Genomic DNA, 144,179 nt, shown 5'->3' with positions numbered 1-144,179 from the left:
CAAAGAAATTGAGTCAATTACAATTTTTGCCACCTTTAAAGTGCGATAAAGGTCGCGTTGAGATATTCTTCAGAGTAAAAAATAAAAATGGGAACAGAATCAAGCAGGATTAAGTTATAATTGTCAATTATTCCTCAGACATCCCAGAATATTTATCTTAAAGTTTTCTTTTCTTACCACTTGACTCTTCAGTCTTTATTTGCTCATATGATGTTGGTGGATGCTTGAGAAGGCTCCCAACCTCTACTGGAAGCAGTGACTGTAATCCATTTTGCTCCCGAATGTTCTGTAGTGATTCAGTTGTCGCCCCTCTGTAAATCTCTGGTGCGTCTGCCGCACTTGAATAAGGGGCTTCTGGTGCAATGCTAGGTAACTGGATGCCACAATCTGATTTTAAAAGTTAGAACATTTAAACCAACACAAAAGAAACAGGCATCAACTTACTTCTCCTTACCAAAAATACGAGGTAACCAATACAATTTTATATTATCAGATATAATAACGAATGTTCAAAAGAGTTGTACTGAAGGCTTTTATCTTTTGTGCATAACATACACTAATGTATGCCACTAATATTCAATCACTTACCAGATGGTGGTCTGGATAGTGGAACCTGAGCAACATACGATTCCTTTAATGAGGGAATTTGGTTTGATGGTGGAGACAAAGGGAATTTTTGAGAGGTTGATGGCAGCCCAATACCTTGTTGTGGCTGCATTAGGTCATCTGGTGGAGGAACTGGAAATACAACAGGCTTCGAGCACTTGGACTCTTTATTAATGAGAAGAACATGAATAGGTCCTGATTGACTCTTCAAATTAATCTGGTATTTTTTTTGTCCATTTGGTCCCTTTATTAGGAAGAGAAAATAAATTAAAATCCATTGTCAATAAACATATATAAATATTGCTCAATTTTATATGCCAAGTATATAGTTTAAAAGATGCCAGTTAATCTGTTGTGCATCTGAACATATAATTAAAGCTGGTTTTAGTGCTTACATCTTGTTTTTTTCCCACTCATGGTCTTTGAATATGGGCATTACTTGAATAACCTTAACACTATTGTTATTTAACACTATAACCGTAATACTATTTATGCACATCCAGTAACAGTGAGTAGTACCCCTCTGTTTGGAATTTGACAGAATTTGAATTCTTGAGATTACTTCAGGTTTTTATCATCATTCATCTAAGAACAATAACCACAAAGCTATTTACAACATTATATTTTGTTCATATATTGTTTATATTTTTCCCTCTTTCTCTTTTGTGTCTCTTTCCTGTTTTCACCTTTCATTCATTTTTTTGTTAAGCAAATAATTAATATTTAACAAATATAACCATATAACAATTACAGCACGGAAACAGGCCATCTCGACCCTTCTAGTTCGTGCCGAACACGTATTCTCCCCTAGTCCCATATACCTGCGCTCAGACCATAACCCTCCATTCCTTTCCCGTCCATATAACTATCCAATTTATTCTTAAATGATAAAAACGAACCTGCCTCCACCACCTTCACTGGAAGCTCATTCCACACAGCCACCACTCTCTGAGTAAAGAAGTTCCCCCTCATGTTACCCCTAAACTTCTGTCCCTTAATTCTCAAGTCATGTCCCCTTGTTTGAATCTTCCCTACTCTCAGTGGGAAAAGCTTATCCACGTCAACTCTGTCTATCCCTCTCATCATTTTAAAGACCTCTATCAAGTCCCCCCTTAACCTTCTGCGCTCCAAAGAATAAAGCCCTAACTTGTTCAACCTTTCTCTGTAACTTAGTTGCTGAAACCCAGGCAACATTCTAGTAAATCTCCTCTGTGCTCTCTCTATTTTGTTGACATCCTTCCTATAATTAGGCGACCAAAATTGTACACCATACTCCAGAATTGGCCTCACCAATGCCTTGTACTATTTGGCCTCACCAATGCCAAATACTGCTAAAGATTCTTTCAAATTTGCCCCCTACCAATAATTCTTAAGTCCTATTTGACTATTGAGAGCACATTCTAAAATGAAAAGTTAAATTGAAATGCTTAAATATTACAGAAATAAAATTTGAATGTTGTATTAAAATGTTCAAAAGATTCCAGATTTGGATCGAATGTTCAATTCTTAACATTAAAGAACAACGTTTAAATGTATTTATTAATATTAGCACATGGGTAGAATTATTCATGTAAATGACACGTAAATGACTACAGTGCAACCAGAAGATTGAGCTAATCATTAACTCCATTCACATTTTGTTAACAGTTTCAATAATGTAAACATTATTTATCGTTCAGTCCTAGTTAACTGTAGATTTGCTTTCTGCTATTTACATGCACACTTTACGGAACCAACCAACCTCAGTATAAATACTGTGATCAGGTTCCAGACTATTGTGTTATACAGTAGGCTCCCTACTGTGAACTGTTGGAATAGAGCAACCCGTTTACACAGATGGGTATTGTGGTTTCACAACTGATCTGTGCTCCAAAGTATCCAAACATTCAATTCAAGCGTTCAAGATTCTATCATTTGCAGTTCTTTGTATCTCCATTTGCTTCAGCTAATGTAATTTATTTGTATTATTTAAGCATTTTAATATATTTATTAGAAAACTGTTGAATTAATTTTTTTGGGGGGGGCGGGGGGGTGTTGGGTACAAAGTAGAAGAGCTCAGAGCATACAGTTAATATAGATTTAAAGTACCTAACAGACACAAAATGCTGCAGTAAGTCAGCGGGACAGGCAGCATCCCTGGATAGAGGAATCTCTCCAGAGATGCTGCCTGTCCCGAGTTACTCCAGCATTTTGTGTCTATCTTCAGTGTAAGCCAGCATCTGCAGTTCCTTCCTATACATTTAATGTACCCAACGTTCTTCGTTTCAGCTATTGAAAGCTAGTTGAAGTCAACAGCCCACTTGAAGAATTATACCCCTAAGATTGCAGCAATCCCTCAATAACACACTGGACTGTTGGCCTACGATGACTTTCAACATTTGAATTTACAATCATCGACCCAGAGCCAAGAAATACAAACTGAACCTGTAATAATATTTTAAAAGAAAGCAGACAACTTTACTGTTAAGAGTTATACAAAATAATATATTTTGGCTTTTATAGGGGACAGGCAGTTATGGAGGGAATGGAAAGTTTGGATCAATCATGACCTGGGAATTTAACTTTACTGATTGTTTATTACAATGCGTGTTGTAATATCTACCTCGTCTGGAGGACACATTCCTGCCACTCCTTATTAAAATGTTAATTCAAATGTCCTGCAATTAACAGAGGAGTATTTGACCACAGTAAAACATACCAGTTGAGGAGTTGGAACTTCAAGTTGTGTACCAGAAGGGGCCTGGATGGCAAGAAGTGTATCACCTGTTATAAAACCACCAACAGATTAGAACTTTGTTTCTGATCAACTCGGTATCTGAATCAAGTTCCTACTATCATTACATAAATGGATTTTAAAAGGTATATTCAATAGTTACTTGAAATTACTGATTCTCCACATAAGATTGAGAACTTCCACATTATGAACTTGTAACACAAAGTTTTAAACATTTGAAGCAAACAGCTTGAGAAATTGCAGACAAATTGACATTTGTCAATTTAAATTAACAGATTTTTTTATTTCCCAAAAGCAGAGTCATCTTCAGAATTCTAAGTACCATACAATAAGCACCAATGACTGCAAGTACGAGAAAATAGAGTTAAGCACTGGATTTTTCTATTCTTTCAGCATAAGCAATTTCCTCAAACTTCTGAACTATGTGCAGAAAATTCATTTTAAACCCACTTTCATATTTCATGGTGGGACACATTAAATTAGCATAGGGCTTTTAAAACTGCAGTTTAAATTGCATGGGGTGACACAGCGGCGCAGCGGTAGAGTTGCTGCCTTACAGCGCTGAAGACCCGGGTTCGATACTGACTACAAATGGTGTCTGTATGATCTCCCTGTGACCGCGTGGGTTTTTTCCCCAACTGCTCCAGTTTCCTCCCACACTCCAAAGATGTTCAGGTTTGTAGATTAATTGGCTTTGCTAAAAAAATAGTCAATTGTCCCTAGTGTGTAGGAGAGCGCTACTGTACACTGGATGGCATGAACTCGCGGTGGGCTGTAGGGCCTGTTTCTACGCTGTATCTTTAAAGTTTAAAGCTGTGAAATGTAGCTCTAAACGCGTTCTATTTGCTCGCAAACTTCTTTGTTGCCAATGTATTATTTTGTATTTTGTGGGAATGAAACGTTGGACAGATTTATTCTTTCCGAGTGCTTCATTGTCGCTAAAACCTTAAAAGCAAAAGGTATCTACAAGATTTAGACAAATTAATTGTTAAAAATAAGAATATAATTTTCATATGGATCCCATTCATTAAACTTATTGTGGCCCACGAGGACAAAAGTCTTGGAGATCACTTGTTAACATTTTAAGAAGCCTAGTTCAAGGGATAAAAATGATGAAAATAAACAGCATAGTATGTTGCCAATTCATGTTGTTAACCATCACTCTGGTTCTGTTCCTGGACAGTGCCAAAGAACTACTCCGTACACATACAATACTATAGGGAGACAATCACGGGAGGATCATGTCTCTCATCACAAGGCGATGCAAGGAAGAGTGCTTGGGAGAGTGTTAAACCAACACGCTTCAGAGAGTGTTAAACCAATACTGTTTGGTGATGATGGGGCAAGTGGAAATTGAACATAGCATCTTCTTAGAATAGACAAGCAGAAAATTGTAACTAAAAAGGTATTAACAAACCTTGAAAGCAATTGCAGACGTCTTCATGAGTTGTATATGCCAATGTAAAACAGTTAAGGAGAATGACAAATGATAATAGTCACAGACAGATATAGCAAGGAAATGCTCCCCCCTCCCCGATTCTGTTTGCAATAATTCTAATTGACTCTCCCAACATTCCTGACAACTTCCCCATAAATAATAAAAAATAATGTAACTTGACAAGAAAGGATATCTATTATTGTGTGTATTGTCAGTTATGTTTTCAATACTCTGCTGTAGCCATATTTTCTGTTGATCTAGCTCTTTTTCCTTTGTTTCCAGTTCTTCAATCTCTGCCTTTAGGTATCTCAGTCGATCAATGATTTCCTTTGTATTGCAACCAGGACCAACACCCCTATTAAAAGAAAACAAATTATATAGCCAGAGCAAAACAGATAATCAATTTTGCTACATCTGTAAAATCATGTCTTCAATCAACAAATCATTTTATAATCATTAGAAAAACAATGTATGAAATTAGCATTATTGACAATCTAAAGACAGACAAATGCTAGTTGCATATAATACTAATGTACTGAAACCTGCTCAATAGCTAATGGAGAAATATAACGACACAGTGCTCATTAATAAGTATTGTTTAACAAATAAAGGAGTAATAAAAATAGAATCGCCTATTAACCTGAACAAATCAAATGTATAAGTTTATACATAGATCCAGATTATATATGTATTTTGAATAGATAGACAATAGACAAAAGATGCAGGAGGAGGCCATTCGGCCCTCCGAGCCAGCACTGCCATTCAATGTGATCATGGCTGATCATCCACAATCAGTACCCTGTTCCTGCCTTCTACCCATATCCACTGATCCGCCGCTATTTTTAAGTGTTCTATCTAACTCTCTCTTGAAAGCATCCAGAGAATTGGCCTCCACTGCCTTCTTTGGCAGAGAATTCCATAGATTCAATAGACAATAGGTGCAGGAGTAGACCATTCGGCCCTTCGAGCCAGCACCACCATTCAATGTAATCATGGCAGATCATTCAAATTCAGTACCCCGTTCCTGCCTTCTCCCCATATCCCTTGACTCCGCTATCTTTAAGAGCTCTTTCTTAACTCACTATAGAAAGCATCCAGAGAATCAGCTTCCACCAGTCCTCTGAGGTAGAGAATTCCAGACTCACGCCCCTCTGTGTGAAAAGGTTTTTCCTCATCTCTGTTCTAAATGACTTACCCCTTATTCTTAAACTGTGGCCCCTGGTTCTGGACTCCCCCAACATCGGGAACATGTTTCCTGCCTCTAGCAGGTCCAAACCCTTAATAATCTTATATGTTTCAATAAGATCCCCTTTCATCCTTCTAAATTCCAGAGTATACAAGCCCAGCCGCTCCAAGAGTAGGAGTAAACGGGTCCTTTTCAGAATGGCAGGCAGTGACTAGTGGGGTACGGCAAGGCTCAGTGCTGGGACCCCAGCTATTTACAACATCACTGGATGTTTTCAAGAGAGAGTTAGACTTAGCTCTTAGGGCTAAGGGAATCAAGGGATATGGGGAAAAAGCCGGAACGGGGTACTGATTTTGGATGATCAGCCATGATCATATTGAAATGCGGTGCTGGCTCGAAGGGCCGAATGGCCTACTCCTGCACCAATTTTCTATGTTTCCTATAAATTTGCATGTTGAAATACTGTGGTTACACTGGCTACCATCCAATCCAATCCAATTAAACTGTTCCCGTGTTTAAAAAAATGTCAGAAAATGGCCACCACCGAATCCACTATTTCTTGAGCTACTTCGGAATATTTCAGTACTCTGGAATGCCGACCATTGTGTCATTGTGATTTATCTGTTCCTAATCCATTCAGTTTACTCAAGGCCATTTCTCTCTTAATACTGATTGTATTTAGTTTCTCCCTCTCACTAGACACTGCGTTCCCCAACATTCCAGGGAAGTTATTTGCATCCAACATTGTGAAGACAGAACAAAAGTCTCTGCAATCTTACTCTCTCTTTCTACTTTGCCCTTCCTAATCAATCCCTCCTTTGTTGAATTCTAAACTGATCCCAATCTTCAGATTGTTTAAGAAGGAACCGCAGATGCTGAAGAAAGGTCTCGACCCGAAACATCGCCTATTTCCTTCGCTCCATAGATGCTGCCTCACCCGCTGAGTTTCTCCAAAATTTTAGTCTACCCAATCTTCAGATTTGCTATTTTTCTGGCCTTTTTCATATTTCTTTTCCTTAGATCTAATACTATCCCTAATTTCTTTTGAAATCCACCTTTCCTGTTTTATGTTTGCACCCAACATGCATATGATTATTATAACACATCCATGCACTCTTTGATTACCAACTGCAGCCTATCCCCAATTTATCAGTTATCTTCTCATAGACTAAAGCAAAAATACTGCAGATGCTGGAAATCTGAAATGAACAGGAAATAGTGGAAACACTCAGTAGATCAGGCAACATAATTTCCAGTGTGTAGGAAGGAACTTCAGATGTTGGTTTACACTGAAGTTGGGCACAAAATGTTGTAGTATTGCTTCAGTAAAGAAGGGTCTAGACTTGAAATGCCACCTATTCCTTTTTTCCAGAGATGCTGTCAGACCCGCTGAGATACTTCAGCATTTTGTGTCGAACATAATTTCCAGATTTGCTATGTTGTGTCATTCTTGTAAATCTTCTCTGTACTTTGTCCTCTCCCTTGAGATTCTGCCAAAAACCCTCCTAGGCAGGTTATCAGCGACAATGGCCCAATTGATATGATAACCCGCCTAACATCCTTCCTTCTATTCTTCATTACTAGATTATAAGCCTTAAATACAATATTCCTTTCCTTGTTAAAAACCTTCTTATCCTGCTATCTTAAGACAATGTCCACCCGTAGATCCTATTGTTCATGCACTCCCTTTAAAACTGCAGTTAGTATTGGCCCCCAAATTTATTTTTGACATGCATCAAAGTACATTTCTACTTTAAAATTAATCTGCAAAGTCCAGTTCCTACCCTTGTCACAATTTAGATTTCAAATGTTTTCACAATTTTCAAACGGTACGCACTGAATCAAAATCTGGAACATTTGGGGGTGGCACAATAAATCAACTAGTAGAGCCGCTGCTTCACAGTATTGGTGATCTTTGGGTGTTGTTTGTGTGAAGTTTTCAAATTCTCCCTGTGACCAAGTGGGTTTGCTCTGGGAGTTTTGGTTTCCTCCCAAAGGTGTGCAAGCGTAATTGGCACTATGAAATGAGTGAAGGAATCTCGGGCAGATGGGATGTTCAGGGAGGCACAGTGGTGCAGCGGTAGAGTTGCTGCCTTACAGCATCATAGATCCTGACTGTGGATGCTGTCTGTACGGAGATTGTACCCTGTGACCACGTGGGTTTGCTCTGTGCTTTCCTCCCAAAGATATGTGAGCTAGCAGGTTAATTGGCACTGTGAAATGCCCATAATGTCAGTGAGTGGTGGAATCTATGGTAATTCAGGTGAATGTGGGGAAATAATGGGTTTAATGTAAGATTTCTGTAGATAGGTGGTTCAGTGACTTGAGAGTTATACGGCATGGAAACAGCTCTTCGGTTCAGTTCGCTCGTGCCAACTAAGTTGTCTTCGTGAGCTAGTCCTATTGGCCTGTATTTGGCCCATATACCTCTAAACCTTTCTATTCATGTACCCGTCCAAATGTCTTAAATGTTGTAATCGTACCCGCCTCTACAATTCCTCTGGCAGCTTGTTCCATATACCCGTAACCCTCCGTGGAAAAATGTTCCTCAGGTCCCCTTTAAATTTTTCCCCTCACCTAAAATCTTTAACCTCCAGTTTTGGTCCCCTTCCCTTGGGAAAAACAATGTGATCTTATCTATGCCTCTCATGATTTTATAAGCCTCTATGTTCACCCCTCAGCCTCCTTTGCTCGAAGGAAAGCAATCTCACTGCATCCAGTCTCTCTTTATAACTCGAGTCCTCCTGTCCCAATGTGGAGTGAGGACTATTAAAATCACTGCATTCAAACTTTGTCGTCCGTCAATATGAACGTAAACTTTGATGGTTGATGATCAGAACAAATTTGGTGTTGAATGTTCTGTTTCCATGCCGTATCTCTCTATATTATAACATATATTTTGTGACTTTAACTTACTTCCACTGAATGCTGTTTTTTGATTTCTTCTCAATCAAGCCAATTCCTTCTAATACATTGGTGATATCATAGATTCTTCTTTTCTGTCTCACTGCAAGTATATCAGCAGCCTGTAAATAAATATTAAAGGTTTGGTTATTAAAAAGTACTTAAAAGTCTCTGAAAGCATTTCAACAAGAAAATATATTTCAGAAAATGACATATTATACAACGGAGATAGACATAAAATGCTGGAGTAACTCAGCGGGTCAGGCAGCATCACTGTAGAAAATGGATAGGCGACTTTAGAGATACAGCGTGGAAACAGGCCTTTCAGCCCACTGAGTCTACGCCGACCAACAATCACCCCGCACTATCCAACACACTGGGGACAATTTACAAAAGCCAATTAACCTACAAACCTATACTTCTTTGGAGAGTGGCAGGAACAGGAGCACCCAGAGAAAACCTATGCAGTCATGGGGAGAACGTACAAACTCCATACAGACAGCACCTGCAGTCAGGATCGAACCCGGGTGTCTGGCGCCATAAGGCAGAAACTTTACCACTGCGCCACCCTACCGGGTCTGGCCTGAATTTTCTCCAGAAATGCTGCCTGACCTGCTGAGCTACTTCAACATTTTGTGTCTATCTTTGGTATAAACCAGCATCTGCAGTTCCTTTTTATTACATTTTATATACTGACATTTTAGAAACACCTAATACAAATCAAAGTTAAAAATAAGAACATAAAAGATAAACAAATTTTGGGCTTAATATGGTAAAATCCAAATGCACTCATGCTCTTACATATATTCCAAAATGACATGGTGTACACTGTAGAAAATCCAAATAATAAAAACATTATTATTGGAAGATTTGGTATTTTTGGAAAATATTTATGGAAGACCAGGAATGGGTGACGTTTCGGGTAGCGACCCTTCTTCAGACTGATCACACCCGAAACGTCACCCATTCCTTCGCTCCACAGATACTGCCTGTTACTCCAGCATTTTGTGTCCATTTTCGGTTTAAGCAATCTGCAGTTCCTACCAACAAAAATGTCTCCCAATTTAACCATATAACAATTACAGCACGGAAACAGGCCATCTCGACCCTTCTAGTCCGTGCTGAACACGTATTCTCCCCTAGTCCCATATACCTGCGCTCAGACCATAGCCCTCCATTCCTTTCCCGTCCATATAACTATCCAATTTATTTTTAAATGATAAAAACGAACCTGCCTCCACCACCTTCACTGGAAGCTCATTCCACACAGCCACCACTCTCTGAGTAAAGAAGTTCCCCCTCATGTTACCCCTAAACCTCTGTCCCTTAATTCTCAAGTCATGTCCCCTTGTTTGAACCTTCCCTACTCTCAGTGGGAAAAGCTTATCCACGTCAACTCTGTCTATCTCTCTCATCATTTTAAAGACCTCTATCAAGTCCCCCCTTAACCTTCTAGCGCTCCAAAGAATAAAGCCCTAACTTGTTCAACCTTTCTCTGTAACTTAGTTGCTGAAACCCAGGCAACATTCTAGTAAATCTCCTCTGTACTCTCTCTATTTTGTTGACATCCTTCCTATAATTAGGCGACCAAAATTGTACACCATACTCCAGAATTGGCCTCACCAATGCCTTGTACAATTTTAACATTACATCCCAACTTATATACTCAATGCTCTGATTTATAAAGGCCCTAATTCTGCCAGCTCGATGGCCAACATGAACATGGTATGTGGCAAGACTCTATGATTCAGTAGCAATAGGGTAATTAGAGGAAAAGGCCTTTCAGTAACAAGAGAGAGTTAGATATAGCTCTTAGGGCGAAAGGAATCAAGGGCTATGGGCAGAAAGCAGGACCCCTTCAGCCTCCTTTGCTCCAAGGAACACAAACTCAAGTATGTTGTTATTACAGCAATGCCCCAGCACAGGCAAAGTCACGGTGAATCTTCTCTGCACTGTCACTTTGGAAAGTAATTAAAGTAATAAACAAAACACCAACCTAATTAAAAACATTAATAATTATTTAAGGAAAATCAAACTAACTTAACTTTGGGAACCTTTTTAAATAAATGTTAGTAACCCTACTCATACAAAAGGGGCTGCAGGAGATACACAGTTGTTGGTCAAATTTGAAGGATCGGATATGTGTCCATAACTCCGCAGTTGAGGATAGAAAAATGCAGCATAGCACAGGCCCATCTGCTGACAAAATGCACCAAACATGATGTCATGTTAAACTAATCTCCTTGTCCTGAAGGCAGCATGTGATCGAGTCCGACAGAGGCCCTGGTAAAACTGGGCAATCATGTCTCGGGGAAAAAAAGCTCCATCCCGTCAGCCCAGAATCTGTGCAGATTGCAAAATCAGATGAAACAGTACCCTTTCCACAAACCACTGGTCACCCATGATATCTAAGGTATATCATACAGAGGGTTTAATGCACTTCATCTGACACCTGTCAAATACTGGAGTAACTCAACATACTGGAGTGTTTTAGCGCATCAGGCAACAACTCTGGAAGACACAAATAGGCAACATTTCAGTTTGGGAACCTTCTTCAGACCCAACCTGGAACATCAGCTATTTTCCCGCTGAGTTTCTCCAGCATTTTTGTGTACCTTCGATCTTCCAGCATCTGCAGTTCCTTCTTGAACACATCAGCTATTTATGTGTTTTAGGGATGATACTTGACCCACTGAGGTACTCCAACTCATTGAGGTTTTGTAAAACAGCATCTGCAGTTTCTTGTGTCCATCTTTCAAGTATTTTCTTTGACAATAAAACAAGTTCACATCTGTGGAATTCTCTACCACAGAAGGTAGTGGTGGCCAATTCACAGGATATATTTAGCAAGCTAGATAAAACTGTTAGGGCTATTGGAATCAAGGGATATGGGGAGAAAGCAGGAACAGGGTACAGATTTTGGATGATCAGCCATGATCATATTGAATGGTGGTGCTGGCTCAAAGGGCCGAATGGCCTATTCCTGCACCTATTTTCTATGTTTCTATTCTTCAGTACAAGGATAAGTACTTACAGTAATGAATCAGTTTAGCATCTCCTTGTAAAAGGCAACAATTTTCAGAAGCCTGAAAACAAAGGCTTGCAGCCCTCTGCCATCTTTCAGTTATTAATATTATTTTTATTTGCCATTCAATAATACCAATCTTTCTCTAGTTATTTTCCAATAAAGTGACATGACTCTCACATTCACCATAAAGTCAACTGATTATAGACTTTAGCCAAAGGTAGACACAAATTGCTAGAGTAACTCAGCGGGACAGGCAGCATCTCTGGAGAGAAGGATTGGGTAACGTTTCGGGTCGAGACCTTTCTTCAGATTGATGTTAGGGGAGTGGGCGGTACAGAGATAGAATGTAGTCGCAGACAGTAAGACAGGTGGGAGAACTGGGAAGGAGGAGGGGATGGAGAAAAAGGGAAAGCAAGGGATACTTGAAGTTTGAGAAGTCAATGTTCATACCGCTGGGGTGTAAGCTGCCCAAGCGAAATATGAGGAGCTGCTCCTCCAATTTGCGCTGGGCCTCACTCTGACAATGGAGGAGGCCCAGGACAGAAAGGTCAGACTGGGAATGGGAGGAGGAGTTAAAGTGCTGAGCAACCGGGAGATCAGGTAGGTTAATGCAGACTGAGCATAGGTGTTCAGCGAAACGATCGCCGAGCTGGCGCTTGGTCTCGCCAATATACAGTTGACACCTGGAACAGCAGATACAGTAGGTGAGGTTGGATGAAGTGCAAGTGAACCTCTGCCTCACCTGTAAAGTCTGTTGGGGTCCTTGGATGCCATTGAGGGGGGAGGTAAAGGGACAGGTGTTGCATCTCCAGCGGTTGCAGGGGAAAGTAGCTCATCCATCACAGGTACTTACCTCCCCACCATCAAAGGGATCGACAAGAGTCACTGCTTTGAAAAGGCAGTCAGCAACATCAGAGACCCACAGCCTAGCTGCACTCTCATTTCCATCTTACCATTGGGAAGAAGGTATTAGATCCTGAAAACTGTAACATCCAGTTTCAGGAGCAGTGTTATCCCTACAACCATCAGGTTATTTCACGACTTCCAAATAGCTCAGAACTACATAGACTTGGAGGAGTGGTTTTTGTCTTTGCACAATTATTGCTTCTTTGTTTTGAAATTTTTTGTTGTTTAATATGGTGTTTACAGAATACAATGTTTACATATCTGTTATGCTGCTGCAAACAAGAATTTCATTGTTCAGTTTCACGACATATGACTATAAAACAATCTTGAAGTTTAATCCTGCGCAACACAGTCTGAAGAGTGGTTCTGACCCGAAACATCACCTAATCCTTTTCTCCAAATACGCTGCGTGACCTGTTGAGTTACTCCAGCAATTTGTGCCCATCTTCGGCATAAAACAACATCTGCAGTTCCTTCCTATATAGAGGATGCAGATCCCACAAGTGTGGGGCTGGAGATAGACACAAAAAGCTGGAGTAACTCAGCGGGTCAGGCAGCATTTCTGGAGAAAAGGAATTGGTGATTTTTGGGTTGAGACCCTTCTTCAGGCTGAGAGTTGGAGAAAAGGGAAACGAGAGATATAGATGGTACTTAGGAGAAATGAATGAAAAAAACTATAATCAAGGAAAGGAACGATAATCAAGGAGTCCGCTATGGTCGATTGTTGGTTAGGTGATGGCCAATGAATAACATCCTTTCTCCCCCCTCCCCCCAGCAGATATAAAGCAGCCGATTTAACAGAGCGGGTGTAAACAAACACAAATTTAGATGCAGGTGGGAAGCTGGGCTGCAGTGTAAAGGTGACAGCATAATGAGGGGTTTGCAGGTAAGGGGCATACCTGGCTGCTGGCAGCGCTCTTGCTCATGCCCCTCCCCATCCTTGTCCGAGCCCCTGCCCTGCCCGGGGGCTGGTCCTGGGGACCGGATCCCCGGCCTGGCCTGCTTCCAGGTCTATCACCCCACCCTGGCCCAGGGTCTGAGCCCCAGAGTCCCGAACCCTGTACACTGAGCCTGACCTGCTTCACGCCCATGCCCATTGCCCTCCCCTCCCCAGGAACTGGTCCCAGTCCCCCGAGCCCCGGCCAGGTCCAACACCCTGCCCTTGACCCGGTCTCTGAACCCCGCCCACCACCCTCTCCCTCCCCCCTGTCCCCGGTCTGACCTGATCTGACCCGTTTCAGATCCAACACGCCCACCTCCCCCAGGGTCTGAGCCCCGGCCCCTGTCCCGGTCCCACCTGCTTCAAGTCCAACACGCCGTCCTCGGCCTCCTGCAGCAGCGACACGAAGCGCGTGGTGAGCAGCCCGAGGCTCTTCTCGTGCCGGCTCGCGCCGCGCCCGTTGCCGTTGGCACCGTTGGCGCCGTTGGAGCCCAGGCTCGCGCCGCCCTCGGCGAACTCGGCCATGGTCGAGACGTCAGCGGCCGCCGCCGCCGCCAACTCCAGGAAGTGACGTCCATGGCAACGGAACCGAGGGACACGCCCACCCCCCCAACTCTCACTCTGAAGCAAAGATACTTCTTCTTCTATGTAGTTTTTTTTTGGCGGTAAGCAAACAACTTTTTAGTGCATTACCGCACTAAAGTGTGGATCAAATAACATTATAACTTATATACTAATAACCTATATCTTTCCGAACAAATTGGTTACCCTGAGAAAAAGCAATAGGATTTGATAGCACTTATATGAATTCTTTTGTAAAATATCTATTAAATCAAATTGTACTTTTTCTTTTCTGAATCGTTCACTCATTTGTCTTCTTTCTTCCTCATACCTCTCACAATGTACAATGACATGCTCTATTGTCTCTTCTTGCCCACAGTATTCACATCTGCCTGTATTATGCTTGCCTATTATAAAAAGTGTACTGTTCAGACCAGTGTGTCCAAATCTGATTCTTGAAATTACTGTCTCCTCTTTTCTGTTTTTCCTGCACATCTCATTTCTCCCACTTTCCTCTGGACTCAGTAGAACCACCGTCCTTTCCGCTCTTCCTCCCATTGCTTTTGCCATCTTTCCTTCAGTCTTTGCTTAATAATGTATTTGATTACAGTTTTACCTATATTAATACTTAAATCAATCTTACTTCTTTTTTTACTACTTTTGCTACCTTATCTGCCATTTCGTTTCCTCTAATGCCAATATGTGCTGGTACCCATAAAAATATGACTGTAAGCCCCATCATTTGAATTCTGAATAGTGTCTGTTGTATTTCAATCAAAATGTCTGGTCTACTCTCTGAATGGCTGTGCTGTAAACTCTTTATTGCTAAACTTGAATCTGAATAAATAACTGTCCTTAAAGGCCTGGTATCCTCGACCCACTGTACCGCTAACAATATTGCAATCATTTCACCTGTGTATACTGAGACCTCATTATTGATCCTCTTCCCTACTGAAGCATAGATCATCTCTTTCTCTCGTTACCTTGGGTCTGAAGAAGGGTCTCGACCCGAAACGTCACCCATTCCACCTCTCCACAGATGCTGCCTGTCCCGCTGTTTCTCCAGCATTTTGTGTCTATCCAAATTGCCGAAATATGCACAATGAAACTGTCTTTACATTCTATTTATTCAGTATTTCGTGCCAACACCTTAGAATAGCAATGTTACAAAATTTTGAGATTTAAAAAATCAAGTCTGCAATTTATCCCATCAGATAAAGCACACAAAGAAGTTTAATTTGATACCTAATTCACTTTCATATCTTCAGTATTAAAAAGGTTATGGCCATTTTCATACTCGGAAATTAGCATCTTCCCTATAGGGGGGTTGCACGAAAGGTCACTGGGTCATAGGGCTCGACGCACGGAGCCGCTAAATCCAACTGGAAGACATCTGTCACTTCCGGTATATGTTATTAATGCTAGAAACGCGTACTTTCCTACCTGTTAAAAACCGCCAAAATGTTGAATTTTTGCGCTGAAAAAAATTGTGGGAGTCGGGGTAAGTGTGAGACACATGTACCCAACTTCAGAATTCCAAAAGTGAAGCGAAATGAAGGTATAGAGAAGCGAGAACTGAAGGGACAACAGCAGCTAAAGTGCTTGGTAAACATTGAAAATATTGGGAATTATCGCGTTTGCTCAATGCATTTCATCAAGTAAGGCATTATTTGTGTTTTTTCTTGATTCCTTTGGTATCTCAAAATTGTGATAAATCTGGCTGTAAATTTTTCTTCAGATGCGTTTTCATTTTGTATGTAAAAACCCACTTGGGAACCATGGGCGATTTAAAAAAATTACAGCCAGATTTATCACTTCTGAAACTTTTTAGATGCCAAAGGAATCAAGAAAAAACACAAATAATGCCTTAGTTATACAATTACAATTCAATTTATACAGTTGATGAAATGCAGTGAGCAAACGGCCAATGTTCGCTAAGCACTCTGGCTGTTGTTGTCCCTTGAGCTCTCGTTTCTATCTACCGTCATTTCTCCTCACTTTTGGAATTCTGAAGTAGGCTAAATGTCTCACACGATTATCCCGATTTCCATAATTATTTACAGCGCAAAAATTGACAATTTCAGCGGGTTTTAACGGGCCCGCTATGCTGAAAACAATGGTAAGTGCCTACCTGCAGTACATCGCGTGTAATCCATTTGGAGTAGCGTAGCAACAGTATGGGTCATGGGTCGTGACCCGACTGCCGTGAAACCTCCCTATTGCTTTTCCATTGACTTAACACAAAAGCTGTGATCGATGGCAGTCTAAAGCCCATAACGTTCTTAAAAATTAAGAGAACTGAATGAAATTTTCAGTTATTATAGATTGCAGCATTCTGAAACAAATATAAAACATCTTACTTGGATGACCTGAAATTAAAGCATATAATTATTTAATTACCTAATTGTAGCTAATTACAAAATTTACCGTTGTGACGGAAATAGTAATAAACACCCAGACTGCCTTGAAAATTCAAAAATGTGATATTCTCAAGATCAGAACTTTAATATTATTGTATAATATGCTGTAAGTCCGTAACAGATAGGTAAATAAATTACAATTTCTAGCAATAGACCAAATCTTTATGGAGAAGATCAGTTGCTAGCTGGTACATTGGCATATCATAATCAGTAGCATCATCATACTCCTCAGATTGTAACCAATAAGCAACCGTACACCTTGTTTTTCCTCAACTTTTCAATTTTGGCATTGTAAACTACAAGTTTTTGCTCTTCAAACCACACATGACATGCCTTTCTGCCCACTACTTTCCCATTAAGAATGTCCTGTAGATTCCATTTCTTAAGAAAATGATAATTTTTTTTAAATAGCCTAAGTATCCAAATAACAAACTAATCCCATTCACACAGGAATTCACAATATAACATGATTTTAAAATCTCACTGTCATGAATTTATATGCCAGATGGAAGGTATTTAATGTTTAATTCCCATAAATTAATCCAGAAACATCCTCTCAAAATATATTGAAATCAAAATTATTGTTTTTGCACAATACATGTGACTCAAACTGTTGTGAATATTTCGTTTAAAAATAATGATCATGGAGAGAGAACAACACACAATATAGACGGCTTATGACATGATTGTCCAGAAAAAAAGGGATTTTAATCATCTTATTTCTGGAACGCGATCGATTGGAACGTTGCGGTTGCGGTGAATTTGAACTCCATATCGGCAGGAAAAACACTGCCGGTTCGTATGGGGCCCAAATAACATTTTCGCAACGTAAAATTAGATTAAAGCCATCCTAAGAAGCAAGATTATATGTAAAATATGCGACTTACATTTTGTTTCGTCCCGTTCTTGCGATCCGTCGCGTTGAGGGCGTTCGAAGTTGCTTTTTATTTTAATCCAAATATTAAATTGTCCAGCGAATTTTTTTTAAAAAATAGCGCGAACGGGAGTCGGATCGATTATTATTCAGCAGCTAGCAGCCCGAGGAAGTCCGCCTCCGATAGGCAATACAAAACGGCATTTAAATCCCGCCCCCTCAACTAGGTCGCGCACACGGCCAGTGGCAGAAATGCAGCGCCGCTGAAGGTAAGTATTGGAACATCTGGATTTCCTCACCAACAGACCACAGTCTGTTAGGGTCAACAATCTCACCTCCTCCACTATAACACTGAACACCGGTGTGCCACAGGGCTGTGTGCTCGGCCCTCTCCTCTACTCCTTCTTCACCCATGACTGCACCCCTAAGAATGGCTCCAACGCCATCATTAAATTTGCCGACGACACCACGGTGGTAGGACTGATCAGTGACAACGACGAGTCAGCCTACAGGGAGGAGGTCCAGCACCTGACAACCTGATGTGCCAACAATAACCTCGTCCTCAACTCCAAGAAGACGAAGGAAATTATTGTTGACTTCAGGAAGAACAGAGGGGGCAGACATACCCCCATCCATATAAACGGGACTGAGGTGGAGCGCGTCTCCAACTACAAATTCCTCGCAGTTGCACCGTAGCGGACAGGAAGGCACTACAACGGGTGGTGAAAACCGCTCAGTACATCATCAGTGCCCCGCTCCCTGCCATGGATGCCCTCCACCGAAAACGGTGTCTGAGACGGGCCGGGAAGATCATCAAAGACCCTCCCACCCTAACCATGGACTGTTTGCCCTCCTCCCATCAGGGAGGCGGTACAGGAGCCTCAGGTCTCGTACTAGTAGGATGAGGAACAGCTTCTACAACAACACTATCACATTGCTGAACTCGGAGTCCCGCCGATAGATTTCTCCAGTCTCTCCGTCCACATTGTTTGCTTATTCTGTATTTTTATTTCTATATTGCACTATTACTACGGACTGACGCTAAACTGCATTTCGTTGTACCCATACTTGTATCTGCGCAATGACAATAAAGTTTGAATTGAATTGAATTGAGTTGAATCACTACGTGGAATGTTTAGGCTATTCATTAGGGCAAGTTAATTCGGCTATTAAATATTACAACCTCAAATAAGTTCAGAACTACATAATGTTATTGCATTATTATTGTTTGTTTTTGTTTGTGTGTGCATATTAGGGTAGTCAACTTTCTCACCCAAATAAGGGACAAAAGGTCAAAATAAGGGAAAAATTCCCGATGGCAATTCGTTGACCGACTCGGCCGTGGCTGGGTGAATGATGAGTTGGCCCCGGTGCTGGACTACACACAAAGCCCAGCTGGTGGGCCAGCTGAGGAGTCCGGCACCCCATTCAACTCATGAACCGATGATCGGCCATGAGAAGGGGGGGTGGTGGTGTCGGCTGTAAGTGAAGGTCCGAAGGTCGGACAGCTGGTCGGACTGCCAACCGACGGGGCCATGGGCGAGGCGCTGCTGCTGCACTCTATTGGCTGTACCATGTTGGGACGGGTGAGCCGGAGCTGGACGCGGCGCTCCGACCCGACAGTCCCCTCGACCCGAGTAGTAGCAGTCAAATATGGGACAAGGGCGGTCCCGTATGTGACAAACCAATTTAGCCCAATATACGGGATGTCCCGGCTAATACGAGACAGTTGGCAATCCGTGTGTGTGTGTGTGTGTGTGTGTGCGCGTGTATAATACACAGACATACAGATCATATATATACAAGGAATTTGTCTTGGTGCTTCGCCTGCAAGTGACATGACATACAGTAACAGTTAAGAATGATACATAAAACATTAATAATAAAACATTATTGATTAAACATGTGAATTAAATAAAATACCAGAGCAAAAGGAGGTTACAGATTTTTGGTTATTGAGTGGAGCTACTCCTGAAAAAAAGCTGTTTTTATGTCTGGCTGTGATAGATTTGACAGCCTTCCAGAGGGAAGTGATTCAAAGAGTCTGGCCAGGGTGAGAGGGGTCAGAGATGATCTTACCCGCTCGCTTCCTGGCCCTTGCAGTGTGCAGTTCGTCAATGGAGGGAAGGTTGTAGCCAATATCCTTCTCAGCTGATCGGACAATTCGCTGCAGCCTCCAGGTGTCGTGCTTGGTGGCTGAGCATGATGGAGAAGGTCCCTGATGGAGAAGGTGAGGGCAGACACTACGATGGCCATATAGAATTGGACCATCATTGTCTGTGGTAAATTGTGCTTCCTCAGCTGCCGCAGGAAGTACCTCCTCTGTTATGCCTTTTTGACTGTGGAGTCGATGGTGCCCCCCATTTAAGGTCCTTGCAGATGATGGTTCCCAGGAACTTAAAAGACTCCACAGATGTGACAGTGGTGTTGTTGATGGTGAGTGGAGTGAGGAGATGGGGAGCTCTCCTAAAATCTACAATCAATTCCACTGTCTTAAGAGCATTGAGCTCCAGGTTGTTGCAATGGCACCAGGACGCCAGCTGTGACACTTCCTGTCTGTAGGCTGATTCCTCCCCATCCTGGATCAGTCTAATCAGGGTTGTATCATCCACAAACTTGAGAAGCTTGACAGAGGTGCTGTCATTGGTGTAGAGAGAGGAGAGGGGAGAGTACTCAGCCTTGTGGTGCTCCTATGCTGAGGGTTTGCGGGTCCGAGATGTGCTTTCCCAGCCTCACATGCTGCTTCCTGTCTGTCAGGAAGCTGGTGATCCACCGACAGAGGGGTTCAGGTCAGGCTGTGAGTGGGTGTGAAGTGTTGGTTGGGGTAGGAAAGGGTCCAGTCTTTTCAGCCTGGAGTCTTGCTTTAAGTAGGTGTGAAGTGGTGAATGGGGAGAAGTTGGTGCAGAAGGGTCCATTCTTTGCAGACTGGGGTCTGGCTGTGTTTGTTGGGGAGTGGGGGGAGGGGGTACCAGGGTTACGTTTCTGCTTGTCAAACCTGCAGTAGAACTCATTCGGGTCGTTGGTCAGCTGACGATTGTCCAAATATATATATAATATATATATATGTGAGTGTATACACACACACAACGTTTTTTCCTTGTTTATTATATTGTTTACAGTGTACATATTCTGTGGTGCTGCTGCAAGAAAGCATTTTATTGTAATATTGGACATATCACAATAAAACACTTGACTCATACATTTCTGTGAAAAAAATCTAATCAAGAGTGTTTTATTGCCATATGCCCCAGATAGAACAACAAAATTCTTACTAGCAGCAACACAACAGACTATGTAAACATAGTACTCGGTAAACAATATAATAAATGAGAAAGAGAAGTTAAGTGTGTGTATACATACACATGCATAGACATATATGTACACACACATACGTACACAAAAAAACAATAATAGTGCAATAACAATAATAATGTACGTAGTTCAGAGCTACTTATATACATATTTAACTTGACAGATCTCCACAAATTTATTTTTTCACTATCACCTTTTCCACAGCCAACAATGGACCATTGTGGGCTCCACCTTTCCTGGATCATCGGTGCTGGCTCTGATTTGTTCTATACCTTTTCATTACCTCTAGTTTCCCTCTTCCCCGACTCTCAGTCTGAAGAAGGGTCTCGACCCTAAATTTCACCCATTCCTTCTCTCCACAGATACTGCCTGTCCTGCTGAGTTACTCCAGCATTTTGTAGGTGCAGGAGTAGGCCATTCGGCCCTTCGAGCCAGCACTGCCATTCAATGTGATCATGGCTGATCATCCCCAATCAGTACCCCGTTCCTGCCTTCTCCCCATGTCTCCTGACTCCACTATTTTTAAGAGCCTTATCTAGCTCTCTCTTGAAAGCATCCAGAGAACCTGCCTCTGCTGCCCTCTGAAGCAGAGAATTCCAGACTCACCACTCTCTGTGAGAAAAAGTGTTTCCTCGTCTCCGTTCTAAATGGCTTACTCCTTATTCTTAAATTGTGGCCCCTGGTTCTGGACTCCCCCAACATCGGGAACATGTTTCCTGCCTCTAGCGTGTCCAAGCCCTTAACAATCTTATATGTTTCAATGAGATCCCCTCTCAACCTTCAAAACTCCAGAGCAAAGATCTTAGAGCAGAGCTCTGCTATAAGATCTTTGCTCCAGAGTGTACAAGCCCAGCTGCTCCATTCTCTCAGCATATGACAGTCCCACCATCCCGGGTATTAACCTTGTAAACTGTGGTAAATCAAGAGTTAAGATTAATTGTAACATGTTCCAGCAATAAAATATTACACAAATATGCAATAAACAATTTAACCAATTTGGGAATCTTCCAGGTGGACAGGAGGTGGCTGACAGAACAGATGGATGGTGTTCTCAGTTCTTCAGAAAATAACTCTATTAGTAATAACTCTATTAGCCAACATCCCTGGATAGAAGGATTCCTTCTATTTCCATTCCTTCTATCCAGAGATGCTGTCTGACCCGCTGAGTTACTCTAGCATTTTGTGTCTATCTTCGGTGTAAACAAGCTGTTCCTTCCACACAAACTCTATTAGTAGTCCCATACTTGGGAAGATGGTATTGTGAGGTTCACCATAAGCTCTGAATAAATGCTAACACAAAAGATGTGGAAGCTGAATTAGTTCATCGCAGAAATTGTGTGCAACTTTCCATTCTTTTAATTTTGGGATTCAAGTAGTCTGGAAATACTCTGGTAGCAAATGAAAACTATTTAATTTGATATTTTTTTCTATGTGTGTGAAAGAGGATACTGTTATGCAGTTGTACACAAAGCACATACTATAAAGTTATATTAAATGTGCCAGCATCTTTCTTCCATTGAAACAGAAGTCTGAAGATGTAAAAAAAAACATTTTGAGATCTATAGAGCAACAAGAAGATTCTGGTGTTGCCCAGATTAAGAGAAGTAATTAGGAGAAGTTCATGTACAAAATAGAACAAGAACATTTTCGGTAAAATTATTTAGAATGTGATAATTTTCAGGACTGATTTTTACTAAATTCAAATTTAAACGCCTTAAGATATCCAATTATACAAGAAAATATAAAAATGGTATATATTTCATATTGCTTCATGCACATCTGTTAAGGGAAAATAATATACAGTAAATGCTATACAAATGCAGATATAAGGCAGACTGCAATGGTGGAACTGCAATTAGAGAAATATCATTTAAAAGCAAACTACTTGCCCTTATGAAGATGGCAAAATATTACTTTTACAATAAAAGGTTTAATCATCTGAGAAGCATTCACGAAGTTCTTCATTTCACAATCAATTGAAGAGAAAGTAATGAATAGATGTAACATAGTTACAATTTTCGAATATTTTATTGAAAAACATACAAAATATTTTTGTAATTCGATAAATTTACATGTTTATAAACATTAAGTCAACCTTTTGTAAATAAACCACATTAGTACATTATTCCCTATAGTGATGTTAATACAATGTAGCAACATAGCCTAATGCACTCATTTGCATTTGTTTTTTTCCCTCCTCTGTACACTTTCTTCCAAGTAGTGGAAACAATTTAATCAGATTTATCTTGGCCAGGAATGTAACCCGAAGTCTTTCAGTTCTTTATAGATTAACATCTTATTGTAGACAACATTCATTATTTAAGTTGCCAAGTGAATGGTTAGTCTATTACACCAAATGTTTAAATTTATTACACCAAAATTGAATAAAAAATTGTGTGAATGGAAAAGTTTGAACTAGATGGTAATTTTTTTGTTACCAAGTTAAGCTGTGGAGGTTAAGAGAAAGCTCATCTGGCAAAAGAGCATTGGTTAAATTAAAAATACATAAAACAAAAATTGGTATCGTGGAGCAATCAAGTTAATAATATTTTCCTGTTAATTTATCAATTTTTCTCAATTTCCCATTGACGTTCTCAGTATTAAATAGTTCCACATATACACATTCATCAACACTTCATCTAAATAGTTCTGAATGTTGTTTGTTTATTAAAAAAGGGAAATGCCAGAAAAGTAATTGTGTCCAATAGCATACGAGGACACACAGAATGAACATTCCAGGCTGAAAGCTACCTATCTCATGGTTAATGGTATTTGTCTTTTTGGAGACACTCCCCTGTTGCAGTATTCACAATATTTTGCTTTTGGTCAACTGAGTATGATAAAACCAATATCCTACACAACAGAAAACGTTGAGTGTAATGACTAGGAAATGGGAAGGCTTGACAGGCGATGACTCCTGCTCTTGAAGTAATGTAGAGATATTGAGAGTGAGGACCATCGTAAATTGGAGGAGCAGCATCTCACATTTCGCTTGGGCAGTTTACACCCCAGCGGTATGAATGTTGACTTTTCTAATTTCAGGTAGTCCCTGCTTTCTCCTCCACTTCTCAGCTCTCCCTCAGCCCACTGTATCCACCTCTTCCTTTCTTCTTCCTGACCCCCCCCCCCCCATCACATCAGTCTGAAGAAGGATCTCGACCCGAAACGTTGCCTATTTCCTTCACTCCCTAGATGCTGCCTCACCCGCTGAGTTTCTCCAGCATTTTTGTCTACCTATGAAAGTAATATTTCTCTCTTCAAATTACATTGGCTGAAAATAGCTATTTCATTACAACAAGTTTAGATTTCCACTAACCTGTACCAATTGCATGTAATCAGTCCAACAATCAGGCATTAAAGGGATGAATATTTTACAGTTGATAGGATTTAATAATTTCTGATGAATTATTCAACCAAATAATTTACATTTTCAGACTTAATAAAGAGCATGGATTTTCTAATTACTGGGAATATGGCTGTGGCAACCTTACAGTTCTTGTTTGATATCATTAAGAGCACTAGTGAGCTTGCGTATTTTCCCCTCCATATTTTTTTTGCTATTTACTGTCTCTCTGAGGAGTTGACGCATTTCTTCCTCGACCTGACAGACCTGCAATAATTAAAATATTGCATTTTATATTGCAAGAGGCTACAAAATATCGGGCATCTTTTGATTTTGCAGTACAAAGTACTAATACAATAAAAATAATGCACATCTTAAATCTATAAATTATTGGGTTTCAACCCATATAATTTAAATCTCAATCATAGTCTAGCAATGTGAATCAGCAGTTTATTTAGCAAGCTAAAGCATATTTTATTTCTTATAGTTTAAAAAAAGACACTGTGACATTCTAAGTGTAGAAACAAGGAATGCAGATGCTGGTTTACACAAAAGGACACAAAGTACTGGAGTAACTCAGCGGGTCAGGCAGCATTTCTAGAGAACATGAATACGTGACATTTTAAGTCTGAAACGTCACCTATCCACGTTCTCCAGAGATGCTGCCTAACCTGCTGAATTAATCCAGCGCTTTGTGTCCTTTTTTTAAACATGTACAGTACTTTCTAATCTGATTTACATTGTTCTTTATATTGTCAGTTTAGATTTTTGATATTGTTTCACTTTGTACATCGGCAATGTGATGCTGCCTCACACTTCCCGCCTCAGTTGTTGACTGAGTAGACTAGGCACGTTCTCTCAATAAAGTTTTCTAGAGTGCTCCATTATGAGAAATAGTAAATTGCAGAGGTACATGGATATGAGAAAGGAAATTGAACTGTTACCATGGGAGCCAGCATGGAACTATGGGCTTTATACGTTCCATCTTTCTTGTAATAAGAACTACCGGAAAATGTTATCAGTTTTTGTCCCCAAAGTGCTAGTTAATTTATATACATATTTCTAATGCCAAACTATTTTATTGAGATATGTCGAACAGAAGGGTAAATATAAACCCAAGTTTTTGGTTAGACTAGCTAATTAAATACCAGTTAACGTAGTCCACAAGTAAAAGCAAAAAATGTTTGAAACATTCAGCAGGTCAGACAGCACCTGTTGGTCTCTAATCTGAAATATTATTTCAATTTCTCTTTCCACAGATGTTGCCTGAGTATTTCCAGCATTTTCTGTTTTTAATTTCAGATTCCCAGCATTTGCAGTGGTTTTTATCAACATGGATTTATTGCTTACTCAACCTGACAGGGACAAAAACAACAAATTTTCAATTTGATGCAGGTCCCAAGTGACAAAATTCTTACTGGATGTGGCTCCATAACATAGAAATGCCCACCAAGTATAAAAGTGATTATATATTTTGGTCCAAAGTAAAGTATGACTTGAATGCAGATATGTTGGTTTGAAGAAAGAAAAGTGTTTACTATTGTATGTTTACTCTACAACAGTGCGGTCAATAATACTTTATTTGTAAAGTGTCTTACAAATAAGGCATTATTGCCCGAACTGTTATAATATCTGCTTTATTAGCAATTTATTTACTCGTGTTATCTTGGCTTAGATGGTCACAAACTTTTCACTAAGCTCGGAAGGGTGGTCCTGAAACAATATGAACAAGTTCTGTTAAGTTCTGTTCTGTTAATTAATTAATTAATTAATCAGAGATAATGGATGGAGAGTGCATTTGAGTAGTGATGATAAATACCTGTCTAAGGATTAATCATGTTTTCAGTCAATTATCTCAATGGACAAAATGGCAAATTTTCCTTGACCAGTATCTGCCCACTTGATTCTATTCCCCATTATGCCCAAAGTGTTTAAGTGAATGCTGCATTGTCAGAGATATTAAACCACAGCCTTGTTTGGCTGAATGCAAAGAATCCACATTAGTCACAGTTGAGCAGGCAGTCCTGGTTAATATTTTACTTCAACATACATTTTTGGTCATTCATGCAGTTACATGTGCAAGAGATTATTGTGGATGAATTGGCTCCTATGTTTGCTAAAATAAGGAGAAATAACAATGCTTTGTTTGCAGGAATGAACTGCAGATGCTGGTTTAAATTGAAGATAGACACAAACTGCTGGAGTAACACAGTGGGACAGGCAGCATTTCTGAAGAGAAGGAATGGGTGACGTTTCGGGTTGAGACCCTTCTTCAGACTGATGTTAGGGGAGTGGGCAGGAGTGAGATTGCAAATGCTTAGTTTGCATTAGTTTAGTTTAGTTCAGAGATACAGCTTGGAAACAGGCCTTTTGGCTCATCAAGTCCATGCTGACCAGCGATCACCTGTAGAGTAGTTCAATCCTACAAACTAGGGACAATTTACAGAAGCCTGGAGTGTGGGAAGAAATTGGAGCCGGAGAAAACTCACAGGGAGAATGTGCAAACTCCTTACAGGCAGCACCTTCAGTTAGGATCGAAATCGGGTCTCTGGCGCTGTGAGGCAACAAATCTACCGCTGTGTGACACCGTGCAGCCCCAAATTATATGTAATATATATTATGCGATGACATATTACGTGTATTGTTTTGTGTGCCAGGTAGAAAAAGTGTTACCTTTTCTTTTGCTGCTTCAATCTCTATTTGCTTTTCGTTGGCTAACTGCAAAAGTTGGGTCTGTTGAGATACCTGGATAGCCTCAAGCTGGTGCCTGAATGCATCATCCATGGAGTGAAGTTTTCCTGCTGCAGCCCTTGGTGATTTTGAACAAACACAAATCAAAGTGTTCTAAATATACTTAGTATCGCTAAACAAAAACCCATTACCTTTATGTGAAAAGTAAAACTCACAAAATATAAAATTATTGTTTGGCATTTTCTGTTGCCTACAGTCATATTATGAATGTATACAAAACTGGAAATAATGGAACAAATCTCGATTTCTCTAATCATGAGGAAGCTGGAGTTATTTTGAGGACTTAAATAGAAACATAGAAATTAGGTGCAGGAGTAGGCCATTCGGCCCTTCGAGCCTGCACCGCCATTCAATATGATCATAGGCTGATCATCCAACTCAGTATCCTGTACCTGCCTTCTCTCCATACCCCCTGATCCCTTTAGCCACAAGGGCTACATCTAACTCCCTCTTAAATATAGCCAATGAACTGGCCTCAACTACCTTCTGTGGCAGAGAATTCCAGAGATTCACCACTCTCTGTGTGAAAAATGTTTTTCTCATCTCAGTCCTAAATGATTTCCCCCTTATCCTTAAACTGTGACCCCTTGTTCTGCACTTCCCCAACATCGGGAACAATCTTCCTGCATCTAGCCTGTCTAACCCCTTAAGAATTTTGTAAGTTTCTATAAGATCCCCCCTCAATCTTCTAAATTCTAGCGAGTACAAGCCGAATTGTCATCTTAAATAGCCCTTCTCGATTGAGGATACCTTATCTACAGGTTCTGCTATAAATGCGGGACTCACAGATTTAGCCACAAGTGGGGCAGAAGTGCTTGAAGGAGCAAAATGTGAGGTAGTTAGGGATCTGTGCCCTCCTTCCACCGCTTGTATTGAGAATCTGTATGCTCCTAACAAATGGATCCACGGTACTCAAAGCCATCCTGAATTTCCCTTCTCCATTTTGAGTGTTCATGAATTGGTGGGATGTTACACTTTTTTTCAAGTAACAGCAAATAATAATGTGCACCACAAGTAAAATACCCACAGCTAATATAACACAATTGGAAACATTTCAGTTTGTTTTCACAACATATCTGAAATGCTGTGTAAATAAAATTAAGCAGCGCTGAACTGTCATTAGAAAGCAATATAAACAAAATGTAAAATCTGAGGTTTTACCAGTTTTTGCCAAAGAGCTTGTAATTAAGAAAAAATTAACAAGATCTAATTCCTGATATTTTACATTATAGTTTGCAAAGGAGTATCCAGTTCTTTAAATCTGTCTAAAATATTGAACAACATATTTCAGAAATATTTCTTGTTTGGACATGGCAGAATTTTAAAATTGGCAATTTTAAGTCAACTTTTTCAATTATAAATTCTATTTTCAAATAATGATCATCCTATTTACAGTAATATGGACATTGAATTAAACATCCGATACACAATTAGCAATTACACATCAGGCCAGGTGGTGGCACTGTAATACCATATATTTTCTAGCACAAGTAATAATTTCACTGACAAAAAATTGGATCACACTGGATCACATCAGGTTTTTGGCACACCTGATTCAATTTTAATAGAAAGTGTAATGTAAATGAAAATTGGGAACCTTTTGCAAGTTGAAAACATCTACAATTTTACTTCTGGGTTCATCACACATCTGATGCATTGAGTTCACAGACTTTCCACATCTGATGAGTTCACAGACTTTTAACATGAGGTGATGAAAGTAGTTAAATGTTCAGTTATACATGCCGTTTGCACATCATGTTACTTTGAGTCTGCTGCCATGTTATTGAAAGGTGTCTTGATCCAAAAATAATCGTACCTTCTGATTCAATGCTGAATCCCAACCAATCTCCCCCAAACCCCCACCCATTTAATTCACTTTCCTTGAGAGTCAGCATTCACTCTAAGCCCTCTATGTACTAAACCTGGCCCAAAATATTCTTCTGAAACTCAATTCCCCAGTTCACATCTGGGCTTTGTTCTCCTGCAATTCCCCAAGCTTGAGCAATTGTTTTAATGCTCTAGACACAGAGTCTCTTGCTCAAAGTAGGGGAATTGAGACCCAGAGGGCATGGGTTTAAGGTGAAGGGGAAAAGATTTTATAGGAATCTGAGGGGTAATTTTTTCACACAAAGGGTGGTAGGTGCATGGAACGAGCTGCCAGATGAGGTATTTGAGGCAGTGATTATCACAACGTTTTTGAATAAGTTAGACAGATATATGGATAGGCCAGGTCTCGAGGGATTTGGGTTAAATGCAGACGTGGGGACGAGTATAGATGAGACATGGTTGGTGTGGGGCCGAAGTTGGGCCGAAGGGCCTGTTTCCTCAATAGCAGGGAGCAAAGGAAAGCCCTTTGGGTATGTAAGACCTATTCAGTAGAACATGATGCCCTGGGCCTTATGCACTAATCAATTTTCCAGTGGTGAATCATGCAATTATTTTAGATATTGTTTGTACTCTTTTAGTCCAAGTCAATAACTGCAGCATAGATTAAACTGTTGAATAAAATGTGGAAGCAATGGGATGAAACAGATCCAGTAACTCAAAAGATTGGAAAACTCATTGTGACATTGCCATTACTAATAACATCATAAATTAAACTGTTTAAGCAAATCAAAGAAAAATATCCGAAAGTAATTGTGGACCAAACATTGAAAACAACGTCCAAGATCGGAGTAGCAGTTGCAACGGCAAACACAACAGTGAGACATGCAGGTTATAAGTACAAAGAACTGCTTAATAAAACGTTAACGTTATTGGAACAGCAAATTGAGAAGCTAAATTGATAAAAACCTTTTGTTACGGCTCAAAACTTACTTCTGAGCTTCCAAAGCTTTGTCTCTCTCTTCAACAAGTTTCCTTTCTTTAGCATCAAAGGATTCTTTCATATGTTTGACCTGTGTTTCCAACCGTGTCAGTATCTCTGCTTTATCTTGCCACTTCTTATTTACAGCACTACGGGTACAAAAGCAAAATATAGCAGAGGCTGGAAATCTAGACTAATCAAGAATGTTCAATTGTCATATGTAGCAGGAATGGAACAATGAAATTCTTACTTACTGCAGCTTTAAGGGCTCATTCATGCAGTAACAGAAAAATAATATACAATAATCAATCACACGCAGTGGTAGCGTTGCTGCCTTACATCACCAGAGACATGGATTCAGTCCTAACTACGGATGATGTCTGTGCAGAGTTTGTACGTTCTCCCTGTGACCGTGTGGGTTTTCCCCAGGTGCTCCAGTTTCCTCTCACACTCCAAAGAGGTACAGGTTTGTAATTTAATTGGCTTCGATAAAAACTGTCTCTAGTGTAAAGGATAGTGCTAGTATATGGAGATCCCTGGTCAGTGCTGACTCGATGGGCAGAAGGGTCTGTTTAACAGGCTGTTTCTCTAAACTGTAAACTATTCTCTAAAATAAATTAATAATCAGTAATACACAGTAATAGTGCACAAACTGAATTATTAATGCAACCAAAAACAAAGTCCATAGCAGATTATTGCTAAGGTAGGGTTGCGGTAAGGATTGTGCAGTATGTTTCAAGAGCCTGATGGTTTTTGGGAAGAAGCTATTCTCCAACCTGTAGATCACAGTTCTCAGGCCCCTGCACCTTGTTCCTGCTAGTAGTGGCAAAAAGGGTGATGTGGGTCTTTGCTGGAAGCACTCAGGTTTGAAAGTTCATAGTATAAAACTCTATTATTTTGTCTCTGCACAGACATAGTCTTAACTGCTTATATTTCTTGATTTTTTTTTCTTATTACACATGAGAACAAACCAAGTTGAAAGAAAATAAATACCCAAGATACGAAGCTTCTGGTTGTTCATTAATAACCTTTCATCAAATGTGAAGAGGGTAACTTGATAATTCTGGGATTTTAATTAACAGTTTCACAGCAATTTTATGAAACAAAACTTCTGATTTAGGATCCGTACCTCCTTAGTGAAAGAGGGCAGCATGAGAATTAATGATCATCCTATTTACAGTAATATGGACATTGAATTAAACATCCGATACACAATTAGTCACTAAGGAATTGGTGTGATTAAACAAACTAACATTTACTGACTATGAAAAGTAATAATTATCATATCTATCTGTGTGTGTGTGTGTGTGTGCGCGCGCGCGTGTGTGTGTGTGTGTGTGCGCGTGTGTGTGTGTGTGTGTGTGTGTGTGTCATTTTGCCTTTGAAACGTATCTCCTCGAAAACCAGACGCAAAAACGCGGAGACTTTTACAATGTCGATAGGGATTGAATTTATGATTTCATAAATGCACTCCTCTCTAAATTCGGTCAATTATTTCCCCAGATTTTGGTTGTTCACAAAACTCACTTTTTAAAATATAATCGCCACTTGCCAGCTGCTGACGTCACAATGCCCACATGCCACAAATCCAGGCCCACCTGCCTCCTGGCCCCTCCCCCCTGCCGCTGTGGATTAAAGGCGCAGAAAGATCAAGTAAGTTCCGCAGAACAAAGATTCTACAGCTCCGTTCCGCTATAGGATCTTTGTTCTGCAGATCTCGGAGCAGCGGCGCCTCACGTGCTGAACCTTCTCCTCTCTGTCGGCGCAGCTCGTGAAGCCCCGCCCGCCTGTGTGCTCATTCCAGCTGTGGGTTTCCAGAGTTAGAAGCCCCTTCTCTCTCTCTTCTCATTTGGCAGCCCACTCACTCGCCCGGCTCCCCTCCACCGCCCCTCCTCTTCTCACCTCCTCCCCTCTCCTTCCTCCCTCTCTACCAAAGCTCCTATAGGATCTTTGCTTTCTACCCATCACAGGGGACGATCGTCTGTCCCCCCCGGCCCGGCTCTGTTACGCTGGCGGAAGCCACGATCGGCTGGTCCCCCCGCTGCTTTTCACCGTCCTCAGGTCGCTCCGTGCCTCACTCGGGCTGCCGCCCTGCCCCTCTCCTCTCTCTATCCCCCCCCTCTCTCTCTTTCCCTCTATCTCTCTCCCTCCTCCTCCCTCCCCCCTCTCTCTCTCTCCCTACCTCCCTCCCCCCCCTCTCTCTCTCTCCCCCCTCCTCCCTCTCCCCTCTCTCTTCCTCCCCCCTCACTCTCTCCCCTCTCTCTCTTCCTCCCCCCTCTCTCTCTCTCACTCTCTCCCCGTTCTCTCTTCCTCCTCTCCCTCTCTCTTCCCCCCCTCTCTCCCCCGCAATCCCCCACCATCCCTCCCCTAAACCCCTTTCCCCCCTCCATACTCTCCCCTCCACCCCTCCCCTACTCTCCCCTCCCTCTCTCCCCCCCCCTTTCCTTCTCTCATTTTCTGCCCCATAGGGCGGGGATGCGGTAAAAGGAGCCAATGAATAATATTAATATAATACCAAGGGGGTGGTTAGTGTGTGTGTGTCTGTTTGTGTGGGGGGGGGGGGATTAGAGGGTGGTTAGTATGTGTCTGATGCCGCAGGCCACCCCCCCACACCCCCCGCGCATTGAGGGGACGGGACCCAACGAGTCCCCCTTGGTCTAGTTAGTCATAAAACTAAGATAGGAAGGGCAATTTCACATAGTGAAATAAATTCAAATGAATTGTGTGAAAGGCATGTTCAGCCTGTTCTTAATGTTTAAATGTTCTACAAAAGCTTATCATAAGTTTCCAGAAAAGAAATGTTGACCATTTTATTGTAATTAGCTTGATTATGATATAGGATCTCATTCTAGTTGCACCAACGTGACATTAAGTAATATAAATTAGGAAATAAAACTGTTTCAGGACCAGCTGAGTTCCTCCAGCATTTTGTGTTATACCAAATATATTTTTGTTTGATCTTCCTTAATCTTTGGATAAGTCACGGTCTCAACTCTTTAAAATGAAATGAGAATATCCAAAGCTTCTGGCCAGAATTTATTTTAGCAAGCTTTCTTAATTAGCTTCACACAGCTATTATGTAATTTCTCACTGATTTCTTGCAGATAAGTCTGACTTCAAATAGAATCTCAAATATTGAAATGGAAAAGCTTCAGTACACATGCCTCAGCACTGGACTGGTAGTACAGTCTATATTTTGTACTTGTCTTGGAAAATGGCGCTATAAACAACATTTCATTCAGCATTGATAGCAAGCCAGAGGTAGAAGAAGGGATAGATAAATAATTAATTAGCTGCATATGAAAATGCTGCCACAAAGGATTTGAGGAATACATTCATATTCAACACTGAATTACTGGAGCAAGAAGAAGATTAAAGGAAAGATCAATGAAGGGATTTTTGCTCCCAGCTTTAATACTCTTCCAGATATTACATACAGTGCATTCAGAAAGTTTTCAGACCCCTTCACGTTTTCTACATTTTGTTACGTTACACCCTTATTCCAAATGGATTAAATTCATTTTTTTTTATCATCAATCTATACACAATACCCCATAATAAAAAAGCGAAAACAGGTGTTTAGAAAATTTAGCAAAATAATTAAAAAGAAATAACTGAATTATCACATTAACATAAGTACTCAGACCCTTTACTCGGTATTTTGTTTAGGCACCTTTGGCAGCGATTACAGCCTCAAGTCTTCTTGGGTATGATGCTACAAGCTTGGCACACCTGTATTTGGGTAATTTCTCCCATTCTTCTCTGCAGATCCTCGGAGACATTGCTGCAAGCGGGCCAGGGCTGGGAACTGAATATTCAAGTATTCCATCTCCTACCTCCTATCAAAAAGACAGACAGGTGGGCAGAGTGGGTGGGGTAGCTCTGTTGGTGAGGAATGAAACTCAGTCCTTGCAAGGATGACATTGAAACAGGAGATGTGGAGTCCGTATGGATAGAACTAAGGAATTGTAAGGGTAAAAAGACCCTAATGAGACCTATCTACAGGCCCCCAAACATTAGCCTGGATATAGGGTGCAAGTTGAATCAAGAGTTAAAATTGGCATGTCGTAAAGGTAATGCAACGGTTGTTATGGGAGATTTCAACATGCAGGTAGACTGGGAAAATCAGATTGGTATTGGACCCCAAGAAAGGGAGTTTGTGGAGTGCCTCCGTGATGAATTCTTAGAGCAGCTTGTACTGGAGCCTACCAGGGAGAAGGCAAGTCTGGATTTAGTGTTGTGTAATGAACCGGATTTGATAAGGGAACTTGAGGTTAAGGAGCCATTAGGAGGTAGTGACGATAATATGGTAAGTTTTAATCTATAATTTGACGGACTAGGGTAAATTGGAGGTGTCCGTGTTACAGTTGAACAAAGGGGACTATGGAGCCATGAGAGAGGAGCTGGCCAAAGTTGACTGGAAAGATACCCTGGCAGGGACGACAGTGGAATAACAATGCCAGGTATTTCTGGGAATAATACAGAAGGTGCATGATTAGTTCATTCCAAAGTGGAAGAAAGATTCCAAGGGGAGTAAGGGGCGACTGTGGCTTACTGTCCTTGACAAGGGAAGTCAAGGACAGTATAAAAATAAAAGAGAAGAAGTACAATATAGCAAAGTTGAGTGGGAAGCAAGAGGATTGAGTAATAGACAATAGACAATAGGTGCAGGAGTAGGCCATTCGGCCCTTCGAGCCAGCACAGCCATTCAATGTGATCATGGCTGATCATCCCCAATCAGTACCCCGTTCCTGCCTTCTCCCCATATCCCCTGACTCCGTTATTTTTAAGAGCCCTATCTAGCTCTCTCTTGAAAGCATCCAGAGAACCTGCCTCCACCGCTCTCTGAGGCAGAGAATTCCACAGACTCACCACTCTCTGTGAGAAAAAGGCTTACTCCTTATTCTTAAACTGTGGCCCCTGGTTCTGGATTCCCCCAACATCAGGAACATGTTTCCTGCCTCTAGCATGTCCAAACCCTTAACAATCTTATATGTTTCAATGAGATACCCTCTCATCCTTCTAAACTCCAGAGAGTACAAGCCCAGCTGCTCCATTCTCTCAGCATATGACAGTCCCGCCATCCCGGGAATTAACCTTGTCGACCTACGCTGCACTCCCTCAATAGCAAGAATGTCTTTCCTCAAATTAAGGGACGAAAACTGCACACAATACTCCAGGTGTGGTCTCACTAGGGCTCTGTACAACTGCAGAAGGACCTCTTTGTTTAAAGAGCAACAGAAGACAACTAAAAAGGCAATACCGCGAGAAAATATGAGGTACGAAGGTAAGCTAGCCAAGAATTTCAAGGAGGATAGTAAAAGCTTCTTTAGGTATGTGAAGAGGAAAAATTAGTTAAGACCAAAGTTGGACCCTTGAAGACTGAAAAAGGTGAAGTTATTATGGGGAACAAGGAAATGTCAGATGAGTTGAACATGTACTTTGGATCCGTCTTCAAGGAGGACACAATCTTCCTGATGTACTAGTGGCCAGAGGATCTGGGGTGATGGAGGAACTGAAGGAAATCCACATTCGGCAGGAAATGGTGTTGGATAGACTGATGGGACTGAAGGCTGATAAATCCCCAGGGCCCGATGGTCTGCATCCCAGGGTACTTAAGGAAGTGGCTCTAGAAATCGTGGACACATTGGTGTTCACTTTCCAATATTCTGTAGACTCAGGATGAGTTCCTGTGGGTTGGGGGGTGGCTAATGTTATTCCACTTTTTAAAAAAGGCGGGAGAAGGAAAACGGGGAATTATAGACCAGGTAGCCTGACATCGGTGGTGGGGAAGATGCTGGAGTCAATCATAAAAGATGAAATAGTGGCACATTTGGATAGCAGTAACAGGATCGGTCCAAGTCAGCATGGATTTACGATGGGGAAATCATGCTTGACTAATCTTCTAGAATTTTTTGGGGATGTAACTAGGAAAATGGACAAGGGAGAGCCAGTGGATGTAGTGTACCTGGAGTTTCAGAAAGCATTTGATAAGGTCCCACATAGGGTTTAGTGGGCAAAATTAGGGCACATGGTATTGAGGGTAGAGTGCTGACATGGATAGGAAATTGGTTGGCAGACAGGAAACAAAGAATAGGGATTAACGTGCCTCTTTTAGAATGGCAGGCAGTGACTAGTGGGGTACCACAAGGCCCGGTGCTGGGACCGCAGCTATTTATAATATACATCAATGATATAGATAAAGGGATTCAAAGTAACATTAGCAAATTTGCAGATGACACAAAGCAGTGTGAACTGTGAGGAGGATGCTATGAGAATGCAGGCAGACTTGAACAGGTTGGGTGAGTGGCCAGACGCATGGCAGATGCAGTGGATAAATGTGAGGTTATCCACTTTGGTAGCAAAAACAGGAAGGCAGATTATTATCTAAATAGTGTCAAGTAGAGAAAAGGGGAAGTACAACGGGATCTGGGGGTCCTTGTACATCAGTCTATGAAAGTACGCATGCAGGTACAGCAGAGCAGTGAAGAAAGCAAATGGCATGTTGGCCTTCATAACAAGGTGAGTTGAGTATGGGAGCAATGAGGTCCTTCTGCAGTCGTACAGGGCCCGAGTGAGACCACACCTGGAGTATTGTCTGCAGTTTTGGTTCCATAATTTGAGGAAGAACATTCTTCCTAATGAAGGAGTGTAGCGTAAGTTCACGAGGTTAATTCCCGGGATGGCGGGGCTGTCATATGTTGATAGAATGGAGTGGCTGGGCTTGTATACTCTGGAATTTAGAAGGATGAGAGGGAATCTTATTGAAACATATAAGATTATTAAGGGTTTGGACACTAGAGGCAGGAAATATGTTCCCGATATAGGGGGAGTCCAGAACCAGGGGCCACAGTTTAAGAATTAGGGGTAAGCCATTTAGAACGGCGATGAGGAAAAACCTTTTCACACGGAGGGTTGTGAGTCTGTGGAATTCTCTGCCTCAGTGGGCAGTGGAGGCCGGTTTTCAGAATACTTTCAAGGGAGAGCTTGATAGGGCTCTTAATGATAGCAGTCAGGGAATATGGGGAGAAGGCAGGAACGGAATGCTGATTGTGGATGATCAGCCATGATCTCATTGAATGGCTCGAAGGGCCAAATGGCCTACTCCTGCACCTATTGTCTCTCAAGCTCTGTCAGGTTGGAAGGGGAGCGTCGATGTACAGCTATTTTCAGGTTCCTCCAGAGATGTTCGATCAGGTCTCTCCAGAGATGTTCGATCCGGGCTCTTGCTGGGCCACTCAAGGACATTCACAGGCTTGTCATAAAGTCACTCCTGCGTTGTCTTGGCTGTTTGCTTAGGGTCGTTGTCCTGTTGGAAGTTGAACCTCCACCCCAGTCTGAGGTCCAGAACGCTCTGGAACAGGTTTTCATCAAGGATCTATCTGTACTTTGTTCCGTTCATCTTTCCCTCGATCCTAACTAGTCTCCCAGTTCCTGCCACTGAAAAACATCCCCACAGCATGATGCTGCCACCACCATGCTTCACCCTAGGTATGGTATTGGCCAGGTGATGAGCGGTGCCTAGTTTCCTCCAGACCTGACGCTTGGCATTCAGGCCAAAGAGTTCAATTTTGGTTTCATCAGACCAGAGCACCAGAGAAAACACCCCTTTTGGCAAACTCCAAGCGGGCTGTCATGTGCCTTTCATGAGGAGTGGCTTCCGTCCGGCCACCCTACCATAAAGGCCTGATTGGCGGAGTGCCGCAGATATATTTGTCCTTCTGGAAGGTTCTCCCATCTCCACAGAGGAACTCTGGAGCTCTGTCAGAGTGACCATCGGGTTCTTGATCACCTCCCTGACCAAGGTCCTTCTCCCCCAATTGCTCAGTTTGGCCGGGCGGCCAGCTCTATGAAAAGTCCTGGTGATTCCAAAGTTCTTGCATTTAAGAATAACGAAGGCCACCGTGCTCTTCGGGACATGCAATGCTGCAGAAATTGTTTTATACCCTTCCCCAGATCTGTGTCCTGACACAATCCTGTCTTGGAAGTGTACAGACAATTCCTTCGTCTTCATGCGCTGACATGCACTGTCAACTGTGGGACCTTATATAGACAGGTGTGTGCCTTTCCAAATCATGTCCAATCAATTTAATCTACCACTGGTGGACTCCAATCAAGTTGTAGAAACATCTCAAGGATAATCAATGGAAACAGGATGAACCTAAGCTCAATTTTGAGTGTCATAGCAAACGGTCTGAATACTTATGTAAATGTGATATTTCAGTTATTTCTTTTTAATTACTTTGCAAAAATTTCTAAACACCTGTTTTCGCTTCGTCATTCTGGGGTATTGTGTGTAGATTGATGTTAAAAAAATGAATTTAATCCATTTTAAAATAAGGCTGTAACGTAACGAAATGTGGAAAAAGTGAAGGGGTCTGAATACTGTCTGAATGCACTGTATATAACAATAACGTAATGCAGAAAATTAACAATAGCTAATATGAAAGGCAACTGGAAGTGTAGAATAGGAAACTGTTACATCAAATAAATCATTCCTTATAGATGTTTTGAAATTTCATTAAACTGGTCCCATTTTAATAACCACACTAAGAATAATTCATTTCAAAATTAAAATTGACCATTGCAATTGAAAACATAATTTAGTATATAAATAACAATATTCAGCATTTACCCGAAAGCTTTTTTTGTTTCCTCTAGCTCAGCTTCTTTTTCTTCAAGCTGTTGCTTTAGATCCTTTTTTCGCCCTGACAGCCTCTCAACTTTATCTTTCAGATCTTGCGATATGGCAGCTTCATTCTCTAATTGTTCGTGGAAGCTCCTTTGATCTTGTAGGTTTTGGTCCCGAATTTTCCTAATCTGTTCATCTCTTTCTTGCAAACCCTGCATGGGAAAACAATAATATATTTCAATTGTGGAAGGTTTATTTAGGAAAAAGGACAAACCAGACATGCAGCAAGTGCAATAGTTCCACATTTAACCTAGATAGTGGGTTAATTCTCAATTCAATGATTTATTACAACTTTCATCAAAATGTAATATATAAATATTAGTTTCCATCAAGAAGTTGCAGTGGAACATCTTTATTCAAAGTTATTATTCTGAGGGATAAAATAAATATTTATTTTAGTTTGAAGGGTCTGGACCCGAAACGTCACCCATTCCTTCTCTCTAGAGATGCTGCCTGTCCCACTGAGTTACTCCAGCTTTTTGTGTCTATCTTTGGTTTAAACCAGCATCTGCAGTTCTTTCCTAAAGATTTCTCTGGCTATTTTAACTTTTTATATAATACATCAAACATGAAGAATATAGAAATAAGAAACTACAGATGCTGGTTTACAAAATAAGATTCAAGGTGTTGGAGTGGGTCAGGCAGCATCTCTGGAAAACATGGAGTGGTGATCCTTCTTCAGATTATGAAGGCTCCCAACCCGAAATGTCGCCTATCCATGTTCTCCAGAAAAGTTACCTGGCCCGCTGAGTTACTCCAGCACTTTGTGTCTTTTGTACAATAAGGAAATGTTGAGATAGGATTCGACTGGTTTCCCCAATGGAATTTGTGCAAAATTAGTCAAACCATCACAAAATGTAGAATTGTGCTACTTTCAGAAAAAAATATCCCCAAAACGGAATTAATCACCATTTCAAGTCCCATTAATTGAACCCATTTGCGGGCCTTATCGGAGGCTCAAAATTAATTTAATCACAGGTGTACCAAGGCAAATTTGAAAAGATCAAAACAATAATTTCAAGTAGTCTACTATACACAGAATAGTTTTATTTAACACGTTATTTTCAATGTTAAACTTGGGTTTCACACTGGTTGGTTTACCAGTTGGCTTCATTTGTCAAGCCAAGTTGAGTTGATTAGCATATGCACAAGTCTGGTGAAGTAACAGGTACAATATAAATTGTGCTTGAAAATCCTGCTTTAAATCACCTTTTGTGATAAACTCTCCATCAGTTGCATTAACAAAGGCGGTGCAGGTCGTTTGCTTAATTTTAACAAGAAACATTATTCAATGTCACAATAAAAATACATTGATAACATTGTCTAACTACACTGCTTTGTGGAAGATGCTATGAACTTGTGACTGCACAGATGACTTGGACAAAAAATAAATAAAATCACATATTCACTTCACATGTATCTGGAGAAAATGTACACCTGGTGTGTCAGGTACACTCACTGTTTAAACTATTTCTATGGCAGGTTGTTTTGGGCAAGTCAAGTCAACTTTATTTGTCACATACACAGAGATTAGAGTTTGCAGTCCTAATGGCCTGTGGGAAGAAACTCCATCTCATCCTCTCTGTTTTCACCACGTGACAGCGGTGGCGCTTGCCTGACCGTAGCAGCTGGAACAGTCCATTGCTGGGGTGGTAGGGGTCCTTCATTACGTTGCTGGCTCTGGATCTGCAACTCCTGGTGTATAGGTTCTGCAGGGGGATGAGTGTAGTTCCCATAGTGCGTTCGGCCAAACGCACTACTCTCTGCAGAGCCTTCCTGTCCTGGGCAGAGCTGTTCCCAAACCAGATTGAGATGTTACTGGACAAGATGCTTTCTATAGGCCCAGAATATAAGCACTGAAAGATCTTCAGAAAGACTCTGAATTTCCTCAGCTGCCTGAGGTGGTAAAGGCGCTGCCTTGCCTTACTCACCAGTGCGGCAGTGTGTGTTGCCCATGTCAGAGCCTCTGTGATGTGGACTCCCAGGTATTTAAAGCTGCTCACCCTATCCACAGTAGCCCCATTTATCTCCAGTGGCGTATACGTCCTCGGATGTTGAGCCCTTCAAAAGTCCACAATCATCTCCTTAGTTTTTGTAACATTCAAGAGGAGGCTGTTGTCCTGACACCAGTGCCAGATCAGCCACCTCCTCCCGGTAGGCCTTCTCATCGTTATCGGAGATCAGGCTCACCACCAGTGTCATCAGCAAACTTGATGATGAAGTTGGAGCTGAACCCGGTCACACAGTCATGTGTATACAGGGAGTACAGAAGGGGATAATACAAGAGGGGAGTACAGGCAGAGGACAATGTTAGTTGAGGGAAACTGACTGGGTATCTAATCTCGGAAGAACCAGAGGACACCAAGGCCTTTCTGATGGAGAAGGGAGGTGTAAAAGGACAGGATATCTATGGTGAAGATGAGGTTATGTGGGCCTAGGAATTGGAAGTTATTGAGGTGGTGAAGAGCATGTGGAGCTGATGTAGCTCGGAAGGTACTGGACAAACGGGACAAGATATTTGGAGGTGTTCGATAGGGTAGGAGAAGGCAGGAAGAATGGGTCTGCCAGGGCAGTCCTTCTTGTGGATAATGATAAAGAGATAGAAACAGATGGTGTGGGGAAGCTTTTCAGCTTCCTGTGCTAGATCTTCCCCAACCAAACCAATATTCAAAGAAAATCTGCATTCCTCTCTTTCTGGTATTTTGAACATCGCTAAAGCAATGTCAAGTCAAGTCAAGTCAAGTTTATTTGTCACATACACATACGAGATGTGCAGTGAAATGAAAGTGGCAATGCTCGCGGACTTTTGTGCAAAAAGACAAACAACCAAACAAACTATAAACACAATCATAACACACATATACCTTTACATAATAAATAATGGAAGGAAAAACGTTCAGTAGAGTTAGTCCCTGGTGAGATAGGCGTTTGCAGTCCGAATGGCCTCTGGGAAGAAACTCCTTCTCAACCTCTCTGTTCTCACCGCATGGCAACGGAGGCGTTTGCCTGACCGTAGCAGCTGGAACAGTCCGTTGCAGGGGTGGAAGGGGTCTCTCATGATATTGTTGACTCTGGAGTTGCACCCAATGGCCATCACTTCAGCGGTAAAGGCCACAATCTTTAGAATTCCCTGTACATGTCTCTTTCTGTTTTTTCTAAACGCTCCTTAAAGCCTACCTTAAAGCAATTTTTGGTCACTTATCCAATATTATTTGTCAAATTTTATTTGATAAGGCTCTGGTAAAATGATTATATGTGATTATCAAGTGCAGTATTTTCACTGACATTATTTTTGTTGAAATGACTATAGGTAAGGCCAAAGTGTGAATAAATTTGACCTTTAGTGTGATCTAGATTTAATCATTATTCCTGAGAAACTATAACAGTGTCAATTTATTTCTTATTTCCCAGCCTTTATTTTTTCTGTAAGTATGAGAAACTCACTTCTTTAAGTTTTCTAATAGTATCTGTTTGATCATCCACAATCTTGTTTTTGATCTTCAAAGCATTCATGTCTTGCTCATTCTGGCTTTTTAAGGATTCCATCTCAGAAGTCAACATTTCAATCCTTGCTTCAAGCCTTCCTCTGTCTTGTGCCAAAGAAGAGCCTGTGTAATGAAAACAGTATGCTGAAAGGAACCACTCAGAGATGCAAAATTATACAAGGTTGACAGCTGTTTGCATTACAGTAGGCAGAGAAGCCAATTTATCTGCACCGAGTCTAATAAATACAATGCAAGTCCAATTTTAAACCTTGTGGATACAAATCCAATTTACCAATACTTTTTATGTATCTTCAAGCTGAGCCTATTAAGATCTTTATGATCTCTTCAGTGAATACAAATTTAACATTTAAAGCAGCTGGAGAAAACATTTTCTATTCATCATTAGCATTTTAATCCTTTAATCCTGTTGCTGATTTCCACCATCCTTTGAAAATGTTCTAAAATTTATTAAAATATTCTTAATCTCAGTTCTGCTTATCTCGATTTTAATAGCATTAAGTTCATATCATAATTAGACCGGAAAACCCAGTATATTGGATATATTGTTTGAAAGGTTTATGATACATTCATTCTAAATGCTTTGTACTGTACATCGGTACACATGAGAATAAACTAATCTAAATCAATATGCAAACAGGACTCTTAGAAATTGTAAGAACAAGAATGAAAAAGTGAATGAGAATGTGAAATGTGGTCCAAGGAAACTACAAAGCTCAAAAACAGTTTGAGGGGAAAACTTCAATCGAACGAAGTATATAAGTACACGCTCGCCTCAGGGCACGGCAGCATTCATTTCCTGAGAACTGTTTGTGATCCGAACAGGCTGCAGTCCAAAATGTGGCCACAAACGGAGTTCCCAAAAGGCAGACGATGCCTGCAGCAGCCAGCAAATCTATCCTGCTGGCCTCCCAAACACTTGTTCACATGCATGGCATGAACATAAATCAGGCGTTCGTCAGCCGGGGAGACACGCATCTCGATAAAGTGCCTCAAAGTGGTGGAAATATAGATACTGCCTCACCTGCAGAATACTACAAATATTTTCTCTATTTCCAGCATCTGCAGTATTAGTTATGAACTATTTTGTACGGTGTGTTCCAAAAAGATGCTCGTCATCTGTGGGTGATTCAAAGTTGGAGTAGTTTTCCTTAGTTAAGTACTTCTGTGTAATATTTAAGGGACGAATATCAGAAGAGGTGAGTCCACAGTAAATGCAAAGAAGATGAACAGTACTACAATGACTGTGGAAAACTGGTAAACCAATTTAAAAGGAAAAATTGTAGGATCCAAGAACGTGCTGATTGTGTGAAGGGATTGGAGAATGGTGTAGTACCCATTTTTGAAACGGGAGGCAGAGATAAAGAGTAGAATTTAAAATCTTATCGAAAAGCCGTACTTCATTCTACAATAAAAGGCTGAACACAGACATTACTAAAATGAGGAATTGGGTTCAGAAAAAAAAGAGGAAGGGTCAACATGCAAAGTGGAGAACATAAGAGCAGCGATTTTGCAGTAAACAAATAGGCAGAGTTTCACTCTCCGTAAAGCCACTAAAGAAAATAACATTGCTTATGCCACAAGATGGCATTATAGTTTTACAAACAATCTTATGAACTACAGAATAATTAAAAGATTCCTACAAATACATTGGAGTACTCATAAAAAGATTAGCCATAGAGATATAATGTACATTTTACATAAAGCTCAATTTTTTATTGTATAAATAAATTATTTGTTACTAATTATTTTGTTGCAGCTATGTTTCACTGTCTTTTCTGCTTTCTTTATTGTTACTTGCAGATCATTCAGGTATTATTGTGTATACATTTCAATATTTAACAAATTCCCCTGCTGTTTCAAAGAAAAATGTAACACAAACATATTATTTACGCCATTTAACCAGCAGAGAGGAATTTCATGCAGACATTTTAAATATAATCACAATGGCAATAGCAAATTGGCCTTGATATAAAATTCAAGGATGAAGATAAAATGGCACGTTAAGTTTACATTACTTAGTCAATGAAGGACACATGGAAAAAGGTGGCCTTTGGGGTAATCTGAAGAAATGTCACTGGCAGGAATTCACAGAGCAAATCTGCACTTGGATAGCTGGATTCTCTTCCCAGTGACAGGCAGAATGGAGAAGTGCAGCAAGCTTACAGGGTGTGTAAGAAGGAACTGCAGATGCTGGCTTATTCCGAAGATAGACCCAAAATGCTGGAGTAACTCAGTGGGTCAGGCAGCATCACTGGATAAAAAGAATAGGTGATATTTTGGATCGTGACCCTTCTTCAGACTGAAAAGAATGTGGGCAAGTGGGGGGAGATAACTGGAGGCAAGAAAAGGCCAGAAGAGGGGAGAGGAGGGAATACAGGAGTTTACTTGGAATTAAAGAAATCAGCATTCATACTGCTGGATTGTAAACTGCCCATGCAAAAATATGAGGTGCTGTTCCTCAACAGGGTGGACTGTTGATTCTCTGAGTGAGGAGTCTAACACTGACAAGTCACACCTTCCACTTCAGCAGAATAACTGAACATTATAATGGATAATGAGTAATGATAAACATTAGATAACTTCTTAGCAGTATTGTTTCAGTGCAATGTCTTACTTAGTATTAAGTATCGATATTGCAACTCGGAATGTATTTATTAGAATTCATTGCACTGTGGCTGCAAAAAGAAATTCCTTTGTTCCTGTACTTCACAAGAAATGTGATCATATCATATTGAATGATCTAATATGTCTAAGGAATCCTTTAGAATATGGTTTTCATTCTCTTTCTGTCCATCATTACAACTTTTCTCTATAAATCTTCCATTTATATACAAATGAATGTGAATGAAGAATAAAGAAACTATTTACGGTGTAGGTGATTAGCATTACGCTTGTCAAGTGCAGAGAAGAGCAGAAACCTCACATTTTAGGGTGGAGATTGACAGATTCTTGATTAGTAAGGGTGTCAGGGGTTATGGGGAGGAGGCAGCAGAGTGGGGTTGAGAGGGAAAGATGGATCAGCTGTGATTGAATGGCAGAGTAGATTTGATGGGCCAAATGGCCTAATTCTGCTCCTAGAACCTATGAACATTGTAAAAATGCCCACCTTGCATTTCTCAAATACCGATGTCAGTGATCCTTAGATAGGCTTTATAACATTTGTTGTTAAATGGGTCTATTGACCCTAAAGTGAAGCAGTAAGTTGACAGGGATATACAAGGTCTTACATATATATTTTTAAAAAGAAGAGCTGGTGAAATAGAGTTAAAAATACAATCAGCAAATGTTTTCCTTGTCATTCAATTCAGTGGTCCAACATACTAGCGACGATGTGCGCAACATAGAATGAGATCAGCAACAATGATATATTAGGTCTTCATACCAAAGCTTTCAAAGGATTTTTTATATGCTGCTGATAAGATCAAAGATTGAGAGTTTCTCTACCCGCCATTACCAAGCTAAGTGGCAGCTTGCTAATGAATTAAAATCAACACAAACTAAACAGTATAAATTCATGGCTGTCGCAATCACTCAATTCTGGGAGGCTATTTACGGAAGTGGAAAAAAAATAATACTGCAGATGCTGCAATCTGAACCAAAACTAAAATTATTGGAGTAACACAGCCTGCTAAGCAGCATCCGTGGAAAGAGAAACCAATTAATATTTCGGGTTAGGGGTTCTTGCTCGGAACCGGGGAAAGAATGGAGGATTTACGGTGTGCATGTAGTGCCTCGGAGAGGTTGAGGGCAAGATAAACAGTTTATAAAGATTGGTGACGACAGATCAGAACATAAGGAACATAACTATTAATAGTTAGTGAACCAGTTTAAAGGTACACGGTGAGAAAGTGTCATAAGCATGCCGAGGGGAAATGGTGAAGGAGCAGTTATCTGAAGATAGAATATTTTGTGTTCAATCCAAGGGGTTGAAAACTGCGGAGTTGTGAATGTAGCCCTTGTCCACACAAACCAGCCACTCCCTCGCACCCGCATTGACTCCATCTACATATCACGCTGCCCTGGAAAGCAGCCAACATACTCAAGGACCATTCATATCCTGGGTAGAAGATACAAAGCTTGAAAGCCCATACCACCAGATTCAAGAACAACTTTTCCTCTACTATAGTCAGACTTTTGAACAGACTTCTCTGTTGCTGGGGATGAAGTCCCTGACCTTCCAATCCATCTCGTTGCATCCCTTGCACTTCAAAAAAAATCTGCGTTTTCTCTATATTCTGCGCTTTGTTTCTTTTCTCCTCTTCCCCACTACCTTGTGAACTCATGTATGGCATGATTTGCCTGGATAGCTTGCAAAAAGGTTGTTCACTATATTTCGATATGGCAACAATAATAAACCAATGCTCAATTCCAAAGGTTATTCATAACATGGATTTTGACAGTCCTCGCAGTCTCGAATGAACACAAACCCAATGCACAATTATAATTGTCAAGTTTTCAAGGTACTTTGTTCTATCGCTGGACTAAATAACTAGTTACATAGACAAGTAAAAGGAAAACGCTAACCACTAATTATCTTCCAAGAAGAAGAATGGAAAAGTAATCTACCTTCGATTTAAACCAGCATCTGCAGTTCTTTCCTACACAATGGAAAAGTAAGCTAGTTCTCTTTGGAGTCAAGATGCCTGCAAAATGACACATGTGGGAGATAGAATTTCATAAATACGATTCAATAATCCAAGACAATGAATAAAACAGTTCAGCATCATGTTGACAGCCTGCCTCCTGATTGACTGTTCACCTGTCTGCCTAATAAAACCCAGAAGGACAGGAATTATTCTTAGCTCCTGATAAATCAATACCCTAATGGAATGAACAAACCACACCTGCAGTGGGAACTCAAACAAAGCTGGTTAAGAACAATTTTGCTGCACTCTTCGTATCCTCAAGATATTACAAAGGCCTCACAGCCAATTGTTTGAATTGTAACCGCAGATTTTCCTGATAAAAGCTCATTTCAATTCCACAAAATAATGCACATTCTGTTAACGGAGGTTGATCATCCACAATATGCAACTAGAACACAAACTTAAAAAAAGCTGAATGGCATTTTACATTTATTTATATATAATTAAAAAATCAGTTGTCTCAGCATTTTCTATGCTGGCAGCTTTTAAAATAGTAATGCCATCATGCATATTTACCCTCTCAACTTGTTTAATTTCCTCACCTACATGACTCATGGGGATGTTAAAGCGTTTGTTATTTAAATATTTGGAGGAGTGATTGGTAGTAGCAATTTATCATTTTGTTGGATTTAAAGTTAAACGTGTGAAAGTTAATATTTAAATGCATCTTTTTTTCCCCCAATTGATTTGGTTAAATAAAACCCTCACCTTGTTGAGCTAACTCGTGTCCCCAGATCCTCCTTTCAGCTCGAAGGCCATCAATCACAGAGTCCTGTGCAGTTAGCTGTGTAATCAGTCTAGATTTTTCTTGCTTAAGTAGTTCAATCTGAACAGTTTTTCTGTTATCTTCTTCAGCTGTATGTTCAAACGCTCGGAACCGACTCTATGGTAAAATTAAGGACAATTTCAAATATTAAACTAGTTATAATAATCTTATAAGGCAATATCGGTCTCCCAGTCAGTCTCCATAACTAGGATCATAGCCATGGAGTTATATAGCATGAAAACAGGTCCTTCAGCCCAACTCATCCATCCCATCTAAACTAGTCCCATTCACCAGAGTTTGGTCCATATCCCTCTAAACCTTTCGTATCCATTTACCTGTCTTTTAAATGCTGTTATAGTACTTGCCTCAGCTACGTCCTCTGGCAGCTCGTTTCATATACCCACCACCTTACGAGTGAAAATGTTTCCCCTCAGTTTCCTATTAAATCTTGCCTTGCTCACCTTACTATATCCTCTGGTTTTTGATTCCCTTACTCTGGGTAGAAGACTTTGTGCATTCACCTTATCAATTCCCCTCATGATTGTATACACCTGTATAAAATAACCACTCAACCTCCTGTGCTCCAAGGAATAGAACCAACCTCCCTATAGTTCAACCCCTCTAAGTCCTGGCAACATCCCCATACATCTTCCAGCTACACCCCTTCCAGTTTAGTGACATTTCTCTGCACTCTTTCCAGCTTAACGGCATTGAAGCACTTTTTATTTTCATCTCTTCCAACAAAATTACAGAGTTAATTGGCCATCCTCCAAAATGCCTTCATCAGATTGATAAGTTTCCAAATTTCATGATTTATTTTGCCAATCTACCCAAGATATATGTGGTTAGAACAAACTGGCAGAGGTAAAAGTTATTCAATTTTACCAAATGGCAGTGAAAGACCTATTCTAATGCTATAGCACTGTCCACATGGTAAGTACTGATATTTGTCATATTTTATGTTGCACTAAATTCCTAATATGCTCCACTAACTGTATAGGCAAACCCTTTCTCCAAGATCAATGTTGAATGACACCATTTTTTCATCTACAACAAAATTCAACCACTGGACACCTATTCTAAAATTGAAGACGTTTTGAGAAATAAAATGATATTCATAAAGTATGCAGTCTGATCCAGACAAATTGATTCATTTATTATACAGGTTGCTCAACATAAAACAGATTGAGAAATTCTGAATGTTTCCGCATATGCATAGATAAAACAAGATTACAATCTTGAGACCTTAAGTAGGAGACAGAAAAGGTTTGCAATATTTTATACATAAAATTTGGTTAGTTTGTGAAAAAGAAATAACAATTAACCTCCGAGATACATCAGAACTGACAATTTAAAAATCACTTTTTAGGTTTCAATTGTGATTGACTTGTTCTACATTGCTTGTATGTTGCATGAATAAACATACTAAATGTGACTTTAACCATAGAAAAAGGGAACAGACCATAATGGAGAACAAGATAATATCAGTGCAAAAACATTTCAATTTCATTATTTTCAACATCAACTGAATAACTCAAACTATTCATATTCCAATTCACCTTTAGTTCTAAAATGGTTTCCTGTTTGGATTTTGCCAACTCTGCTATCTTAACTTTCTGTTCTTTCACCATGTTGGTGAGTTCCTGAACCAATGATCCCAATTGTTTTTCCTTCTGCTGTGCTTGAGCAAGCACCCCTTTATTGTTTGTTAGTTCTGCAGTCACGTGATCAAAGCCACTCTTTACCTGTAATTAAAAAAAATAGCAAAGACTGAACGGGATACAGATTAATTTCCTCTAGTCCCTCACTTGTTTGTGCAAAACTATTTAGCCTTGAATTCAATGCTAAATATTCTGCACTGCTCATCATCATATTTTTTCCTCAAGTGACTTGAGGATTCAAGAACAGAATGCAGCCTGAACATTGAGATTCAAACTTCAGTAGGGCGACATTATACTGAAGAAGACATAACACTGAGTCTGAAGAGGGGTTCTGTCCCATAATGTCACCCATCATTTTTCTCCAGATGGTGCTTGACCAGCTGAGTTACTCCAGCACTTTGTGTCTATCTACAACACTAACTTTGTATCTTAATTATATAAGAACTTATAATGCAGATTCCCCAGATCAAAATCAATTTTCATCACATATGACCACAAAGTTCTGGAAAAGCAGACAATATGCTCAATGACAATATGCAATAAATCTAAACTCCAGACAAGCAGAGAGTTAGGTTCAGTTATATTATAAACAGGAATATTTAATCCTAATTTGAAAACATATTATTTTCCCTCTTTCAGCGCTTGATCTTGAGCAGCAAAAAAGGCGTATGGTATGTGAAAGATACGTGGTCAGTCTCCAAAGGGGCTTTGCAAGGCAGATGCTGAGAGGATGATTCCATTCCCCCTTTAGGGTAAGCAAGGACGAGAGGATATTTTCAAAATTAGGTTCCATCTATTGATGAAGAAGAATTTCTTCTCTCAGAAGATCTCTGACTCAGGCAGCTGCAGAGGATGAATCAACTTACACATTCTACGCTGACAGGCAGATTTTTTTTTTTGGACAAACGGGAGTGGAAGGTTATGGAGAACAGGCACCAAAATAGAGTTGAGGTCAGATCAGCCAAAACCTTACTGAATGGCAGAACACACCTGAGGCATCATAGATAACTCTTGCTATACCTATTAACAGTTTTATAAAAACTATTTCAAGTAAATTAAACTGAACTATAGAGTTTCAAATGCCAAAGTGAAAATTAAGTTTAATATCATGAAGTTATTCAGTATTCATACAGAGGGGTGAATACTTAGTATAGACTTCCAATAGAAGTGTGAGGGAAAACCCACAGAATAATTTAACAAACAAGAAAGATTGTTGAGAAAGATTGTGGGGAAACTACTAGTTGGATAAATTGAAACGGATCACAGAGCCTCATGACCCTGTGGTATTAAGAATTCATGGATTTTAAAGGTCAGAATATTTCAAATGCTGAGTTTATTTTGCTTAAAAATTCAAAATATTATTCATTTTCCAGAAGCATATGAGCTTCTTTGGCAATGAGACTCCTGTTTATTATTTTTTTAACTCTTCTCACGAGAAAAGTTTGACTTTGCATGACAGTCACTGGTTAAGTGTCAAGTATTTAATGTAATAATACATAAGGTAATTTTTTCTCAGCTGAAAATATAATTAGCTCAGAAGTTTCAGTTTGTGCCATATGCCTTCCCTTCTCCTTTAACCTGCTAATAGGTTTCTGTTTGAATTATTTATCCATTACCTTTTTATAAAGGTTATTATTAGCTTTGCTTCAATCTTTATATTTGATATCTGCATAAAATATCCTCAATTTCTCCCCGTTCCTTTTATGCTTACTTTAAAACTCTTTCCTTAATTTACCCTCAGCCTGCATAAATAACTGTACTAGCTCGGGTGGGGGCTTCGGGAGGAGGAACACACACACAACTGTTGAGATTGAGCCTGGATGACTGGCTTCATGGAAGGAATCAGAGGGTGATGTTTCAGAAAGAACTGCAGATGCTGGTAAAATCGAAGGTGCTGGAGAAACTCAGCGAGTGAGGCGGCATCTATGGAGAAAAGGCATTGGCGACGTTTTGGGTCGAGACCCTTCTTCAGACTGATGGACAATGAGAGAATGCAGGGGGAGACAGTGGGACTAGTGGGAGAACTGGGAAGGGGGGGGGGGGGGGAGGGAATGAAGAGAGAGAGCAAGGGCTACCTGAAGTTAGAGAAGTCAACGCTCATGCTGCTGGGGTGTAAACTACCCAAGTGAAATATGAGGTGCTGTTCCTCCAATTTGCGCTGGGCCTCACTCTGACAATGGAGGAGGCCCAGGACAGAAAGGTCAGATTGGGAATGGGAGGGGGAGTTGAAGTGCTGGACCACCGGGAGATCAGCTTGGATAAGACGGACTGAGCGGAGGTGTTCAGCGAAACGATTGCCGAACCTGAGCTTGGTCTCACCGATGTAGAGGAGTTGACACCTGGAACAGCGGATGCAGTAGATGAGGTTGGAGGAGGTTCAAGTGAACCTCTGCCTCACCTGGAAAGACTGTGTGGGTCCTTGGATGGAGTCGAGGAGGGAGGTAAAGTGACAGGTGTTGCATTTCTGAGAAGGGTTGGTTTGGGTGGGAAGGGACGAGTTGACCAGGGAGTTACGGAGGGAATGGTCTCTGGGGAAAGCAGAAAGGGATGGAGATGGGCAGATGTGGCCAGTAGTGGGATCCTTTTGGAGGTGGCGAAAATATTGGAAGATTATATGTTGTATACGACGGCTGATGGGGGGAAGGTGAGGACAAGGAGGATTCTGTCCTTGTTACGAGAGGGGGAGGGGGAGTGAGAGCGGAGCTATAATGGAAGAGGGGAACCCCCGTTCCCTAAAGAATGAGGACATCTCCAATGACCTGGTATGAAAAACCTTGTCCTGGGCGCAGGTGTGGCGTAGATGGAGGAATTTGGAGTAGGGGGATAGAGTCCTTACAAGAAGAAGGGCAGGAAGAAGTGTAGTCAAGGTGTCTACGGGAGTCAGTGGGTTTGCAGTAGATGTTGGTCAATAGTCTGTTTCCTGTGATGGAGACGGTGAGATTAGAAACGATAGGGACAGGTCAGAGATGGTCCACTGGTGAAGTTGATGAAGTCAGTGAGTTTTGCATGGGTGCAGAAGGTAGCACCAATGCAGTTGTCAATGCAGCGGAGGTAGAGTTCGGAGATAGGGCCAGTGTATGCCTGGAACAAGGATTGTTCGACGTACCCTACAAAGTGGCAGGCATAGCAAGGGCCCAAGCCAATGTCCATAGCTACGTCTTGGATCTGGAGGAAGTATTAGGAGTCGAAGGAGAAGTTTTTTAGGGTAAAGTTCAGCTCTGCTAGGATATTGATCAGAAATTGTCTGGTTCTGCGTGTGAGGAAGAAACGGAGGGTTTTAAGACCTGGTGGGGGATGGAGGTATAGAGTGACTGTGAAGATGAGGGAGTGGGGGCCTGGAAAATGGAAGTCATTAAAGATACACAAAGAGCGTGTGAGGTGTCTTGGACGTAGGTATGGGAGGGATTGGACCGGGGGGGGGGGGGGGGGTGAGGATAGGATAGTCGAGGTATGTGGAAATTAATTCGGTAGGACATGAACAAGCAGAAACAATGGATCTGCCAGGACAGTTCTGTTTGTGGATTTTGGGGAGAAGATAAAAATTGGGCCATGCAGGGCAGGGGAGCGATAAGGCTGGAGGCTTTAGGGGCAGAGAGCCGGAAGTGATGAAGTCAATAATGGTGTGTGATATTAAGGCCTGGTGCTCGTCTGTGGGGTCATGGTCAAACGATGAGTAGGAGGAGGTGGCTGTGAGTTGTCACCTGGCCTCGGTCTGGTAGAGTTCAGCGCGCCAGACCACCACGGCATCTCCCTTGTCGGCGGGTTTGATTACCAAGTCGTGGTTGCCGCAGAGTGAGCAGAGGGCTGTACGTTAAGGGGGGGGAGAGGTTAGAGTAGGTAAGGGGAGTGGAAGATTTGATGTTGTTGATGTTCCGCCGGCAGTTGGAAATGAAAAGGTCCAAAAAGGGTAGAGAACCAACTGGGGGAGTCCAAGAGGAGACGGGATCAATCAATCAGTTTTATTCGTCACTTGCACATAAAGTGCAAGTGAAATGAATTTGCCAGCAGCGGTACAATGAAACACAGAAACACAATAAAAATTTAACACAAACATCCACCACAGCATTCATCACTGTGGTGGAAGGCACAAAATTTGGCCTATCCTCCATTTTCCCCCGTGGTCGGGACCTCAAACCTCCGCAGCCGCCGCTGCGGGCGTCCAGATGAGCAAAAGTCAAGGTACGTCCTGAATCGGTGCCTCCCCCATCGGAGACCGCGGCTTCAGGTTGGTGTAGGCCGCAGGCCGGCGGTCATAGATTTAAAGTTCCAGCCGATCCGCAGCCAGAAACACCGCAGACCGCAGGGCCTGCGGTCAAAGCTCCTCTTCAGGGGTCCCCGGCGAGGGACCCCGCTCCTGATGGTAAGTCCTCGCCGCGCCCGCGGTAGAAGTAGGCTGCGAGCCGGCGGTGGGAGCTTCTTCTTCTCCCGGTTCCCTAACGAGGGATCCCAGGGACGCCGCGCCAGCTGGAGCTCTGCAGACCGCGGCTTCAGGCTGCCGCGGGCCAGGGAACGGAGCGCTCCCCCCCGGTGAGGGCTCGCCCGCTCCATGCCGAGTCCACGCTGCGCCCGCTGCTGAAGCCCCGGGTGCGTCTCCGGGAAAGGCCGCACCGATCCTCGATGTTAGGCCATGGGGGAGGCGACATGGAAAAAGTCGCCTCTCCGTGGAGGAGGCGACCGAAGAGGTTTCCCCCTTACTCCCCCATACCACCCCCCACACAAAACACACAGAGAAGCATTAAAAACATACATTTAAACACACGAAAAAAATAAAAAAAAGTAGAAAAAAACTGACACGCAGCTGGCAGGGCTGCCGGCTTGCAGCGCCCCCCACCGACCTCAATGGATGGAGGAATGACTGGCTTTATGGAAGGAAGCAGAGGGTGATGGAGTAAGGTTGTATCCAAACACAGGCAGGTGGGACTAGTATAGAAGAGGAAGAAGGGTCTCAACCCGAAACATCACCCATTCCTTCTCTCCAGAGATGCTGCCTGACCCGCTAAGTTACTCCAGCATTTTGTGACTACCTTTGATTTAAACCAGCATCTGCAGTTCTTTCCTCCACATAGAAGAGGCATGATGGTTGATGTGCACAAGTTGGGGTGAAGGGCTATGACTCTCTATGACTGGAACTATGTAGCAACTATATTGACACTGCTGCGCCACTGTGCTGCCCATATCGTTAATTTGTAGAAATTTGCACTCAGTTTTGGCAGTTCTGATTAAAAGTTAGTGACTTGAAACATTGTTTCTCTCTCTGTATGTTTTGGCTGAACACTGTACCAACAGGAGGAAATTAGAATTTTATTTGCTTTTTTTTCCTAAGATTGACATAGAATTGAATTATCTGTCCACTTTTCAAAAATCTAGTTATGTTATTAATTGGTTACTTTGTTCCCTTAAATCTATTGTTTACATTTGAACGTAAAAGTCAAATTGCCTAAATGTTTTAGTTATTAAAATACTGCTGCATGTGGCTGCTGCCTCTGTTTTCAATTATTTTAAGTGCAGTTGAAATTATGTATTGAATATTTAGCCAGCAGTTAGAAGGCATATTTTCTGGCCCAACCAATGTATCAAAGCCTCATATTTCTATGTTTAACCTTGTTGGCTTAAATGTGCACCAACAACTTAATATGTTTTGTCCATCTTTAAACATTACAGTGGTAATCGTCAAAGTAAACACAACATTTTTATTTAACCGATTAATATTAGCTCAATATGACTTCATGAAGTTATACAACGGTGCCCATTAATTACCTCTGTAAAACGATTTGCTTCAATGGTAAGAGCCATTCGAAATTCATCCTCCAAAGTAACGTACTGTTGATTAGAAAGGTCAATTTTTTCTTGATAACCTTTCAATTGTTGAGCATGTTTTTCTTCTAGTTTTGCTACTTCTCGAGACACAGCATTTTGAAATTCTGGTCCATTTAACGTTACTCTGGATTCTACTTCTTTTCTATGGAATAAAAACATTGTCACTTTAGCATGGTGATAAAGCAGCATATTTTGAAATTACTTTAATCTAAAATAAAACAAATAACATATGTTATGCTCATTAAACAAAACAAAATTGTAGACAAATTAGACGCAAAAATGAATCATCAGGCCTATGACTAATGTCAAGCAGAAACTGCAGTAATAATATTTCATGATAACTGCAAGTAAAAGAGCATTTACTGTGACCTACTTCCTTGTTGTTTCCCAATTTATGATTGTACATGGAAGAGACCTCCATCAATGGAAGCTGCAAAGTCACAGGACCCTCCATAATGTTTGGGACAAAGATCCATCATTTATTTATTTGCTTCTGTACTCCACAATTTGAGATTTATAATAGAATAAATCACATGTGGTTAAATTGCACTTTGTCAGCTTTTATTAAAGGGTGCAGGTAAGGGTCGGCGGTCGTCACGACTGAGGTGGTGGTGGTGACGATGGCAGGAGCAGCCATGATGGCAGTGGTGGTGGAAGTGGCAGTGACAGCGCGAGTGGCTGGGGTAGCGGCGGCGGCAGGAGATGGAGATAATAATAATCAAATAGAGTGTACAAAATCAGTTGCAAAAGCATTTTATGTATACTCATGTTTTGATGGTGTAGGGCCAGCAAACATAAAATGGCCATTCAATTATTTGATCTATTTTTGGTTAGTATCGGTTGGTTAAGAAAGGAATGTTGAGCAGAATAGTGCAGGAAGGTTATGAAACATCACAAATTGTACCATGACTTCTTTAAAAAAATCCATTTCAGCCAGCATGCCTTTAACATTTCACCCAAAACAAAGCAGCACACTTTCACTTTTGCACTGTCAGCCTAGATTTAACTCAATATTGATGTTTGAAGCTGAATCTGACAAAGTTGTTGGATTGTTACCAGGGAAACAGATACAAGCATTGTAATGTATGTAAAATTGGGTATCAGGTAGGCTGCAATAGATATTTTGTAAATAGCACATCACTTGAGATGGGCAACAGCAGAGTAAGGATGGCAGAGGATGGCAAAGGAAACAGTGGAGTTGAATATGATGGAAATCTTGAATGGATGGATAATTAATTGCTGAGATCAATGTCAGAACAGGAAGTAACAATTGCAGTCATCAACTATAATGGAAAATGGAAATGAATAGAAGTGGAACAACCCAAATGTGCCTACAGCTAAAACAGTAGGTTATAACTAATTATCTAGATCCACTGAAAATATTGAAAGTCATAAATAATGAAAATTGCAAAGCAAAATTAATAAGGAGACAAAAATATAAGTTTGTTTCAATATACTTCAATAATTGAACACAAATCCTAGTGTGAATATTCCTTCATTTTAATATAGATTATAAATAATATGACCAATTTATTTTGGGTGCAAGATGATTAATGATAAATGATAAATATATCAATACGTATACTGCTTTTGCTTTGTCCTATTATTTCTTTATTCATACATAAAAGTAAAACAGCTAAATGTAATCAACTATTTAGCAGTAAATACTTTGTGACCCATTTAAATTATTCTTTCCATCTGAGAAATTGCAGCTGTTGATTAGAAATGAACCAAAATACCATACAGAACAAGATGCAATGCAACACATAACCAGCTATTTAAGATATTTATCTAAGTTTCAGTCTAATCCAAGACTGTTAAAAACATGATAACACATGCAAGGCAAATAAATATCAAAAGCGTACAAATTATGCACTATGTTTAAATGAATTAAAAACTCAAGTTCAAGTTCAAGTGAGTTTTTTGTCATGTGTCCCTGTATAGGACAATGAAATTCTTGCTTTGCTTAAGCACACAGAAAATAGTAGGCATTTACTACAAAACAGATAAACGTGTCCATATACCATGATATAAATATATACACACATGAATAAATAAACTGATAGTGCAAATAACAGAAAGTGGTTGGTAATAATCAGAGTTTTGTCCGAGCCAGGTTTAATAGCCTGATGGCTGAGGGGAAGTAACTATTCCTGAACCTGGTTGTTGCAGTCTTCAGGCTCCTGTACCTTCTACCTGAAGGTAGCAGGGAGATGAGTGTGTGGCCAGGATGGTGTGGGTCTTTGATGATACTGCCAGCCTTTTTGAGGCAGCGACTGCGATAAATCCCCTCGATGGAAGGAAGGTCAGAGCCGATGATGGACTGGGCAGTGTTTACTACTTTTTGTAGTCTTTTCCTTTCCAGGGCGCTCAAATTGCCGAACCAAGCCACAATGCAACCGGTCAGCATGCTCTCGACTGTGCACCTGTAGAAGTTAGAGAGACAATCCGACTCTCCGTAATCTTCTCAGGAAGTAGAGGCGCTGATGTGCTTTTTTTGATGATTGCATTAGTGTTCTCGGACCATGAACATTAACATATGATTAATTCTGACCGAGATAAACTAATTTTCGCAGCAATGACATTTACACTACAGTATTACAATGAAATTACATGGGGAAACACTGAACTAACTAATCCGGGAACTACTTGTCCAGCAGCACTGTAAAAGTAGCTAGTGCATCAACATTCTTATTCTCCACATCTGAGAGAGGAAATCTCAAAGATGCTGCATTTGTGACCATCTTCAAGCAATGAATCAAGTCTGATAGTAGAAACAATAGAGTGGTTTCCCTGCGGTCTACCTTGGGGAAAGTTACTTCCAGGACACCCCTTTACCACTACCTCCTGCTGATCAAACAGCTCCCTAAATTGTCGCAAGTAGTTACTCCGTTTAGAGGCACAGTAGACACTACCTTCAACTTTGAGCAAAATATAGGGAGCAAGCAATGACCCTTATTATCATTGTCGGGGTGCAATGGAGAGCTTTGTTTTGCAAGCTATCTGATCAAATCAGATAATACTATACATAAATACAATCAAGTCAAACTCAAGTCCAATAGGTAAAGCAAAGAGAAAGATTCAGAGTGCAAAATATAATTCTCAATCTCCAAAGGTTTTACTTCAGAGCCAAACTTAGTGAAGACCAGTGTGAAATAAGGTTGGCCAACAGTTTTTTCCCCCCAATCCTTCTGGTCGCAATGTTATACCTTGTATCCAACTCTCTAAAAATGTATACAACAAAATATATTATTTCTATCCTGTACACTGACATCACCAAATTTGGCTCACTACAGTGGTGTCACAGCTAATTTATAGATGGCATTAGAGCTGTGCTTAGCCAAACAGTCATGGAGGTAAAGAGAGCACAGCAGGGGAGTAAGCACGCAGCCTTGAGGTGCTGATCGTTGGTGAGTAGGCAATGTTGTTACCGATCCACACTGATTGAAGTCTGCCGATGGGAAGGTCAAGGATCCAGTTGAAAGGGATTATCGCCAAATTCCCAGAATCAAGGGATATGTGGAGAAAGCAGGAACAGGTTGCTGATTTAGGATGATCAGCCATGATCATATTGAATGGCGGTGCTGGCTCGAAGGGCCGAACGTCCTTCTCCTGCACCTATTTTCTATGTATCACGCTTTTTCATTACTGAAGCAGCATCTATCTAGACAAGTTTCATTACACTGCAATGTTTCCCTTGTAGAGTATGAAAATTAGATGAGTCTTGATGATAAACCTATACTAATATGTCCACAGCCTATCTTCTGACCAGTGGCAATTTTCCAGGATGACAATTGGGGTCTGGTGGTGCTGGGGTTGTGGTGGTGGGATGGAGAGGAGACTTGGAAATGGCAATGTGACTAAATGGCAACAGTAGGAGGATACGTTCTCTCATGTGGGAAATTATTAGTCCATGCTCAAATGTAGGAATAGGTTGCTTCATTATCTGATGTTTCCTTAACTGGAATTGAACAGTATGCAATCAACAAACATCCCTACTTTTGATCTTATCACTCAAGGCATAGCTACAAGCTATTGAAAGCACAATTTTAAAAATCTTTTATTTATCGATGCTCAAATTCTAAACTTAGTTTAAAATTAGGCATGATTTATTGAAATACTAGTCTCCGTTTCTTAGTTTATGAGGTTCAGGCATGGATAATTACCAAAGAAGTATAGTTCTAGTTAATTATGCCACCAAAGATCCCCCCACCGTTATACCCCCATACCTGTGTTCTTTCTCTCTGCAAGCAAGAAGCTCCTGCAGTTGCTGTACTTTTTCTTTTTGCTGATCGAGCGAGACCTGTAGTAACTCAACTTCTCTTTGAGCAGCTGAAGTTTTTAACTCTGTTTCTTGAATTCGTTTCATCTGCACGCAAATATCATAAAGCTCATTAAAGTTGTACACCAGGTCAAAGTTAAATTGTATTGAATATGTTTACCAGCATGTTCATTAGCCTTTCACTGCTAGCGTAAACAACTTCTTGCCCCAATAAAAATTAAATGCCCTGAACATCATACAAAAATAGCAATTACATCGAATACCACATTTCTCAGCTACAGAACAGCAAGACAAAGCAGCTACACGTCTTCATTTAAGGAACATAAATAAAAGAAGGGGTTCAGCTTTCAATCTAATCACCCAGCACCATTTTCTTGGGCTAACTCCAGCATCTCTTGATTCTCTTCATTCCAAAAGTCAACCTCTATCTTCAAAATGCTGGGCAAGTGAGTCCCAATACAGAATTCCAAATAAATTATCCTCTGGGTGAAGAAATCCTTGTCTCGGTTTTGAAAGGCAAACCTTCTTTGAAATGTGACCCTCTGGTTTTGAATGCCTGAACCATTCTCATATTGCAAAATAATTCTTCTCAACTTAAGTATAGACCCGGTAAACTTAAGTATAGGCCCAGGTCAAACTCATCATCCTTGCAATCAACCTGGCAGACCTTTGCCAGTCTTGCCAATAAGGAAACAAGATCCGATTGAGACACAATATTCTAGATGTGTTCTCATCAAAGCCCTGCATAATTGTAGTAATCATCTGCACTTGTATTCGAAACAACTTGCACTAAAAGTCAACATACCATGCAACTTTCTAATTGTTTGCAGTTTGTGCAAATTAGCTTTTATTGATTAGTGTACAGAACATCTAAATCTCTCTGAGCATCAAAACCTGCAGTGGAAAGACGTAGGATTGATTTTTCTCTGGTTGCGATGTCCAGTTTAAAAACAAGGGTGGGCCATTCAGGACAGAGACGAGGAGGAATTTCTTCACTTGGAGGTTTGTAAATGTTTGGAATTCTCTACTCTAAGGAGCTGCATATGTTCAGTATGGAATTTATTCAAGAAAGTACTTAGATATTAAGGAAACTAAGGGATTGCAGGTTTAATGCACAAAGCACCCTTGAGGTAAGAGGCCAATAATGATCTTTGGAATAACACAGCAGGCATGAGGGACTTAATGACCTAGTCCTGCTTCTCTTTCTTATGTTTTTATGTTGAGTGGTGATGTGGAGGCAGAATGAAGCTGACAGATTGCAAGAGTTGAAAGTAGACAAAAACCACACGGTAATTTGTTCGGCCTTGAGGAAGTAACGTTACCTGCCTGAATACTTTTCATAAGGTCATAAGTGATAGGAGTAGAATTAGGCCATTTGGCCCATCAAGTCCACTCCGCCATTCAATCATGGCTGATCTATCTCTCCCTCCTAACCCCATTCTCCTGCCGTCTCCCCATAACCACTGACTTCTGTACTATTCAAAAATCTATCTATCTCTGCCTTAAAAATATCCACTGAATGCCACAGATTCACCACCCACTGACCAAAAACATTTCTCCTCATCTCTTTCCTAAAAGAACATCCTTTAATTTTAAGGCTATGACCTCTTGTTCTAGACTCTTCCACAAGTGGAAACATCCTCTCCACATCTATTCTATGAAAGCCTTTTACTATTCTATACGCTTCAGAGGTCCCCCCCTCATTCTTCTAAACTCCAGCGAGTACGCTGTTTCCCCCAAGATTTGAAAATTACTGTGTTAATGAACTGACTCTCCCCGTTGGATTGCAACCTTGTCGTGGTCGGGGAGCTTGTGTGTCTCAGTGACCCCTAGAGCTATGCCAGAGGGAGATTCATCTCCTGTTAGGGTCGCCCATGCTGGACAGGTCGAAGGGTAGAGGCGAGACGATGAGCGATCCACTGGTCCTCCAGGTTGGAGGTTGAGCACAGGGCTAACAACCCTGTCTCGTAAAACAAATATGTCACGGAAACAGCAACTGAAGGAATCAACACCATTGGGCGTGATGGACTTCCAGGGCTATTGACAGATGCTAGGATGAATGTCAATGGTGAAAGCCGAAAGGAAAGAGAACCAGACAGCATCCCAAGAACAGCCCTGCACTGGACACCGGAAGGGAAAAGGAAAAGAGGGAGACCCAAAACCACCTGGCGTCGAACTGTAGAGGAGGAAATGAAAACAATGGACCTGACAATGGCTTCTGGACACTACCTGGACCGGTAGTGTCCAGAAGCTAGCCCAGAGCAGACAGGAGTGGAGGACCTTCGTTGCTGCCCTACATGCCAGGAGGCATCATAGGCAGTAAGTAAGTAAGTTAGTAATGAACTGTCTGCTTAAGTAAAAGTTTCATAACATTTAAGTGTCTAACTACTGCCTGTATACTCAGTTTTATTGCCTGGCCCTCCTTATACCTCTACTAAAAACAGACTATTTCTTTCTCCGGAAGGGAACAATGACGATTTTGTGCCCATTTCAAGACCTTTTTGAGTTTTAGCGTCAGACAAAAATTTTATCCATTTGTTTTTGAAAGTCGGTTTTCAGGTCAGAACATTTTCAGTTCTTAAGTGTTCAATTTAGTTACAAAAGTTTAAGATGATTGGAAAACAATTAGAGGTAACACGAATGGAACCATTTTATACACCACTGGATTTGACAGATAAAAAACTGAGATAAAATGTGGGAAAAACCAGGAACATAACTTACAAAACTGCTCTTAGATCTCTCAAGTAATTGAATCACTTTCTCTGTCATCCTTTCAAATATTGAGACAATAGGGCAATTTTATGATGCACAGCATCAATGAGGTTTACTGTACTGGAAACGCAAATGTGACATCAATAAACTATTTTTACAAATCACGTTATATATTCCACCACGGGCATTACCTCCATAGTCTGTTGTTGCAGTCTTTGTGTCTCTGTCTTCAAAAGTGTTTCTTCAAGAGATTTCAGGGCTTTATGTTTATTTTCCTCAATACACCTCATTTTACTTAGCTCCTCTGTAAGAGTCCCTACTTTCTTTTTTAACTCTGCAGCATAAGCTCGTAATTGGCTTTTGCCTTCTTTCTCTTTCACAAGCAACTCTTTTAGCCTGGAATTACAATAAAAATAAAAATAATTAAAAACCAAACTGAAAAATCAAAAAAGCAACTAATCACATTAAGTATGAACCAATCCTAAGTTAATTTGGTTTATTATTATGATTCCAGAGGGCATCAACCAAAATAATATTATGTTACATTGACAAAAATGCACTTATTAAATGTAGTGTACATTGCTCACTTAAACAGTGCTTTAAATATGTGTCAATCACTTTGAACACAAATTCAGCTTCCTCCTATGGAAGACAACAATTGAAGAAATATAAATATCAGCCGTATTTTCACAAACAAAAATTGGAACACACAGAAACGTTACAGGCATTTCATTCAAAGCTTAAATTATGAATTATTTTCAACATTTGCATAATCGCTGTAACAATAGAGGCTATTCTATTTGTCTATAAGTAACCAATCCGGCACACAGGATGCTCAATTAGATTAATGAATTCATCTCTCTGTTGAAGTAGCACACCTGACTAAAATAACAAATCATCAGAATTGTTTACATTACCAAAAGAAAGTGCAGAATTCCAGAATTTTAAAGACCTCAATTGTTCCCAAATTATACAACCCCATAGCTCTATTATTCATGAATAATAAAAAAAAAAAAGCACAATAAATAGTTAATGCAAAATAAATATTTAACAGCTCAAGAAAATTATTCATAATAACTTTGCTTCCCAAATGCATCACATAACAGATTAGCTCATGTATTATAGCTTTGGTGATAAAATACTGTGAAATCACTGAGGCACTGAAAGAAAATACTTCAAACATATTCCACACTGAATCACGACAAAAGCTGCATTACAGAAATAATTCACAAACACTGAATCGCATTTGTTAAAAAAAAACGATTTGGCTTGCGATGGTTTAAGGACGCAAGCAATATCAATTTCTCCACTGATAAGACTATCTCCTTCAAGCAGCACTTCCATGGGAACCAAATATGACTTGTTTTTAATAATTGCAGAAAGCAACAAAGCCAGATGATTCAAACATTAAAAATGAGCTTAAAAACTACAAAATGTAAACAAAAGTGCCAGATGAACTGTAGGGGCTCTCCAATTCATGTTGGAGTGGATTAAGCTAAAAAAAAAACGCACTAAATCACAGGGGCAGCAACCAATAAGGACACTTGAGAATTATTGTTTGCTCTGTACCTTATACATGGGATACTGCCAATGAATCCCATTACGCTGATTTGCTTACGGCTTTAAAAAAAATCTAAACACACTCTCGCCTCAACAGAAAAATTCCATCAGAATATTGATGTGTAACAAAATTAGATTTATTTTTTATTCGCCGGGGAAAATGGCACTTTTTGCCTTTTGATGGCATATTATCCTGCAATTAAAATACATTTGCTTAACTAGAAAATATGAATTAACGTGTGTGAGTGCGAGTGATGGTATATCATATTAGAATATTAATAGGTATCTAGTTTGTGGTAAAAAATGACATTTGCTTTTTATTCATGGATTCAGTAAACTGAGAGGACACGATAGCTATTTGCTACAAGCTTTCTGATTTTAACACCGACTAATTTTCTGTTCTTCCTGGAATCATGGCATACCAAGTGGAAAATTGCTTAGATACTACCCGCACAGCAATAACAGGGCAAATCCAATCGTACCAGTCTGATTCCAATAGGTACCAATGTGACAAAATACATCACCCACTGTGCTGCCACATGGTGCTTATTCATCAATACTTCACAAACAAACTTCAGAGGTAAGAACAATTTTAACCCCATGATATTGAGATCAAAAGATGGGAAGTGACAGAACCTTTTTCATATCGTGATAACAGCTAAACATATTCAACAATCAGGCATGGGATGATAAGCAAATAAGATTCATACCAGAAAATGCAAGGCAATAAACATTTCCAAACTTTCCTTTAACACAGAATATTCCAACAGCAACATCCTGAGGATCACCACTGTTATCGTCATTGATAAAAACAGCATGGAAAAGGGTCCTTCAGCCCACGATGATCATCAACCACCCATTTACAATAATACGTTAATCCCCTTCTTTTACTTTGTCCCCATTCTCATCAACTCCTTGCAGATTCTATCTCACATCTTTGCGAAATGGGAGGAAACTGGACCACCTTGTGGGAAACCCACAAGGCAAAAGGGATAACATGCAAAACCCATTCCGACAGCACCCGGCCTCAGATAAGAATCCAGGCCTCTGGTGAAATAATCTGGTGAGAAAATACTTTGCTTCCAACTGTGGAAAATTAGTTGTTTGATCTTCAATGGTTTTACATGAATAAATAACATTTACTATAATTACATCAGTTTACATCTGAGATTAATTTATGTTCTCAGATTGATTAGTAGGACTGGGTGTTACAATCCCTAAGATTTCACTACAATTGACATTCTTGGTTACGACCACTAGGTGAATTTGCTAACAATCAGACACATCTTCAGTTGTGTACGTCAACGTCACTGGGTGTTTCGGCCTTTTATCACAAGCCACCCTCAGTCGAGGCAGGCCCTCCGCAGGTTGATCAGACCTGGGTGTGTGTCTTATTGTTAGCCTCTAGATGGTCACGTGGCAGCCCAGACAGCATCTTTCCTCTTCAGCCACAACCAGTTCGGCGGCATTGGCAAGTTCTTTTAATGCCCTCCTTTGTGCCTGCCTTTTGACTCCTACTTCCCTCAGGAGCCTTGCGGTGGAACTGGCTACAAAGCCCCTGCACCCCACCTCCACTGGACACACCCTTACCCTCCAATCTCTCCTCTGCTGCAAGGTTTGAATATCGAAGCTTTTTCCTTTCATAAGCCTCGTCCACAGCCTCCTCCCAGGGGACCGTCAGCTCAATGATGAAAACACGCCGACAGGAGTTGGACCAGAGAACGAGGTCTGGTCACAGGTTGGTAACTGCGATTTCAACTGGGAACGAAAGCCTCTGGCCTAGGTCAACACGCATTTCTCAGTCCCTGGCTACGTTCAGTGGGCATGAGTTGAGAGGCGAGGGGTTAGTCCTCCGTTTCTCTCCTTCCCGGATGAAGGGTGGTATTTGCGGGAATGTTATCTGGGCATTGATAGGCATGGCGTTGGTGGTAACTCTCTTGCACTCGAGTTCAGTGGCCAAACACCTCAGCACCTGGTTGTGTCGCCAGGTGTATCTGCCTTGTGTTAGGCTGGTCTTACAGCCGACCAGGATGTGCTTGAGGTTTGCTGGAACTGCACAGGGGGGCAGGCTGGATCCTTTCCCAGCCAAAGATTTAGGTTTGCGGGAGAGGGAAGGACGTCATATGTGGCTCTGATAATGAAGCTCAACTTATTCGACTCCATGGTCCACAGCTCTCTCCATGTGGTCTTCCTCCTCTCAACGCCATCCCATGTCATCCAGCGGCCTTGTTTGGCTTGGGATATGGCTTTGGCACACCTGGCTGCTTCTTCCTGGTGGCGCACCTCCTCCACCACCAGGTGCCAACGTTCAGCTGGAGTAGCCTTTTGCCAGGTAGGTTTCATTTCTCCCAGGCCAAAGCCCCCTCGGCCTCGTTGGACATGGCCCACTATGTCCCGGTGTTGGATGGCGGATTTTGCGTCCAGTACCACTGCTGCTGGAGTCCATTTCTTCCCTGTTGCTAGGGTTGGAGCAACACCTCTTATCAGGGTTGGCGGCGCGACCGACGTCGCAGCGGCCTCTGCAGTCTGTCTGTCTTTATTTATTTTATTGTCCTGTTGAGTGTATAGTTTGTGCTGGTTTTTTGACTGTGTATGTGTGGGGGGCGGGGGGGGTGGGTGGGGGAAAATTTTAGATCTCTTCCCTGTACGGGGACCCAACCTTTTCCCTGTCGGGTCTCCGTTGTCGTTGGGGCCTAGCACCGTGGAGCGGCCTCCAACCGGAACGACAGCTCAAGTCACGGAGCTGGCGGAGCTGCGGACCTACCATCGTGGAGCTGGCCGGCTTCGGAGCGTGGAGAGCTGCGGTGGTGCGCTGCTGCGACCCGACTCCGGTGGATGGTGACACCGGGAGCTCGCAGGTCTCCGGTGGGAGACTGCTTTGCGGGGCACCGGCAACGGCGACTTCTCCCGCTCGAATTGCGGGGTTGAGAGTGACCTGGAGCAGGGCCTTACATCGCCCGGCGCGGCTTTAAATGGCCACGGACTTGCTAGCGCCCGCCGGGGGCTCCAACATCAAGACCCGGGGCAGCGCCTTACATCGCCCGACGTGGCTTTAAGTGGCCGTGGGACTTGCTAGCGCCCGCCGGGGGCTTTGACTTTGACTTCGGGAGAGGAATGGAGAGCAGGGGAGAGAGGGACAAGACTTTGTCTTCCATCACAGTTAGGAGATGCACTGTGATGGATGTTTGTGTAAATTGTGTTGGTGTGTGTCTTGGTTCTTTTCTTGTATGACTGCAGAAACAAAATTTCGTTTGAACTTCATGTGAGGTTCAAATGACAAATAAACGGTATTGTATTGTATTGTATTATTGGGTCCCGGGATTCTGTTAGTGTCATGTCCAGCCTCACTTTGGCACATTTGTACTCCTCCACCAGACTTGAGACTGGCAGTGAGAGGGCTCCATTCCCATAAAGCCCTATGCTGCTGAGGCATCTTGGTAGACCAAGCAACTTCCTCACTTGTGAGTTCACCCGTCTCTCCAGCTGGTTGATATGGGATAAAGTGACCTCGTAGATGGTAATTGGCCACATGAGTCGGGGCAGTAGACCGAATTGAAGGCACCAAATCTTCAGCTTCCCTGGGAGAGCAGTGTTGTTGATTTGCTTGAGGCCACTGATTGTATCCTGCCCGAGTTGTTCCACCTGCTCTGCATCCTTGAGGTATGCGGTGTACCATCGCCCGAGGTTTTTGACAGGCTTCTCCAGGACAGTTGGTATTGTCTCGTTATTGATGCGGAACCTTTCGTCAGTGAGCCGGCCTTTGACGACGGAAATACTGCAGGATTTGCTGGGTTTAATCTCCATTCGTGCCCATTTGATGTTTTCCTGGAGTTTATCCAGCAGGCGTTTGGTGCATGCTTTTGTTGTTGTTATTGTGGTCGTGTCATCCATGTACGCCCTGATTGGAGGAAGACGCAGCCCACTCTTCATGCGTTCCCCTCCGACCACCCATCGTGATGCTCGAATGATGAGCTCCATTGCCATGGTGAAAACCAGAGGAGAAATGGTACAGCCTGCCATTATGCCTACCTCAAGGTGCTGCCAGGCGTTGGTGTGGCGCAGAACTGGAGGTCCTGGAAGTAAGCTTTTACCAGCTTTGTGATGACCTCTGGGACCTGGAAGAAGTTAAAAGCTGCTCAAAGAGGCTCATGGGGGCACCGAACCAAAGGCATTGGCAAGATCTAAGAAAACCACAAGCAGATCTCTCTTTTCCTTCTTGGCAGTTTGTATCTGGTGCCAGATGATGTTTGCATGTTCCAGACATCCTGCGAAACCACGTACCCCTGCTTTCTGCACTAACGTGTCAATGAAGTTGTTGCTCTCCAAAAATGCTGAGAGTCTTTGGGCCACAACACCAAAGAAGATCTTTCCTTCCACGTTCAGAAGGCTGTTCTGGCGGAATTGGCTAATGGTTGAGGAGTTCTTTTCTTTGGGAATTAAGATCCCTCCTGCCCTTCGCCATGCCTTAGGTATGATTCCTTTCCCCCATGTCACTTTCATTAATTTCCAAAGATATTTCAGGGCACCAGGGGTGTTCTTATAGAGCCTGTATGGAATGCTATTGGGCCCTGGGGCTGATGCTGTTCTTGCCCGTTTGACTGTGTTCTCCACCTCCTTCCATGTCGGAAGCCTTATGTCCATCTGGTGCTCAGGTGGGTGGATAGGTGGCATGTCATCTGGAATGGTGACTGGCTCATGCCTCAGGTTGTCAGAGTACGTCTTCCTCAGGTGCTCCTCCAGTTCCCTTACAGGTACTCTCAGGATCCCACTCTTCTCCTTGACAAAGAGGCTTTTGACAAACTTATACGGTTCTCTGTAGAAACTTGGCCTCGCCCGATCTGTCTTCTTGTGTTGCTTTCTCAGGCATTCTGCTCTTCGCAGGATTGCCAGGCGCTGCTTTATTTCTGCCTGCAGTGCCTCGAGTCCTTTCCTTTCTGCCTCCACTGTTTTCTCAGCTCCCTCCTTTCTTTCGCCTGTCTTTTGATCTCCTGCTGCCTCCCACTTGAACTGGAGTGCTGGTTCCTTCTGTGTCCTCTGTTTCATGACCTTCACCCCAAATCTCTCCGCCCCATAGTTGTATATGGTGTCTCCCATCTTCTCCAGTTTTCTTTCTACACATCCCTTCAATCCTTCCAGAAGATGGACGAGGTCAGTGTTAATGGTCTCCCACTCTTTCCTCTGGCAGGATTTAGGCCACACGATTTGAGGCTTTTTCCCTTCCATTTTCTTCTCTACCGCTGACTGTGGCTGGTTGGGCTCTGGACTCGTGTCCGTTGGTGGTACTGTACTTGGTTGAGCTTCCCCTGGGGTGCTGATACCCTGTGGACTGTGGTAGTTATCCTGCCACTGGGCTTCACTCGACTGATTTGGCCTACCTCTTAGAAAGTAATGGTCAATGCGAGGCCCCACACCAAGCTCTCTCAGGCACTTTTTCCTGCCCTGGTGGATCTTGAGACCCTTCTCTGATGTTATCTTTTCCCAGCCACAGATACAGCTTCGTAACGTATGTCCTGCTGGTGCTGCTGCTCTGTCAATTGTTGTGCTAGTTGTAATACTCATAGTCGATTCCATTACTAGGTCTGTTGCCGTGTGGTCTGTCGACGAGTCATCTTCCGCCCCCACTCTCGCAGACTCAAGGGGTATTTTTCGTCTTGTCTTTTTCGTAGCAATATATGGGTGAATCCAAAACACTGATTAACGATGGATCCTGCTGGCATGAGGAGCTAGCCCATGCCAGCCCCGGTGGGGTCTATTCCCTCCGGTCAGCAGTCTCTCCAGGCCGTCACTAGGTCTTTCCCTGGTTGTCAGCTGCCCTTTCGCAGCGGTCACTAGTTTGATCCAGATGTTCAGATTGATTAGTAGGACTGGGTGTTACAATCCCTAAGATTTCACTGCAATTGATATTCTATTATGACCACTAGGTGAATTTGCTAACAATCAGACACATCTTCAGTTGTGTACCTTAATAGTCCCCAGCACCCTTTCTCTCATTGGCACGATGTTTTCATAATGTAATTTTCCATAACGCAAGATTTATTAATAATGTACCTATCATCGTTTTGGAGAACTACCAGTTGAACATTGTTGTATTAACCTAAACCAATTTTGAAAATGGACCATTGTACAACATAATCATTCAAATTTAAGGTGCTACCAGAACCTAAAAAACAGCTTGCAAAATTATTCCAGAAAAATAGGTTGAAGCTATAATGTGTTGTGGGCAATGTCTTGATAAGAGTTCATACTAGGTTAAGTTTAAACTGTGTTCTGTGCGAGGTGGGTTAGACTAAAGATCACCTCTCATCCACCTATTTCCATGCCTAATCTCGCATCAGATCATTGGCTTGTCCCATAAGTTACACAGCAACATTTATATCCATACTACATGTTTCTGCAAGCAGGCAAGCAAGTTTATTTATACAGCACATTTCAGCAACATGGCAATTCAAAGTGCTTTACACAAAGCATTAAAGAGCAATCTCAAAAGCAATTAAAAATAGTCATGAAAATGAATAGAAAATAAAAACAAGCTAAAATAGAATTAGACAAGTATAAAATACAAGAATAAAAGTTACAGTGCAGTGTAAGAAATTAATAATTATTTAATTTATTTAAAGGCAGCGTCAAACAGAAAAGTCTTCAGCCCCGATTTAAATGAACTAATAGTTGGAGCTGACCTGCATTTTTCTGGAAGTTTGTTCCATTTATGTGGTGCATAAAAACTAACACTGCTTCTCCATGTATGCTTCTCACTCTGGGGACAGAAAGCAGACCTTTCCCACTCCCAGACGAGCGCAGAGGTCTGGATGGTTCATAATGTAGCAGAAGATCAGAAATGCAAACTTAAACATAGTGCACTGTAACATTGAGAACAATCTATTATGATTCAGGTACCTGTCTGAAGTATGCATGGCCATGTTGTGAAAATCCTTTTTCTCATTAGCTTGACTTTGTAAATTTTTAACTTGGTCCATCAATTGTGTCACAGTTTGCTCTGCCTTCCATCTTGTCTCACGCTCTTGGTCCAACTCTTGAATAAGTACCTAATAAATAAATCATACTCGATTTATATTGCAAAGCGTTAAATACAAGTGTTCTAGTTACACAGAATATGTACATTTGCACTGGTGTTGTTCATTTCACATCCTATTGGACCCCAAATAGTAGCCTCGATATAGGGTGAAAGTTGAATCAAGAGTTAAAATTGTCATGCAGCAAAGATAATGCCACGGTGGTTATGGGAGATTTCATCATGCAGGTAGACTGGGAAAATCAGGTTGGTACTGGACCCCAAGAATGGGAGTTTGTGGAGTGCCTCCGATACGGATTCTTAGAGCAGCTTGTACTGGAGACGACCAGGGAGAAGGCAATTCTGGATTTAGTGTTGTGTAATGAACCAGATTTGATAAAGGGAACTCAAGGTAAAGGAGCCATTAGGAGATAGTGACCATAATATGATAAGTTTTAATCTACAATTTGCGAGGGAGAAGGGAAAATCGGAAGTGTCAATATTGCAGTTTGTAACGTTTGAGACCACGTAAGGCCCTGTTGTGACTAGCACAAAGAAAACACGTCTGACATCTTGTAAGTAAGATTTAATCTGAACAAACAACAGAAACTTCTCGAAGGTCACCTGACCTCAATCACGAGGCACAGGCACATTTGCCAGCTTCAGCTTTTGGCCTCAAGGGGCACTGGCATTTATATTACATATACATCACACAGTTGAGCAAAGGGACTATGGAGGCATGAGGGAGGAGCTGGAAGGAGGCCCTTGCAGGGATGACAGTGGAACAACAATGGCAGGTATTTCTTGGAATAATACAGAAGGTGCAGGATCAGTTCATTTCATAGAGGAAGACAGATTCTAAGGGGAGTAAGAGGTGACCATGGCTGACAAGGGCAGTCAAGAACAATATAAAAATAAAAGAGAAGTATTACATAGCAAAGATGAGCGGGAAGCCAGAGGATTGGGAAACTTTTAAAGAGCAACAGAACATAAGTAAAAAGGCAATACGGGGAGAACAAATGAGGCACGAAGGTAAGCTAGCCAAGAATATAAAGGAGGACAGTAAAAGCTTCTTTAGGTAGGTGAAGAGGAAAAAATTAGTTAAGACAAATGTAGGTCCCTTGAAGGCAGAAACAGGTGAATTTATTATGGGGAACAAAGAAATGGTAGACGGGTTGAACAGTTACATTGGATCTGTTTTCACAAAGGAAGACACAAACAATCTCCCAGATGATCTGAGTGCAAGTAGATGGGACTAGGGGAAAATACGTGTTCGGCACGGACTAGAAGGGCCGAGATGGCCTGTTTCCGTGCTGTAATTGTTATATGGTTATATATGGTTATATGTACTAGTGGCCAGAGGACCTAGGGTGATGGAGGAACTGAAGGAAATTCACAGGCAGGAAATGGTGTTGGGTAGACTTATGGTACTGAAGGCTGATAAATCCCCAGGGCCTGATGGTCTGCATCCCAGGGTACTTAAGGAGGTGGCTCTAGAAATCATGGACGCCTTGGTGATCATTTTCCAATGTTCTATAGATTCAGGATCAGTTCCTGTGGATTGGAGGGTAGCTAATGTTAGCCCACTTTTTAAGAGAGGGAGCGAGAAAACAAGGAATTATAGACCAGTTAACCTGACATCGGTGGTGGGGAAGATGCTGGAGTCAATTATAAAAGATGAAATAGCGGTACATTTGGATAGCAGTAACAGGATCGGTCCAAGTCAGCATGGATTTACGAAGGGGAAATCATGCTTGACTAATTTTCTATAATCTTTTTAGGATGTAACTAGGAAAATGGACAAGGGAGAGACAGTGTTGTGGTGTACCTGGATTTTCAGAAAGTCTTTGTTAAGGTCCCACATATGAGATTAGTGGGCAAAATTAGAACACATGGTATTGAGGGTGGGGTACTGACATGGATAGAAAATTGGTTGGCAGACAGGAAACAAAGAGTAGGGATTAACGGGTCTGTTTCAGAATGGCAGGTAGTGCCTCGTGGGGTCCCGCATGGCTCGGTGCTGGGACCTCAGCTATTTACAATATACATTAATGATTTAGATAAAGGGATTAAAAGTAATATTAGCAAATTTGCAGATGACACAAAGCTGGATGGCAGTGTGAACTGTGAGGAGGATGCTATGAGGATGCATGGACAGTTTGGGTGAGTGGGCAGATGCAGTTTAATGTGGATAAATGTGAGGTTATCCACTTTGGTGGCAAAAACAGGAAGGCAGATTATTATCTGAATGTTGTCAAGTTAGGAAAAGGGGAAGTTCAATGAGTTCTGGATGTCCTTGTACATGAGTCACTGAAAGTAAGCATTCAAGTACAGCAGGCAGTGAAGAAAGCTGATGGCATGTCGGCCCTCATAACGAGGACTTGAGTATAGGAGCAAAGAGGTCCTTCTGCTGTTGTACAAGGACCTGGTGAGACCATATCTGGAGTATTGTGTGCAGTTTTGGTCTCCTAATTTGAGGAAGGACATTTATTGCCATTGAGGGAGTGCAGCGTAGGTTCATGAGGTTAATTCCCGGGATGGCGGGACTGTCATATGTTGAAAGAATGGAGCGACAGGGCTTGATACACTGGAATTTAGAAGGGGATCTTATTGAAATATATAAGATTATTAAGGGATTGGACACGATAGAGGCAGGAAACATGTTCCCGATGTTGAGGGAGTCCAGAACCCAGTTTAAGATAAGGGGTAGGCCATTAAGAATGGAGACGAGGAAAAACCTTTTCACACAGATAGTTGTGAATCTGTGGAATTCTCTGCCTCAGAAGGCAGTGGAGGCCGATTCTCTGCAAGCTTTCAAGAGAGTTAGATAGAGCTCTTAAAGATAGTGGAGTTAAGGGATATGGGGAGAAGGCAGGAACAGGGTATTGATTGTGGATGTTCAGTCCTGATCGCAGTGAATGATGGTTCTGGCCCGAAGGGCTGAATGGCCTACTCCTGCACCTATTGTCTATTGAAGCACCCCAAAAGTTATAAATTATTTTTATTTAGACATAAATGGCAGTTATCATACATATTTCTGAAGCCCACAAACAGCAAGGATGATTAATGGTCAGTTAATCAATCAGTTCTATGATGTTTTTTGGCAGTTGAGGCCAGGACATGATCTCAGGAGAATTGTATGCTTGACAGCATAATTCTCGCAATTCTGCAGGAGAATAACAGCATATTTTTTCTGATCGTCTTTTACGTCTATCTGTGCAGGAAGAGCGACTTTGATTTAATTTGTCAGTTGAAGGGCATGGACACTGCGGAAAGTCCTTAAATTACGCCATAATCTAGATTATATTTCCCCGGAGTGGAGCTGGAACTTACAGCTGTTCAAACTAGAAATCCAAGTCATACCACTTTTAGAATTATTGTACTGTAATGAGAGTACATTTCTGTATAAACATGGAACATCATTTCCACATAAATTCTTAAAATTGATGTTTCAAGCTGAACTGCAGGGCTAGTTAAAAGGTACGTAAAACAGGATGCTATAACAGCACCAAATGTTGCTGGGTAATCTATTGATTCTACATCAGTCAAGTTGCCCAAGATAAGATGTTCTTGTAATGTGTATATTAATCTTGTAAAGGTTACCAATTTAAATGCAAAAATAATGTTTCTATTACCCTGTATGTGGATTCCTCAGTTATATTAGTTTCCTTATTGTCTTGTAATTTATCTTTAACTTTTTGCACTGAAGAATTTCTGGGTATGCTCCCTATTATTTGAAGTTCACCTGAATCTACAGGTGAATTGCTGGAGAATTCTTCATTTCTGGTTTGCTTGACAGAGGATTTAAATTTTCGCATGCAAAGCTGATCGGCCCTAAGATAAAAAAAAAATTTGCATTACAACTTCATAACATTTTACACCATAGGACTTCCTGCATCTATAACTTATGCTGGCTCTTGAAAGATCCATGCATTCATCTGCCTATCCTCCAGATGCTTTCAAAAAAATATTCTCTTCACACTCAGGATAATGCATTTTCCTGTACTTCCCTTTGCCTCATTCTGGTGCATTTACATTTATACTCTCTAATTTACCATTATTAATAATCTCTTAGATTCAAATAAAATAGGATGGAGGAAAATAATTGAAAGTATAGATAACACCATGACAAGTATGAAAATATACTACCAAAAAAACAATTCTTGCCTGTTTTAACAAGCTCATTCATAATGTTCTTCCTCTTAAACCACAAGATTGACCTTTATGATGCAGTAAATTCATTTCTAATATATGGGGGGATACGCATTGATTATTTGACAACCTTAGAATAGTAATTACAGCTGAGGAAAGCAAGAGCGAGACACATAAGAGACGGCAGGTGCTGGAATATTGACTAAAAGTACTGGAGGGACTCAACAGGTCAGGCGGTATCTGTGGAGGGAAATAATCAGAGGACGTTTTGGGTCAAGACCATTCTTGACATAGCTACAAATTAATCAATGTTGTAAAAACAAAAGCTGCTTATTTTAGTGTTTCCATTATATGCCTTCAATAAGAGATCCATCAAATGGAAAAGGAGATACATTTGATTTAAAACAATATTTCTGTGATTAGGAGAAAAAGAAAGGTGGGGGGCAATAATTGAAAATATAAATGACACTGTGTCAAGTAAAAATAGTCGGTGCTTCTTCTTTTCCATGTAGTTACCCAAGCGACACAGACAGCATCTCTGGATAGACGGAATTATTTTATTTTTATTTCTCCCTCTCCCTCTTCCTCTCTCTTTCTCTTTCTCTCCAATTACTTAGTCCTAAGTCCCTTAGTCTTGTCATTCTAACCACATCATTGTTACATACAATGCACCAGGACATCTGGATCCTTCAGAATTCCCTTCTAGCTCTGAGAAAACGTACCAAACTCTGATATCAGGGTGCATAAAACTGTGCTTTTCCCTCTAACTAATACTGTGTCTATGAAAATCTCTTTCAGCCACCAAATGCGAATGGTCCCTGTCCTGCAAAATTTTGTTGTTGCAGAAACTTTGTACTAAATTAGAAATAAAACACTGCAACATTCAGCAGGTCAGGGAGCACCTGTGCAAAGAGAATCAGAGTTAAATGTTAAATATTGCTTTGAAAAAAGTTCATGAAATGAATGTTTGCCAACCAAGGAAGATTAGCACTTGAGTTGGAAAATTCTGCCATTTAAAAGTGTGAGATGAGAAAAGAACCCAGAAAATTACAGGCCAAACTGCATTGTCAGAAAATTACTAGACTTGCTACAATCAATTCAGAATCATGAATTGCATAAAATAAGGTGGTTAATTAAACATTCTTGCCTCTAAACAGCTTGAAAACCTCCATTTATTTCTGAGTATGCTAACAGTAACTTGTAATGGGCAGATTATGCCTAATTAATGCATCGAACCATTCGCAGTCAGGGCGATCGATGCGCCCGCAGCTGGTGGCCGAAGCCCCCACGTTGGGGCAATTGAAACTCCTGTGACGGAGCGGTTGCAACTTCCACGGCTTGGAGTTCCCAAAGTCATTCTTTGACCAGAGATCACGAGCTCCACGATGTTAAGTCCGCAAGCACCCACGGTTGGAGCTCCGAGGCAGATCCCAGGCAAAGGGATCGGGAGCTCCGCGACGGTAGGTACGCAGGAGACCGCGGTGGAGCTCTCAAAATCGGTCTCCAGCAAAGGCCGTCAACTCCTCGATGTTAGGCCGCAGTGCGGAGGGAGATACGATACGGAAAAAAATCGCATCTCCTTCGAGGTAAGAGGTTAGAAAACGCCCCCCCCCCACACACACATAAAACAAGCTAAAGAACACTAAAAATATATATTTAACACATATATTTAACACAGTTGATGTGTGTGGGCAGCGCGACCGACGTCGCAGCGGCCTCTGCAGTCTGTCTGTCTTTTTTTATTCATCTGTCTTTTTTTTTATTCGTGTCTTTTTTTATTTTTTTGTCCCGTTGAGTGTATAGTTTGTAGTGGGTTTTTAAATGTGTATGTGTGGGGGGCGGGGGGGGTAGGTGGGGGAAACTTTTACATCTCTTCCCTGTATGGGGACCCGACCTTTTCCCTGTCGGGTCTCCGTTGCCGTTGGGGCCTAGCGCCGTGGAGCGGCCTCCAACCGGAACGACAGCTCAAGTCACGGAGCCGGCGGAGCTGCGGACCTACCATCGTGGAGCTGGCCGGCTTCGGAGCGTGGAGAGCTGTGATTGCACGCTGTTGCGACCCGACTCCGGTGGATGGTGACACCGGGAGCTCGCGGGTCCCCGGTGGGAGATTGCTTTACGGAGCACCAGCAACAGCAACTTCTCCCGCTTGAATTGCGGGGTTGAAAGTGACCTGGAGCGGGGCCTTACATCGCCCGGCGCGGCTTTAAATGGCCGCGGACTTGCTAGCGCCTGCCGGGGGATTTGACTTTGACTTCGGGAGAAGAATGGAGAGCAGGGGAGATACAAGACTTTGCCTTCCATCACAGTGAGGAGGAGATTCACTGTGATGGATGTTTGTGTAAATTGTGTTTGTGTGTGTCTTGGTTCTTTTCTTGTATGACTGCAGAAACCAAATTTCGTTTGAACCTCATGTGAGGTTCAAATGACAAATAAATGGCATTGTATTGTATTGTGCAATTAAAACACAAAGAAGGAAAAAGACAGGCAGACTGATAGCAAGGCAGCCATTGCTGGCACCATTGGGCCATCAGATTTAGAGCAGGTACCAGAACAGGATTCCAGCAGCTGCAGCCTCTTGTGTCTACAGAACAGGTATTTGGATTGGCAAGATGCAACTAGGTACGACCAGCAAAGATCTGGTTTAAGGTCAAACTATTCAACATATTTACAACAGTGAGATGATTATCTAGAAATCCACAGAAGAATGACGTATAGAAATAATTCAATATCCCACATCTTAATGAGGATGAACTAGTCTTGGAAGCTGCATGACGTAGATTTAGAGGAATGATATAAAGAAAGATTGCACAAATTTGTTTTCTAAAAGGGGAACTTTTTCAGAGGAATTGAGAGAATTGATGGGAAGAAATTATTTCTATTGTTTGGAAAATGTACGATAGGGAAATCAGAAACCAAAATTTCAAACCAGGCTTTTAAAGGAAAAAAAAACTAAAGAACACTACAGATAGGGAGCTTTTGCACAAACAGCAATACCGAGTTAATTTGAGGTTTATGTCTGCAATCAATAGATTTTTGATTACCAAAGATATAAGAGGATATGAACCGAATCCATAGTGCAAGCCGATGAATCATCAAACTGCAGTCTTGAGATTGATCAGTCTTGACAGATACTGAATCAAGTGCGTTAATGCGTGGCTTCCGGCGTGACTTCCGGCGTGACGTAGCGCAAGATGGGCGGCCAGGAGATGTGTCAATACTGTGAGATGTGGGAATTTGTCGACACTATTGTCGACAATGATGCTCCCTACAGCTGCAGTAAGTGTTTGAGGCTAGCGGAACTCGAGCTCCGCATTGGTGAGCTGGAGACCCAACTTCATACGCTGCGGAACATCAGGGAGGGGGAGTATTACCTGGATGTTTTGTGCCAGGGGATGGTCACACCGACCAGTTTAACTAATTCAGTAGTTAGTGAGCAAGGAATGGAAGGTGTGGCCATAAGCGAGGCAGGTAGGGGGAACCAGGAGGAGATGCGGCAGGAGCCACAGCCCTTGTCCCTGACGAGCATGACCGAGGCTCTTACTCAATGTGAGGACGGGATCAGGGGCTGTGGGAGGGATGAGCAACCTGGCTGCAGCACCGTGGATCAGGGGGCCATTCAAGAGGGGGGAGTTAGAAGAAATGCCGTTGTGATAGGGGATAGTATTATTCGGGGGGTAGATAAGGTTCTCTGCGGCCAGCAGAACATGTCCCGAAGGCTGTGTTGCCTACCCGGTGCTAGGGTTAAGGATATCTCTGCGGTGCTGGAGAAAAATTTGCAGAGGGAGGGGGAGGATCCAGTGGTCGTGGTCCATGTGGGGACCAATGACATAGGAAGGACGAGGAAGGAGGATCTGCTGAAGGAGTTTGAGCAGTTAGGGAATAAATTAAAAAGCAGAACCTCGAGGGTACTAATTTCCGGATTGCTACCTGAGCCACGGGCCAAATCGGCGAGGGTACGTAAAATTAAAAAGCTGAATGCGTGGCTCAAAGACTGGTGTGGGAAAAATGGGTTTGGTTTCTTGGGCCACTGGCACCAGTACTGGGACAGGGGGGATCTGTTCTGTAAGGACGGACTTCACCTGAACGGTGCTGGGACTGGGGTCCTGGCAAATCATATAACTAGGGCAGTAGAGAGGTCTTTAAACTAAGTAGCGGGGGGGAGGTATCAAGGGGGGTAATAACGGCAGGGGTAGAGGAAATAGAGCAGGGTATCAGTGGGGAAGCGGAAAATCAAAATGTGACAGGAGGATCCAGAATGTGTGAAGATAAAGCTCTAGATGTAAAAGGGGCAAAAACGGAAAGGAAGGGTAGTAAAAATCACCTGAAAGTCCTTTATCTAAATGCACGGAGTATTCGAAATAAGATAAATGAATTAACGGTGCAATTAAGTATATATAGTTATGATATCGTGGCCATTACGGAGACATGGCTGCAAGGGGATCAGGACTGGGAGTTAAATATAGAGGGGTACTCGACAATTAGAAAAGATAGACAGGAAAGAAAGGGAGGAGGGGTGGCCCTTTTAATAAGGGAGGGAATAACGGCAATAGAGAGGAAGGATATTGCGTTGAAGGATCAGGATAGTGAAACAGCTTGGGTACAGATAGAGAATAACAAGGGGAAAAAAACACTAGTGGGTGTAATTTATAGACCTCCAAATAGCTGTGACGCTGTTAGTCAGAACATAAATCTGCAAATAGTTGACGCATGTAAAAAGGGAACTGCTGTAATCATGGGGGACTTCAATTTTCATATTAATTGGGCAAACCAAACTGGGCAGGGTAGACTAGAGGAAGAGTTTATAGAATGTATTAGAGACGGGTTCCTAGAACAGTATGTCGCAGAACCGACAAGGGGGGAGGCAATCTTGGATCTGGTCCTGTGTAATGAAGCAGGATTAATTAAAAATGTCATAGTTAGGGACTCGTTGGGAACAAGTGACCACAATATGGTCGAATTCCATATTCAAATAGAAGGGGAGCAGGTTGAAACTCAGGCTAGGGTGCTTAGTCTAAATAAGGGGGATTATGAAGGTATGAGGACTGAGCTGATCAAAGTTGACTGGGATAGCAGACTCAAGAATAAGACGGTACATGAGCAGTGGTGTACGTTTAAGGATCTACTGTATAACCTTCAAGAAAAATTTATTCCTATGAAGAAAAAAAGGGGTAAGGGTAAGAACAGTCAGCCATGGCTCAGTAAAACTATAAAGGATAGTATTCGGCTGAAGGCAAGGGCATATAAGGTAGCCAGAGATAGTGGGAGGGCAGAGGATTGGGAAGCATTTAAAGGTCAGCAAAAAATAACTAAGAGATTAATTAAGACGGGGAAAATAGACTATGAAAGGAATTTAGCGAACAACATAAAAACTAATAGTAAGAGTTTTTATAGCTATATAAAAAGAAAAAGGGTGGCTAAGGTGAACGTTGGTCCATTGGAGGGTGAGACTGGAGAGTTGTTGGTGGGGAACATGGAAATGGCAAAGGCATTAAACGAGTATTTTGTATCAGTCTTCACCATAGAAGACACAAAAAATATTCCAACGCTGGATAAACAGGGGGCGGTAGGAATGGAGGAGCTAAATACTATTAAGATCACCAAGGAGGTGGTATTAGGGAAATTAATGAGACTGAAGGAGGATAAATCCCCTGGGCCTGATGGATTACATCCAAGGGTCTTGAGGGAGATAGCGGTGGGGATTGTGGATGCATTGGTGATAATTTTCCAAAACTCCCTGGAGGCAGGAACGGTCCCAGTGGATTGGAAAATGGCCAATGTAACACCTATATTTAAAAAAGGAAGTAAACAGAAGGCGGGTAACTATAGACCGGTTAGTCTAACATCGGTGGTGGGTAAAATGTTAGAGACAATTATTAAAGAAACACTAACGGGGCACTTGGATAAACATGACTTCATCGGACAGAACCAGCATGGTTTTGTGAAGGGGAAGTCCTGTTTAACGAATCTGCTCGAATTCTTTGAGGAAGTAACAACCCGGGTGGATAAAGGGGACCCGGTGGATGTGGTATACTTGGACTTCCAAAAGGCTTTTGACAAGGTGCCACATAAGAGACTATTGCTAAAAATAAAAAATTATGGGATTGGGGGTAATATATTAGCATGGGTAGAGGATTGGCTAACAAATAGGAAGCAGAGAGTGGGGATAAATGGTTCATACTCGGGATGGCAACCGGTAACTAGCGGGGTTCCGCAAGGGTCGGTGCTGGGACCCCAGTTGTTCACAATTTATATAAATGATTTGGAGGAGGGAACCAAGTGTAATATATCAAAATTTGCGGACGATACAAAAATGGGAGGAAAAGTAGGGGATGAGGAGGATAGGAAGAGTCTGCAAAAGGATATAGATAAGCTAGGGGAGTGGGCAACAACTTGGCAGATGAAATTTAATACTAATAAATGTGAAGTCATTCACTTTGGGAAAAAAAATGATAGGGCAAGTTATTTTCTAAATGAGGAGGAGCTGCGTTGTAATGCAACGCAAAGGGATCTAGGGGTATTAGTACATGAATCACTAAAAGTTAGTATGCAGGTGCAGCAAGCAATCAGGAAGGCCAATGGAGTTTTGGCCTTTATTGCTAGGGGGATTGAGTATAAAAACACGGAGGTCTTGCTGCAGCTGTACACAGTATTGGTGAGACCACATTTGGAATACTGTGTACAGTTCTGGGGTCCATACTTAAGAAAGGATGTACTAGCCCTGGAGGCAGTGCAGCGAAGGTTTACAAGATTAATTCCTGCAATGAGGGGATTGACATATGAGGAAAGGTTAAGTAGGTTGGAACTCTACTCTTTGGAGTTTAGAAGAATGAGAGGCGATCTCATTGAAACATATAAGATCGTGAGGGGCCTTGATCGGGTGGATGCACCGAGGATGTTCCCAATGATCGGGGAAACTAGAACTAGGGGACATAGTCGCAGAATAAGGGGGGGCTCTTTTAAAACTGAGATGAGGAAGAACTTCTTCACCCAGAGGGTGGTTAATTTATGGAATTCACTGCCCCAGGGAGCAGTGGAAGCAGAAACGTTAAATATATTTAAGTCTAAAATAGATGGTTTTTTAGCTGCTAAGGGGATAAGGGGCTACGGGGAGAGGGCAGGGATATGGACCTAGGTATGGTTAGTATAGTAAGACCTGAGTGATCTCCTGGACAAGTGTCGATCGCCTGGATTGGGGTCGGAGAGGAATTTCCCGGATTTTTTTCCCGAATTGGACCTGGGTTTTTATCCGTTTTTTTGCCTCCCCCAGGAGATCACGCGGTTCTTGGGGTGGAGAGGGGTGATAGCGGTATAAAGGGGAGGGTAGTGTCTTGTGTTCTGTGTCTTGTGTCTACTGTTTGTGGGTAAGTGTGTCTGTTTAGTGTTCAGCCATGAGCGAATGGCGGTGCGGGCTCGACGGACCTGGTGGTCTACTCTCGCACCTACTTTCTATGTTTCTATGTTTCTATGCAGAATATGCCCGAGAGGATAAACAATGCTTCTAAGTGAAACCAAACTATTGCTAAAACCCTCTTATTTAACTTCAAATAATTTAAAGTTGCAAAGGTTAATCAAATTGTTTATAAAAATACAAGTTGCAAAGAAGAACCAAATTATACAATTAAAAAAAACCGAATACAATATCTTTTAAAATTATGACGTAACAAGACCGTATCCACTTTTTATTTGTGTATTTCTGCATATTGAATCATACTGAGTCATTTATATTGACTTCAAAGTTTAATATCTTTCATGGGAGGATTAGATTCATACACAAGAAACACACAAGAAAAGAAAAGTTACCACCAGTGAATGGTGCCCACTATTTGTCAGACTTACTGTAGCCAGTTTATTGATGACATAATAGATAGAAATGGAAAGTGCTGCCTGCAGGATGTCTGGAATCTGAGTGAATAGGGCAAGTAAGTGCACGTGTCTCCTTAACCAGATTGAGGGAATTTATAAAGGATTGTGAATAACAAAATTAGAAATAGAATGGTGAACTAAATGTTAAATCAGTTGCCAGAAGGGAGAAGAAAAGGAAAATAAATATTTAATTAAAGGGAGAGAGAGAAAGAGAAATGGATTAAAGAATGAAGAACACATTTTCTGCAACATTGTTCCTTGAAGCTGAAGTTGCAGGTAGATAGGGTGGTCAGAAAGCCTTTTGGCACATTGGCCTTCATTATCAGAGTATTGAGTATAGAATTTGGGAGGTCATATTGCAGTTGTATAGACGTTGGTGAGTCAGAGTATTGTGTTCAGTTCTAGGCACCATACTATAGGAAAGATGTTGTCAAGCTGGAAAGGGTACAGAGAGGATTTACGTGGATGTTGCCAGAACTAGAGGGTCTGAGTTAAAGCGAGAGGTTGAGTTGGCTGGGACTATATTCCTATTCCTTGAAGCACAAGAGGATGAGGGTGATCTTACAGAGGTGTATAAAATCATGAGAGGAATAGATCGGGTAGATGCACAGAGTAGGTGAATCGAGGACCAGAGGACATAGGTTTAAAGTGATGAGGAAAAGATTTAATAGGAATCTAAGGGGCAACTTTTTCACACAAAGGGTGGTTGGTGTCTGGAACAAGCTGCCAGAAAAAATAGTTGAGGCAGGGACTATCGCAACATTTAAGAAACAGTTAGACAGGTACATGGATAGTGCAGGTTTGGTGGGATATGGACCAAACACAGGCAGGTGGGACTAGTGTAGCTGGGACATGTTGGCCGCTATGGGCAGGTTGAGCCGAAGGGTCTGTATCTACACTGTACCACTCTATCATCAGAAATCCAAAATTTGATTCCACAATTTATGTAAGTTTTAAATCTAGTCACTACCCTGACATGGAACACTATGGTCCACCTCTTGCACCTCTTGTTATAGACCCGGTTCAATGTTTTTAAATGTCTTGTGACTAAATAGAAACGCATTAAACCATTTAATATAAGGTTACAAAACTACAATGAAATGGGAATAAAACACAATCAATGTCTTTTAAGGAGGTCAGCGATTCCATCCAAATAAATGGGCAAGTCAAGATGTTTCAATTATGGGTCAAGCAAAGCTTAGGCCAGATACAAAGTTTATCCAACCCCTCAGTTGTGGAACACTCCTGGACTTGCTGGTAAGTCCAGGAGTGGAGCAAGCATTTAGGTGTGCCTGCATTTGATCTTCAGGTGTGTTCCATGCCTTTGCGCTACAGTATTGGGTACTGATTGTGGATGATCAGCCATGATCACAGTGAATGGCGGTGCTGGCTCGAAGGGCCGAATGGCCTGCTCCGGCACCTATTGTCTATTGCCTACACAGCGAAGACAGAAATATGCTGGCAGGTGCACTGCAGCTAACAGCCTATTCTCTGCTGCATGGTTTGGTGAAATTTTCAGGGAAGAGGGTCCTGGAACTAATGGGAAACACTTCCCCATGTATTTTACTTAACACAATCCCTTTCCAACTAAAGGAATACCTGTGTAACGTCTTCAAGGAATAAAACAAAACATATTCAATCAGATGTGACGTTCAAGATCAAACAATTGAAATGAAATGAAAACATGGAAATAAATATTTGGAACCAGCTGTTTCTTAGGCCTTTGGAATACAAACAAAAAGTTATAGTGCATGAGAAAAACCAACAGATCACATGCCAGTCCCAACAGGATTACCTAAAGACAAAGGCAATTATACCTCACCTTGGCTTATAACTGTAGTCACTCTGCATTAGGGAGTTGAAGCAAAGCAGAAAGCACAAACATGTATTTAAAAGCTCAGCTTGGCATAGGTTTGAAATAAAACAGATGTTTGAGTTCAGATGCTTAGACATTGTAATCATTTTTGATCCTCAATGTGTCCTATATGTGTTATCATTAAAAGAAAAATGTTACTTCTAAAATGCACCATCACTTCCCGTGATGCCATGGAGCACTAAGAGGCGCACCTTTTAGCTCCGCTCCGAAAAACGCGTTGAAATACCTGAAAAATAAAAACGGACTGAAGGAAAAACACTTATCGGCAGATGCCCGACGTCGCGTAAGTGACGTCATCAGAAATCGACGGGATACCGACTGAATTACCGGTATTTTAAATGAAAAGATGGGCTCGCAAAAGGAACCTTCCTACTCCACCTCTGAGAAGATACAAAATTTGAAGGCAGATTCTACAAGAGGAAGGTGAAGAAACTTTTCAAGAATCTGACGAAGAAAGTCTAATTTCTACTATGGAAGCACAAGAACATGACCAAGCTTTAAGATTGGCTATGGTTAAAGACATTAGCTGGCTGAAAAGCTTGGAAACTTAGAAACAAAGCTTGATGATCAGCTTAATGCTGGGAAAACAGAAATTTGTGGAAGAATTGACACTCTACAAGCTCGAATAGAGGAGGTGAATTCCTCTTTGAAAGGAGAAATTAAAAGGGTCGAAGAGGATATCAGCAGTATGCTGGAACCCATTCTTCTTACCTCAAAAAAACAAAACGACGCCATCAGAGAACTGGAAGCTGTAACTACAGATATCTCTCAGACAACTCAAAGACTGAAGAAAGAACTCGACCGTGTCTCTGGGCAATTGGCCAGAATGACCGAAAAATGCCTAGATCTCAAAGGTCGTTCTAAACGCCAAAATTTAAGGATTGTTGGAGTGAAGGAAGGGAAGGAGGTTGGAAAAGATTCTCGGGATTTTGCTGCCGACTTACTCCAACAGGTACTTAATCTGCCTGAAAGATCCAAACTTGACCGGGCACATCGAGCTCAGAGAGCCCGACCAGCAGCTGGAGCTCCACCAAGACAACTTATTCTGAAACTACACCACCCGTCAGTTCTTGAAGACATCATGAAGAAAGTTGCAAGTGCAAGAAACCTGATGTTTGAAGGAGGCAATATAAGAATCTTCAGAGATTATCCAGCAGATGTTGTAAGGAAGAGAGCACTTTTTACCAAGTCGCGAGTTATCCAGAGGCCCGAGAGCAGAGGGTGGAGCTACACCCGAGCGGTAGAATTTAAAACTCGAGCGCGGGGCTTGTTTTTTGCAGAGGCCCAAGAGCGGTCGCAGGGGGAGGAGTGCCAAAATCTGCAACGTTCCAACGTTCGCGTTTCAAAACAAGTGGGCTTGAGGAAGCCGCTGATTGGTGGAAGCGGACAAGGGGGAGCAGCTGATTGGGAGACAAATCCCTGCTGGTTTCTTCCAGCAGTTTGTATTGTATTGTATTGTATTGTATTATACTTTGTATTGTATTGTATTGTACTTTGTATTGTATCCTAGGTAAGGGGGAGAATGACGGCCAGGGCAGTTTACTGTTCTGGATGTCAGATGTGGGAGGTCAAGGAATCTGATAGCTTTCCAGACGTCCACATCTGCGCCAGGTGCGTCGAGATGGGGCTCCTAAGGGACCGTATTAGGAACATGGAGCAGCAGCTCGATAACCTCCGTCTGGTCAGGGAGAGCGATGAAGTTATTGAGAGGAGTTACAGAGAGGTGGTCACTCCAAGACCACAGGAGGCAGGCAAGTGGGTCACGGTTAGGAGGGGCAATGGGCACAGGCATGGACTAGAGAGTACCCCGGTGGCTGTACACCTTGACAATAAGTACTCCTGTTTGAGTACTGTTGGGGGGGGGACAGCCGACCTGGGGGTAGCAACAGCGGCCGGGCCTTCGGTACAGAGACGAAGAGGAGGGCATTAGTAATATGGGACTCTATGGTTAGGGGGTCAGACAGGCGATTATGTGGACACAGTCGGGAGACCCGGATGGTAGTTTGCCTCCCTGGTGCCAGGGTCTGGGATGTGTCTGAACGTGCCCAAGATATCCTGAAATGGGAGGGAGAGGAGCCTGAGGTCGTGGTACATATAGGTACCAATGACATAGGTAGAAAAAGAGAAGAGTTCCTGAAAGGAGAATTTAGGGAGTTAGGAGGAGAGTTAAAGAGAAAGACCGCAAAGGTAACAATCTCGGGATTGCTGCCTGTGCCACGCAACAGTGAGAGTAGGAATGGTGCGAGGTGGAGGATAAATGCGTGGCTGAAGGACTGGTGCAGAGGGCAGGGATTCAAGTTTCTGGATCATTTGGACCTCTTTTGTGGAAGGTGCGACCTGTACAAAAAGGATGGGTTGCACTTGAACCCGAGGGGGACCAATATCCTGGCGGGGAGATTTGCAATGGCTACTGCGGGGACTTTAAACTAGAACGGTTGGGGGGAGGGACTCAAATAGAGAAAGCTAGTGGACAGTGTGTGAGGCAGGAGGCAGAGAAGGGAAGCACTCAGACCCAACATGTAGGGGGGGAAAGAAGAAAAAAAATAATAAACAGAGAATAAGAGGTGGTGGGGTTCTTAAATGTGTGAGCAGAGAGACAAAGGGGTGTAAAATGGGGGTAGGAGCAATAGGTAGCAAGGTGAAAAGTAAAAGTGGCAGGCAGACAAATCCAGGGCAAAAATCAAAAAGGGCCACTTTTCAACATAATTGTGTAAGGGGTAAGAGCGTTGTAAAAACAAGCCTGAAGGCTTTGTGTCTCAATGCAAGGACCATTCGTATTAAGGTGGATGAGTTGAATGTGCAGATAGCTATTAATAATTATGATATAGTTGGGATCACGGAGACATGGCTCCAGGGTGACCAAGGCTGGGAGCTGAACATCCAGGGATATTCAATATTCAGGAGGGATAGACAGAAAGGAAAAGGAGGTGGGGTAGCGTTGCTGGTTAGAGAGGAGATTAACGCAATGGAAAGGAACGACATTAGCTTGGAGGATGTGGAATCTATATGGGTAGAGCTGCGAAACACTAAGGGGCAGAAAACGCTAGTGGGTGTTGTGTACAAGCCACCTAACAGTAGTAGTGAAGTTGGGGATGGAATCAAACAGGAAATTAGAAATGCGTGCAACAAAGGTAAAACAGTTATAATGGGTGTCTTCAATCTACATATAGATTGGGTGAATCAAATTGGCTGGGGTGTTGAGGAAGAGAATTTCTTGGAATGTATGCGGGATAGTTTTCTAAACCAACATGTAGAGGAACCAACGAGAGAGTAGGCTATTCTAGACTGGGTACTGAGTAATGAGGAAGGGTTAGTTAGCAGTCTTGTTGTGCGTGGCCCCTTGGGCAAGAGCGACCATAATATGGTTGAGTTCTTCATTAGGATGGAGAGTGACATTGTTAATTCAGAAACAATGGTTCTGAACTTAAAGAAAGGTAACTTTGAGGGTATGAGACGTGAATTGGCCAAGATTGACTGGCAATTAATCCTTAAAGGGTTGACGGTGGATATGCAATGGAAGGCATTTAAAGACTGCATGGATGAACTACAACAATTGTTCATCCCAGTTTGGCAAAAGAATAAATCAGGGAAGGTAGTGCATCCGTGGATAAAATGGGAAATCAGGGATAGTATCAAAGCAAAAGATGAAGCGTACAAATTAGCCAGAAAAAGCAGCCTACCAGAGGACTGGGAGAAATTCAGAGACCAGCAGAGGAGGACAGAGGGCTTAATTAGGAAAGGGAAAATAGATTATGAAAGAAAACTGGCAGGGAACATAAAAACTGACTGCAAAAGTTTTTATAGATATGTGAAGAGAAAGAGATTAGTAAAAACAAATGTAGGTCCCTTGCAGTCAGAAACAGGTGAATTGATCATGGGGGACAAGGACATGGCGGACCGATTGAATAACTACTTTGGTTCCGTCCTCACCAAGGAAGACATAAATAATCTGCCGTAAATGGCAGGGGACCACGGGTCAAATGAGATGGAGGAATTGAGTGAAATCCAGATTAGCCGGGAAGTGGTGTTAGGTAAATTGAATGGATTAAAGACGGATAAATCCCCAGGGCCAGATAGGCTGCATCCCAGAGTACTTAAGGAAGTAGCTCCAAAAATAGTGGATGCATTAGTGATAATTTTTCAAAACTCTTTAGATTCTGGAGTAGTTCCTGGGGATTGGAGGGTAGCTAATGTAACCCCACTTTTTAAAAAGGGAGGGAGAGAGAAAACGGGGAATTACAGACCAGTTAGTCTAACATCGGTAGTGGGGAAACTGCTAGAGTCAGTTATTAAAGATGGGATAGCAGGAGATCCGCTGGGGGTGACATGTTGGAGTAGTCGCACTTTTCCACGCTCCCGACCTGTTCACCTCCAACTTTTATTATAGCTCAGCATAAGTTTTATAACTACCCATAAATATTTAAACACCATTGACAGCACCTCTCCACGCCGTAAAGATGCCAAGCAGAGGAAAGAAAGAGGAGCAAAAGACGGAAGACCCGACGACCAGCACCGGCATGGCCACGCTAGCAGCCATGTTAACAGAGCACAAGGTATCGCTACTGGCAGAATTCAACGCAGCGTTCACCAAACTGAAAACGAAGCTGGACAATATCCAGACCACTATTTTAGATCACCAACACCGTCTTTCGTCATTAGAGTCTTTTGCCGATACCACCAGCCAAGACATACGAGCTATAGCAACAATGCTAACTACGGTGACCGAAGAGAACGGCAAGCTAAAGTCTAAGCTTATCGGCCTGGAAGGCAGGAGTCGCCGAAATAACATAAGGATAGTCGGTCTCCCCGAGAATATCGAAGGCCCCCAAACAACAGCTTTTTTCTCTCAACTCCTGCTCGAGACTCTTGGCGAACACACACTGGAATCAGCCCTGGAGCTAGACCGAGCCCACCGTACGCTAACAGCCAAGCCAACAGAGAAACCCAGAGCAGTTGTGATCTGTTTCCATAGATACCAGACCCGCGAGTTGGTGGTGCGTGAGGCTCGGAGGCAGAGGGGTAAGCTGAAGTACAAGGATATCCCGATCCATATTTTCGAAGACTACTGTCCCGAGATAGTTGAACAACGCTCCGCGTACCGAGACGTTATGAAGGAGCTGTACAACCTGGGTCTCAAACCCTCCCTTCATTATCCAGCCAAGCTGTTCATCATGGCCGGGGAAGGAAAGAGGCGACGACTAACATCTCCCGAGGACGCTCAGGATTTCATCTCATCTTACCGTCGACGCAGACCGGGACCCACAGACGACTGACTTCGCTCGGTACGTCTATATCCGAGTGGCACAGGGGTCCGGTTAATCTACGGTTACACTATGGACTAACTTTAGCTTGACTGCTCTTAGCAACTAGCCATTGCTAGCGCTCGGCCTTGCTGATTATACTAGACCCCTGTCTTGAAATGTATGAGGCTGGTAAGAATTCACCACGATTCGTGAGTATCTTATACCAACTTTTCCTTATAATGTTTATGTGTAATCATACTTGAAAGGTTCTTCACCTGCACATGCTATAAAATTGGGCTTAAGGGACCCACTTTGTGGTTCGTGATCTGGTCTCTGCCTTCTTGTTTTTAGCAGCTGGCTGCTAACGCTGCCAGCATTCGGCTAGTTTGTTTACACTAGTCTTCCTAGCGGACTGTCTGGGGCTGATAAGAGCTCATAACAGCCAAGGCTGTGTTATACCAATCTGCTCCTACAGCGTTTTTGTTTAACAATACTTAATTGATGTTTTTTTGCCCTGCGCTTTAATCCAAGAGCCCAGTTTGCAACTTGCTAACTTTTCTAACGCTAACTCTTTCTTTATACCTTGTCGACTTTAAGATATACTATGTAATACCAAAGGAAGCTATTCTTGCTCCACTTATACGTTGGCTTGCTTATTCAGTATCACCATTTTGTTAATTTGCTTTGTCTTATTATTACTATCATCATTACTATCATTACCATTAGTGTTAGCAATGACATTGGCAGTGCAACTACTATGGCTATTATTTCAACTTTGTATTTATTTAATTATGTTTATTTTACTTTATTTCTACTTTCTATTTTTCAAATTATTATTATCATTGATATTATTATTATTACTATACTTATTTCATTTTATGTTACTTTACTGACATTGAGCGATTTTGTTGCTTTGGGAGGTAGAAATATTGGGAGTTAAGATCGGATATCTCCAGGCGGATGCGAGGACAACGCACCCTGGTGCAATGGGCACTCAAGGTTCAGTTGGGACATGGGGGATCTCAGGTCCGGGGACTCAGGTTTGAAAGATGGTTAAGTGATATGTGTCCCACATGTTTGTTGTGTGTGTACGTGTGTATGTATCTTTTTTTATTTTTTATTACTCCTTCCCCCCCCCCCCCCCCCACTCTCGGCAGCTGGCTTCGATGCGCTCTTCCGTCTCGCGCAGTACTACAGCGCTCTGCCCACTCGCTTGGATATAGCTAAGTATGGCCAACACAAACGACACTCTTAGATTTGTCTCGTGGAACGTGAGGGGGGTGGGAAGTCCTACCAAGACTGACAGGATCTTGGCCCACTTGCAACAGCTCAAAGGCGATATATTTTTTATTCAAGAGACCCACTTCGCAACAGAGAGGTAACACGGCTTAAGAGTGGCTGGATTAGCCACTTATTTCACTCGAAATTTAATGATAGGGCTAGGGGTACTGCTATCCTGATTCGTAAGAACGTTATGTTCGAACCACAGAAAACTGTGGAGGACCCTGCTGGCCGCTTTGTCATGGTGTCTGGCAAACTGCAAGACACGCCTGTCATATTGGCCAGCATTTACGGACCCAACTGGGATGACAGCTCATTTGTAACCAAATTTTTTACATCTCTCCCAAATATTGAAAATCACCACGTCATTGTGGGTGGAGATTTTAATCTGGTCCAAGACCCTATACTGGACAGATCTTCGAACAAAGTCTCTACTTTAACTAAATCAGGTAAGACTCTGCATGCTTTTGCCAAACAACTTGGGCTCACAGACCCATGGAAATTTACATTCCCCACGACTAAATTATTTTCTTTTCCCCCCCCACGTGCACCGTACCTATACCCGTATAAACTTCTTTCTCTTAGATAACAGACTGCTCTCCAAAATCAAATCCAGCGAGTATCATAGCATCGTAATATCAGATCACGCTGCGACTTCCCTCGATCTCCACTTTTGTAAACGAACTAACCCCTTTAAACAGTGGAGGTTCAACTCCTCATTATTAGCAGAGGCTCACTACATGCAATTCTTGCACTCCCAAATCACCTTATATTTTGAGCTGAATGACTCGCCGGACATAGAAAGAGGTATACTCTGGGAAGCTTCAAAAGCCTATATTAGGGGCCAACTTATCTCTTTTGTCTCCAACCTGAAAAGAACCGAGACGTCCCAAACGGCAGACATGTTACAAAAAATAAAGGACATTGATGACAAATATGCATCTGACCCAGACCCTAACCTTCATAGAGAACGCCTTAGGTTACAAACAGACTTTGACCTCACGTCTACTAATAAAGCCAAGCTACGACTGCTTAAATCTAGGCAACACTTTTTTGAATCTGGGGATAAAGCTGGGAAGCTTTTGGCCCATCAGGCCAGAACCGAGGCGACTTCACGGCTAATTCCAGCCATTAGATCCAGCTTAGGGGAGATTCATACTTATCCTCTTAGAATTAATGAAGCATTTGCTAAATTCTACGCTGAACTATACGCTTCCGATTGTCCTCCCACTGCAGGTGACATGCTCAGTAGTATGACGTTTCCCCGAATTGACGATGATGCCACGAGAGACTTGGGTGGTCCCATAACTGTTGCTGAGGTCCAAGCAGCCATCACATCGCTGCAAAGCGGAAAGTCACCCGGTTTTGACGGCTTCACTGTAGAATATTACAAAGCTTTCTCTGCTCTCCTCGCACCAGTCCTGAGAGATATGTACAATGAAGCGTTTTTACATCGTCGCCTACCGCCCACATTGTCGTGGGCTACTATCTCCCTAATTCTTAAAAAGGAGAAAGATCCCCTGCTTTGTAGTAGCTATAGACCAATTTCACTCCTGAATGTGGACCTCAAAATCCTCTCTAAAGCCCTTGCGCTCCGCCTTCAACGAGTGATGCCCTCTATTATCTTGTTAGATCAAACAGGGTTCATACCAGGCCGACAGTCTTCCCACAATACTAGGCGTCTCCTTAACATCATCCATTCACCGAGCAGTGAGACCCGAGATAGTGGTCTCCCTCGACGCCGAAAAAGCTTTCGACAGGGTCGAGTGGAGGTACCTATATGAGGCGATGGACAGGTTTGGCCTCGGTAACAGTTTTATTCTTTGGGTCAGTCTATTATACTCGTCCCCGGTGGCCTCAGTACAAACAAACGGCACACTGTCGCCCCACTTCCCCCTTCAGAGAGGTATCAGACAGGGTTGCCCGTTATCACCACTCCTGTTTGCTGTCGCGATAGAACCCTTGGCGGTCTGGTTACGCTCAGAGAAGGGCTTTAAAGATATTACACGGTTCGACACAACTCATAAAGTCTCACTGTATGCGGATGACCTGCTCCTGTACATTTCGAAACCAGTCAGCTCTCTCCCTGTGATTATGAATATTTTAGAACGGTTTGGTGCGTATTCTGGTTATAAACTTAACTACCAAAAGAGTGAGCTATTACCGATTAACTCATTGGCTAAGCAGCTCCCTCGCTCTTTAACCTCATTCAAATGGGCAGAAGACGCTACCTCGGCGTTTTTATCACAACACCCTTATCTGATATGTTCCGCACAAACCTTCTGCCTCTGGTTGAGAAAGTCGAAAGAGATTTTGACCACTGGTCAGTTTTACCGCTAACCCTCGTGGGCCGGATAAATCTGGTCAAGATGGTCGTCCTACCCAAATTCCTGTATCTTTTCCAGCACGTCCCTATACTTATCACTAAATCTTTTTTTGATAAATTAGAAAGGACAATATCTAAATTTTTATGGGGTAGCAAACCGGCTAGAATCCGAAAGGCGATACTGCAGTCTCCTAAGAGTGACGGCGGTCTGGCACTTCCTGACTTTAGGCGATACTATTGGGCAGCTAACTTGCAAAAACTCCTGTATTGGATGAATGATGATTGCGACCACCTACCGACCTGGGTACACATGGAAAAGGCGAGTTCACGTCTCCCGTTGCGGTCTGTCCTATGCTCCCAACTCCCCTTTCCTATAACATCGGTGGGTGCAGGCCCAATTGCGTCCCTCTCGCTCAAGATATTTTTCAATTCAATTCAATTCAATTCAATTTATTGTCATTTGGACCCCTTGAGGTCCAAACGAAATGCCGTTTCTGCAGCCATACATTACAAACAAATAGACCCAAGACACAACATATTTTACATAAACATCCATCACATTGCTGTGATGGAAGGCCAAAAAAACTTATCTCTCCACTGCACTCCCCCCCCCCCCCCCGATGTCAGAGTCAAAGTCAAAGCCCCCGGCGGGCGATGGCGAATTGTCCCGTGGCCATTTAAGCCACGCCGGGTGATGCAAGGCCGCACACCGGGTCTTGATGTTAGAGCCCCCGGCGTGCGCACGCAGTGTCCCGCGGCCGTTCCAAGCCGCGCGGGGCGGTGATGTAAGGCCCCGCTCCAGGAGCTCTTCAACCGCGCAACTCGGGCGGGAGAAGTCGCCGTTGCGGAAGCCCCGAAAAGCGGTCTCCCTCCAGGGACCCGCGGGCTCCCGGTGTTACCATCCGCCAAACCCGCAGTTGCAGCCTCCGAAACTCCGGGGGTCGGGCCGCAGCAGCGTCCACCACAGCTCCACCCGCTCTGGACTCGGCCAGCTCCGCGACGGTGAGTAGTCGGCACCAGAGTCCCCGGTCTTCCTGTTGGAGGCCGCTCCTCGTTGCAGCCCCAACGACAACGGAGACCCGACAAAGAAAAGGTCGGGTCTCCCGTGCAGGGAGAGATTTAAAAGTTACCCCCAACCCCCCACACACATACCCCAACAAAAATAACAAAAACTACATTAAAACATAGACATAAAATAATAAAAACGCAGACGGACTGCAGAGGCCGCTGCAGACGAGAGTCGCGCCGCCTACCGTCATGGAGTTAACTCAGGAAAAACTTCGGTTTACAAGGCCCTTCCATCTTGACCCCACTGCTTAAAAATCACATCTTTAAACCTTCAAGTACAGACCATGCATTCAAAACCTGGCATAGCAACGGTATCAGTAGTATCAAAAACCTATACAAGGATGGCATCTTTTCGTCCTTTGCGGAGCTATCGTCCAACTACAGCCTCCCAAACTCCCACCTTTTTCGTTTTTTCCAGATTAGGGATTTTGTGAAGAAGACATTCCCCCATTTCCCAAATCGCCCCCCTGAAACCCTGACCGATACCATCTTAGCTCTAGATCCCAACCGGAAGAAATGCATCTCTGTTTTGTATAACTTGCTAGGGTCGGTTATATTGAAACCTCATACCTCATTAAAAGCTGCGTGGGAGGGTGAGCTGAATACGAAACTAACAGACCAGCAATGGGACTCTGCCTTGGACTTGACCCATTCTTCCTCCATATGTGCCCGTCATGGCCTAATCCAATGCAAAGTCCTTCACAAACTCCACTACACAAATGCAAGATTATCTAGAATTTACTCCGCTGTTAGGGACACCTGCAACAGATGTAATCAATCTCCTGCCAACCATAGCCATATGTTTTGGTCTTGCCCTAAGCTAGCAGCCTTTTGGAGGAGTGCTTTCGACTTGATAAGCAGAGCCTACGGCCAGACTATTCCTCCAAACCCAATGTCAGCCATTTTCGGTACCCCTCACAACACCTACCTCTCTGTTGCGGTGAAACGGGTCCTAGCTTTTACAACCTTGTTAGCCCGGAGACTGATCTTGCTTAACTGGAGGCTCACCTGTCCCCCGACACACGCCCGCTGGATTAAGGAGGTGCTTTACAATTTAAAGCTTGAAAAACTTAGGTTCTCTCTCAAAGGCTCTACCAAGACATTCCTAGATACATGGAACCCTTTCTTGGAACTTGTTAACTCTCTCAACTTGTCCCCGGACTCGGAAGAGGACTGAGTACTCTCCACCATTGTTCTGCTCTACTGCAGCTGCTCTCCCCTTAACCCCCCCTCCCCACACTTATTTATTTAATTACTTACTTATTTACTGTTATTAGTGACCCCTTTTTTTTTTTTTTTTTTAAGTACTTTTTGTTTCGTTTATCTTACCATATTTGTGTGGATGTGTACGTATGTGAGTGTTGTTTGTCCCCGTTTGGTTCCGACCTGATTCGGGTGGGTTGAAGGTGGGTATGGGTAAGGGCTTTGAGGGTCGCTTACATACTGTTGCACAATTATGCCTTGACTGTCACTGTCTGTTATCATAGTATGTATGCAAATTGCTGTGAAATTCAAATAAAAAGATTTAAATATAAAGATGGGATAGCAGCACATTTGGAAAGTGGTGAAATCGTTGGACAAAGTCAGCATGAATTTACGAAAGGTAAATCATGTCTGACGAATCTTATAGAATTTTTCGAGGATGTAACTAGTAGAGTGGATAGGGGAGAACCAGTGGATGTGTTATATCTGGACTTTCAGAAGGCTTTCGACAAGGTCCCACATAAGAGATTAGTATACAAACTTAAAGCACACGGTATTGGGGGTTCAGTATTGATGTGGATAGAGAATGGCTGGCAAACAGGAAGCAAAGAGTAGGAGTAAACGAGTCCTTTTCACAATGGCAGGCAGTGACTGGTGGGGTACCGCAAGGCTCAGTGCTGGGGCCCCAGCTATTTACAATATAAATTATTGATTTGGACGAGAGAACTGAATGCAACATCTCCAAGTTTGCAGATGACACGAAGCTGGGGGGCAGTGTTAGCTGTGAGGAGGATGCTAGGAGGCTGCAAGGTGACTTGGATAGGCTGGGTGAGTGGGCAAATGCATGGCAGATGCAGTATAATGTGGATAAATGTGAGGTTATCCACTTTGGTGGCAAAAACAGGAAAGCTGACTATTATCTAAATGGTGGCCGATTAGCAAAAGGGGAGATGCAACGAGACCTGGGTGTCATGGTACACCAGTCATTGAAAGTAGGCATGCAGGTGCAGCAGGCAGTAAAGAAAGCGAATGGTATGTTGGCATTCATAGCAAAAGGATTTGAGTATAGGAGCAGGGAGGTTCTGCTGCAGTTGTACAGGGTCTTGGTGAGACCACACCTGGAGTATTGCGTACAGTTTTGGTCTCCAAATCTGAGGAAGGATATTATTGCCATAGAGGGAGTGCAGAGAAGGTTCACCAGACTGATTACTGGGATGTCAGGACTTTCTTATGAAGAAAGACTGGATAGGCTCGGATTGTACTCGCTAGAATTTAGGAGATTGAGGGGGGATCTTATAGAAACTTACAAAATTCTTAAGGGATTGGACAGGCTAGATGCAGGAAGATTGTTCCCGATGTTGGGGAAGTCCAGGACAAGGGGTCACAGCTTAAGGATAGAGGGGAAATCCTTTAGAACCTAGATGAGAAAAACATTTTTCACGCAGAGAGTGGTGAATCTCTGGAACTCTCTGCCATAGAAGGTAGTTGAGGCCAGCTCATTGGCTATATTTAAGAGGGAGTTAGATGTGGCACTTGTGGCTAGAGGGATCAGGGGGTATGGAGAGAAGGCAGGTACGGGATACTGAGTTGGATGATCAGCCATGATCATACTGAATGGCGGTGCAGGCTTGAAGGGCCGAATAGCCTACTCCTGCACCTATTTTCTATGTTTCTATCCTCAGAGATATACCAGGCTTAAGATATGTATTAATGTATCCAGCCAATCCAGAGAATCGGAGTGTTTCTTCACCGACCCAGAAGATGCATTTAAATATGCGCAAGATATAGCAAAGGACTAGACTAAGTGGGACCCGTTGGGTCCCAGCATCACACGGGAGGGCTGGTCACCAATATTCCACCTCTCCACCAATTCCAATATTGCTCGCCAGTATGGGTGTTGTGGGCCGAAGGTACTGGTTTCCAGGGGGCTAGTATAGACATTGTGGGCCGAATGGATTCTTGGGATGGCATCCAACTGTTGCAACGATTTCAAAAGCCAAGCCAAGGCAAACAATTGGGCTGCAGCCACCTGACAACCAAAATTCATTTTGTGAACACAAACTTGTTAAAAAGGCGAGGCAAACAATTGGGCTGCAGCCACCTGACAACCAAAATTCATTTTGTGAACACAAACTTGTTAAAAAGGCGAGGCAAACAATTGGGCTGCAGCCACCTGACAACCAAAATTCATTTTGTGAACACAAACTTGTTAAAAAGGCGAGGCAAACAATTGTGCAGCAGCCAATTTACAGCCGCATCGAGGGGACTCACCGTGGAGTAGACATGCGTTCAGTGTTATTCGCAGCTCAGAGAGCCGTGACCCTCTCGCTTCCTGGGTCTGGCAGAGACTGAGTGAGGGACTACACTTCCAGGTTTTATAGTCCCTCCCCCCTGCCGCCAGCGGGGGCAGCAGAGAGAATGGCAATTTAAAAAAAAACATTAATATCTCTCTGATCTTTCATCGATGGGAAAAATCTTCCGGTCCCGGAAGGGGGAGGGGGGCTCTGAGGTGGCCGAAAATGACGGCCGTAGGGGGCAGCGTTCTCTCGGAAATTGCAGCACAGTGGGCCAAAAGCGGTCAAGATCAGACTTTTAGTAATATAGATATTGCAAAGGACAAGTAGATAAGTAACATTTTGCATAGCTCTGTATGAAAATGAATTGACTTTTAACTGATTACTAGCAGGGCTATGCTTTATTCATCCTGCTTGTTATATTGTGTGTTTAATTTACCCCTTTTATATGTATTTATAAGGGGGTAGTGTGGCGGTCCCTGGGGGGTAGGCCACTCCTTGGATCATCCCCCTCGCCGATTGAGGGACACGGGCGTTGGTCTGCCACGGGGTTTCCAGACCACCCTGGGTTTTGTGCTCTCGAGGTGTGTGTGTGTGTTGTACTCTCGCTGTAGGGATTAAAAGACTACTGTTCGAACCCGCCTGGCGTCTGGCCTTTTCCTGACCTCGTCCAGGCCACTACAGTAGAGTGATATAATGTGTTTTTTTTTAATGTTTATAAATGTTCGTATAAGATGGCCGACAGGCTAACAGGCGGTTAAGTCTAAGGAAGCGGCCGTTCCAGGTTTCCCAAGCCGCTGTGAGGATTCTCCCGACGCCGGAGCACCATCATCCGGCGAGAACGGCCTGGAACTTCGGGCCTCCGTAAAGGCGACTGCGGAGGCCTCAATGGGCCAGACTATGGGTGGACATGGGGATGGGGACTGGACTTTGTGCCTTCCCTCATAATGGGAACCATTGTGGGGGGGATGTTTTTTATGCTAAATTTCTTTATTATTGTTATGTTGTTTCCTTTTGTATGTGCTGCAATGGCAATACGCATTTCACTACACCAATTGGTGTATGTGACAAATAAAGAACCTTTGAACCTTTGAAGTCTAAGCTAACTTATCGGAGATAGAAATAGAATGTGTGGGAATAGGAGGATCCGCGGGAGACACGCAGGGAGAGTGATTAAGGTCTCCCTGAATAACTCAGCTGCGAAAACAATTTAAGCTTATAATAATTATATAATATACTAACATACTAACAAACGTACTAAGCCGTCTATTTTAATTCAATATTTAATAGTCACTAGACCAAGTGCAGACCCGTCGGGTCTGTTCCCACAACACGCGGTTGCGAGGGGAGGGTGCTGCCTGAGGCGTCACACACACACTAACCTACCTCTCACACACACACACTAACCACCCCTCACACACACACTAACCTACCTCTCACACACACACACTAACCACCCCTCACACACACTAGCCACCCCCATTGATATTATATTAAGGGAGGAGAGGAGAGGGGTAGGGCCGCCCAGCAGCTGTCGGCCTCAGAGTGAGCCTCAGCTCCATGGCCTCGCATTCTCTGCGCTTCAAACCCGGAGTACGGGGAGGGGGAGGGGGGAGGGAGGAGTGGGCGGGCGTGATGCCGAGTGAGCCTGCGGGCCAGGCGTACACCGTCAAGACGCTGCGTACGATGTCAAGACGCTGCGTACGACGTCAAGACGCTGCGTACGCCCGTCGAGACTCTGCTTACGACGTCAAGACGCTGCGGACGCCCGCCGAGATGCTGCGTACGGCCTCAATGCGCCTGCGGGCCAACAGGCCGTTGACGCGCGGGATTTTCGGACAGTGCAAGCGTGCGGGCCGCCAGCGACGACTGAGAAAAGAAGCGGGGGAAGAGCCGATATTTGGCTTCCGCCAGCGTGACAGAGCCGGGCCGGGGGGGGGGGGGGGGGAAGTGGAGGAGAGCGGGGCGGCAGCAGTCGTTATGGTCGCGCGGGGTATGCGATGAGAATGTGGCCAGCGTGAGGCGAAAAAATGAGTGAGTGGGTGGGGAAGAAGGATTTTTTTTAAATGTGTGCAGAAAAATGACTAAATTTAATGAGGATTGGATTAGCGAATGTAAAAGTAAAATCGCTAGCGAAGTGGTAAAAATCCCACATACACACAGAGTTTTAAAAGTATATAGATGAGATTTACTAAATCTAGGTAACGGTTAAAGAATCTGTTTATATCTAAAAAGTGGTCAATAACTATCCGAGGAAAAGGGCTAGAATTCCCAGTAGTTGGCAGGGCAGAGCGATAGGGAATATGTCAGAGAGGTGGTCGAGGAGGGGTAAGGTAATTACGATTTAGGGGGGTAGGGGGTAGAGGAAGGAAGAGTGAGACGGGGAGAATTACAGAATGTTATTGGAAGGGGGATTTAGTTTTGGATTAGTAAAGCAACCTGGAAAAGTTAGGATAGTCAAGTAGCGAAGAGAGTAAGTCGGATGACCAGGCAGAGGGTAGGGTTCAATAGAGAAAGAGGGGTTAAGTATGTGAAGATAGGCATTGGGCAAGTTGTAGTAAGAATTGTATTGTATTCAATTGTATTGTAGTAAGAAGCGAGGATGTTTAGAAATAGTATTAGATTGATTGGGGAAGTTGTGGGGCTATTGATGGGTGTTTCAGAATGGAGGAGAGAGAGAGATCTCGCTCTGCCTGCGGAACTACTGGGAGTTCTAATTAACTCCTTTAAGCCTGCCGGTTTTAAACCGGCTATGTATTTAACATACTAATTCCAATTGGCAAGTTAAGAATTTTTATATTTCTATATTTTAATTTAAATAGTAAATACCCATTCTCTCAGATGAAACTGTCAACGGATTGTTCTCCGTTTTTTCTTTGTTACATTATATGTCGCTCAGTCCTTTCTTTTAGTATTACTCTGAAAGGGGCGGAGCTAACTGAAATTACCATCCACGGAAGTTCACAAGAAATATCCCACCAGTACAGTACCTTTAAATGCTGTGACTTTTGATGTTTTTTTAAATTATTTAGTATATTTAGTACACTCTCTACTCACTCTTCTTAAGGCACTTTTTCTTGGGATATACCTGCAGGGCTTTGAAATTGGGCTCACCCACCCAGTAACCAAAAAGTTGATTTTAAACATTGTGTTGCCCCATCTGAAACAAGGGAAACCATGTAAGCTCTAATGTAAGATGATCCTTTGAAGAAAATTGGAGGAATTACATTTTGTAGTTGGAATATTAGGGGCGTTAATGAGCCAATTAAAAGGGGTAATGTTCTAGCCCATTTGAAATCGATTAATGCTGATATAATATTTTTACAGGAGACGCACCTCAAAGATGGAGCGCATAACAGGCTGAAGGCTAACTGGATTGGCCAATTATATCACTCTACCTCTCTCTCCAAAGCTAGAGGTACTGCAATTATAATTCGTAAAAGGTATACCATTTAAACATAAAGCCACTATAGCAGATAAGGAGGTACATCATAGTATCTGGGGAGAAATATTCGACCCCACTTACTATGGTGAATATCTACGCTCCCAACTTTGACAACCCACAATTTTTTAATAAAATAATTAATATAATCTCAGATTCCACCCAGCAAAATCTGATAATTCGAGGAGACTTCAATTGTGTTCTCGATCAATATCTGGATAAATCCTCACAACAAAGGAGATATAATACAAAATCAAAATCTAGCGAAATCCTAAACACGTATATAAAAAATACAAATATAACCGGCGTATGGAGGATTGCAAATCCATCTGGAAGAGAATATTCTTTCTATTCAGCCGTGCACAAAACGTATTGATTACTTTCTGGTGGACACAAAATTAATACCTTTTAAAACAAATCCCAAATATCATAATAATATTATTTCCGATCACTCTCCTCTAACATTCTCTCTAAAACTAGAAGGAATGTACAACAAAAGATTTAATCCTCAAATATTAACTGACCCATCTTGCTGTGAATATCTGAAGCACAGATGGAATTGTTCTATGAGACAAATGATACACCAGGTATTTCGGCTTCGTTATTATGGGAATCTTTTAGGGCCTTTATTAGAGGTTCTATTATCTCATATCAAGCATATCAAAATAAAAAGAATAGGATGGAACAAATGGAATTAGAAGAACAGATCAGACAGCTGGATTCAGAAAATGCTAGAGATCCTTCTGTGGATAAACACAATAAGATAGCAGTATTAAAATTCAAGTTAAATCAAATTATTTCTGCAAGAGTTATTAGGCTATTTCAAATTACTAAACAGAAAAACTTTGAATTCGGCGACAAACCGCAAAAACTTCTGGCACGACAGTTGAGAGAAATGGAAAAAGATCATACTATTCAAAAAATTAGATCAGAAAAAGGTGGGTTGCTTACACTCCCTAAAGATATTAACAAAAGATATTTACAATTCTATCAAAATTTATACACATCTAAAACCTCAGTAGAAATGATAATAATTAAAAACTTCCTCGATAATTGCAATCTTCCGTCACTTAACGCGGCGGAATGTGAAGAACTAGGAGCGCAGATTACAATAAAAGAAATTGAAGAGACTATTAAATCACTGAATAATGGTAAAACGCCAGGCCCAGACGGGTTTAGTAATGAATTTTATAAAAACAATTATGATTTAATCTCCCCATGTTTACAAACCCTTTATATACACGCATTTAAAGAACAGACACTACCATAAACTTTAGCCGAATCAACTATTACACTGATACCCAAAAAAGATAAAGACCTCGAAGAGCCGGGATCATATAGAGCAATAGATCTGCTGAATATAGATCAGAAAATATTAGCTAAAACCCTGACAAGAAGACTAAGCAAATACGTTAGTAAATTAATACATTCTGATCAATCTGGGTTTATACCCAAGAGACATTCGTTCAATAACATGAGACGCCTGTTTAATATAATGCACTCACATAGAAAGATAAAAGACTTATCAATTATTTCATTAGATGCAGAAAAAGCATTTGACCAAGTAGAATGGAAATATCTTTTTACAGTATTGCAAAAATTTCAATTAGGAAAAAACTTTATTTCATGGATAAAATTGTTATATGACAAGCCGACTGCCAGAATACTGACTAATCAAACACTCTCACCTAAATTTCAGTTATCCAGGGGCAATAGACAGGGGTGTGCATTATCACCTCTGTTATTTGCCCATGCGATTGAACCTTTAGCTGAAAGCATAAGAGTACATCCGAATATGCAGATGACGTACTATTATATATTACCAATTCCCAAGTTAGTATTCCAAACATACTAAATCTTATAGAGGAATTCGGCTCCTTCTCAGGATATAGAATAAACTGGAACAAAAGTGAAATTATGTCAATAAAACCTCAAGATCCGACACACCTTCTAAAGTTTCCTTTTAGAATTGCTACGGAAAAATTTAAATACCTTGGTGTTTACGTAACTAGAAAATACGCTTCTTTATTTCAGGCAAAATTTCCACCTTTAATTACCAAACTTATTGCTCTTAGAGGACATGACTTCAGAATTAAGGGACATAAGTTTAGGGGTAACATGAGGGGGAACTTCTTTACTCAGAGAGTGGTAGTGGTGTGGAATGAGCTTCCAGTGGAAGTGGTGGAGGCAGGTTCGATGGTATCATTTAAAAATAAATTGGATAGGCATATGGATGAGAAGGGAATGGAGGGTTATGGTATGAGTGCAGGAAGGAGGGACTAAGGGAAAATAATTGTTCGGCACGGACTTCTAGGGCCGAGATAGCCTGTTTCCGTGCTGTAATTGTTATATGGTTATATGGTTATTCAATTTTGGAAAACGCTTCCGATTTCCCTCATAGGTATATGCCTTAATGCCATAAAGATGATCTTCCTACCACAAATCCTGTACCTATTTCAATCAATTCCGATTTTTCTCCCTAAAAATAAAAAAAAACTCGATTCTGTGATCACAAACTTTATTTGGGATTATAAAACACACAGAATCCATAAACGACATTGGACCTCAACGGACTGGCTCTCCCTAATTTTTTTTACTACTATTGGGCAACAAACATTAAAAGTTTAATCTAATGGATGGACAACACATGCCAACAGGTAAACTGGTTAATAATGGAGAGAGAAGATTATTCGCCTTTTAATATAGGCGCGATACTTCTCTCTCCAATAAATCTGAAGAAATCAGTATATGAGAAAAATCCTACAATCCATAGTACCCTACGAAGCTGGAAACAAGTGGTCAACCCTTAAATTGAGAAATTTATCTCTTCTCTCACCAATCGCCAACAATCCCTCGTTTAAGCCGTCTACTTTAGACAAGGCATTCATACAATGGGAAAGATTAGGAATTAAAAGACTGGGAGATCTTTATGAGATGGGGACTCTCCTCTCATTTCAAGAATTACAGACGAAATATCATCTGAAAGGTAGCCAATACTTTAGATATCTTCAAATACGAGACTATCTGAAATCACATGCCAAGACTGTCAATATATGGTCCCAGACATATTAGACGAATGTATGAATAGAAACTCGGATTCAAATAAATTAATATCGTACCTTTATAATACCCTTTTAAATATACAAATTCCATCGTTGGAAATAATTAGGCGAGCTTGGGAAGATGAATTAGGCCTAACAATTTTAAAAGATAGATGGGAGGAAAGCCTTCTATATATACATAACTGTTCTCTTAACGTTAGGCATTCGTTAATACAATTTAAAATACTGCATAGACTGCATTCAAAGTCTAAACTGAATAAGATCTTCCCAAATGTTTCCCCTATTTGTGATAAATGTCTCCTTCAGGAAGCAACCATAACCCATTCTTTTGCCTCCTGTATAAAGTTACATAATTTCTGGTGGGGAATTTTTGAAATTTTTTCTAAAATATTTAAAATAAAATTGGACCCCAACACAGAATTGATCACTCTAGGTACGTGAGAAGCCTGTTCTGAGCTAACATTATTTCAAAGACGTTTCCTTAACTATGGCCTGATAATGGCGAAAAAACGAATACTTAAATTTTGGAAACACACATCAGTCCCAGACTCTAGAGATGAGGATTACAAACATGTCCGAGACACTACATTTGGAAAATATTAGGCTCGTCTTGGCAGAAAAACCAGATCAATTTTTCAAGACATGGACACCCTTTATCAATCAATCAATCAATATTTATTACATGTCATTTGAACCTCAGTGAGGCTCAAACGAAACTCCGTTTCCACAGCCATACAAACAAAGACAATTTCCTACAGACCTACACAATTCAATTTACCGAATTCTTACAAGGATAGTATGGCGCAACACAGATTTGGATTTAAATCCAATTATGGGTTCGGTGAGGTGGGCGGTGGGGGGGGGGGGGATGAGGGGCAGGTATATTGTTTCTTTTTTTCCCTTCTCTTATATCTTTATTCACTCTTTGGCCACACTACTTTGGTAGTCTAGGGGTCCTATCTTTTCACTTTTCACTTTTTCTCTCTCTTGCTCTTTCTCTTTTCTTTTCCCTCATTTTCAGGTTAAAAGGTCAAATTGAAGCTGTACAATAATTGTACAATTTTACATGCCGAATGTTTTATTCTTGTACAATTGCTTCTAATAAAAATAAAAAATAAATTTTTTAATTAAAAAAATAAAATGCAGCAATAGATTTTGCACATATTCAAAGTGAAATAAATTCAAGTGTAATAAAGGCACAGCAAAAATATAATTGCCTGGTGCAAATTTAGCATTTTTAGTAAGTTCATAATTTTGCATTTTAATAACGTATATAATTAGCTTTCAACATAAAAGCTAATGAACAGAACAAAGATAAAATATTCTCTTGTGACTCACAGCCCATCCACCAAATATTTCTGATGGGAATTATACAATGCATACTCAATAGATTTGCTGAAACTGCATATATTTAGAAATGGAAATGAGTATTAATTCCGAGATACAATCTTCCTTCAAAACCAGAGCTGCATTGCACTAACTAATCCATTTGTAGCAATCTCAATGGAATGGCTTCTAGTTAATAGGCAGGAGTTATAACTTCAGCCAGGCATAAATCAAAATGCAATTAATTTCTTAAAATTTTAAATATTAATACAAAACATTTTCCCCCTGAAAGAATGTCAAGATAACAGTGTCAGTTGCAATTTATTAGAATTTCAAAAAATATCATTGAAATTCAAAATTGACAATACTTAAATCTCTTCATCGTGTTATTATACAAGTAGCGTTTAGTGTCAGCAATTCAAGAGCACAACTGGAAATAAATAGTATTTTTTTCATAAATGGCATCCAAAATTAGCTGACAAGATTAAATGAACAACATAATATGTCATATAATTGTTGAGTTTATGTTGGATACAACTAATGTACAAAGAATTTCCTCAAAAGCAGACACAAAATGCTGGAGTAACTTAGCAGGTGAGGCAGCATCTCTGGAGAGAAGGGATGGGTGACGTTTCGGGTCAAAACCATTTAGAAGAAGAAGAGTCTCGACCCGAAGCATCACCCATTCCTTCTCTCCAGAGATGCTGCCTCACCCGCTCAGTTACTCCAGCATTTTGCGTCTACCTTCGTTTCAAACCAGCATCTGCAGTTCTTTCTTACACAAGAATTTCCTTAAAATGTCTTTATTTGGGCTGCTATCCTGTGCATGTTCAAATGTATTAAAATGTATCTGCCTCCCTCTTACTGAGTTTATTGCCAATTATAAATGTTGTTATTGGAATTCGTCTTTGTTCATAGGTAAGAACCCCGTTTCCTCAATTAATTTTTTGTATTTTAATTTTGCAAAATCCTGTATTTAAAATAATTCTAATTAAATGGTTAATAATCTTAAGTATAAGCTCTTTCTCTCTCCAGAGATGCTACCTGACCTGTTGAGTATTTCCATATCTGTTTTTATTGGGGTCGATTCAAAATTCCAAGTTTCAGCTGCAGAATGACGACTCCTTTGAGAGAATATACATAATTAATGGATCTTTTCTCATCTTTTCTTTGATACTCTTCTTTGTCCTAATGGCACTGGAGCATGGCGACATTTTGCAATCAGCAAAACATCAAAATTAAATCTAATCATTTTGAACTTCTCATGATAAAAGAAACAGCACAAATCAGTGCTTTTACCGACAGGCTGCTCGTCCATTTAAATGAATTAGTGCTGTTGCAATCTTCCAACCATAACAGAGTTTCTGTTGGCAGGGGAATTCCTGACAGTGAGGATGATTTGGAGAGTGTGTGGAGGAGCTTTGCCAGAATGCAACCTGGATTAGAGGGTTTCAGCTACAGGGAGAGGTTGGATCGACTTGGATTGTTTTGGACTCTGGAAAGTCACAGATTGAGAGTCCAAAACAATTCAAGTCCAACTTCCCCTATAAAGTGAGAGGGCAGAGTATCTAGCTAGACACTGCGCCAGCGCAATCTTTAAATTCACCGACAATATCACTGCAGTTGGATGAATAACGCGTAATGATGAGTCAAAGTACAGGAGAGTTCTTGATAATCTGATTAAATGGTGCCAAAACAACAACCTTGCACAAAATTGCACACTGATGCAATTATAAAGAAGGCACATCAGCGCCTCTACTTCCTGAGAAAATTACGGAGAGTCGGTATGTCAAGGAGGATCTCTTGAACTTCTACAGGTGCACAGTGGAGAGCATACTGACTGGTTGCATTGTGGCCTGGTTTGGCAACTTGAACGTCCAGGAGCAGAAAAGACTGCAAAAAGTTGTGACTACTGCCCAGTCCCTATGACCTCCCCACCATCAAAAGGATCTATCGAAGTCGCTGCCTCAAAGAGACGGCCAACATCATCAAAGGCCCACACCATCCTGGCCACACACTCATTTCACCGTTGCCATCGGGAAGAAGGTACAGGAGCCTGAACACTGTAACGTGCAGGTTCAGGAACAGCTTCTTCCCTACAGCCATCAGGCTAATAAACATGACAACAAATCAGCTCAGAACAACAAAAGACTATTATTATTATTGCACTATATTTGTTTATTTATTGAGTATGTGTGCATGTGTATATATACACACTGAACTTTTTTCTCCCATTATGTACTATGTTTACATATTCTGTTGTGCTGCAAGTAAGAATTTCATTGTCCTATCTGGGACATGTTTAAGAAATGGACAAGGAAATTAGGATACTACATAATTTGCAAGTAGTGGTGATCCTGTGAGTCTTCCGCCTGTCTTCCAGATATTTGAGGGCATGCCACTCAGAGATACTATGAGCCACTGCAGGACATCTTTATAGATGGCAAAAATTGCCCAGTGTGTCAGTGGTGGGGAGATTGAATGTTTCAAACGTGGGAGAAATCCTGCCATATAAACAGTCCAATTTGTGCTATTTAACTTTGCATTATTGGAATTGAACATCCATTCAAATTGAGAACATTCCACCATACCCCTTGCAAGTGCCTTGTAGTTGCAGGAAACCTTTAAGGAAACAAGTTTACAAAAGAAGACACAAAGTGCTGGAGTAACTCAGCAAGTCAGGCAGCATCTCCAGGAAACATGGATAGGCAATGTTTCAGATCGGGACCCTTCTTCAGACTCAAAGACATTTTGTATGTTTTTGTGTAAACCAGCATCTGCAGTTCTTCGTTTCCACGCTTCTATGAATGCTTGTACAACTAATAGAGTATTAATTAATAAATAGAGTATTAATAATCAATATTACACACAGCCCTTTTTTTTTAGCTTGCGGTAACAAAATAAACATAGCCATTTAAGACAGCTTTATATTTGAAAAATGTGCAAGAAAAGTAGCTCTGTTGCGTATCTGAAACTCACTTGCCCACAATCCCTTTTTTCCAAATTGACACAATTATTTTTATATCGTGATCATTATTACACCTTCTTATCCGACGCAATTATTTCACTCTAAGCAAATAGAGTAATTGCGTGATACAGCATGGAAACAGGCCCTTCGGCCGAACTTGCCCACACCAGCCAACATGTCCCACCTGCCCGCATTTGGTCCATATCACTTCAAACCTGTCCTATCCATGTACCTATCAAACTGTTTCTTAAATGTTGGGAAAGTTCCTGCCTCAACTGCCTCCTCTGGCAGTTTGTTCCATACATCCAGTGAAAAAGTTACCCCTCAGATTCCTATTAAATCTTTTCCCCTTCACCTTAAACTTATGTCCTCTGGTCCTCGATTCATCCACCCTGGGCAAGAGACTAGAATAATATAACCAATATTCTGCAACTAGAAATTTACCTCTCAGATTTTTTGTTTTTCATCTGCCTGGTGCATCGTTGTTTGGAGGTTTCAGTCATTTGTCGATAGCTTGGAATCTTTGTTCGTCTAGCGCCCTTCTTGCGATTTTCTTTACAGCTCTCACCTTCACTCTCAGACGTATGATCAATATCTCGCTTTGCTTTTACTGTAATTGAAGTTGCTGGAGCCTTAAGAATTAAGAAAGCCGCCATGAAATGCATTGATTGCATAAAGCCAATTTAAGTGGAACTAGCCTTAATAACCATGCAACTCTTTACTGTAAATATATATTTTATGTCACAGCAAAATCAATAAGAACACAATGATTTATAGGTGATGTAAATCTGTGACCAGAATGTTAATTTTGGAAAACAACTTCTGTCCTCTACTCATCCGTACAAGATTATTCTGTTTTACTAAAAACCTGTTTCGAAAGTGACAGAATTTAAAAACGTAATGAATACTTTTGACCCATCAATGTCAATGGGGCACAGGATCCCATGGCACAGACCAAAATATCTGAGAAACCCGCATTTCAACATTCGGTTTCAAGAGCAACTGTTTTCGTAGATAAAACTAATATTGTGTTTTCTTTTTTGTTGGTGTTTTTGACGGAGCTATTTTTACCACAGGGTTTTGGGAGTTCACCGGCCTGCCTGTTCAGTCACACGACCACAGTCAAAAACATGACGATAATCCAGATTGGAAAGAACTTTAGAAAAATCCTTTCTTAGGAAACATCTTAAGAGCATGCATCCAGATTGACTTTGGGTTTTTTTTTCTTTCTTTTAGTTACTTATTACATTTTGAAGTGGCACAAGTGGAAGGAAAGCATCCATTATAGGTCTTAACGAATAGTAGAATTAGGCCTTTCGGCCCATCAAATCTACTCCACCATTCAATCATAGCTGATCTCATGGCTTACAGCAATAAACCAGCATCACTTTCCTCCAAAATAAGTGAATGTGCAAACATGATTGTTTCTGTACACAATGATCATCGTACTAGCATCTTCCAAACATTAAGTAATATAGTGTTAACGAGTGGTGTTTAAGAGACTTTTAGATGGGCACGTAGATATGCAGGGAATAGAGGAATGAAGATCATGTGGAGGCAGACCTATCAACCTCCGCACTGGACCTCTGTGTGCTTTAAAGAGATTTTAAGTTCTCAGTGCCACTCCTTCATTTTTCTCAGTCACAAGCTGGCAATTCTCATGATTCAGTACGAATGTTATACTTGCTCTCCATGTCCACTCCCTCAAAGAGACCTTGAGAATATCTTTGAAGCTTTTCCTCTGTCCTCTTTGTTATTCCTTGCTGTGACAGTGCTTGCCCATTTTAACCATGTTGTGTCAGGCATGCAGAATGTAATGAACAGCCCAGGGGACCCAATTTAGTTTAGAGACTTTAGAGATACAGCATGGAAACAGATCTTTCGGCCCGCTGAATCCAAACTGACCATCAATCACCCGTCCACACTAGTTCTGTGTTATCCCATGTTCTCATCCACTCCCTGTACATTAGGCACAATTTTAAAGAGGCCAATTAACCTACAAACCCATACGTCTTTGGGATGTGGGAGGAAACTGGAGTAGTCAGAGAAAACTCACAGTCACAGGGAGTCCATGTAAACTCCACAAAGACAGCACCCGAGGTCAGGATCGAACCTGGGTCTTTGGCGCTCTAAGGCAGCAGCTTTACCACTCTTACCCCGCTAAATTAGTTGAATGTTATTAATATCTCAATGGTTGGGATTCTACCATATATAGTTTCCATATGTATAGCATGTACATAACCATAATGGTTTCTTGGTAGAGAATGCTGGCATTCCTATGCTTCTCCTGTCAAATAAACCTGGAGGACCTTAAAGAACCAGCATTGGTGATGTCTCTCCAGTAGTTCATGCTTGCTACCCATCAATCAACATCTCTGTAGCAGCCAGGGGAGTGGGTAAATCACTCCTCCCTGGTAAACATTGTCAGGTTGGAGGTACTGGTTTTGAAACACTTTTCGTCAGATTGCGGGCAGTGGTGAAATTCATCATTAAAATTTGCCCTGATTGAGAAGTGGCTACTGACAGATATTTTCAGAGGTCTCACTGTAAACCTTTGTTAGGATTTTTTTTGGAGGGCATTTGGAAGGATGTGGGGTATTAATGGTATTATGCAACAATTCAGGTATTTATTTCATAGATGTTTGAAAAGCTCATTCTCTCTCAAAATTAAATGAATAAGTTAACATGTGACTTAGAGAACAGCTAACAGTGTCAGCAGTGTACTGTATATTAATGAGCAGGTTGGCAGTGCAGACATTTTTGTTCTAGAGAGTTTATGATATATTTGGAGGCCAGTTCAATATCTATTTGAGATCAGTTGGGGCTTATTCTATGTGAAGTACAATTCTACTTTGAGAAAGATGGAGAAAAAATTGGAATAAAGACAAAGACTTGCCTGACAGTCAGCATTAGGATTATTTCATACTTATGAAGATTATGTTGAACATTCACTCCAGGGACAACAAGAAATCCATTACTGCTACATTTATCCCAAAAAATCAATTTGCCCTAAAATACATTTCAGTTTCATAAACTAATTATTGCAAGGGCTTATTAACCTTTGAAAAACGAATGGCCAATTTCCTTCCCAATTTCATAGGTAGAAGAATATTTTTGTCCAAAAAGATAAAATCTATTGTGTGTGCTACAAGTCTAAATTGCTGTCACTATTTCAAAATAATTGAACACTTGCTTATCTCTATAATTATAAAACTCTGATCTTCGATGTGTGTGTGTGTGGTGTGTGGTGTGTGTGTGTGTGTGTGTGTGTGTGTGTGTGTGTGTGTGTGTGTGTGTGTGTGTGTGTGTGTATATAATCACATCTGCTCGAAAAAAACAACACTCTAACGGTAAAATGTTTACATATTCTGGTAGAGATTTATCCCGTGGACTCCGAAATAGTCTTACCTGAAAAAATCATGCTTTATTTCTTGAGCTATAAATCAAAATGTTCAAGAATCTGAAATAACTTTGAAAATAGTTGAGCGGCTTTGGCTAATGACGTCACAATGGCTCTGCGTGCTGCCCTCGCTCGGGCCCACGCCCGCTCACAGCCTCGCTCAGACCCGGTGCCTGGTGGGGAGGCTACTGCTGCGGGCCAAGCCTGGCTCGACGTCCGCCCCCCCCCGCCGCCTCGCTCAGGGTCCTCGGGTCAATGCCCGCCCGCCCACCCGTGGCCTCCCTTGAATCCACGTCCGCCCGCAGCCTCTCTCGGGTCGACGATCGGCCGCCACCTCGCTTGGGGTCCTCGGGTCGACGGACGGCAGCCCGTGGCCTCGCTCGAGTCCACGCCCGCCCGCAGCCTCGCTCGGGTCCGCCGCCCGGCACCTGCTGCTCTACAACCTGGGTAGGTGCTGCCTCTACCCCCTCCCCATCCCCCTCTACCTCCATCTCTACCCCCTCCCCCTCTACCTCCTGCTCCCTCTCCACCCCCCTCCCTCTCTGCCCCTCCCCTCACTGCCCCCATCCTTCTCTGCCCCCCCACTCTGATCTCCCTCTCTGCCCTGCTCCTCCCTCCCTCTGCTCTGCCCCTCCCTCTCTGACCCCCATCCTCTCTGCCCCCTACCCTCTCTGCCCCCTCCTTCCCTCTCTGCCCCCCACTCCCTCTGCCCCCCCACTCCCTCTCTGCCCCCCCACTCCCTCTCTGCTACCCCCATTCCCTCTGCCCTGGCCCTCCCTCTCTGCCCCCGTCCCTCTCTGCCCCCCCCTTCTCTGCCCCCCCTCTCTCGCTGCCCCCTCCCTCTCTACCCCGCTCCCTCTCTGCCCTCCTCCCTCTCTGCCCCCCACTTCCTCTCTTCCCCCTCCCTCTCTGCCACCTCCTCCCTTTCTGCCCCCCCATCCCTTTCTGCCCCCCTCCCTTTCTGCCCCCCTCCCTTTCTGCCCCCATCCCTCTCTGCCCCCCTTCCGTCTCTGCCCCCCCCTCTCTCTCTGCCCCCCCCCTCCCTCTCTAGGGAGCAGTGAGTATTGGGATCTATGGGTGAATGGTGGAGTATTGCGTTTGGGAACCAGCCCGCCCCTGTGACGCCGCGTGCCCCCTCCACTCCTAAATCTCTACCCCCCTCCCTCTCCCTCTCTACCCCCCTCACTCTCCCTCTCTACCCCCCTCCCTCTCTATCTCCTCACCCTCTCCCTCTCTACCCCCACCCCGTCTAGCCGCGCCTGCGTAGGTGGGGGTTATGCGTGAGTGGATAGGGCGGGGAATGGGCTAAAAGGAGCCAATGAATAATATTAATGTAATATCAAGGGAGGCGTTAGTGTGTGTGTGTGTGTGTGGGGGGGGGGGGGGGGGGTTAGTGTGTGTGTGCGCGTTTGTGTGTGTGAAGCCCAACGGGTGCCACTTGGTCTAGTAACCGATAAAAATGTTGCGAAGAAAACATCTGAAATCTCGTATCATAAGAAATTGTGCAAATAACACTTACTATACACATGGTACCATGCATACCACAAATTACAATAAATCTATACACATTTATAGTTATGGCAAATGTTAATAGTATAAGTTTTCTGGAAAAATATCAAGGTTTCATCTTGCACGAAACCAATGACATTTTCTCCATTTCTGCACAAGATCAATATTTTTTCAACCATCACCTGAGTCAGCAACTGAGAAATCTGTTTCTCCAAGTTCTTTATCCTCATTTCATTGAATATTTCAGCAGTGTTGCGGGTCATTCTTCGGCCCGTTTCTGGTGAAGAACTACCTTCCGTGGCAGATGCTTGTCTCTCAGGATCGGGTGCTGCAATGCGGTGCCGATAATGCGCAAGCACCTCATCAATTCGTGGAGTGATCACAGGGAGCCCCAGCCCCTATTTTCATTGCAGGAATGAGGAGGAACACAAAAGTGAAACATTAAACATCTACATCTAATACAATAACACCTCGAGTTACAATATCATGTATTGCATTTAGCTAAAGCAACTGGCTGTGCAATTGTATCATTTACTGTACCATTCAACTGAATTTAGAATTCCAAGGACTTTTGCAAGCACTTTCACCAGCACCTCCACATAAAATATTCCATACAATTTTCTAAAATTATATTATATATTAAACTTGGAATGTTCGAGTCAAGTCAAGAGAGTTTATTGTCATATGTCCCAGATAGGGCAATGAAATTCTTGCTTGCTGCAGCACAACAGAATATTGTAGGCATAAATGTTTGTAAAATATCAGAATTAAAAAGCAAGTTTCTCTTCAATATGATCAAGATCTTGTGAAGCCCTTCGTGCACCCAACTGCACATCTGTTATCAACTGAGATAAATATTAAAAATACTAAGTAAAAATACTCCACCTAGCATTGTCCTTCACATTAAACTGCATCCTAAAATTTCAAGGGCATCTTGCACTATTTCCATTGTAAACCGTATTATTTTGTTGATATGCTTTTCTGGTATTCTTTATAACAAAGTTTTGACCTGCCAGCCTTCACTATTCATAACAATAACAACAACACGATGTTGTCCAACTTTAACACATACTTATGCATAATTACAGTTATAGTTATACAAGACATTGGTGAGGCAGCATTTGGAGAAGATATTGGTGAGGCTACATTTGGAGTATTGTGGTGAATTTATGTCACCCTGCTATCGGAAGGATGACGTTAAACTTCAAAGAGTGCAGAGAAGATTTAAGGATATCGCTTGGACCCGATGGCCCAAGCTGTCAAGAGAGGCTGGGTTTTATTCCTTGGAGCACAGGATGTTGAGGGGTGATCTTATAGAGGTGTATAAAATCATGAGAGGTATTGATAGGATGAGTGCACAGAATATTTTACCCAGGGGAAACAAGAACCATAGGACATAGGTTTACGGTGAGAGGGGCAAAATTTAATACAAATCTAAAGGGCAACGTTTTACACAGAGGGTGGTGGGTATATGTAACGAGTTGCCAAAGGAGTAAGTTCAGGCAGGTTTTATAACAACATTAAAAAAAAATTTGGACAAGTACATGGACAGGAAAGGTTCAGATGGATGTGGGCCAAATGCGTGCATCTTGGTTGACATGAGCAAGTTGGGTTGAAGGGCCTCTTTCCATGCTGTGTGACTCTCTGACAAAGTAATTGTAAATAAAAACCATTACAGCAGATTGCAAATAAAGAAACAAGCTAAAAATTAACAAGAAACAAAGAACCAAGTTCCTTGAGTTTCACGATTTAGACTTCCACAATCCAAAAACGAACGCAGTAGCAATCAAGTTTGCATGATCAAGTGAGGAAAAAACAAAACAAACCTTTTCAATATTCACACTTGAGTCTGACAATACCAGATACTCTATAAAGTCTTCTAAACCAGGGATATCCAAGGGAGCTCCTTCACTTCCACGGAGAGATTCACCAGACTGATTTATTCCATCTAATACAGTGAGCTGATTTACTGATTGAAGTATTATTTCCCTGTAACCTGAAATTGTTTGAGTCAATTTTCAAATATAATAACTTAGATTTTTAGGAAGAACATTTCACAGCAAGAGTACCAGTGGAGACTGCTAAGTTAATAAATTGCCTTATCTTTTCTGGTTTAAGTTTCGGGTGACAGTTTCCTATTTTTTTAATATACATCTATAGAAAATTGCTCATCTTAAATTGTCTGGAAAACCAACTGATGTGCATTTTATTTAAAGAAAACTATTTCCTTTCCCTCTTAAAATATCTCTCCTTGTCACATAGGTTAAATTATAGTTATATTCACTTCACTCAAGCCTCTATAGCACAGCTGGCATGAAAATCAGAAGAGGATTATTACTATGTCCTAAAATTGCAGTCCAATGCACAACGTGCAACTCTGATGCATAATTTGTTTTTAATACTGAAATAAAAGTTATAAGCTGATGTACAGCCAAAGCTTTAAAAATTGCACAAAACTTATTTGCTATTTGCACTAGAATATGTGAGCTACTTTATTTCAGCCCTTCCACTCCTTTAATTCAAAGGCTATTTACCAGCTTCGTAAGTGTTTAGACAATGACTTCAAATATGTAGCTTGGAAATAATACTAACTAGTCAATATTGTTGACAATAATACGACATGAACATTTACTTTAATTTAAATCCTGAGAAACAGTTTTAAAGCATGTTTCAAAACACTTAATACAGATGCTTTCCAAATTTACTCCTGAAATCTTAAAAAGATAATTAAAATATAATCTACATATCACAATATTTGTTCATTGCAGTAGGGTTCAGAATACTAAATTAACTTTCATCAAATCCTGTAGCAGATTCAATAAGAAGTACTACAGAGATTTATGCCAGTTGGAAGAGTGGGCTGAAAGATGGCTGATAAGTGTGAGGTGCTACATCTTGGCAGGACAAATCAAAATAGGACGTACATGGTAAATGGTAGGGAATTGAAGAATGCAGTTGAACAGAGGGATCTAGGAATAACTGTGCACAGTTCCCTGAAGGTGGAATCTCATGTAGATAGGGTGGTAAAGAAAGCTTTTGGTGTGCTGGCCTTTGTAAATCAGAGCATTGAGTATAGAAGTTGGGATGTAATGTTAAAATTGTACAAGGCATTGGTGAGGCCAATTCTGGAGTATGGTGTACAATTTTGGTCGCCTAATTATAGGAAGGATGTCAACAAAATAGAGAGAGTACAGAGGAGATTTACTAGAATGTTGCCTGGGTTTCAGCAACTAAGTTACAGAGAAAGGTTGAACAAGTTAGGTCTTTATTTTTTGGAGCGCAGAAGGTTAAGGGGGGACTTGATAGAGGTCTTTAAAATGATGAGAGATAGACAGAGTTGACGTGGATAAGCTTTTCCCACAGAGTAGGGAAGATTCAAACAAGAGGACATGACTTGAGAATTAAGGGACAGCAGTTTAGGGGTAACATGAGGGGGAACTTCTTTACTCAGAGAGTGGTAGCTGTGTGGGATGAGCTTCCAGTGAAGGTGGTGGAGGCAGGTTCGATTTTATCATTTAAAAATAAATTGGATAGTTATATGGACAGGAAAGGAATGGAGGGTTATGGTCTGAGTGCAGGTAGATGGGACTAGGGGAGAATACGTGTTCGGCACGAACTAGAAGGGCCGAGATGGCCTGTTTCCGTGCTGTAATTGTTATATGGTTACTTAATTAACCTGTTTTATGCGAAAGTGTGACTTTATTGTGGGCTAAAAGGCCCACCTGTGCTGCACTGTTCTATGTTCCGTGTAATAAAATGGATTAAGATATGATTAGTGTGAAAATGGGTGCTTGATGGTTAGCACCGACCTGGTGGGGCAAAGAGCCCATTTCTCTACTTTTTCAATTTGCTGATAAGATAAAATTGTACAATTAAAACACCTCCAATGCAACGCCACCTAGTAAGGTTGTAGCTGCCATCACATAGGGGTGACATAGTGGTGCAGTTGGTAGCGCTGCTGCCTCATCACACCAGAGACCCCAGATTGGTCCTGACCTCAGGTGTAGAGTTTACACATTCACCCTGTGACCACGTGGGTTTCATCCAGGTGCTCAGGTTTCCTTCCACATCCCAAGCATGTGCAGGTTTGTAGGTTAATTGACCTCTATTAATTTCCCCCAGTGGATGTGTAAGTGGGATAACATAGATGGTCATCGTGGACTCGGTGGGCCGAAACTTATGTTTCCATGCTGTATCTTTGCAAAAAAAACATGAATTAGCCTGGTATTATTCTAGATACTTCATCTGTTTGTTTATTCTTTTTACATAAGCAATCACTTACACTCGAGTCTTTGAGTCCTTGTTATATCCGTTTCAAATAGATAACATAAAAATAAGAGTCAAGGTTATGGAGTATGTGGAGTAGTGGTCTTTTCGTTCAGCCTAACAGTAAGATATTAAATCAAGAGAATAAGAAAGGAGTCGGGCAAAGAATTAAGTTTAATTAACCACGGTATTTTCCACAGCAAACATCCTCAATTATTTCAAAAAGTTAAATACAAAACTGAGTGTTTGACTTCATCTCCAAGAGTTAATCTAAATTAGCAATATTATATTATGGTATGAATATAATACCTGTTGTTTGACATACTGGATTGTCCCTTCCATCTTTCTCTAGAGTCAAATCTGTTAAGAAGCATAGGCCCACCATACATTGCAGCAAATGTTTGAAGTTGCTGATGCAATTACTATGAAGATCTAGGACACTCAACTTATGACCAATACCATGAAGTTGTAAGAAGCCTGTAATAAAGACAAGGAAGAAAATAAGCAGTAACATCTCATTGTTTCTCAATAAAGAAAATCCATTTGGACCATTTGAATAACATTTTTCCTTCACACATTATTTAAAACCCTTTTATCCTGTCTTTCAGCTTATATACCTTCCTTGTGTTCTAATAGCTAATTCCTTTTCAGTACGATTGATGGACTCTGCTTTAATGACTTCATGATACAACTGTTCAAGAACCATGTATTTCAGGGCATATAATTACTTTATAATCTACAGAATGTTCCCCGGTTATGACTGGATGCCATTTTGATAGATGTCCATAAGTCGATTTTATCCATAATGAAATGATAATGAAAAATACACAAAACAATTAGATATGATAACTATAACTCCATAATATTATTATGGATGGTGCTGATGAGGACTAAATCATATCAATATTCTTCCTCTGCATAGTTACAATGGTACAGAAATAGGAAATTCCACACTCAAAGGATGGTTTTGATAGACACAAAATGCTGGAGTAACTTCTCTGGAAAGAAGGAATGGGTGATGTTTCAGGTTGAAAGCCTTCTTCAAACCAATCAGGGGAAAGGGAAATGAGAGATATAGACAGTGATGTTGAGAGATATAGAACAAATGAATGAAAGATATGCAAAAAAAGTAACGATGATAAAGGAACTTCAATTTCCATCTTGCACTCAAATTCACTTGGACCATCTCCGACACCTCCCTCCCCTTTCTTGATCTCACCGTCTACATCACAGGAGATAGACTAGCGACTGACGTCTATTACAAACCCACTGACTCCCACAACTTTCTTGACTACACTTCTTCCCACCCTGCCTCCTGCAAAGACTCTATCCCCTACTCCCAATTCCTCCGTCTACGACGCAACTGCGCCCAAGATGAGGTGTTCCATACCAGGACATCCGAGATGTCCTTATTCTTTAGGGAATGGGGGTTCCCCTCTTCTATCATAGATGAGGCTCTCACTCGTGTCTCCTCGGTACCCTGGAGCACCGCCCCTGCTCCCCTGCCCCCTAGTCGCAACAGGGACAGAGTCCCCCAGTCCTCACCCCATCAGCCGTCGCATTCAGCACATAATCGTCCGACATTTGCATCACCTCCAATGAGATCCCACCACAAGCCACATCTTCCCATCTCCACCCCTTTCTACCTTCCGCAGAGACCATTCCCTCAGCAACTCCCTGGTTAACTCATCCCTTCTCACCCAAGCCACCCGCTCGCCAGGTACCTTCCCAAGAGATGCAACCCCTGTCACTAAACCTCCTCCCTCGACTCTGTCCAGGGACCCAGGCAGTCCTTTCAGGTTAGGAAGAGGTTCACTTGCACCTCCCCAAACCTCATCTACTGTATCCATTGTTCAAGATGTGGACTCTTTTACATTGGCGAGATCTAACATAGAATAGCTGAACATCTTCACTCTGTCCGCCTGAACCTACCTCATCTCTCGGTTGCCAAACACTTTAATTCCCCTTCCCATTCCCACACTGACCATTTTGTCCTCGGCCTCCTCCATTGTCAGAGTGAGGCTAATTGGAGGAACAGCATCTCATATTTTGCTTGGGTAGCTTACAACTCAGTGGTATGAACATTCCCTCTCTCCATCCCTCCCCCACCCGTCCCACCAGCTTCTCGTTCTCACGGCAAACAGCGAACAATGGCCTGTTTCCTTTATAATTGTTACTTTTGTGGCATCTCTTTCATTCATAAGAGAGGAGGTTATTGTAGAAAATTGAGGCTTAGCAAATAAGAACAAGTAAACGTATTCATATATTGTGAGGCTATCTGGGTGAGAAATAAAAAGAGGATGATCACTTTCTTGGAAGAGTACTATAGGTCCCAAAATAGTCTACGAGAATTGGAAGAGCAAATATGCCAAGAGATTGTAATCAACTTCAAGACTAATAAGGTTGTTATAGTAGGGGATTTTAACTTTCCCAATATAGATTGGGACTGTCATTTGGACAGGTACACAAATAGGAAAGGTTTAGAAAGATGTGGGGGAAACACAGGCAGGTGGGATGTTTAGACGGGGCATTTTGGTCAGTATGTACAGTTGGGCCGAAGGGCCTGTTTCCATGCTGTATGTCTCTATATACAAAGTGCCAGATGGTATCCACACATATTTCACATATGTGCTATAAATCAGCAAAAATACAACCTACTGTATAAGACACATTTTTAATTGTTAAGTTGATACCATCATTACTCTTTTTTTCATAATTTTAACATTTAAATCCAAAAATTAAAAACTGGTAAAGAGGAGAAACAAAACAATAATTAAAATATTTATGGTTAACACTTCTCTAACAAAGTGGGTTGGGCAGGAAAATAAAACTGCAGGTTAAAAAAAAAAAAATTAGCGACAAGGGAGTAAAATATCATGGACCATAATTCAAATTAATTTAAAATGACACCAGAGACACAACAGCAATGTCAGGTAATTAAGATTACAATTGAGACTTAAGAAACTGCAAATGCTGGAATCTTGAGCAAAAAACTTTTATGCTCTAGATTATAATTGAGTTTAACGTTGCAAGAGAAGCCTTACTTACCACTTAAGTCTGTAATGCGATTATATGATAAATTCAATCGAGTTAAATTGATAAGTCCATTAAGTCCTAAAGACAGAACAGTTTACAAATATTGTTAACTCCTCGTTTTATACCTACACAGCACAGTTACTATCTATAGAAAACATTCATTTGAAATTCAATTCATTATTTCATGAATTTGAATTCTTGTTACGATGGATTGAGATAGTGCTGCTGTCCCATAGCTTGAATGACCCAGATTTGACCTGGCATTTGGTGCTGTCTGGGTGCAATTTGCATTCTCCTTGTTACCACATGTGATTCTCCTGACGTTAGACTTTTTACAGCATGAAAACAGGCCCTTCGGCCCACCGAGTCCACACTGACCAGCGATCACCCCATACATTAACACGATCCCACACACTGGAGACAATTTACAATCTTAAGACACCAATTAACCTGCAAACCTGTACGTCTTTGGAGTGTGGGAAGAAACCTGAACATCCGGGGAAAGCCCACGCGTCACAGGGAGAACGTACAAACTCTGCAGACAACACCCATAGTCAGAATCAAACCCAGGTCTCCGGCACTGTAAGGTAACAACTTTACCGCTGTGCCACTGTCCCCTCCTGGCTAACTGCGATTCCTCCCCCATCCCAACAACATGTTGGCTGGTCGACTAATTTGTTGCTTTATATCAGATGGATGGGGGCTTCAAAGGGAACTTACTGCACATGTGAAAGTGGATATGTTGCAGAGAATTACGCGGAAGAATGGTATTGATGGGATGGCTTTGAGATCGCAAGGACTTAACATGCCAAATAGTCTAATTCACGAACATAATTAAATATGAGCATTAGTAAAGTGTTGTAAAAGTCCATCTGGCACATTGACATAATTCAGGGAAGAAAATTTGCCAAACATGCCCAATGTGCCCATTGTGGCGGCTCCCAAGGGTCGTGCCATCATACTGTCGAACCCCTCGGCACGGGAGTGGTTCAGTCTGGAGGCGGCCCTTAGCCAGAGGGTTTAAAGGCAGGGGTTTGGGTGCCATCTTTCTCTTGTTTGGTCTTCCCTACAACCGGGAGGAACATAATAAAAGGTGCCTCTCAAAACACTGGACTTCGTGCTTCCTTTTGAGACCCACGCACTACACCATTATGTAACTTCCACCCACCAATGTGATTGACATTTAACTTTCACAATTCAGAGACAAATGTGGTAGATATTAAATGCTAGCATTGCCAGTGGCATCCAAATGCTATAAATGAGTATATTAAAAAATGATTTATCACAATTTAAAAGATCTTAAACTTTCGATTTTGAATACCTCACAATTTCCTCCTAATAGTGAAATAAGACCTAGATTCTCAAATGTGTCTTCTTAAATGTACTCTAGCATTACCTTGCTAATGTTTAACTTTTTAAAATATTTATTCCAGAAAGAGATGCATTGAATTTCACAAAAAAATGCATTGGATTCTTGTCGGGTTTTTTTCCGGTGGCCAAAGTCTTCTAAAGTGAGGAAATCAAATTAGCATATCACAGGGCGGTACAGTGGCGCAGCGGAAGAGTTGCTGTCTTACAGAGCAAGAGACCCAGGTTTGTTCCTGACCATGGGAGCTGGCTGAACGGAGTATGTGTGTTCCCCCCATGACCGGATCATTATGTCGGCACGGACTTGGTGGACCAAAGGACCTGTTTCTGCGCTGTGTCTCTAAACTAAATTAATCCCAACAATACCTGCGACTGTGACAAAAAAAATCAATGCAGCGGATTTACAAACCTTCTACTTTTGTTATAAAGTTACAGGAGAGATTTAGGGTACGCAAAGCTACAAGGTTCTCTAATCCTTCAATCCGAGTAATCTTATTGGAGGAGAGATCAAGATGTTGCAACTGCCATAACTGTCCAAGGCCCTGAATTCTTGTGACCTCATTGCAGTGAAAATTCAATGATCGAATCTTCGGGCTTAAGGGTACAGCCAACAAGCTATTGAAGAAAGGAAAGCACAAGTTCATTAAGAAGATACAGTAAATGCTGCTAACACAGAGACTTATCAGTATTTGACCAGCAAATAGCTCTACGTTTTTAAATCTTCAGAATATTTTATTTTATAAATCTTGTACCATTATTGGTACAATCATTATCAGGCAAACAATAATGCTGAATCAAAATGTCATTTCAAACAATGTCAAAGGTATACTATACTTTCTCATTCCTTTTGAAACATCTCCAACATTGATATGGTTAATCAAATCTCTCCTCCAAAAATGCCTCTGTTGTCACATAGTTGAACTGGACTTCCCTCACATCGTTCTGTTCTTATTTATTCAACTGCTGTCAGAGAATGACTTCCAATAACTTTATGATGCATCCGGCAGTGTCTAGCGGGAAACCTAAACACCCATATATTTCTCCTCCATTGTCAGTGTGGCTAAACGCAAATCGGAGGAACAACGTCTCATATTTTGCTTGGGCAGCTTACTCCGGATACCAGTGGTATGAATATTGATTTCTCTAACTTCATGTAACCCCGGCATTCCCTCTCTCTCTATCCATCCCCCACTCAAGTCGCACCAGCGTCTCGTTTTCACCCAACAAACAGCTAATAATGGCCTGTTTCGTTTATCATCTTTACTTTTTTGCACATCTTTCATTCATTGTTCTTTATCTCTCTAAATCTTCATCTTCATCTCTCATTTCCCTTTTCCCTAACTAGTCTGGTCTCAACCCGAAATGTCACCCATTCCTTCTTTGCAGAGATACTGCCCGTCCCGCTGAGTTACTTCAGCTTTTTGTAACTATCTTCTGTTTAAACCAGCATCTGCAGTTCCTCCCTACACATATATTTTTTGTTCCTGGCAATGGAGGTGACAGATAGTCGCTGTACTAGGCTGAATTACAGAAGTTAAGAATGCATCTGGAAATGGAGAACAGCAAGGCTGGACTTCAGTTGACATCTTTGAGAGAAGAGCAAACAGTAAATTGGAGGGCAATGAAGAAACAGATGCTTGTGAGAAGGGCATGTTTGCAGTGAACACCAAACATTTTGGTCAATAATAAAGGCTTTGGGATGTAGTCTTGTATTATAACATTGTCAATGGATGGGTGAACACTTAGACAAATGAAGGATCAGATTGTGAAGAAAACAAAGGATAGATAAGTCTGGAGTGGGATTAATGAATTTACTCCCAAACCTCAAAGACACATTCAAGTACATACCAGACAAGGATAGGGGGTCTTTTGATAGGGACAAGGAAAATGTTTAATTTAGAGATACAGCATGGAAACAGACCTTCAGCCCTTGAGTCCACGCTGACCATCAATTACCTGTACACACTGGTTTTATGTTATCCCACTTTTGCATCCACTTCCTACATACGAGGGTCAATTTTACAGAGGCCTATTAACATATAAACCCACACATCTTTAGAATGTCACTGTATGTCATGTTGTGATGTACTGTCACTGTATGTCATGTTGCTACTTGTGGGCGGATCACCAAGGCAAATTCCTTGTATGTGAATACTTGGCCACTAAACTTACTTACTTATGCCCCTGTCCCACTTAGGAAACCTGAACGGAAACCTCTGGAGACTTTGCGCCCCACCCAAGGTTTCCATGCGGTTCCCGGAGTTTTTTGTCAGTCGCCCTAACGGTCGAAAGTGGTTTCCGCTTCTTCTATGTTCCGGCAATTATTTCAAAAAATTAAAAACCGACTGCGACTAAAAATAGGTTGCCGCTTTTTTTTTTAAGTCGCAGCCGGTCTTCCCTTCCACTACCTGCAACCTCCGGCAACCACCTGCAACCTCCGGCAACCACCTGCAACCTCCGGCAACCACCTTCAACTAGCATCGCAACCGTCTTCGACTAAAAATTTACCGATTTTTAAAACGGCAACCTATTTTTAGTCGAGGCCGGTTTTGAATTTTTTGAAATAATCGCCGGAACATAGAAGAAGTGGAAACCACTTTCGACCATTAGGGAGACTGACAAAAACCTCCGGGAACCGCACGGAAACCTTGGGTGGGGCGCAAAGTCTCCAGATGTTTCCGTTCAGGTTTCCTGTGGGACGGGGCATTACTTACTTAACTAGAGCACCCGGAGATAATGAATGAAATAAGAATTATTTTTAATTGAAAAAATGGTGTCCAAGTGGTAAAGGGAAAGGTGAAAAGGAAAAATTGAAACTGCCCCCAAAAATTGCATATTCTCTTCCCATAAAATGATTAAGATTTGATTTAAAAAAATAGGTCATCAATTAAACAGGATTGTTTCATGCTATATGACAGCATATTGAACCACCAAGTTAATCCAAATCTTAAACTTAATTGGACTGTGGCTTTGACATAACAGGAAATAAAAGAAAAAAGGTCTACTTAGTGGCGTATCCAAATTGGTGTCAGCTCGATTCCAGGAGCAGAGGCCTCGTGTCCTGCTCATTGTCAGTCACACTCCCAGTATCTCTGCTTTCTCCAAATGCTAAGTTGGTATTTGATTTACATTTTATTAAAAATAACTGTGAATAAAATTCTGCCAAAACAAAACCTCAATTCCCAATGCTCTATCGATTATATCCTTAAACACACCATCCGCTGATCTACCAATAATTGGTTTTGCCTTACCCTGATGTTTACCTACATCCACCGAACTAGCCAACTGGATGGCCATTTTGTCTCAGGAAAATTAGTATTTCATTTCCACTCAGTCTTCAAAAGCTGAGATAAAGAACTTACTCAAGTTGAAAAAAACACAAGAGAAAACAGCGTATGCTGTCACTGAATGGAGAAATAATCATTCAGAGTTCCAGTAACTGCCATTCATTTACAAGAAAGCGTATGCATCCAAAGAGAATTAAGTTTTCATTGACATTTTAATTGATTCAAATCCACATTTCAAGTTAAATGTACAAATATTAGCTTACACATGGTATTAAAGTGATACTTTCTAATGGCTTCAAAGTTAGTTTAAGATACAAGAAATTCAAATAAATTAGCCAACTTGAGTGCCTTACACTCTTTAATTCAGGGGTCGGCAACCTATGGCTCCCGGGCCGAATGCGGCCCATAACCCAAAATCATCCGGGCCGCTGGCGGATTTTTTTTCTTGTAATCATCCGGCCCGCCGAGCGCCCCGAGTGCGGTTTGGTTTGGCAAAGCCGAGGTTTGGCTGTACTGCATCCTGCGCAAAGCTGCTGGCACGACCGAGCACCTTCTGTGAACACGTTTAAGAAAGAACTGCAGATGCTAGAAAAATCAAAGGTAGACAAAAATGCTGGAGAAACTCAGCGGGTGAGGCATGCAAGGATTACATGAAGCTGCCTCACCCGCTGAGTTTCTCCAGCATTTTTGTCTACCTTCTGTGAACATGCGATTTGACGCCTGCCATCCGGGGTGGGACGGTGGCGGGATCCATGTCTACACGTGATAGATGTGGCCCACCATCCGCTCACAGACATGCATCCCGGCCCCTATGCAGAACAACGTTGCCGACCCCTGCTTTAATTCAATAAAGACATTCAAGACTAAAGACAAAAAAATGTACCTGGTGATAGCCCTGTCAATTAGACACAGTTCTTTAGACGCTTGATCACTTTGAGCCATTTGCTTTCATTATATGGTTCATTTCAGTAATTTGAAACCTAATCAAAGAGAAAAAGACAGTTCAATTTATCTGACCGAGAAGCTTCATCCCACTACAGTAATAGAAACCTCACCCTAAAATATTTCTTCTGCCTCACCAGCAGAACTAAATCATAGAGGAAGAGGCAAATTATGTACAAACAGGAGGCACTTCAAACCTCTGCTCCTCTCTCCCATCAGGCAAGTGTTATAGAAGTTGGAAAACACATACCTCCAGATTTAGAACAGTTTCTCCCCAGCTGTTATCAGGCTGGAGAACGGTCCTGAATTACCATCTACCTTATTGGAGAGCCTCGGACTATCTTTAAATGGACTTTACTTTATCTTGCACTAAGCATTATTCTCTTGATCCTGTATCTGAACACTGTTTGATTGTAATCATGCATAGTCTTCTCGCTGACTGGATAACACGCACCAAAAAAGCTATTCACTGTACCTCGGTACACGTGACAATAAATTAAACTAAGCTAAACTAAAGATAGTGGCTTCTAACGCTATCCGTAGTCTCATGGCATCAGCGAAAATAAGAGTAAAGAAACAAAAGGTTGCAGCAGATTGTCAACCACCACTCTTTCCAGTGAAGATAGACACAAAAACCTGGAGTAGCTCAGCGGGTCAGGCAGCACCTCCAGTTTAAATTCCATTTGGAATATTTTGGAGGATCAAGAAACCAAGCATACCTGAAGAAAAGGAATAGGTGACATTTCAGGTACAGACACTTCTTCAGACTCTGGGTCAGATTCAGATTCAGGGTCCGAAGAAAGGTCACGACCCGCAGCTTCACATATTCCTTTTCGCCAGAGATGCTGCCTGACCCGCTGAGTTACTCCAGGTTTTTGTGTCTATCTTCAGTTTAAACTAGCATCTGTAGTTCCTTACTACACATATTAAACGCGTTGGACTTTGAATGGATGATTAATGATTAGCACCAAGTGGGCCACTACCAGTACCACTGATCAAAGTAGCCCGAAGAAAGGTCTCAAGCCGAAATGTCACCCATTCCTTCTCTCCAGAGATGCTGCTTGTCCCGCTGAGTTACTCCAGCATGTTGTGTCTATCTTCGGTGTAAACCAGCGTCTGCAGTTCCTCTGTCGAAGGGCCTATTTTTTTTTTTTTTTTAATGTTGCGCTGTATCTCTAAAAATAAAATGAACTAAACCCCATGTGTAAGAAGGAACTGCAGATACTGGTTTGAACCGAAGATGTACGTGAAAAAAACTGGGTGTCCCCGTCCCCGTCCCGCTGAGTGACACCAGCTATTTGCGTCTCTCTTAAACTAAACGCCAGCACAGCCGCCATCTTACCCGGTCGCCGGTGCCGCCACGTATCCATGGCAACCGGCGGGGAGCGGATTAAGGGGGGGACACCCCGCCCCCTCCAACCTTCCCGCTCCTACGGTTCAAACACAGCGCCTCTCCCCGCGCCCGCGCGCGCGCTGGTCCGGACGTCCCAAGCTTCCCCCTGCGACCCGCACACAAGTTCCGCCCCACTCGCCAGCACGGCTTCTCCCGACCTAGTGTTGCAGCGACTCAGCGGCTCAGGCAGAAAACGTTTCGGGTCGACACCCTTCCTCAAGTATCACCTCCCCTCTTCTTCCCTCTTCTTCCCTCTTCTTCCCTCTTCTTCCCTCCTCTTCCCTCCTCTTCCCTCCTCTTCCCTCTTCTTCCCTCTTCTTCCCTCTTCTTCCCTCTTCTTCCCTCTTCTTCCCTCCTCTTCCCGCTTCTTCCCACTTCTTCCCTCTTCTTCCCTCCTCTTCCCTCCTCTTCCCTCCTCTTCCCTCCTCTTCCCTCCTCTTCCCTCTTCTTCCCTCCTCTTCCCTCCTCTTCTTCCCTCTCCTCTTCTTCCCTCTCCCCTCTCCCCTCTCCCCTCTTCCCTCTTCCCTCTTCCCTCTTCCCTCTCCCCCCTCCCCTCTTCCCCCTCCCCTCTCCCCTCTTCTCTCCCTCTTCCCTCTCCCCCTAACCCATCCCCTCTTCCTCCCCCCCCCCCCCGACTCCCATGGCTATCTGGACTACACTTTTTCCCACCCTGCTTCCTGTAAGGACTCCATCCCCCTACTCCCAAATCCTCTGTCTACGCCGCATCTGCACCCAGGATGAGGTGTTCCAAACCAGGGCATCAGAGATGTCCTCATTACACAGAAGCATAGAAAATAGGTGCAGGAGGAGGCCATTCGGCCCTACGAGCCAGCACCGCCATTCATTGTGATCATGGCTGATCGTCCCCAATCAATAACCCGTGCCTGCATTCTTTAGGGAATGGGGGTTCCCCTCTTCGACTACAGATGAGGCTCTCACCAGGGTCTCTTCTATACCCCGTAACGCTGCTCTCACTCCCCATCCCCCCCACTCGTAACAAGGGCACAGTCCCCCTTGTCCTCAACTTCCACCCTACCAGTCGTCACATACAACAAATAATCCTCCGCCATTTTCGCCACCTCCAACGGGTTCCCACCACTGGCCACATCTTCCCATCTCCTCCCCTTTCGGCTTTCCGCAGAGACCGCTCCCAGCGTAACTCTCTGATCAATTTATCCCTTCCCACCCAAACCACCTCCTCCGCTGGTACTTTCCCTTGCAACCGCAGGAAATGCTGCACTTGTCGCTTTACCTCCCCCCTTGATTCCATCCAAGGACCTAAACAGTCTTTCCAGGTGCGGCAGAGGTTCACCTGCACCTCCTCCAACCTCTATTGCATCCGCTGCTCTAGGTGTCAACTGCTCTACATTGGTGAGACCAAGCGTAGGCTTGGCGATCGCTTTGCCCAACACCTCCGCTCAGTTCGCAGTAACCAACCTGATCTCCTGGTGGCTCAGCACTTTAACTCCCCCTTCCATTCTGAATCCGACCTTTCTGTCCTGGGGCTCCTCCATGGCCAGAGTGAGTCCCACCGTAAATTGGAGGAGCAGCACCTCATATTTTGCTTGGGTAGTTCACACCCCAGCGGTATGAACATTGACCTCCAATTTCAGGTAGTCCTTGCTTTCTCTCTCTTTCCTCTCCCATTCCCAGCTGTCCCACAGCCCACTGTCACCGCCTCCTCATTTCTTCTTCCCACCCTCCCACCCCCACATCAGTCTGAAGAGGGTCTTGACCCGAAATGTCACCTATTCCTTAACTCCATCGGTGCTGCCTCACCCGCTGAGTTTCTCCAGCATTTTTGTCAACCTAAAGGTTTGTTAATCTCATTTATGCACATGCTTATGCCCTCATTCATTTTCCTCCCAGTTTTCTTTATCTTCACCTTCCACCACACGATCCTCCTTGTTCATCCAATTTAATTTACATAATTTTCAACGCTGGTGGCGCTGCCCAAGCAGCTGCAGCTCGCCTGCAGTCCGTCTGTCTTTTTCTTTTTTTTGTTTTCTTTTGTCTTGTTGGACGTAAGTTTTAGTTTATTTTTAGTTGTGTATGTATGGGGGGTGGGGGAAATTTGTTTCACTCTCTTCCTTCGGGGGGATGCAACCTTTTCTTTGTCATATCCCCGTCTCCATCTGCGCTGAGGCCTAATCGCGGAGCTGGCCGCCTCCAACTGGGAAAGACCTCGAGGCTCCGGAGGCAGAGCCAGGACTCACCATCGCGAAGCTGGACGACTTCGGGGCTGTGGTGGCACTGCGGCGGCGGCCCGAATTCGGAGCCTCGAAGGCTTCGGCCGCGGGCCCAGTGGACGACAATATCGGCAGCTCGCAGGTCCCAGGTTGGTGACCAATTCTCTGGAGCTCAATAGACAATAGACAATACAGGGCTCGAAATTAGCGGTTGCCCGGGTGCCAATGCCAATCTACAGTCCCGCGGGGCAACCGAACAGCTATGCCATTTTGCCCGGCTTGACATGCACCCGGGACACCTATCATTTAATTCTGAGCGGGCCCCCTCTCTGTCTCTCTCTCTCTCTCTCTCTCTGTCACTCTCCTTCTCCGCCCGCCATCCATGTCCCCGCTCTCGGGTCTCCGCTCGGCACGGCCGGCCGGCCGCCTTAGACATGCGCACTGCCACGGCCTGCACATCTTCCCCCTGCACATGCGTACAACCACGGCCAGCACATCATCAGCCATGGTTGTGCGCATGTGCCGCCCTGCACATGCGCACTGCCACGGCAACTGGTTGGCGTCGGCCACTTTCTCCCTCACTTTGCATTGTGGGAGATCTAGCCACCATTGCTCCCTGGTTGCCGCCTCACCGCGATCGCTGAAAACCAACGCAGAATCACTGCCTGGAGCTGGAGTAACTCTTGCTTCTTGGTTTCCTGGCCCTCCAAAAATATTCCAAATGGAATTTAAACTGGTGGACCCACCACCACCAAACTCCAAACTCTGAAACATAACAGCCTATTGCATTTTATCTGTTTATTTATTGTGTATATATATGGTCTATGGTATATAGACACACTGAACTTTTATCTCCTCTTCTGTATTATGTTTACATATTCTGTTGTGCTGCAGCAGGCAAGAATATCATTGCCCTATCTGGGACACATGACAATAAAACTCTCTTGACTCTTGACTTGGACTTAAGCAAAAAAGCGTCTTGGGGAAAAAAGAGCCACCTTAAATTTAGTTGCGTCTGGTTGGGTAACTATGGGAGGGTGAAGACAATTCCATGCTTTAATAGTGCGGGGGAACTCCATGGAGCAGCCAGCATCTCTGGATAGAAGAAATTGGGTGACATTTCGGGTAGAGACCCTTCTTTAGATTTCCTCTGGTTTTAGTGTTTTTAGTTTAATTTAAAGATACAGCGTGGAAACAGGCCCTTCGGCCCACCGAGTCCACGCCGACCTGTTTGCAGCAGCACAACAGAATATGTAAACATAGTTCTCTGTAAACAATGCTATAAACGAGAAAACAAAACTCCATACAGTCAGCACCCATATTCAGGAACAATTCCGGGTGTCACCGATGAAGGGCAGCTGACACCTAGAGCAGCGGATACAATAGATGAGGTTGGAGGAGGTGCAGGTGAACCTTTGCCGCACCTGGAAAGACTGCTTGGGTCCTTGAATGGAGTCAAGGGGGGAGGTAAAGCGACAAGTGTAGCATTTCCTGCAGTTGCAAGGGAAAGTGCCAGGAGAGGGGGTGATTTGGGTGGGAAGGGATGAATTGACCAGGGAGTTACGGAGGGAGCGGTCCCTGCAGAAAGCCGACAGGGGAGGAGATGGGAAGATGTGGCCAGTGGTGGGATCCCGTTGGTAGACAAAGCTGGAGAAAATCAGCGGGTGAGGCAGCATCTATGCAGCGAAGGAATAGGCGACGTTTCGGGTCGAGACCCTTCTTCAGACTGATGTCGGGAGGAGTGGGGGGGCGGGAAAAAGAAAGGAAGCGGAGACAGTAGGCTGTGGGAGAGCTGGGAATGGGAGGGGAAGGAGGGAGAAAGCAAGGACTACCTGACATTGTAGAAGCCAATGTTCATACCGCTGGAGTGTAAACTACCCAAGCAAAATATGAGGTGCTGTTCCTCCAATTTGCAGTGGACCTCACTCTGGCCATGGAGGAGGCCCAGGACAGAAAGGTCGGATTCGGAATGGGAGGGGGAGTTGAGGTGCTGAGCCACCGGGAGATCAGGTTGGTTATTGCGAACTGAGTGGTGTTGTGTGAAGCGATCGCCAAGCCTGCACTTGGTCTCACCGAGGTTGATCATACGCTGAATAATCCAACCAGATTTTTGTTTGGAAATGGAAAGAGATAATAGAAATTGCATTAATTGCAACGTGTAAAAAGAGTTGAGATACTGTATTATAATTTTGCTGCATGTCATTGTGGTATATATCATGTCTTGATTGGTGAATATGTTTAGTTTGCGACTTTATTTGAAGCAGAAATAATTTGTGAATGCTTCATTGACCCTAATTCCGACTGGTAACTACGCACTTCGTCCGAGCACATTATCGCACGCGTCATGCAAGCCGTCTTAAATGACCGCCTAAACTGTCATTTGGCAATCTAAAAAGCTGCCGAGGTTGTCCGGCTGGCAACAGGGTAAAAAGTTAAGTGAGAGCCCTGCAATAGGTGCAGGAGTAGGCCATTTAGCCCTTCGAGCCAGCACCGCCATTCAATGTGATCATGGCTGATCATCCCAAATCAGTACCTCATTCCTGCCTTCTCCCCATATCCCCTGACTCTGCTATTTTTAAGAGCCCTATCTAGCTCTCTCTTGAAAGCATCCAGAGAACCTGCCTCAACGCCCCTCTGAGGCAGAGAATTCCACAGCTCCCGCAACAACAGCTTCGTCCGCTGGACTGGAGGGTGGCAGCTTTGTCCGCCCCGGGCCGCGGAGTTTGAACCGGCCCATCACCCGGCGGGGGGCCCAACATCGAAAGCCTTGATCACCTCAACGCAGAGGGAGAACAAGGAAGGAAGAGACAAGGACTTGAAGACTTTTGCCTTCTATCACAGTGAGGAGTGCCTGGTAGACTGACTGTGGTGGATGTTAAACTGTGTTCATTGTGTGTTTTGTTATTTTATTCTCTGTCATGACTGCAAGGTATGTAATTTTGTTCAAACTAACAAGTTTGAATGACAATAAAGGATACTTTATACTTAATAACATGAAGCCCTCAACAGACACATCTATCTATCCCCTTTCTGTATTGAAAAATGACCTTTCCCTGCATGGCTGGGAATGCTGCCTGGCCTGCTGAGTTACTCCAGCACTTTATGGTCTTATTGTGCATTTACCAGCATTTGTAGTTATCTCTATTACTAAAAGTCTGATCTTGACCGCTTTTGGCCCACTGTCGCGCGATTTCCGAGAGAACGCCACCACCTACGGCCGTCATTTCTGGCCACCTCACTCAGAGCCACCCTCCGCCTACCGGGACCGGAGGATTTTTCGCATCGATGAAAAATCAGAGAGATATTAATGTTTTTTAAAAATTCCCCATTCTCTCTGCTGCCCCCGCTGGCGGCAGGGGGGAGGGACTATAAAACCAGGAAGTGTAGTCACTCACGCAGTCTCTGCCAGACCCAGGAAGCGAGAGGGTCACAGCTCTCTGAGCTGCAAATAACACTGAACGCACTTCTACTCCATGGTGAGTCCCCTCGATGCGGCTGTAAGGTGGCTGCTGCCCAATTGTTTGCCTCGCCTTTTTAACGAGTTTGTGTTCACAAAATGAATTTTGGTTGTCGGGTGGCTGCAGCCCAATTGTTCGCCTCGCCATTTTAACGTGTTTGTGTTCACAAAATGAATTTTGGTTGTCGGGTGGTTGCAGCCCAATTGTTTGCCTCGCCTTTTTAACAAGTTTGTGTTAACAAAATGAATTTTGGTTGTCGGGTGGCTGCAGCCCAATTGTTTGCCTCGCTTTTTTAAAAGTTTGTGTTAACAAAATGAATTTTGGTTGTCGGGTGGCTGCAGCCCAATTGTTTGCCTCGCCTTTTTAACAAGTTTGTGTTCACAAAATGAATTTTGGTTGTCGGGTGGCAGCAGCCCAATTGATTGCCTTGGCTTGGCTTTTAAAATCATTGCAACAGGTGGCTGCCAGCCCAAGAATCCATTCAGCCCACAATGTCTATACTAGCCCTCTGGAAACCAGTACCGTCGGCCCGCAAAACCCATACTAGAGCAACAGAAAGCCCCCTCCCCCCCCACTGGCGAGCAATATTGGAATTTGTGGAGAGGTGGAATATTGCGTTGGTGACCAGCCCTCCTGTGTTATGCTGGGACCCAACGGGTCCCACTTAGTCTAGTTTGTTTCTATATTTCCCTGCATTACACTTCCCATTAAAAAACTATATAGATATAGCAGAGGACACCGTGGGAAACTTGAGAGGAAATTGTGGGAGCCCTGGTTGAAATTTACGAGTCATCTTTAAATACAGGAGAGGTGCTGGAAGACTGGAGGGTGCAAATGTTGTGCCTCTATTCAAGAAGGGCTGCAGGGAAAATGCTGGGAATTATAGGCCAGTGAGCTTACCATCTGTAGTTGGAAAGTTACTACAGAGTATTCTGAGGGATAGGACAAGCACTGAGAAGGACAAGGGCTGATTAGGGATAGTCAGCATGGTTTTGTACGTGGGAAGTCGTGTCACACAAACCTGATTGAGTTTTTTGAAGACGTGACCAAAAAGCTCGATGAGGGCAGAGCTGTAGATGTATATGTGAACTCCAGCAAAGCATTCAACAAGATTCCGCATGGTAGGCTGCTCTGGAAGGTTAGATTGCATGGGACCCAATGAGAGATAGCTGAATGGATAGAATATTGGCTTCATGGTAGGAAGCAGAGGATGATGGTGGAAGGTTGCTTCTCGGACTAGTAGTGTGCCTCGGGGTTCGGTGGTGGGCCCTTTACTGTTTATCATCTATATCAATGATTTGGATGAGAACATACATGGCAAGATTAGTAAGTTTGCACATGATAAAAAAAAGTGGGTGGTTTTGCAGATAGTGAAAATGGGTGTGGAAAAATTGCAGCAGGATCTTGATCGATTGGCCAGGTGGGCTGAGGATTGGTTAATGGAATTTAATATAGAGAAATGTGAGGTGTTGCATTTTGGGAAGTCTAACATGGGCAGAACTACACAGTGAATGGTCGGGCTCCGGGGAGTGTTGCAGAGCAGAGGTATCTAGGAGTGCAGGTGCATTGTTTCTGAAGGTTGAGTCGCAGGTAGATGGGGTGGTCAAAAAGGCTTTGGCAAATTGGCCTTCATCAGTCAGAGTATTGAGTGTAGAAATTGGAAGGTCATGTTGAATTGAATTGAATTGAATTGAATACCTTTATTTGTCATTCAGACCTTTCGGTCTGAACGAAATGCTGTTGCCTGCAGCCATACATGTAATAATAACAAAACACAATAAACACAAATTAACATCCACCACAGTGAGTTCACCAAACACCTCCTCACTGTGATGGAGGCAAAAGTCTTAGAGTTACTGTCTCTTCCCTCCTCTTCTCCCTCTGCGCCGAGGCGATACCCCACCGGGCGATGGCGGCCCGGGGGGTGGTCGAAGCTGCCCGCAGCTGTTGCAACGGGTGCTCCGGAAAACAGGCACCAGCCAGTGACCTGCGAGCTCCCGACATTGTCCTCCACCGGCCCGCGGCCGAGCCCAGGATCCAGGTCGCCGCCGCCTCAGCCGCCGTAGCACCGTCGCCGCTCCGCACCGGGCCGCCCACAAGGCAGCGTCTCAGCCCCGCACCAGGCTGCTCACACGGGAGCACCTTCCAGCCGGTAGCCGTGCCGGCCGCACAGGAGTGTCTCAGCCCCGCACCAGGCCGCTCGCTCGGGAGCGCCTTCCAGCCAGTAGCCGTGCCGGCCGCACAGGAGTGTCTCAGCCCCGCACCGTTCGCCCTCACCGGAGCGCCGAGTCGTGCCGCTACTCGGACGTCGCCACAGCTCGAAGACTGCCAGCCTCGCGTTGGTGAGTCCTGGCTGGCTCTACCTCCAGACCCTCGAGGTCGGTCGCAGGTTGGAGGCCGCCAGCTCCGCCATTAGGCCTCAGCGCAGACGGGGGAAGAGAAGGGGGATACGACAAAAAGTCGCATTCCCCCGAAGGGAGAGACAGAAAGCTCTGTTTCACCCTCCCCCCACACACATAACACCACCTAATAACCAAAAAAATTACTAAACTAGACAAAAAAAAACGACATAAAAAGTAAAAACAGACAGACTGCAGGCGAGCCGCAGCTGTATCACAGCGCCGCCACTTCCGGTTGTTGCAGTTGCATAAGATGTTGGTGAGGCCGCATTTAGAGTATTGCATTCAGTTCTGGGTACGATGTCATAGGAAAGATGTTATCAAGCTGGAAAGGGTACAGTAAATTTATGATGATATTGCCATGACCAGAGGGCCTGAGCTATAGGCAGAGGTTGAGTAGGCTGGGACTATTCCTTGGAGAGCAGGAGGATGAGGGGTGATCTTATAGAGGTATATAAAATCATGAGAAAAATAGATCGGATAGGTGCACAGATTCTCATGCCCAGAGTAGGGGAATTGAGGACCAAAGGACATAGGTTTAAGGTGAAGGGGAAAAGATTTAATAGGAATTTGATGGGTAACTTTTTCACACAAAGGTTGGTGGGTGTATGGAATGCGCTGCCAGAGGAGGTAGTTAGGGCTAGGACTATCCTAACGTTTATAAAACCGTTAAACAGGTACATGTATACGACAGGTTTGGAGGGATATGGACCAAGTGTAGCTGGGACATATTGGCCGGTGTTGGCAATTTCGGCCGAAAGGCCTGTTTCGGTGCTGTATCACTCTATGACCCTATGACTATTCACTTGTATCATGGAGAATCAGTTCTTAGACTTAACTCGACATTCCTCCCAGTTCTTCATAACTTTTGTCCAAAAACATATTTCAGTATTAAGTATGTTGAGTGACTAAAGGGCCTGTCCCACTTACGCGACCTTTACAGGCGACTGCCGGCACACGTCATAGGTCGCCGAAATTCAGCCGCGACCAGAAAGACGCTACGACTCTTTGGAGACCTCTCACCACCATAGGCTGTATGGCCGTGAGAGGTCTCCTATGGTCGTGAGAGGTCACCCGCAACATGTCGCCAGGGGTCGCCTGTATGGTCGTGAGAGGTCTCCTATGGTCGTGAGAGGCCTCCAAAGAGTCGTGGCGTCTTTCTGGTCGCCGCTGAATTTTTAACATGTTGAAAATTTTGGCGACCTATGATGGGTGCTGGCTGTCCTGTAAAAGTTGTGTAAGTGGGACAGGCCGTTTAGCATCTACAATTCCCTGGGATTAGGAATTATAAAGATTCACAACACCCCTGAGAGAAAAATGTCCTCTTCATCTCCATCTTGATTAGGCAACACTACCCTGAGACTGTTCTCATACCTCCAGGTTAGCTCCAAAGGAACCAACTTCTCAGCTTATCGTGACCCCCCCCAAATTTTATTTGCTTTCAAATGATAATTACTCTTCTAAGTTTCAATGAATTAAAGGTTAACCTTCTCAATAAATCCTCTTAAAACAGCACTATTGCACAGCAGTAAAGCTGCTGCCACACAGCGGCAGAGACCCAAGTTCAATCCTGACCATGGGTGCTGTATATACAGAGTTTATACGTTCTCCTAGTGACCACATGCGTTTTCCCCGGGTGCTCCGGTTACCTCCCACACTCCAAAGATGTATACGTTTTTAGGTTAAATGGCTTTGGTAAAGTTTGTAAATTATCCCTATTGTTAGCGTTAGTGTACGGGGATCGCTGGTTAGTGCAGATTCGACGGGCCGAAGAGCCTGTTTTCGTGCTATATCTTTAAACTAAACTAATCAAAATCTCTTCATCTTAGGTGTCACAATGGCTGGGAAGGCGGATGAAGGCTGCAGCAGAAAGGGGTCTCTGGTGGTATTGGACTCCATGCCACTGGATCCTGACCCAGATCGGTCAAGGACCGTGGGGTGGCTGTCTGTGCACTAGTCTCCTCACGTTAAACAAAGTCACGCACAAGCGTCCTTCAACCCTGGAGACACCCATGGTCAGCCATGACCGAGGGGGGCCTAAGAAGACGGTGTTCTTTGTGTTGCATTTGTGTTAGAATTCTATCGCGGAGTCAATTTATCAAGAAGATTGCGAACAGACGAGTTAAACTTCAGACAGTTGCCATGGAGCTTTTGTCTGGATAATTTAGTGTATCATGGAGATGGAAGACCACAGCTGTTCTCATCCCTACCTTTAGTTGGAGGAAATTTATATTAATTCAGTACGATGCCAGACAGGCAGGCAGACAATTTATAGACATTAGAGGTGTTGAAAGAGACACTGATGAGATGAAAATGTGCATTGCCGTGATACAAGTCAAAATTGATTATGTGCTTTGAATGCCATTGCCATGGTCAGCATGCAGATGAGAAATAGCGATGTTAAACGACATGTCGATGATTTCCATTCTGATGAGAGGTCACTGATGTCAAGTGCTAACTCGGGTATTTGATCACATCCAAATCCCGCCAACTTTCCCATCATTCCAATCTTTATCAATCTACAGGTTCAGACTCTTAACGTTTTCCAAAATTCTCATTATTCGATTCACATTTCTGATTATTTTACTTTGAATTCACAAAATAATCTTCCTCAACTCCACAGTGCTAACTAATTTTTCTCCATACAGGCTGTTACTGCTGCGCATCTATATAACTAAAAGTCTCATCTTGACTACTTCCTGTTTGCGCTGTTAATTGGTTTTAGAAAATAAGCTACCCTACATCGCTATGATTTTTGGCTATCTTACTCACAGCCCAGGTTTGTATTTCTGCTTTCTGTTTGTACTTTTTAGTTAAGGGTTCAGTGAGTTAAGATGTACAGTAAGGGTACAGTGCTTTTTAGTAAAGGTACAGTTTAAAGGATTAAGATTTTTATAGTGGGAGTGAATTGATTTAATTTGGGGGTAAGCCATGTCAGTTGAGATCGGCTCCGTGGAGTGCTCATCCTGCAACATGTGGGAGATCAGGGATATTGTCGGTGTCCCTGGTGACTACGTGTGCAGGAAGTGTGTCCAGCTGCAGCTCCTGGCAGGCAGCATTGAATGGTTGGAGCTGCGGTTGGATTCATACTGGAGCATCCACGATGCTGAGAAAGTCGTGAATAGCACGTACAGTGAGTTGGTCACACCGCAGGTAAAAGTTAAGCGGACAGAAAGGGAACGGGTGGCCATTGGCCAGCGCAACAGTAGGCAGGTAATGCAGGAGTCCCCTGCGGTCATCTCCCTCCGAAACAGATATACCATTTTGGATACTGTTGGGGGAGATGGCTCATCAGGGGAAGGCAGCAGCAGCCAAGTTCATGGCACCGTGGGTGGCTCTGCGGCACAGGAGGGGAGGAAAAAGAGTGGAAGGGCTATAGTAATAGGGGATTCATTGTAAGGGGAATAGATAGGCGTTTCTGCGACCGCAAACGAGACTCCAGGATGGTATGTTGCCTCTCTGGTGCAAGCGTCAGGGATGTCACTGAACGGCTGCAGAACATTCTGGAGGGGGAGGGTGAACAGCCAGTTGTCGTGGTGCACATTGGCACCAACGATATAGGTAAAAAACGGGATGAGGTCCGACAAGGTGAATTTAGGGAGCTAGGAGATAAACTTAAAAGTAGGACCTCAAAGGTAATAATTTCTGGATTACTACCAGTGCCATGTGCTAGTCAGAGAAGAAATAGGAAGATATTTCAGATGAATACGTAGCTTGAAAAATGGTGCAAGGGGGAGGGTTTCAAATTTCTAGGGCATTGGAACCAATTCTGGGGGAGGTGGGACCAGTACAAACAGGACGGTCTGCACCTGGGCTGGAATGGAACCAATGTCCTTGGGGGAGTGTTTGCTAGTGCTGTCGGGGAGGATTTAAACTAATGTGGCACGGGGATGGGAGCATGAACAGAGAGACAGAGTGGTGTAAAATGAGGGTAGAAGCAATAGGTAGCAAGGTGAAAAGAAAAGTGGCAGGCAGACAAATCCAGGGCAAAAATCAAAAGGGCCACTTTTCAACATAATTGTATAAGGGGTAAGAGTGTTGTAAAAACAAGCCTGAAGGCTTTGTATCTTAATGCAAGGAGCATTCGTAATAAGGTGGATGAGTTGAATGTGCAGATAGTTATTAATGAATATGATATAGTTGGGATCACGGAGACATGGCTCCAGGGTGACCAAGGCTGGGAGCTGAACATCCAGGGATATTCAATATTCAGGAGGGATAGACAGAAAGGAAAAGGAGGCGGGGTAGCGTTGCTGGTTAGAGAGGAGATTAACGCAATAGAAAGGACGGACATTAGCTTGGAGGATGTGGAATCGATATGGGTAGAGCTGCGAAACACTAAGGGGCAGAAAACGTTAGTGGGAGTTGTGTACCTGCCATCTAACAGTAGTAGTGGAGTTGGGGAGGGCATCAAACAGGAAATTAGAAATGCGTGCAACAAAGGTAAAACAATTATAATGGGTGACTTCAATCTACATATAGATTGGGTGAATCAAATTGGCAGGGGTGCTGAGGAAGAGGATTTCTTGGAATGTATGCGGGATAGTTTTCGAAACCAACATGTAGAGGAACCAACGAGAGAGCAGGCTATTCTAGACTGGGTATTGAGTAATGAGGAAGGGTTAGTTAGCAGTCTTGTTGTGCGTGGCCCCTTGGGCAAGAGTGACCATAATATGGTTGAGTTCTTCATTAGGATGGGGAGTGACATTGTTAATTCAGAAACAAGGGTCCCGAACTTAAAGAAAGGTGACTTTGAGGATATGAGACGTGAATTGGCCAAGATAGACTGGCAAATGATTCTTAAAGGGTTGACGGTGGATATGCAATGGAAGGCATTTAGAGTCCGCATGGATGAACTACAAAAATTGTTCATCCCAGTTTGGCAAAAGAATAAATCAGGGAAGGTAGTACATCCGTGGATAACAAGGGAAATCAGGGATAGTATCAAAACAAAAGATGAAGCATACAAATTAGCCAGAAAAAGCAGCATACCAGAGGACTGGGAGAAATTCAGAGTCCAGCAGAGGAGGACAAAGGGCTTAATTAGGAAAGGGAAAATAGAGTATGAAAGAAAATTGGCAGGGAACATAAAAACTGACTGCAAAAGTTTTTATAGATATGTGAAGAGAAAAAGATTAGTTAAAACAAATGTAGGTCCCTTGCAGTCAGAAACAGGTGAATTGATCATGGGGAACAAGGACATGGCAGACCAATTGAATAACTACTTTGGATCTGTCTTCACTAAGGAAGACATAGATAATCTGCCGGAAATAGCAGGGGACCGGGGGGAAATGAGATGGAGGAACTGAGTGAAATCCAGGTTAATCGGGAAGTGGTGTTAGGTAAATTGAATGGTTTAAAGACTGATAAATCCCCAGGGCCAGATAGGCTGCATCCCAGAGTGCTTAAGGAAGTAGCCCCAGAATAGTGGATGCATTAGTGATAATTTTTCAAAACTCTTTAGATTCTGAAGTAGTTCCTGAGGATTGGAGGGTAGCTAATGTAACTCCACTTTTTAAAAAGGGAGGGAGAGAGAAAATGAGGAATTACAGACCAGTTAGTCTAACATCGGTAGTGGTGAAAATGCTAGTCAGTCAGCAGCACATTTGGAAAGTGGTGAAATCATTGGACAAAGTCAGCATGGATTTACAAAAGGTAAATCATGTCTGACGAATCTTATAGAATTTTTCGAGGATGTAACTAGTAGAGTGGATAAGGGAGAACCAGTGGATGTGTTATATCTGGACTTTCAGAAGGCTTTCGACAAGGTCCCACATAAGAGATTAGTATACAAACTTAAAGCACACGGTATTGGGGGTTCAGTATTGATGTGGATAGAGAACTGCCTGGCAGACAGGAAGCAAAGAGTAGGAGTAAATGGGTCCTTTTCAGAATGGCAGGCAGAGACTAGTGGGGTACCGCAAGGCTCAGTGCTGGGGCCCCAGCTATTTACAATATAATTATTGATTTGGACGAGGAGAACTGAATGCAACATCTCCAAGTTTGCGGATGACACGAAGCTGGGGGGCAGTGTTAGCTGTGAGGAGGATGCTGGGAGGCTGCAAGGTGACTTGGATAGGTTGGGTGAGTGGGCAAATGCATGGCAGATGCAGTATAATGTGGATAAATGTGAGGTTATCCACTTTGGTGGCAAGAACAGGGAAGTAGACTATTATTTGAATAGTGGCCGATTAGGAAAAGGGGAGATGCAACGAGACCTGGGTGTCATGGTACACCAGTCATTGAAAGTAGGCATGCAGGTGCAGCAGGCAGTGAAGAAAGCGAATGCTATGTTAGCATTCATAGCAAAAGGATTTGAGTATAGGAGCAGGAAGGTTCCACTGCAGTTGCACAGGGCCTTGGTGAGACCACACCTGGAGTGTTGAGTACAGTTTTGGTCTCCTAATCTGAGGAAATACATTTTTGCCATAGAGGGAGTACAGAGAAGGTTCACCAGACTGATTCCTGGGATGGCAGGACCTTCATATGAAGGAAGACTGGATAGACTCGGCTTGTCCTCGCTAGAATGTAGAAGATTGTGGGGGGATCTTCTAGAAACTTACAAAATTCTTTAGGGGTTGGACAGGCTAGATGCAGGAAGATTGTTCCCGATGTTGGGGAAGTCCAGAACAAGGGGTCACAGTTTAAGGATAAGGGGGAAGTCTTTTAGGACCAGGTGAGAGACTCTGTGAGAGAGAAGGGGGAGAGGGTGGAGAATCAATGGAGGAAAGTCTATCCTGGCCTGGATCTCACAGGGAGCTCAATGAAGGAAGGGAGAAAAATACTGGGTTGAGGTTTAATACTTGCAGGGGGAATACTTACTGATGGACTGCAAGTATTAAACCTCACCCCAGTATTTTTCTCCCTCCCTTCATTGGGCTCCCAGTGAGATCCAGGCCAGGATAGACTTTCCTCCATTGATTCTCCACCCTCTCCCCCTTCTCTCTCTCACAGTCTCTCACCTGTTTTGGGCAGCATTTCTGGCAGTTTCTGAGCTGCCAGCCCACCAGGCCTGTGACTGAGCTGCCAGCCCACCAGGCCTGTGTGACTGAGCTGCCAGCCCACCAGGCCTGAGTGACTGAGCTGCCAGCCCACCAGGCTTGAGTGACTGAGCTGTGAGACCAAGAATCCATTTGGCCCACAATGTCCATACTAGCCCTCTAGAAACCAGTCCCTTTGGCCCACAACACCCATACTAGCGCTCCAGAAAGCCTCCCCCACCCACTGGCCACCAATATTGGAATTGGTGGAGAGGTGGAATATTGCGTTGGGTGACCAGCCCTCCCGTGTGAACATGGGACCCAACGGGTCCCTTTCAGACCCGTCAACATCTCCCAAAATGTTCATCATTCTATTCACATTACTGATTATTTTACTTTGTTCAGAAAATAATCTTCCTCAACTCTACTATATTCCCAAAATCCCTTTCACTCCTCTCTAACTTCTTGTGCACCCTTCCCACCATTGGTAGCATGCTTTAAGTCATCCGAGTTCCAAATGGGTTTAAATCCCTTATTGCCTCTGCCTCTCCACCTTTATCTAATATTCTGGAGTGTTTGTCAACTTTTTCTGGGGTATTAAGAAACATGTTTACAGAGTGTTTCATGAAAGATAATATAGCATGTGTTGCTTTGAGAAGCTTTTTATGCTGCATCAGTAAACTCCTTACTTTTTCATTGCAGTTTCTTACATCCTTTTTTGTATTGATGTGTGATCCTGGGTTACTTTAGGTTTAGGTTAATTATTGTCAAGTGTACCGAGGTACAGTGAAAAACTTTGTTTTGCATACTATCCAATCAACTCAGATAATACTATACATAAATACCATCAAGCCGATCTCAAGTATAATAGACAGAACAAAGGGGATGATACAGAGTGCAGCAAATAGATTTCAGCATTGTAGTGCTCCCATTCCATCGGCAAAGTCTAAAGTCTGCAATGGGATATAGGTGATTCGGATAGTACTTTAACATATGGAAGAATTGTTCAGAAGCCTGATAACAAAGGGGAAGAAGCTGTTCAAGAGTCTGGTGGTATACACTTTATAGCTTATCTTCAGCCTGATGGGAGCAAGGAGAAGCAGGGATGACCGTGTTGGGACAAGTATTTGATTATGTTCACTTGCCAGCGAAGTTCAGAGTTGTGAGAGAGTCATACATCGTGGAAACAGGATCTTCAGCCCAACTTGCCCACACCGAACAACATGTCCCATCTGCACTAGTCTCACCTGTCTGCGTTTGGCCCTCTAAACCTGTCCAATCTGTGTAGCTGTCTTAAATCTATAATAATACTAGACCAAGTGCAGACCCGTTGGGTCCTTTCCCCCAACGTGTGGTTGTGGGGGGGGGAGGCGGCATGCGGCGTCACA

General features: G+C 42.6%; 2 protein-coding genes across 4 annotated transcripts in view; both read right to left on the bottom strand.

Moving 5' to 3' along the window:
• e2f5 (E2F transcription factor 5) overlaps window positions 1-14,296 on the bottom strand; it is a 19,295-nt gene extending 4,999 nt beyond the window's left edge. Inside the window, exons 1-7 of the mRNA XM_033020197.1 lie at window positions 14,100-14,296; window positions 8,881-8,990; window positions 4,972-5,133; window positions 4,758-4,801; window positions 3,305-3,369; window positions 589-850; window positions 178-387 (exon numbers count right to left, since the gene is read on the bottom strand). Coding sequence (XP_032876088.1) covers window positions 178-387; window positions 589-850; window positions 3,305-3,369; window positions 4,758-4,801; window positions 4,972-5,133; window positions 8,881-8,990; window positions 14,100-14,267 — 1,021 coding nt within the window. The 5' untranslated portion in view covers window positions 14,268-14,296. The remainder of the gene's footprint in view (window positions 1-177; window positions 388-588; window positions 851-3,304; window positions 3,370-4,757; window positions 4,802-4,971; window positions 5,134-8,880; window positions 8,991-14,099) is intronic.
• Window positions 14,297-22,918: 8,622 nt separating this feature from the next.
• On the bottom strand, window positions 22,919-127,838 carry lrrcc1 (leucine rich repeat and coiled-coil centrosomal protein 1). 3 transcript variants are annotated; one of them, XM_033020194.1, is made up of 21 exons: window positions 127,715-127,828; window positions 126,314-126,410; window positions 122,553-122,758; window positions 120,788-120,853; window positions 118,049-118,216; window positions 115,300-115,469; window positions 115,210-115,215; window positions 113,656-113,868; window positions 109,009-109,196; window positions 74,096-74,294; window positions 70,346-70,494; window positions 62,083-62,287; window positions 59,127-59,266; window positions 54,838-55,039; window positions 48,979-49,164; window positions 47,362-47,536; window positions 41,946-42,109; window positions 38,445-38,653; window positions 29,821-29,958; window positions 26,926-27,061; window positions 24,058-24,519 (listed from the first exon to the last, which is right to left on the bottom strand). In XM_033020194.1, the coding sequence occupies exons 2-21, from the start codon at window positions 126,370-126,372 to the stop codon at window positions 24,397-24,399; spliced, it is 3,102 nt and encodes a 1,033-aa protein (XP_032876085.1). In that variant the 5' UTR covers window positions 126,373-126,410; window positions 127,715-127,828; the 3' UTR covers window positions 24,058-24,396. The 3 variants fall into 3 exon arrangements, with proteins under 3 accessions (XP_032876086.1, XP_032876085.1, XP_032876087.1); XM_033020195.1 differs by lacking the exon at window positions 115,210-115,215 and having other exon boundaries at window positions 22,919-24,519; window positions 113,656-113,871; window positions 127,715-127,838; XM_033020196.1 differs by lacking the exons at window positions 109,009-109,196; window positions 115,210-115,215; window positions 115,300-115,469; ... (3 more) ...; window positions 126,314-126,410; window positions 127,715-127,828 and having other exon boundaries at window positions 24,397-24,519; window positions 113,656-113,738.
• Window positions 127,839-144,179: the final 16,341 nt, after the last annotated feature.

This window comes from Amblyraja radiata, chromosome 4 (genome assembly GCF_010909765.2).
Source record: "Amblyraja radiata isolate CabotCenter1 chromosome 4, sAmbRad1.1.pri, whole genome shotgun sequence".
Lineage (NCBI taxonomy): Eukaryota > Metazoa > Chordata > Chondrichthyes > Rajiformes > Rajidae > Amblyraja > Amblyraja radiata.
This window is presented reverse-complemented; position numbering and strand designations above follow the sequence as displayed.

Bases quoted from the DNA above. Each gene is read 5' to 3' on its own strand.
- lrrcc1 (XM_033020194.1), bottom strand. From the start codon at position 126,372: ATGGCTCAAAGTGATCAAGCGTCTAAAGAACTGTGTCTAATTGACAGG. The intron at 70,495-74,095 runs GTAATAGAAACA...TTTATTTATTAG, and splicing joins CTGAGGAATCCACATACAGG to GTACTTATTCAAGAGTTGGA. The intron at 42,110-47,361 runs GTGAGGGTTTTA...TTCATTACACAG, and splicing joins ACACGAGTTAGCTCAACAAG to GCTCTTCTTTGGCACAAGAC.